Source organism: Schistocerca piceifrons, chromosome 3 (genome assembly GCF_021461385.2).
Source record: "Schistocerca piceifrons isolate TAMUIC-IGC-003096 chromosome 3, iqSchPice1.1, whole genome shotgun sequence".
NCBI classification, from domain to species: Eukaryota; Metazoa; Arthropoda; class Insecta; order Orthoptera; family Acrididae; genus Schistocerca; species Schistocerca piceifrons.
This window is the reverse complement of record NC_060140.1, coordinates 453,915,256-454,059,434: the sequence shown is the minus strand read 5'-3', so window position 1 is coordinate 454,059,434 and position 144,179 is coordinate 453,915,256. Positions and strand designations below refer to the sequence as shown.

The 144,179-nt window shown below is 41.8% G+C and overlaps 1 pseudogene; it reads left to right on the top strand.

The window, feature by feature from the left end:
- Positions 1–139,115: 139,115 nt before the first annotated feature.
- On the top strand, positions 139,116–139,233 carry LOC124790558 (annotated as a pseudogene).
- The last annotated feature ends 4,946 nt before the right edge of the window (positions 139,234–144,179 follow it).

Here is a 144,179-nt window from a genome sequence, read left to right as displayed (position 1 = left end):
TGAAAAGTAATACCTCCAAAATTTTTATGTGAGAACTCTAAAAGCTTCTTAAATGAAAGAAACATTCTTAAAATTCTAGATGATTATCTTTCATGTCTACATATTTACAACCCTCTGTCGCTAGAGGGCTCCAAATTGTGGAGTGTACCATGACGATGTTAGCGCATCCACGACGGTGCCTGACCGCAGAAAACGTTCGGCCATACCTGGAACACCCTCTTTTTCAACATGGCAATAACAGACCGCACACATACACTGCGACCTCTTATACAATCCGATGTTTTGCCCCAGGAGACGTTTGTTGCAGATCTAAAGCACACAGTCTTTCTAACAGTGTAGTATTTTCACTACTCGTTTATTGTTGGATTACATCATAATCATCGTATTAGAGAAGAGTGTGATTAAATATTCACCCAGTTAATATTCAACGTTTGCGCAAATTAGTTGAAGTGGAAGCCTGAGGTTTCCTTCAAAAATTCTTCCTCTATTCTAGTACAACCAGACTGTACTACAAGACAGGATCTTCACCTGCGAGCCCTTCCGTCCTTGCTTTTATTGTTAGAATGTATGAGCTTGTATCTATTATACATTTTTCTTATGGGAAAAACAATGATCTGAAACGGAAAAGAGGCAAGTCCAACCTTCAATAGCACTGTAAGCTCGGCAAGAGTACTATAATCTCTTCAGTCCTGAGCTTAGATTTTGGGAATGAAAAGTTTGTATCGGCGGTGACTCCTTTGCTTTGAGACAAAGTAAGATTAAAATATTATATTTAAAACGTTGCTGCGATACACCAAAACAGTAGGGCTTATAGTGTGCATAATGTAAAAGGATTCCAATACGCTATTTGTCCTAGTAATAACCTGTTTACAGGGATTCCTGTTACGAACATTATTTATGAAATGTAGGGAGGTACATAAATTTACTTACGTCAGTGCCACAGTATGTTATTCTATTATTATATCTGAAAATTAAATTAGAAAATTCTTAATACGAGGAGGAGAGCTGTGTGAAATTCATAGTCCAAAAATCTGTGATTGCTGCGAATCAGTTCCTCGATTTCTTGGACATCGTCTCCTGTGACCGATGTCGATGTCAATGGCCTTCCTTTGCGATCAGCATCACCCCCGCCTTTGCGGCAGTGGTCGATCTGTTAACACTGCTTCACCGCGGCTGGACGCTACATTACATTTGGCCTATACATCGCCAGAATTTCATAGTGATTCTGTGTCCAATTTAGACGTTTTGTCCACAAGACTCATTGTCTTGCATAGCCTTTGGAGTACGTTTCGAGTAGTTGCGCTATTTCACCCCCACAATATGATGCATTGGTTACCCAAACGGCAGAAACGTGTGTCTACAGGACATACAGAACATGTACTCTCCTCTGTCAGTGCACTGTTCTTGTTTCTCTATGATGTTAGCATGGGGCGACATGCATAAATTTGTTTTTTAAAGTCGGCATAGGCCTGATATAGTCCATTCAACTATACTTTGATAGAACTGCAAAAAGCACTTCCCTATTTACGTGAAAGAAATATATGTTTTGCGTGTTGTGCAATGCAAAAATGTGAAACCATTACATATGGGTAATCCACAGCTGAAAGGAATTTTCTAACTTTCATTGGTAGTCGCAGGCAAATGCGTGACATGGTACAACCTTGTTGCTGGTGACGCCAGTGGCTTTGGTATTCTGGGGCGTTACCTTATCAGAAATGCGTCATGTTTGTCATCACATTCCTCCTTTTCTTTGAATCGTGGTTTTTGTTATCGAGTCATGTCGGCTTGTACCGATTTCTCTTCAGGGCGACTTCCTCGGCTTGGTTTCTCATCTGGTCGTCCTATGGCACTGCCGTCGTGTCGCGGCCGGTGGATCGAATTTTCGTGGCGTGCGAGGGTTGTTAGGACAGCACCGGGAGGAAGTGGGAGGTGAGAGCTGATGCGTCGGGACGACGGTTGGCTGATTCTGCAGCAAGTGACCAAAGGCTCCCATCCGCGAGAGGCTGACAGCTACTGGTCGTCCATCGACAGTGTGTTGCCGCCGCCGCCGATAGTATTGCCGTCAGTCGAAGTGACCTCTTGGTAACAAGCTGTCAGCTGGCGATCCACTCGCCGCCTTTCCACTTGCCTGTCATTCCACCGGGAACGACCGTTATTGGTCGGTCGGTCGTTTCAGTGGACAGCGTGTATTGATTTGTTGGCCTCTTCTCGTTTCTGATTACTTGCAGTTCCTCCCTGTAGTTGTACAGTGACTGGTTTAGTATTGTTTGAGCTGCTTGTGGTATTGTTTTTTGGTGGATCTGTGAAGTGCTCCTACTAATAGGAGCCCTACTGGGATAAACAGGGCAATTATTACGCGAGTTGCTGAACACTTATTTTATTTGTGTTTTAGAATTACATTGGACTTCCAATGGGGTTGTCCGTTAGCCCTAGCCGCAGAGGACACTGTGGACTGTTGATGAATGCCGTATATTGCTAACGTACAGTATTAGTATCAAGTGAAATTTCTGAATTGAGCAGTCAGTCATAAGGTTGTCCGAGTATCGATTTGTGGAGGCAACTTATTGTAATTACCTTGGAATACTCTTGCATTTAAATAATACACTCTTGTTTATTTGTTAGAGTCCGGGGAACAAATAATTGTTTTATTGCAGTTATCTTTGATTGTTTCTTGGGCCAAAATGTCATAATCTTGTTTCAGTGTGTGTCATTTTCCTTTAGAAAAAAGAGGGGAAACAATTTGCATAAGGCTCAAGTTGTGCTTTATTCTTGTGTTTTGCGTGTTTACTGTCTAATGTGATCTAACATTAATATCAGTGTTGTCATTTTTGCAAGCTGGGCTAGTTGGCCACATTCTGTGCCGGCCCAGTTATAGGTTGCCCGATCGACCAACAAATTATTTTGGCGTGCCTCATCACTCGGCCGACTTGACGGCGGGAGAGAGAGTGGGCACGGTTCTGGACCTCACATGGACCCCTAATCTGTGCCGAGTTGCGGTTGAAGGTCGTCGGGCACATAGATTAAATTCTTATGCTTATTGCAACGCTCTGTCCCCGGGATCTTTCTAATTTTTCGTTCCTCGTTAAATTTGCTCTTGCCTCCCTCCGCCTCCCGGAATCAAGCCTCAAAATTGTGCAAATAGAAAGGTTTCAAGCCTTCAGACGGTTAATCAATTTCACCAGGTTGAGATATATATACAAATACAGGGTGACTTAGGAGGAAATGTACATGCTTTGAGGGGTGATAGTATTAATGATATTGAACAACAAACTTCATATGGACCTATGCCCTACTCCGAATGGCTTCCGAGATAGAACACATTTAATATCACTTTTGTAAGTTTTTCTTAGGTAACTCGAGAACAGCATCATCCAGCGAAAAAGTGTTGCAGTACGAAATGAAACTATATTACATTTCCTACATAAATGGCCCTATTAATTTTTTTGTCTAGAACTATTGGTTTGTGAGAAGAGAGCACGAGAATGGTGAAAAACTCGCTCTACTCGCATGCGGCGTAGCTTAGTTATTTTTGTAGGCCAATATGACGTAGCATATTGAGGTAACAAGTTGAGACGAACAGTCTGATACGGGACACTTTTGGGCTATAAAGTCGAGAAACTGCCTCAAATTGGCCTAAAAAAACTACGTAAGCTATAGCGCATGCGCGTCGAGCGAGTTTTTCAACATTGTCGCTCCCTCTTCGCACAAACCGTTAGTTCTAGAGAAAAAAATGGGGAGGACCTTTTTGTAGGACATTCAATATAGTTTAATTTTGTACTGTGACACATTTTCGCTGGAAGGTTCGATTTTCGAGTTATTCAAGATAAACGTACAAAAGTGATATTAAATGTGTTCTATCTCGGAAACCATTCGGAATAGGGCATACGCCCATATGTAGTTTTTTGTTCAGAATCACTAATACTATTTCTTGCTGTTAGCACTCAGTGCGGTACTGAAGCATGGGCTCGGTGAGGTCACTAATACACACATCAAGTTTTGCATCACCCTGGTTCCCAGAAATCCAGAAGATAGACGTTGACTGTGGATATTGTATCACAGATAGGCGCTACAGTCTGGAACCGCGCGGCCGCTACGGTCGCAGTTTCGAATCCTGCCTCGGGCATGGATGTGTGTGACGTTCTTAGATTTGTTAGGTTTCAGTGGTTCTAAGTTCTAGGGGACTGATGACCTCAGCAGTTGTTCCAGAGCCCTTTCAACCATTTCTTTACCGGTCAGGAGAACATCAGTCAGCATAATGGCCTTCGTTGTAGCTTTGTTTTTAACAAAGATGTGAACAGCGGTATGACTTTTTTTAAACGGCACCCTGTATTTTTTATTCGGCAATTCATTTCCTCTCCTGTAGACCTATTCATAAATGTATCACAGTGTACCATTCACTGAAACACAATGTTATTAATTATATAGCACAACACAGACTTTGAGCCCAGGATCACAAACTCGTACATTTGTTGGAGTTGTCAAAAAACAAATCAAAACCAAGTAAAAACATAACGTAAAATTGACTTTGACTGTTCTGTACCATTACCCAGGAGTAGAACATTCCAAGGCGCTCAAACTGGTGACCCGGGACACAGATACACTGGTGCACTCGTTGAATGGAGGAATTATTTACTGCTTCCATTGTTACCTACTGTCGGGAATTACAAGCAAGCACGATACGTTCCTGCATCTCCTCTGGAGTTGTTGGAATATCGCGTTAGACAACGTCATTAATGCAGCCCCAAAGAAAAAAGTCCAGAGGATTTAAAACAGGAGACCTAGCAAACCAAGTAACTGTTCCTCCTCGACCAATCCATCTGGCAGGATACCTTCGGTTCAGAATACGAAGTGCACGCAAGGCGTTATGTGCTGGATATCCATCGCGTTGATACCACATAAGCTTTCTGTATCTTAATGGCACTTCATCCAGAAGAAGAGAAAGAATTCGTCTGAGGAAGTTGGCATACGCTGCGCCGATTAGATTACCATTGATGAAATAACGGTGAATAATTGTAGTACCAAGCATCCCATACCAGACGTTAATTCTCCACTGACGCTGATGTTCCATCTGTCTATGCCAGCGTGGGTTGTCGATGGACCAATAATGCATGTTCCATGTATTTACCTGTCTTTTGTTTGAGAAGGAATATTCAGCGGTAAATAGTACACTGGAGAAGATGATCGGGTTGGCGAGGATTTGCTGCTGTGCCCACTGACAGAACTGTACACGATTCTGGAAAGGATTCCGATGCAATTCCTGATGTAGGCGTACATGGTAAGTGTGGAACTGCTGACGTGTAAGAATGAGATGTACACTGGTTCTAGGAATGCCAATCTCTTGTCAAAGCTGTCGTGTGCTCACATGTGGATTCATAGCAACGAGAGCGAGAACAGTAATTTTGGCAGCTTCGTCTGTGTGAGTGCTACGACGACTGCGTTGCCTTGGGTTGAAACTTTCCGGTTCCTGAAGCGTGCAATAAGACGAGAAAACACCCGTCGGGAAGACGGATTCTTGTCAGGATATCACTCTCTGTACTGTTCCGCTGCCTGCGTAGAATTTCGCGTACCTTCTACAACAACAACAATAAAAGAAACGTTATGTCGATTCAGTTTGTAGGAAGGACAGCTTTTACCGTATGCCTACTCTACAGACTAGTATTTAAAAGAACTAAACTACTGTACTAAATGTATCCGTATATAAGATAACACTATGGCAATTACTGTTCTGCTGACTTACAATCGCCATAGATGAGTAGCATTTCTGCCTCCTCTTCAGTGGTGTACATTCTACTCTCACAACTCTTCAAGAGACGATAGTTGACGGAATAACGGGTGTGCATTCTACTTATGTTTACATTTGTCCTCTGTCAACGTCAGCACGTGGATGCGCTCCATTACCCCGAGTACCTGCACTTAGCGCTGCAAGCGTCAACGTCAGTGTTGTGTTATGTAATTAATAACGTTGTGTTTCGGTGAATGATACACTGTGATACAGTTTTGAATCCGTATTTAGGACAGGAAATGCAGTACCGAATAAAAAATACAGGGTGTCATTTAAATAAGTCATACCGCTGTTCATATCTTTGTAAAAAACAAAGCTACAACGAAGGCAATCGTGCTGATTGATGTCCCCCTCACGGCTACAGTACATTTGCTTGAAACATTTTGTAATTTGCATCTGGACAAACAGTTTTTAGGTTGGTCAAGATAAATTGGACACACTGTATAAGACAACAATATCGGTTACTGCTGCTACAGTTGCGTTATCAAGATTTAAGTTAGTTTGAAAGTGGTTTTATAGTCTGCGCACGAACGATGGGACACAGCATCTCAGAGGTAGCGATGAAGTGAGGATTTTCCTGTACGACCATTTCACGAGTGTACCGTTAATGTCATGAATCCGGTAAAACATCAAATCTCCGACATCGCTGCGGTCCTAAAATTATCCTGCAAGAACGGAACCAACGACGACTGAAAGAATTGTTCAACGTGACAGAAGCTCAACCTTTCCGCAAATTGCTGCAGATTTCAATTCTGGGCCATCAATAAGTGTCAGCGTACGAACCATTCAACGAACCATCATCGATGTCGGCTTTCGGAGCCGAAGGATCACTCGTGTACCTTTCATGAGTGCACGACACAAAGCTTTACGCCTCGCCTGAGCTGTTGATGACTGGAAACATATTGCCTGGTCGGACGAGTCTCGTTTCAGATTGTACCTAACGGATGGACATGTACCCGTATGGAGACAACCTCATGAATCCATGGACCTTGCACGTCAGCAGGGGATTGTTCAAGCTCTGTAATATGTGTGTGGCGTATGCAGCTGTAGTGACATGCATCCCCTGATGCGTCTGGATACGACTCTGACAGGTAACATGTACGTAGTTACCCTGTCTCATCACCTGCATCCGTTCCTGTCCATCGTACATTCACATACGCATCCTGTCTCATCACATGCATCCATTCCTGTCCCTTGTACATTCCGCTGGCCACCAAACTCCCAAGACAGGATCTTACTGAGCATATCTGTGATGCTTTGCAAAGTTCTGTTCAGAAGAGGTAACCCCCCCCCCCCCCCCCTCCCCTCCTCATACTTTCACGGAGTTGCGGGCAGTTCTGCGAGATTCATGGTTTCAGTTCCCTCCAACCCAACTTCAGACATTAGTCGAGTCCATGCCACGTCGTGTTGGGGCACATCTAATTGCTCGCGGGAGCCCTACACGATATTAGGCAGGTGTACCAGTTTCTTTTGTTCTTCAATACAGAATGAAGTGACCCGGGAATATATTTCAGGCATCCGGAGTATGTCAATCGTAATAGACTGGAACGAGAACAATTTTCGACTCTCCTACCTATTTAAATAGTGTTCCATGATTGTAAGTACTCCTAAACTACTTATCTGATTTCCAAGAGTAAAACGTGGTTTAATTTGTGCCTCTCTATAATACTCGCAGCTAAAGACTGCTACAGTTCCATTTGAAAAATCTCACACCAATATCCCTGCAATTTGTGTAGATATTGAAAGAGACTAAACATTGTTTAGTGAGGACTTACTCACAGTTCATGTAGGTGAAAACAATGTCAAACGCTTCCGGAAATATTTGATGCGAAAAGCTTAGCTGCTTTCTCTCTCTCTCTCTCTCTCTCTCTCTCTCTCTCATACAAACACACTCACACACACACACACACACACACACACACACATATGCACGCGCACACACACACACACACACACGCAAGCGCGCACACACACATTACGAGCTATAACTTTATGAATATCTGCTTAATAGCGTGTTGGTGCAACTGCGGAACGCAACAACGCAATACAGTAACAATTCTGTAAAGCATGGATTCCACAAGTACATCCTAAATTTCCGGAACTACGTGGCTGTACCTGGGTACGACATGTTTGGCTTCGTCACTTCCCGTTCTGCCGTTCCCTGACCTGGGAATTTAAAATTGATACATTTCTCATTCTTCCCACAGAGTTACTATCGTTATAGCGGAAACATCACGTATATTACATCGCGACTAACAAAGCATAATGCCATTGTTACTATGATGAACGAAACGGGAAGTACTTTATCGAGGAAGCTGGAAGAGAGGCCATCGTTGTAGGAAACTCTAAAAAGTAAGATAAAGGAACGGGATCGTTACAGTCGTTATTCGACAGGGTATCCCACTCCCAGTGACCAGTGCCCAGTATTCTGATGGTCAACGCAAATGAGTGCTTTAGCGACCTTGCGTCATGTCGGAGAAATTTCCCCCAGTCATCCTGCAGGACAGCAGCTGTCGCTCCGCCAGCCGCTACCGAGCAGAGCGAAATTGGCCCGCTGTTTTTCTGCCACGCGCGTGAGCTACAAGTACCCACGCAGCTGCGCGGTGAGCCCGAGTTTAACGGGTTGCACTGTCGCTGCGTCCCAGATCTGCAGATGCCCAACACTCGCCCACGAGCGTTTCATACCACGAAAAGTCAGCAGCACGTGCTGCAAGGATGTAAACTGCACGATATCGTCCACTGGAAAACTTGCAGGCATATATCTGACCCAGACAGACGCCAGAAAAACCTACTGTGAACTAGACCCTATTGAGGAGCAGAATTTGTGTCGATCGGTAGCAGACTGCTTCACAAATTTTCAGCCTGATCAATAGAGTCACACCAAACCATTGTGAGGCAACATTATTCACGGCACCAGACACTGAGCCTTCCTTGCCCAACGTAAAGACCAGAGCGACTGGAAAAAAGCGCAGGTGACGCCTGTATATAAGAAGGGTAGAAGGACAGATCCTCAAAATTACAGACCAATATCCTTAATATCGGTTTGTTGCAGGATTCTCGAACATATTCTCAGTTCGAATATAATGAATTTCCTTGAGACAGAGAAGTTGCTGCCCATGCATCAGCACGGCTTTAGAAAGCACCGCTCCTGCGAAACGCAACTCGCCCATTTTTCACATGATATCTTGTGAACCATGGATGAAGGGTATCAGACGGATGCCTTATTCCTTGACTTCCGCAAAGCGTTTGACTCGGTGCCCCACTGCAGACTCCTAACTAAGGTTCGAGCATATGGGATTGGTTCCCAAATATGAGAATGGCTAGAAGACTTCTAAAATAATAGAACCCAGTACGTTTTCCTCGATGGTGAGTGTTCATCGGAGGTGAGGGTATCATCCGGAATGCCCCAGGGAAGTGTCGAAGGTCCGTTGTTGTTTTCTATCTACATAAATGATGTTTTGGATAGGGTGGATAGCAATGTGCGGCTGTTTGCTGATGATGCTGTGGTGTACGGGAAGTTGTCGTCGTTGAGTGACTGTAGGAGGATACAAGATGATTTAGACAGGATTTGTGATTGTTGTGAAGAATGGCAGCTAACTCTAAATATAGATAAATGTAAATTAATGCAGATGAATAGGAAAAAGAGTCCTGTAATGTTTGAATACTCCGTTAGTAGTGTAGCGCTTCACACAGTCACGTCGATTAAATATTTGGACGTAACATTGCAGAGCGATATGAAGTGGGGAAGGCGGATAGTCGCCTTCGGTTCATTAGTAGAATTTTGGGAAGATGTGCTTCATCTGTAAAGGAGACCGCTTATAAAACACTAATACGACCTATTCTTGAGTACTGCTCGAGCGTTTGGGATCCCTATAAGGTCGGATTGAGGGACGACATAGAAGCAATTCAGAGGCGAGCTGCTGGATTTGTTACTGGTAGGTTTGATCATCGCGCGAGTGTTACGGAAATGCTTCAGGAACTCGGGTGGGAGTCTCTGGAGGAAAGGAGGCGTTCTTTTCGTGAATCGCTACTGATGAAATTTAAAGAACCAGCATTTGAGGCTGACTGCACTACAATTTTCCTGCCGCCAACTTATATTTCGCGGAAAGACCACAAAGATAAGAGAGATTAGGGCTCGTACAGAGGCATATAGGCAGTCATTTTTCCTTCGTTCTGTTTGGGAGTGGAACAGGGAGAGAAGATGCTAATTGTGCTACGAGGTACCCTCCGCCACGCAGCGTATGGTGGATTGCGGAGTATGTATGTAGATGTAGATGTACATGTAGAAGAAATCAGCCGTCACACAAACAGTCGCCCACTCAGAGCTCTCAGTCGCCAACCTGTGACACACCGGAAATCAAAATTCCTAACATTATTACACAATCAACATGAAAAAAATGAAAATAACCATAAACACAAAGATTTCTTCACGATGTTCCTAATCATAGCGTTAGACACGGCCTTTAAGAAACTGTTACGAAACTGTGACCAAGCTGGCCTTTAAACGGTTTAACAACAACACCAAACCAACGGTCTCGTATCAACATCAAAACACAGAAATTCCACGTGTTAATGCTTGGGAAGGAAGCTGCAGCAACTGCACGGAGGAGACATCCCTCTCCAATGAGTCGGTTTCCCAGGAATATACAGCCACTGTGAACCTACAGCTGTCGATACCATCAATGGACAAAGATAATGACTACGGGTGTTAAAATGCTTCCGGTGAATAAAATTTAAATAAAAGTGTTTTCGGAATTATTAATTTCTGTGTTTGTTTTATCTTTTACTGCTTTTCTCAAGCGCCATTTCTGTGTCAAAATTGTTGCCACTGCGTAGTTTAAAAATATTAAATTAACTATCTAAAATTGATAACAATAAAAACGAAAGCTAGCAAAAAATCAACATTCAACATTGCATCAATAACATGCCATACTTGGTTTTACCTAAGCTGTAAACTACTCAGCCGGTCGAAGTGGCCGTGCGGTTAAAGGCGCTGCAGTCTGGAACCGCAAGACCGCTACGGTCGCAGGTTCGAATCCTGCCTCGGGCATGGATGTTCGTGATGTCGTTAGGTTAGTTAGGTTTAACTAGTTCTAAGTTCTAGGGGACTAATGACCTCAGCAGTTGAGTCCCATAGTGCTCAGAGCCATTTGAACCATTTGTAAACTACTCATCTATGACGCAATGCTGTCTCACACAATAACGCAATTGTGTCTTATCAGCATACAGAGATCAACAATTAAAAACTTGGTTAATCCATATAGAAATCCGTTTTATTTCCGACGGTTTTGTTGCTAGAAAATTTGTTTGTTACCTGTAATGATTACTTATCCAAATGCATGATGTTTTTTAATTCAAAAGATTTCAGGTACGCTCTTCATTTATCCTACTTCATTGGCCACTGTATGAACTGATGAACTGCACAAAATCTGACATGAATCACTATCTGATACCTCTCTGGGGGACTGTTTAATTCAGATCAACCTGAGCAGACTTCTCATCACAGAACAATTAATTTCGGTGGGCACCAAAATTCCAGTCCTTGTCCACAGTGTTGAGAGCTTAGTAACGGGGCGGAGAGGAAGGGGGTCAGATGCTCAATGTTCATTACTACTCGCAGTTCTGTTTTCCATTTTTTGTTGATACGAAAATTTTCGGTCACTGTTAATGAGCGCTGAAATCGACAAGGTATATTAAATAAGTGTAGCGTTAGAAAACATTGTTTTGCCACTCACCTTCTCTGTTCCACGCTAGCTGAAGGGACGGAGATATCAGCTGCTCAGTGTTGATGAAAGACTTTCTTTTCCGTCACTGATATTTGGGAATGATCGCTTCGAATCTGGATAGATTCACCTTCAAGTGGACTTTAAATTTTTCTGGCTACGATAATAAACTACCCTGTGTACTACTCGTAAGTGTAAGTGTAACACTTCATGAGTTGCGAACGTTGTTGCCATATACGTCCCTCCCTTTTCGATCTCATTACTGTTTACATTTGTCCACGGATATTTTCAGATTTCGGATTAGAAATCAACGTTAGTTACAACAGGAACAGATGTTTAAGCACAAATTATTTTTCTTTAACGCAGTCTGATAGTACGTTTTAATACATTTAAAAATCTACGAAGAAGTATGGCCACAGTATGGGGGAGACCTTCATCCATAATGTATTCTCTGCACTTATAAAACGTAGACGAACGATAGTGCGATTTCAACACATTTACCGTTTAGCTCCCTCTATTACCATGGAAGTTATTCTCTGACGTCTTGACCCATCTTCTTGACAGTGTGTTCCAGACATTTCTCTCCTCGCAGATTCTGCTGAGAACCTTCTCATTTCCTGTCCACCTAATTTTCAAAATCTTTCCATAGTAATGCATCTCAGACGCTTCGACTTTCTACTATTTCTTTTGTTCTACGGTCTATAACTAACTTCCATTCAGCGCTATGTTCAGGTACAGTATCAAAAATTTCTTCCCTAAATTAAGGCCACTGTTTTACTCTAGTAGACTTCTTCTGGTCAGAAATTCCTTCCTTGGCTGTGCTAGTCTACTTTCAATGTCCTTCTTGCGTCTTCTGTTACACATTCTTTTGATACCAAGTAACAAAATTCTTTCACTTCGTCTGCTTCCCGGTCCCCAATTTTGACTAAGTTAGTCACTAATTTTATTTCTGCTACTTCTCATTACTTTCTTCTATTCGGTTTACTCTCGATTCTTATTCTGTACTCATTAGACTGTTCATACCACTCGACACATCCTGTAACTCCTCTTCTGCTTCACTGAGGATAGTAATGCCATCAGCAAATCTTATTTTTGACATGTTTTGAGCCTGAATTTTGACCTACTGCTGAATTCATATTTTATTTCCGTCATCCCTTCTGCGATTTGCAGACTGAACGGTAGAGAAGGAAGACTGCTTCCTTGTATCTTTGTTTTACATCCTTTACAATGTTATCACTCGGATGTTGGCCTTCTATTCTTATTGTTCCTTCTCGGTTCTTTACGTAATGTATATTACCCAACATTTCTTACAGCTTACAGTTTACTTCCGTTTTTCTGAGAATTTCGAACATCATTTTACATCAGAAATATTCTCTGCCTAACTTTGCATAAATGTTGTGTTAGCGATTTCCCATTGCATTTAATAACAAATCCGTTTTCAACAAAATTATGAGTAAATCCGATTCGATGCATTCGCATGAAAATTTCAATTAAGTTACACATACTGTTACAAACGTTAACTATAAAATGGTGAAAAAAATTATGCTGCTAATGTGTTTCTGACACTGAGTTGTAGTGTTACAGCTCGATAGGACGCACGAATCAATAGAGTCTACAACCTGTAGTGTCTAATGGAAACCTGCGATAAACACTCTTGATCTGGATGTATCAGTTGTACCTGAAAATTAAGACAACTGCTCACAGAACCTCAGACAAACAGTTGACCAGTGCGCGTCGTTGCAAAGATTTCAGCATAGAGACCATTGGAAATTTTTCTACTAGATGAAGCCGGAGAAATATCTTTTTTAGTGTCGATGTTGCTGGCAGAACATAGAATCTGATGGAATATGGGACAAACATTCATGTAAGTATGAAATTGATGTATATACTTTTAATAACTAATTACCTGTTACAAGATGAGAGTCGTTCATGACTAATTCACAATCTTTATTGAAAAGTTCTTCGAATCTAACATAATCTTCTGCAGATCAGAAAATTTCATGCAAACTTCAGTTGATGGCAGAACATAATATTGTATGACATTCATATACCGTGCTAGAAATATTAGTCGCTTTAAATATTGGTCTCAACTGATCTTGAGGTGGAAAGTATAATGGTGAAAGTGCAGCTACAAACTCGAGACAGCAGTAATACCTACTTTCTTTTTGCATTCACCAATTTCACTTACTTGTTTCGTCTTCCCCTAAACATTTACTGCGACTGCGATATATCGATGGAGCTTCTGTTTGGAATGAAACGTCCGTAGTGATTTTTTAATGATCTCAAAGCATAGAAATTGTAAAGTGTTAACTAGTCTTAGGTGAATATTACTTACTTAGTCGTGATATTTCGCTATATATTTTCTAGTTTTGGTTCTCTCTTACTTTTTACAAAATACATACGAAATTACTAACTGCGACAAAGCACATTCGCTTAGATCTGCTTCCCTCAGCAAAAAGTGGCTATTAAAATACTTCTGACTGCCTTTCCTGCGTCGTCTTGGCACCCGTATTTGCGTTGGTATGAAAGTCCGCAATCGGTTTCTTTGCAAGCAAGAATGTATGATTCGCGGGCAGTGAAAATAGAGTTACAGGGACGATGAGATGAAGGAAGTTTTTGGTTTTACAGGCACTTAATTTGTTGTATGTAATATGCAAAATATATTCACGAGTTTCTCTTAAGGTGTAATATTTTATGGTGTGAACTAATTCTCCTCTACATGGAAACGACCTCTACGTAAAAAGAAATCCTTTCCATTTTTTCTCTTTTAATCCAATAGCTAAAATTTCATTCTTACCCATATCTTTTACGAAAAACTGCCAAGCCATCAGTTTAATAGAGCATCTTTGGAAAACATTAACACGAATTATAACAGGAGAATATGTAGAGGTTAACTTCGGGGAAGATCAGTTTGGGTCCTGAAGAAATTTAGGATCACTGACGACGTACTGACCGTGTCGGAGTAGATAGACTAAATAAAGGCTAAAACTGCATTCATAGCATTTTTCGATTTAGAGCGAGATACTTTTATCAGTACTGACTGGGACGCACTCTTTGAAATTCTGGCGTTAGATGTGATAAATCCACAGGGATTTCTGTACAACTTGTACAGGAACCAGAATGCAGTTACAAGTATCGAAGGTTATGGAAGTCAGCAGCTGAAATAGGAGTGAGACAGGGTTATTCAGTTGGACATAGAGGAAACAACAAACGAAACCAAGAAGAACTTGGCTAAGGGAATTAAACCTCAGAGACATCACACAAAATTTACGTGGTTGGCCGATGACAGTGTTATTCTGTCGGAGAATGCATAGCACATTCAAGAGCAGTTGAATTAAATGGATAGTGTCTGTCAAGAACGTGTCCAGATGAATAGCAACAAAATAAAAACAGGTGTAGTGATATGTAGTCGAATTAAATCGGGTTATGCTGATAGAATTACATTACCAAACGAAATATATAATAAGACATAAATTGAAACGACTCCCTGCGAAGCAATTATGCGAATGGGACGGAAATCGGTAGTTGTGATGTACATGAACAGACAATCTCGCCGTGTGCGGGTGGGCATTATCTTGCTGAAATACACTTCCGGCCATTAAAATCGCTACACCAAGAAGATATGCAGATGATAAATGTGTACTCACTGGACAAATATTTTATACTAGAACTGACATGTGATTACATTTTCACGCAATTTGGGTGCATAGATCCTGAGAAATCAGTACCCAGTACAACCACCTCTGCCCGTAATAACGGCCAATGATACGCCTGGGCATTGAGCCAAACAGAGCTTGGATTGCGTGTACAGGTACAGCTACCCATGCAGCTTCAACACGATACCACAATTCATCAAGAGTAGTGACTGGCGTATTGTGACGAGCCAGTTGCTCGACCACCATTGACAAGACATTTTCAGTTGGTGAGAGATATGGAGAATGTGCTGGCCTGGGCAGCAGTCGAACATTTTCTGTATCCAGAAATCCCCGTACAGGATCTACAACAAGCGGTCGTGCATTATCCTGCTGAAATGTCGGGTTTCGCAGGGATCGAATGAAGGGTAGAGCCACGCGTCGTAACACATCTGAAATGTAACGTCCACTGTTCAAAGTGCCGTCAATGCGAACAAGAGGTGACCGAGACGTGTAACCAATGGCACCCCATGCCATCACGCCGGGTGATACGCCAGTATGGCGATGACGAATACACCCTTCCAATGTGCTGTCACCGCGATGTCACCAAACATGGATGCGACCATCATGATGCTGTAAACAGAACCTGGATTCATCCGAAAAAATGACGTTTTGCCATTCGTGCACCCAGGTTCGTCGTTGAGTACACCATCGCAGGTGCTCCTGTCTGTGATGCAATATTAAGGGTAACCGCAGCCATGGTCTCCGAGCTGATAGTCCATGCTGCTGCAAACATCGTCGAACTGTTCGTGCAGATGGTTGTTGTCTTGCAAACGTCCCCATCTGTTGACTCAGGGATCGAGACGTGGCTGCACGATCCGTTACAGCCATGCGGATGAGATGCCTGTCATCTCGACTGCTAGTGATATGAGGACGTTGGCATCCAGCATGGCATTCTGTATTACCCTCCTGAACGCACCGATTCCATTTTCTACTAACAGTCTTTCGATCTCGACCAACGCGAGCAGCAATGTCACGATTCGATAATCCGCAATCGCGATAGGCTACAGTCCGACCTTTGTCAAAGTCGGAAAGACATCACAACAATGTTTCACCAGGCAACACCGGTTAACTGCTGTTTGTGTATGAGAAATCGGTTGGAAACTTTCCTCATATCAGCACGTTGTGGGTGTCGCCTCCGGTGCCAACCTTGTTTGAATATTCTGAAAAGCTAATCATTTGCATATCACAGCGTCTTCTTTCTGTCGGTTAAATTTCACGTCTGTAGCACGCCATCTTCGTGATGTAGCAATTTTAATGGCCAGTAGTGTATAAGTCTAGGTTGACTTGCCATGACGGGTAACAAAACTGGGCGTAGAATATTGTCGACGTACTCCTGTGCTGCAGTGGTGCGATGGATGAAAACCAAAGGGGCGCTGCTAAGTAAAGAAGTGGCAGCCCAGACCATCACTTCTTGGTGTACGGGCCGTATGGAGGGCGACACTCAGGCTGGTATGCCACCGCTGTCTGTGGTGTCTCCAGACATCTCTTCGGCCTAGAATCTCAATGACCGGAGTAGAATTGTCTTCAGTCATGAGTTCTGCTTGAAACTAAGTCCCAGTGACCAGCGAAGACGTGTCTGGAGGCGCCACAAACAGTGATGGAATACCATCTTGACAATCATATTGAGCCATACGACCAGTCGGATCTCTTCAGAGTTAGTGAGAACGTTTGGATTACTGCGGGCAGGGCCCTCCACAACCAGCTCGGGATTTTGACGATCTACCGCACCAACTGGACAGAATTTGGCACGATAACCGTCAGGAGGACATCAAACAATACTGTAAATCCACGGCAAGCCGACAACTGCTTGCATGAGGGCCAGAGGTGGACCTGCGCGTTATTGGCTTACACGATTTGTAAAACTCCATTTCTTGAATAAATCACACTATTTCTTCTGAAATTTTGATCATTTGCTTGTCCGTACATGTGCATCACATCTGCCGATTTCCCTCCCCTCTAATAATTCCTTCGCGGTGCGTCGTTTTATTTTCTTTCATATAGCAAAATACCTGTTGCCAAATTAGAAAGGAAATGAAATGTATACTGGGATTAGCAACATAAACATTTCTGGACAAGAGAAATTATTTAATGTCGAGTATAAATTAAGTGTTAGATGCAGGTATGGAGCGAAGTCTTGAGCGTAAGTGAAACGTGGACTTTAGGCAGTTTAGACAAGAAGAGAATAAAAGATTTTGAAACATGATGCAACAGAAGTGTGTTGAAAACTGGACGAGTGCATCGGATAACTAATGAGGAGGTACTGAATCGAACTGTGATAAAAAGAAATTTGTTGCACAACTTCACTAATGGAAGGAGACAGTTTATAGCATACATCCCGAGGTATCAAGGAAGTGTGTATTTGGTAAGGGACGGAACTACAGAGGATGGAAGTTGTAGGGGGACAATAACCCATAGTTCCGAAATAAATACTGCAACTTCCAGCAGCCACCGAATTCACAATGCAGTGGCCACACCAGTCTTCTGGAGTAACTCGATCTTCCTGTGCAGCTTTGTAAACAACGCCATATTTATACCAGCATTATTGTTATAACTCTTAAATGATAGGCCATAGATCTTTTGATAAATCTGTTCCGTACAGCCAAAAGTGATAACGTTGAAGTTCAAAAAATACAATACAAAAACTAGGGAACGAAATTTGATCAAAAGTCCAATTTCGATCACCAGATCACCTCGTCTCATTGTCAGGTAACTCACTTAGGGCTAGCTGCCTGTCTTCAAGTCATGTATTATTACTACAGGACTATAATTTCACTGTCAGTTATGACTTACAGTTCCATATTGACGCCTTATTCCGCGTATGTGGAAATGTTCAAATGTGTGTGAAATCTTATGGGACTTAACTGCTAAGGTCATCAGTCCCTAAGCTTACACACTACTTAACCTAAATTATCCTAAGGACAAACACACACACCCATGCCCGAGGGAGGACTTGAACCTCCGCCGGGACCTGCCGCACAGATCTAGACTCAGCGCCGTAGGCCGCTCGGCTAATCCCGCGCGACACGTGTATGTAGCAAATGATTTGAAGATAGGAAACTAGCATGAAACCGGTTATCAGAAAATATAGAGAAACCATTTGCACACTGATATTGGACAGTTTTGTATAAATAAAGATCGCGGACCCTCCATAATAACGATTATGTTTAATTGTGATAAAACTTGTGTCTTAGCATGGTTGTTTCTAGTAATTGTTTGAATATCTTATGTGCTTACTAATAACTCTTTATTTATTTCCATTTGCCAGATAGTATCCACTTTCGCTAACTATAACTGACTTACTCATTAGCATAGTTCCTGGGACGTTGCATACGTATGGGAATCTAGAATCCACATTCTAGACTGTCGTGGCCACTACATTCAAATCTACATCGCATCCTGCATTTCACGTAGATACTACGTGAAAAGCCTTAAGACGGTTTACATTATTGGTCTTCGTGTGCTTGATAGCGTTAAATTTATCTGCGTTAATTCCAAGTTCATTCTAGAAGAATGCTTTGGTCTTAAGCGTGCTAGCATTATTATATGTGAGGTGTTGTTGTTGTTGTTGTGGTCTTCAGTCCTGAGACTGGTCTGATGCAGCTCTCCATGCTACTCTATCCTGTGCAAGCTTCTTCATCTCCCAGTACTTACTGCAACCCACATTATTCTGAATCTGCTTAGTGTATTCATCTCTTGGCCTCCCTCTACGATTTTTAGCCTCCACGCTGCCCTGAAAAGCTAAATTTGTGATCCCTTGATGCCTCAGAACATGCCCTACCAACCGGTCCCATCTTCTTGTCAAATTGGGCAACAAACTCCACCTCTCCCCAATTCTATTCAATACCTTCTCATTAGTTATGTGATCTACCCATCTAATCTTCAGCATTTTCTGTAGCATCACATTTCGAAAGCTTCTATTCTCTTCTTGTCCAAACTATTTGTCGTCCATGTTTCACTTCCATACATGGCTACACTTCATACAAATACTTTCAGAAACGACTTCCTGACACTTAAATCTATACTCGATGTTAACGAATTCCTCTTCTTCAGAAACGCTTTCCTTGCCATTGTCAGTCTACATTTTATATCCTCTCTACTTCGACCATCATCAGTTATTTTGCTCCCCTAATAGCAAAACTCCTTTACTACTTTAAGTGTCTCATTTCCTAATCTAATTCCCTCAGCATCACCCGACTTAATTCGACTACATTCCATGATCCTCGGTTTGCTATTGTTGATGTTCATCTTATATCCTCCTTTCAAGACACTGTCCATTCGGTTCAACTGCTCTTCTAGGTCCTTTGCTGTCTCTGACAGAATTACAATGTCGTCGGCGAACCTCAAAGTTTTTATTTCTTTTCCCTGTAGTTTAATTCCTAATCCGAATTTTTATTTTGTTTCCTTTACTGCTTGCTCAATATACAGATTGAATAACATCGGGGAAAGGCTACAAACCTGTCTCACTCCCTTCCCAACCACTGGTTCCCTTTCATACCCCTCGACTCTTATAACTGCCATCTGGTTTCTATACAAATTGTAAATAGCCTTTCATTCCTTGTATATTACCCCAGCCACATTTAGAATTTGAAAGAGAGTATTTTAGTCAACATTGTCAAAAGCTTTCTCTAAATCCACAAATACAAGAAACGTAGGTTTGCGTTTCCTTAATCTTTCTTCTAAGATAAAGCGTAAGGTCAGTATTGCCTCACGTGTTCCAACATTTCTACGGAATCCAAACTGATCTTCCCCGAGATTGACTTCTACCAGTTTTTCCATTCGTCTGCAAAGAATTCATGTTAGTATTTTGCAACTGTAACTTATTAAACTCATAGTTCGGTAATTTTCACATCTGTCAACACCTGCTTTCTTTGGGATTGGAATTATTATATTCTTCTTGAAATCTGAGGGTATTTGTTCTGTCTCATACGTCTTGCTCACCAGATGGTATTGTCATGACTGGCTCTCCCAAGGCCGTCAGTGGTTCTATTGAAATGTTGTCTACTCCCGGGGTCTCGTGTCGACTGAGGTCTTTCAGTGCTCTGTCAAACTCTTCACGCAGTATCGTATCTCCCATTTCATCTTCATCTACATCCTCTTCCATTTCCATAATATTTTCCTCAAGTACATCGCCCTTGTATAGACCCTCTATATACACCTTCCACCTTTGTGCTTTCCCCTCTTTGCTTAGAACTGGGTTTCCATCTGAGCTCTTGATATTCATACAAGGTAGGTATATACAAATTTATTCGAGGATGAACGGGTTTTACTTCTATTGGGGCTCCTTTAGTGGTCAGATACTTGTTTTCTTTGCACCATTATTTCTGTACTCCCCCTGTCATTCTTTTTAGATTGAAAATCACTATATTTAAATAATAGGCAATCTCATGTACAGTATCTTTTTCTGTACTCTTTTTCATATCTGTTTCCACAGCCGCAAGTTTATTCAAAGATAATAATACATTTTTGTCACAGTAGCTCCTTTGGCGATTCCCTTCCATAAAACAGGAATGTAGTATTTAAAATTTAATCCACAGTCTTCATCCGCGAGAGTTACTGATTCTCAAATATGTTTGTTTTTATAATTTTGCTCGGGTGAACCACCGAATTAAGCAGCCTAATTTTTAGTATTTCAGAGAATGGCAGGACATATCTATATGGGCGATTACACTGTATTATGGTCACAGTCATTTATTCTCACACTGCCAACGAATTCTGTGGATGTGCCAATTTCAAGTGCTTATATATGTCCTCGGAAATCTATGAATGCTTGCTGAGTGGTGCCTTTGTAAAATTCGTAGGAAATAAGTAAGTACATGTAAATGAAACACGCTCAAAACTAGACGATACCGTGAGAATAAGTTGCTGTAGTCATAATACGGCCAAGGAGGAAAACGGAAATGTTATTTGAAATGTCACAGTTTTAGAGTCATTCAAACAAAGTTTACGCTCAATAGTGCGGAAATGCTCAGATTATGCAGACGTCTAGTTACAAATTAGTCTGACCTTATCGATGGTGTCAGCACAGAGTCAGCGATTAGCGATCATGATGTCATCGTTAGGGCGATGGTTACTAAAGTTAACAAATCAGGCAAGATGAGAGTATTTTTTGCTATAAGGAGCATACAAGCAGTTGCTGGATTACACCTAGCCCACGAATGAACATCATTAATTTGCACTATGATGGATGTAGAGGGATCATGGGCAAAGTTTAAGCGGATTGTAAATCACGCTGCCGGGTAAGTGGATTAAGGACCGTGGATGAATAATAAAGTTCGGAAAATCTTGAAGAAGCAATGAATGTTGCCTTTCTGTTCAAAAGAGAACGCGCAAATGGCGACAGGCCAAATCTAGTAGAGATTCGTGCATAAAAAGGTAGATCCACAAAGCGCACAACTTCCTCCGTCATAACTTAGCAAAGGATCTAGCCTAGAATACGGGAAAATAGTGGTCCTATGTGGAAAACACTAACAAGAGGAAGGGACTGGATGGCAGGCCATCCGTTAAGCATCAGGGAATAGCTTCTATTGTACTAGGGGAAGCTGTAAAGAGTAAAAACTATAGAGGAAGACAAAGACTGGAATACATCAACAAATAGTTGAGGAGGTTGGGTCAAGTGCTACTCTAACATTGAGATGAAGGGATTGACAGAGAAGAGGAATTCGTGGCGGGCAGCATCAAACCAGTCAGAAGACTGATGATTCAAAATATGAAATCGCTAAGCGGATCGACAGCTTTTATCCAGTCAATCGTTGACCATTCTGGTCTGGCCATACAAGACAGCAAAAGAAACGTTGAAGCCGTAAATTTTGCTTTTAAGTAATCATTCACACAGGAAGATCGTTCAAACATACCCTCGTTTCTACATCACGTACACTCTCGTATTCCATTGGTTATAGATAGTGCTGTTTCTGTATCGACTTTACGGTTCGGGGACACCCTCCCCCACCTCATTCTAGAAGACGCAAGAGTGACGCCGACCGTTACACAGGGCGCGGGAAGGTAGTCCGGTGGTAGCGAGCGAAGCAGTAAGACGGAACGATGTAGAAAGTTCCTAATTACGCGGACTATAGTGGCAAAGGTTTTTTCTGATGGAGAAACCTGTGTGGAAGTGTTAGTATGAAAGAGCTAGTGTAGACGGGGAATTTAAGTGCGATACTGTTCGCTTAAATAATTAAAAGATTGTGTTTCAATCTTCAGTCTTTATCTTAGCTACCCGTTCACGGTAATGACAGTTATCTGAAAGGGACTAAAGATGTTTTATTCAGGAGGTGGAAGGAGTGAAAGGATGGAAGGAGTGAATGGACTTGGGCCACTAGGTACGCTGTGAGGACTAATTAGTTATGAAACGTCCCCTTAGAAAAATTTATGAATTACTATGCTGGTTAACCCCTTACGTTATTTGAACATACTCTGACATTTCGCTCTTTACTTATTCTGATCAACACTAAACTGACATACAATATTTTTAGCGCAACGCAATCTGACTTTCAATAATCCCTACAAAAGAATGGCCCTGACTAACATTAACCTATACCTCTCACAAATCACTTACCTCACGAAAATCTTCGTTACTCGAACTACTGCAATACAGCGAGCGCCACTACTGCCAGCTAAATAAAAGATTCTAACTACTGAAGGCACTAACTACTGACAGGCATAGTTAACAAATGAAAGATTTTGATAGAGAACATACAATGTATTTATCTTAATATTGTTCAAAAGTCATAATATGTAAATCAGTCCATGATATCCAATATTACAAATTTAGTCTTTCTGATTGACACACGTCCAGATCGTCCGCTCTCAAAATTCCGCCATCTCTCTCCCCACATCCACCACTGCTGGCGGCTCACCTCCAACTGCGCAACGCTATGCGCTGTTAACAGCCAACTGCCCAACACTACAATGGCGACTATTCCAACAATGCAAACCAGCCACATACTGCACACAGCACAGTCAGTGATTTTCATATAGAGCGTTACATGGCGTTACCAACATAAAAACCTAAACAGCCTACTTACAGCTAGATCCATATTCCTTGTGCATAAGCTCCCCGTGTAGCTACCGCACTGAACTAAAGTCTGATTGCCTAACAGCACAGTTTTTCCTTGGAATAGTAAACTAAATAATTAAAAACGCGAGGGGGAGGGGAGGAATCTTCCAGTATGCAGGACATAGTAATAGGCTTTCCAAACGTAGGGAAGCAACTGGAAAAGTTGAAAACAAGTAAATCACCTAGTCCGGATGGAGTCACAGTTTGAATTTACAAAGGATGTTCCACGGCACTGACCCTTATTTAGCTTGCATTTATAGCGAATCTCTCGCCCAGCGCAAAATCCCGACCTGCCGGAAGGAAGCTCAGACTAAACCTGTATATACTAACGGAAAAAGACCAACTTACTTGACATCGCTTTACTGCAGAAATTTGAACATATTCTCAGGTCTCATATTATAAAGTTCCTTCAGACTGAAAAGCTTCTGTCGATAAATCAGTATAGCTACAGAAAGCATTGCTCGTTTGAAACTAACGTTGCCCATGCCTCACGTATCTTGGAAACTATGGAGGAAGGGCAACAGGCAGATTCCGCATTTCTAGATTTCCGAGAAGTACTTCTTAAGTAATAGGACCCTGTATGTTGTCCTCGACGCCAATTGTTGATCAGATACAAGGGTATCGCCAGGAGTGCCCTAGGAAGCATGATAGGACCGATTTTCTTCTCTGCGTGCATAAATGATGGAAGGTCAGGATGAGCAGCAATCTGTGACTGTTTGATGATGATGCTGAAGTGTACGGGAAGGGGTCGTCATGATCATAAGAAATAACTGAGACAAAATTTCTAGTTGGTGTGATGGATGGCAGCTAGCTCTAGATGTGGAAAACCGTACGTTAATGCAGATGATTAGATATACAATACTAGTAGTGTGTTATTGTCTCAGGTACGTCAGTGAAGTATCTAGGCGTAACTTTGCCAAGACGATATGAAACGGATTGAGTATGGAGCTATTATAGCAGGGAAAGCAAATGGTCGACTTCGGTTTATTGGGAGAGTTCGAGGAAAGCGTGGTTCATCTGTCAAGGAGACCACCTATAGAACACTAGTGCGACCCATTCTTGACTACTAGCCGAGTGTTTGGGATCCCCTCCAAGTCGAATTAAGGGTACACATCGAAGCAATTCAGAAGTGCGCTGCTAGAACTGTTACCCGTGTCTTCGATCAAAACATATGTATTATGCAGATTCTTCGGGAACTCAAATATGAGTCACCGGATGGATGACGACGTTCTTTTCAAAGAATGCAATTGAGAAAATTTAGGAAATTGGCGATTGAAGCTAGTTGCAAAAAGATCCTACTGACTTGCCAACGTACAATCACATCCAGATGTATCCGAATTACCCGAACTGCGATTCGCCTGACCAGCATGCAGTCTACATAAAGTAAGTTTCGAAGATCCTCTAATCTCTTCGTTGTACAGTCGTTTGTATATACAAAATGGATACCACAAGAGAACACTGTTCTTTAAGATAATCATTCCAGATGTAAAACCACACTATGATGTTGTAAATACTAGGGAATGCATCATTAGAGATGAGTGAGTCCTTGCTTCAAAATCGTTCAAGTGGCTCTGAGCACTATGCGACTTAACTTCTGAGGTCATTAGTCACCTAGAACCTAGAACTAATTAAACCTAACTAACCTAAGGACGTCACACACATCCATGCCCGAGGCAGAATTCGAGCCTGCGACCGTAGCGGTCGCTCGGTTCCAGACTGTAGCGCCTAGAACCGCACGGCCACTCCGGCCGACAGTACTGCGGGAAGTGATATATCAAAATCACTACCAGACTCATTAGATTCTGAGTTAACTATCTCCGTCGCATAAGTCATTCCAGCAACTTTTAAGTAAAATTAAATTTTCCTTTTGAGATAATATCTGCACTCTGAAATACGATGACAATTCGAAGCACTTTCGCTCTTTAAAAGGTTCTCCCACAGCTATGACACGTCGTTGCTGATACGAGTGGTTTGTCTACACTCGATGTTGAACTAACCATTTAAAAGCAATGCGATGGACTGCGACAAGCGTTGTATCTGAACCTCAAAATTCGTAATTTCTCTATACTCAGAACTGATCAGTTATTTGTGCACATGTTTGGTCTTCAACGTCTCTGTTCTCGATCTGTTCTGAAACCAAACACTTATAACCCCTACAACTGTGGAAACATTTCTCACCATCGTTAAAAGTTTTGTAACAGGTACTCGAACCCAACACGTAACCAGATTGTTAACTAAGTAGAATCAAATATCAGATATCGAATATTTTCTCCAGCAACGAAATGTTTGAACTTGAAATAAGGATACAGTATCTGTGCCCGAGCGGGAATCGAACCCAGGCAGGACCTACTACCGTTTTTCTATCCACGAATTGCTTGTTCACGAATAGTGGGATATGTCTACTTTTTATTAAAACTAACGGCAACTATCGTCGTTACTTACAACCCATGAAGAGATATAGATAAGGAAAACTACTTTATCACTAGTTATTCGGTGTGCAAATAATATGGCTTGAAATGAAACCATGGATATTTTTGTGTCGGACCTGGATTCAGACCCACATGTCTGCCATTCGTGGAGACCTAGAGAAGTTTGCCATCTTGTGGAAAACAACGAAATGATGGAACTAGAGAGTCCATGTGGGGCAGATACAACGAAAGAGGATGTGCGAATTCGAATCCCAGTCCAACACCATATTTTTCTTCTCAAGTTAAAAAAAAAGGAACCCTGTGACGTTAAATGAAATTAGCTCATTAAATGAAATAAACTTTCTAGTGTGAGGAAGCTCATTTGAAACAGGGACCTAATCTGGCTGTGTCCCATTTGACACCAAAGCGATGTAATCTTTATAATGCGGATTCAGAACTACGGTGTAACCAGGAGTTCTTCACTTATCATTGCTAGAGGTGAAGGACATCTGTCCGTGTATGTTTGATATACATGCTAGAAGTGGGAATAGAACCCATGTCTCACAATTAAAAAACTGTGATCAATCCACCAGACCACTGAAGCTCACATTTGCTACGATCATGATTGCGTCAAAACGTTATGATGCGCTTAGGTTACAAATTAGATACTGTGAAAAAATTCAGTTCTCTATTAACTGGTTAATTATATGAAGGCTTCCGACATTATGCTAGTCTCATGTTAGCTAGGGGACGTAAAGGTGCTATTAGTTATCATAGTCTCTACTGGAAGCTATTTTGAAATTTTCACTACTTCAAGAAAGTTCTCAGATCGATAAACACCTTTCATATGTATGGGGTTACCAAATACTTCCAACGCTACTGCCATTATCACTATTAACGTCTTCATTGTCCTGCCGCTACAGGCGTGCATAAAGGGAACATGTAATGCATCTAACTGATTTGTAGAAGCAGTGGCCTAAATACAGCGACATACTTAGATCGCAAAAAATAGTTGGGGTGTTGTGGCAACTGGACCGTCCTATAACTAGACCTTGCTGCTACGAAATACTGAAGACCATAATGCTTCCTTCTGTTCGTCAGAGAATTTCGGGAGGCAGAATAATCATCCGTCATAACCGTTCTCCTGGCCATACAGTGAACTGTGTAAAACATTTCAGATGGAGACGTTGAGCTCTTGGGCTGGTCTTCTTTAGGTACTGACTTCAGTCCCATAGAGCACGTATGGGTAGAGATGGAGATAATTATTACATGTAGAAGACCAGCACCGACAATCAAGACAGCGTTGTCGGAAGCAGTTAACGACGCATGGGAAGGATTGTAGAATAACAGATTCCTCCGGAAACTTGGTGTCTCTATTTCCTGGCTGCTAAATTCAGTAGTAGAAGAGGACGGAAACTTGACACGGTACTTAAATATTGAGATGTTAGGGAGAAATTGTTTATGAGATACGAGTGTCTCGTTCTTCCTCGAAGAAAAATGAGGAGGAGCTGAATTTACATAAAAATTAGGCGGTCTACCTCCCTCCTTTCAATCAATCAGTAGACTCCTGATTTTAAATTATTCTACGACATTTATCAAAAATACTGAGACAAATATGAAACTAGATTTTTTTTAACCTCGTGGCGCGTGTTACCAGTGCTGATGAAGGCCTCAAATTGTAAGAAAAAGTATTTAGGTTTTTTACGCCGAGGAAAAGCATACTGATGAAAGTACAAAAGAGATATCACTTTCTTTTAATGCCAAGCAGAATTCACAGTACTTAGAGAAAAAGTACTGCAAGACCGGCGATGTAGATGTGATAGTTTAAAAATATGCATACTTAATAATTGTCGTTGTTCCCTACACTAATAACTCAGACCACCAATTAAAACTCATGATGGTGACAGGGTTCGGAACCACTACGTGCAGATTAGAAACTGACCATCTTATCCACTACACCATTCTACCGTTCGCGTACGCTACGTTTAGAGAATGGTATGGTATGGCCTGTAACGTCACACCTTTTCCACGATAAACAAGTGATATACTGTGTGGAACTGGCGCAGCACATCTTCGACGAAAATGCACAGTCCATCTGACTTTTACTTCAATGAACGGATTTACGAAGAGCGTAAGGTAATTGAATGTGGCAAATTCAGTATTTGCTGGGTTTTATCAGATCTGCTAGTTTTGGGGGTCCGGGTATGGGTGAGTGTGAGAATCTAATAGGTGTTAACTAAAGTGTCATTAAATTTCAACACAGTGGTGGTGAAGTTACTCGTGGGGCAATTTCTCGTTCAAAAAAGGGCTTGAGGATCTTTGAAACATACCTTGTACAAGCATGATTGAAATGCAGTTGAATTATTCATTTTATCTATCTTATTAACGAACATTGGATGTAAAGATGTGAACTGATTCAAGTATATCACACAGAAATCGAAACTTATATGTACAAGGAATGCGTATTTATTCTGACGCAGATACAAAAGAAAGATATGAAAAACTGTGCAATTCTGCCATTCATAATGTTTTTTACCTCTAGATTTACCTTAGTAGTTCATTGCCTACGTTACATTTCTCACAGGTGATGATTCCATAAGTGAGAAACAACACAAATACTACTGTCATTAATGGTCCCTTGAAGATTTTCTTGACTACCAGCTACGGACCACACGCCACTCGCTGCCAACGTCAGATGCCTCCGACTAGGTAAATGCTATACAGCGCTATGAGGATAATTATCTCGCAGTTACAACCTGAAACTTAAGAATGTGGTTCAAGATTGATAAATTATAGTCGCAAGTGGAAAATAGTCTAACATTTGCGACATATTATTGGATTTGCGTTTAGTAGAGGACTGAAAGCAACAGAGGCATCCTTTAACCTTTGTATTGAGTGTGGGGCAAGTGCTTGTGGGCAAAACAAATCACAAATGGACTTTTTGCTTCAAGAAATATCGATGTGTCATGAACGACTTAGCACATTCAGGAAGCCTCAATAACAAGCATATGTGATGGAGGGCTACCATTTAAGTGTAGTGCGATGTTTACATTCAATCGGCAAGGTTCAGTGAGGGGAGCAGCAGTACTGCGTGCCCTAATTTAAAGCAACAAAAATCAAAGGGGTGACTATTAATGAATGTTGTTTGATTGTCATTAGTTGGCTCATTGAGAATTACAATGCAATACTCCTACTGGTAACTAGTTTGATGAATTTATATCAAATTCTTGAGAAGAATCAGTGGCTGAGCCCTAACAAAAAACATATTCTAGAGCAAAGGGTAGCGCGAACAAAAAATGTCACCTTTGATGTCTGAGAGAGGGAGTTCTGCATTATGAAAACGTCCTTAGAGAAGAGTACAAGGTAGCTAGTGTTTTCTGTCAACCATTAAGACACGTATTTTAAGACATGTATCGGTCGCAGTGTAAGAATAACGACCTGCAAAACCTCATTACGTTTTGATACTACCAGGTGAGACACACTGCTCATTCGAGTAACAAAACCAACCAGGAGTTTGAAAAGCCATCCATCACGTATTTATTCTTATGCCCTCAAATATTTCCCAATCAAGCTCCCTGTCGAAAAACAGGCAAGAAAATTCCTCTCCCGACGAAAATGCCATTCAAACGTGGTTCGACAAAATCGTACACACCAATCAAGTAAGTAGGCATGGAATCGGTAGATTATCTGAGCGCTGTCGGACTGTTTTAGATAATGCAAGAGGAAGTTAATAAATCAGTCAAAAAGGCTAGAAGGCTGTTAGTATTTAATAGAGCAAATAAACAGTTGTTAACATCTCATTTGGATAGTGAACTGACATCACTTAGTTCCAGTGAGATGGACGTTGAGGAATTAAGGTAAAGTTAAGCAGATGTGTGGATAATTACGTGCATAGTATGTGGACAAGGGATCGTAAAGGCTCATTATGGTTTTATAAAGTAATTTGTAAGATTCTTTCAAAAGAGAACGCACAAATAAAAACAAGAAAATGTGAGCAAACCTTCTTACATTTTTCACACAGGAGAATCGTACAAACAATCCGTCATTTGACCTTCGGACAGACTGCCGTACGGAAAACTTACTAATAAACATCCCTGACGTAGAGGAACAGTTGAAAGATCTGAAAGTAAATAAATCTCCAGATACGGATGGAATCCCAATTCGGTTTTACAAAGAGTACTCTACAGCATTGGCCCCTTCCCTAGCTTGTATTTATCGTGAATTTCTCGTTCAGCACAAAGTTCCAAGGGTATGCAAAAAGGGCAGGTGACTCCTGTACATAAGAAGGGTAAAAGAAAGGTCCCACAAAATTACAGACCAAAATCTTCAACTTCCTTTTTCTGCAGAATCCTTGATCATATTCTAAGTTCGAATGTAAAACTTTCTTGAGACTGAGGAGTTTATGCCCACAAAAACAGCTAGCGTGAAACTCAGCTTGCCCTTTTCTCACATTATATAATGCGAACTATGGATCAACTGTAACAGGCTGATACCACATTTCCAGATTTCCGGAAAGCATTTGACATGGTGCCCCATTGCAGGTTGTTAACGAAGCTGCTAACACATGGAATACGTTCACAGATATCTCAGTGATTCGAGAACCTCTTAATTAATAGAACACAGAAAGCTGTCCCCGATGGCAAGAGTAGTGGATCAATGTTTGTATGGCCCCACATTGAATTGTTGCTAAGTTTATTCAAGAGGGCGGATCCATGATGGCTTCAGTAGATATGGAAATGGTGAAATAACGTCATAGTGGAAAGTCCAAACTCTGGTTGTAAAATAGGTCAATTGCGCTACCTCCATTAACTTAACCCCCCTCCCCTCCCCTTCTTCCTTCACCATAAAATGGTGGGAAGTTCAAATTCCAGCAGAACAAGGCAACACACCACAGCTACACCCACTAAGCTAAGATAATGGCTCGAAAAAAGGTCACTTGGGCAACCTCCACTGATGTAAGTCATCCGACGTCCACCTCTTCCTAGGAATTGGCGGGGAAAGAGCCTATGCTGGATTGGATGGACATAAGTCTTTATTTTGCAGGCTGTCTTTATTTAAACAATTTGAGGCATTAGCTCCATCCAGTGTGTTCTCCATGTGGTCTAGAGACCAACTGATGTAATACACAGCACTGTCACCAGAGGGCACTGTCTTCCCTCTCGTGAGGAAATCCTAGATCGCGGTCTGGGGAGGGGCGAGAAATGGCGGGAAAAGGACTCGACTTGTTCTGGGATCCTGGATAGCAACAACTATCCGTTATTTATTTTGGAACAATTAATTTGGGGATGCATTTGGCAGTATATTTATTACACTGATATAAAACATTTGCTCTGACGTACTTGGGGTCACAATACACAGTTTACAGACCTCAAAACTACTTGTAAACTGACGAATTAATGCAGTACACTAATGTGCAGACGTACAAACGACTCATAAATTACCGAAATAATCCAGTACACAGCATACAGATCTGGAAACTACTCCTAAATCACCGAAATAATCCACTACACTGATGTACAGACAAGCAAACAACTCGTAAATTGTCAAAATAATACATGTATAAGGCTCTGCAAACACGCTTGGTAATTGTAAACTGTCGAAATAATGTAATGAACAGCCGACCAGAACTGCAAACTACTCGTAAATCACCGAAATAATGGAGTTCACTGATGTGCAGACAGGTTCACTAATTATAAACTGTCGAAATAATGGATACAATTTATTTAGGGACGGATTTCACGTAGTTTATTTATTACACTGATACAAAACACTCACCCTGGCGTGCTTGAAGTGGCAGTAAATAGTTTACAGACATACAAACTACTTTTCAATCACCGAAATAATCCGGTACACTGATGTGCAGAGACGCAGAAAACTCGTAAATTTTCAAAGCAACGCATGTAAAAGGCTCTGCAAACATGTTTCCTAATTCTCAACTGTCGAAATAATGCATTGCACAGCCTACAAATCTGTTCACGAAATAATGTGACAGACACAAAAACAAGTCGTAAATCACCGAAATAATGCGTTTATAATGCCCCGCCAACGTGCTCACAACGCTTAAACATGAAAATAATGCACTCCACAAACACCCAGTGCATGTAAAAAATGCTTTCGAACGATTGTCAACGACAACATTGCAGAGGCTCCAACACATGCACGAATCGACGCTGCTGCGAGCCACCGCCGGACGCAAGCCAGCGCCAGAGGGCAAGCCATTAATCTCAGCCCGCTGCCGCCTACAGCAAGCAAATAAAGTCATTTTTGGGTATACAATTAGAGTTCTTCAATTTTTTCTGAGCCTATTCACCTTCTAAAATGCATGCGAGTGTTTACCATTGCTGGTGTGTTACCTTTCTACCCATGTATACTGATGTCACAGGTCACAATGTAGAAATCCGTTCCAACGGTTTGCAGAATAGCAGAGGATGCATTGCTCCTAGCAATCCTAATGGGACATGCAAGCTGCATCTAGCCATGCACGCGTCTACCTCTCAAGAGTGGCAGATGCATCACCGTGAAATTTTCATGTGGCAACTCACCTTCTAAATCGTTCTCAATGCTATTCTGTCATCACATGGCTATGTAAAAAAGAGCGAAGTCCACATCTTGGAAACTGGTAAATTGCTGCAGAAATAATTAATGGTTGATTTTGTAGGAGCTTTCGTGATGTCTCAGCTTGTCCGCATCGCAATTCCTGTCCTAACAGAACCTGTTTACGAAAATAGCCCAGAATAACGCTGAATGCATTCCTCCTGATGGTCCTAACATGGCACCCAGTGCATCATGGGTTACCCTTCCTGGAAATTCAGATGTCTTGCTTTCAACATACATCTCAGAAACGCAAATGTTCTCACCGCCTATGTAGAGCCTCTTACATCCCTGCACAAAGGATGTCTTGTAAATGAATGGAGCATTCTGATCGGCTCTTACTGGATTTATCCGCCAAATTACTGATGCTGCAGTGTGGAAGCACAGTCCCCCTTCTTCTTTCTATTTGTAGGCAAGATTTTCAGTGGCAAAACTATTTTGTACAGATTTGTATTGCACTGACAGCTAAACGCTGCAGAAGTGACCTACAGATCGTCAAAAACAGGAGACACTTGTTCAATTACGCTGCTCTGCCACTGAGAATAAATGATTGAAAATTAGAGCGTGAAACCGATCTCCATCATGGCGATATAACATCACATACCGTATCGATGTAGAAAACATATAAGTCACATCCTGCGCCATACAAAATCACCGCTTTTGCATCCTGCAAATAGCTATCGACCGCCAGACACTCGTACATAGAGCATAAGCACATGCACTGCAGGTGTAATCCTCGCTGCACTAGAAAATTCCCACGAGGTTGGGCTGTCATCTACTTCCAACATGTGACCAGAGCATCCTCAGCGGACCGAAGTGACTCCCAGAACTGTTGTACAAAGTTGGGGTCGACACCCCTCAGCACAAAGGCATTACTTTTCTCGTCCTGACCTTCTTGCTTGCTTGCTTGCTTTCTGTACCAATCTCCAGACTGTGGGATTAAGAGAACTCATATGTTTACCCATGGTTTGCCAGAATATTCTACTGTTTACATGATACTTCTCGATATGAAACACATAGCAATATGTCTTGAATAGCAGTATCGGTCACACACCATAATTCAGAAGATATACACTGGAAATTATTTCTATAGAAACCCAAAACTCAAGATATTTCCACTCATGAATATCAATGTCAGTGATGTAACAGATTCAAAATCATATTATAATTTACAATGTCAACTAAGGTGTTTCTCATGTCTAGAGAACATGTATTCGACCTGTCTTTCACCTGCTAGATGCACACACCACAATCGATGTTCCCTCAACTTAATAAAGGCGTGAAATGTGCAGAAGCAGTCAACTGGACAATATACATGGAAGGGAACAATGGTCCAGCAGAAACACGCAAAAATATTGAATCTTCTCAAATTTTCATGCAATCACAGAAGCTGTTTAACACATACTAGGAATTACTTCGCTATTCGGCCGTCTAGAGGACGTCACAGTTAAGTCAGCAGTATTCCTGCACCCTAACCAGCCTTTCCATTCAGACAGCTCCTACCAATAGGGAACCGTTCCTGCCACTGGTCACTGGCACTACACGCCAAGCACGCATAGGCGGAATCATCATCCTAGGAGGCTGGCCACATATATGTTTCATCACTGTACTTACAATTAAATATTACGATCGCAGTCTCAATTTGACGACATTCAACAAAATAGCTTTCATATCAACTCCATTCTCTCTATATGATCCTTTAATGCAGATGCAAGTAAGTTTAGAGGCAGATGGTTCTCTATTTTTTCCCCAGGAAAGCATCAAAGACAGAAGTCGACCTATGTGTATCACTATTACCTCAATAGATATACAGTAGAAAGCTACCTCCACGGTTCAAATGGCTCTGAGCACTATGGGACTTAACATCTGAGGTCATCAGTCCCCTAGAACGTAGAACTACTTAAACCTAACTAACCTAAGGGCATCACACACCTCCATGCCTGAGGCAGGATTCGAACCTACGACCGTAGCAGCAGCACGGTTCCGGACTGAAGCGCCTAGAACCGCTCCCCTACCACAGCCGGCTGCTACTTCAATGGAAAGAAAGTGACTGTTACCCTGTTTCCTGATGCTTCCCTGTTAACGTTTTCTCGTATTCCTCTTGCTGTCGCATGTTCGTTTCCCAGTACAAGAATTATTCTGCCCCAACAAGAAGACACACAAGTACATTCTCCATTGCACTGCGACACATACATGTACACAAACATACAGAAAACAGAGCAAACGCATTGCAAATGTGGAACATGTGGGGTGGAGGCGACTGGATTCAATCGAGTATAGTGCTGTACTACGCCTCCCGGTCAGTGCATTTGGGCTAGGTGATGGCACCTATACTACATTTACAAGAAATTTTAGGACATGGCAAGAGACGTCATGTCATGATTGCATGAGTAGAAGTGACACAAAAAATCGATATAATTGTGAAAAATACGTATTAATTAAGAGGATAATGGAATGTAGTCGAGTTAAGTCGGGTGATGCTGAGGGTATTAGATTAGGAAATAAGACACTTAAAGTAGTAAAGGAGTTTTGCTATTTGGGGAGCAAATTAACTGATGATGGACGAAGTAGAGAGGACATAAAATGTAGACTGGCAATGGCAAGGAAAGCGTTTCTGAAGAAGAGAAATTTGTTAACATCGAGTATAGATTTAAGTGTCAGGATGTTATTTCTGAAAGTATTTGTATGAAGTGTAGCCATGTATGGAAGTGAAACATGGACGGTAAATAGTTTGGACAAGAAAAGAATAGAAGCTTTTGAAATGTGGTGCTACAGAAGAATGCTGAAGATTAAATGGGTAGATCACATAACTAATGTGGAAGTATTGAATAGGATTGGGGAGAAGAGAAGTTTGTGGCACAACTTGACCAGAAGAAGGGATCGGTTGGTAGGACATGTTCTGAGGCATCAAGGGATCACCAATTTAGTATTGGAGGGCAGTGTGGAAGGTAAAAATCATAGGGGGAGACCAAGAGATGAATACACTAAGCAGATTCAGAAGGATGTAGGTTGCAGTAGGTACTGGGAGATGAAGAAGCTTGCACAGGATAGAGTAGCATGGAGAGCTGCATCAAACCAGTCTCAGGACTGAAGACCACAACAACAACAACAAGAGGAAATACACCAAAATGAGGTGAAATTGAGGTTATACTTGTGTGCTTTCTGGTTGGTGCAGAATAATTGTTGTACTTGGGAACGAATATGCGACAGCAAGAGGAATACGAGAAAATGTTAACATGGAAGCATCGGCGACCATGTAAACAATCATTTTCTTTCTGTTGAGGCAGCATTCTACTGTATAGCTATTGAGGTAATAGTAATACGCATAAGTCGACTTCTGTCGTTAATACTTTCCTGGGGAAAAAAAGAACAGAGAACCATCTGCCTCTAAACTTACTTGTATCTGCATTAAGGGATCACGTAGAGTGGATGTAGTAGCTGGTTAAGATGGAGTTGTAACGAGATATGATGTAATGGTAGACTGCTGATGCATTCTAGAGAGAGAGACCTGATGTTCTGCCTGGATGCATCAGTTGTGTGACATAGCCTGCCTTTGGCTCATATAGAGCCACTTGCTCTGTGTGGGTCTTAGAGCGGTGTCCACTTGCGACCGTTAACAGTAAACCTCTCGGTCATCAAAGGACTTCCATCTCATGTGTGATGAAACGTGACGCATTCCTCTAAACGAACTATGATTTATACAATGTACTCCATTCCCCTGTCTCGTCTTGGTTATAAAATTAAGGCTTCCGTTTCATAACTAAGATGATTCTAAGATAGTGATAAGTAATTTTGAGGCACTGCAATCCTCGTGTATACATTTGCTTGACAGATGTCCTGTTTACACAGTTGGTGGCGGCATGACGTGTAATTTCACATGTCAAATGCCACTGCTATGCGTTTATCTGTGTCCTTCTAGGAGGTATTCTCCGTTGCTAATGATCATTTTATATAGGACTGATGCGGGCATAGTATAATTTCTGAACCATGATCGAATGTGAACAGTTGACGCCATAGATCTCTGGAAAGTTATATTCTGCACGTGTTACACAAAATCGAATTTTAAGGAAATAGCTTTTATTTTCATTTTACTGTTCATCACCACAGCTTATCATAGAGAAACTGGGAAAAGGATGTGGGTCATGCGCTGGAAATATATTTCTTACATTGGAATATTAACAGCGTTACATTCCTTATTACTAATAGGTTGTAAACTGAAGCGAGCGAACATTATATCCCGTTTTAAGTGCGGAACATTGTAGCCTTAGGAGTGTGTTTGTTTATGTTCTCTCTTACCAATACCTTCAAGGTACTGATCCTTGACTTTAAAACAACACTTCAAAGTTGATAACAACGTTGATTTACGTGAAATTGCTTTGTACCCCATCAGTCTGGAGCTCTAACATGCACAAAAACAGGCCGTTTCTCGTTCTTCTTAACTGTCTGCTGTTACATCACAACACTTTCAACCATGTTACTGCTAACCCCCTCGACATGGTCGCATCTGGACAAAATCTTGTGTACTTGGATGGGCGAGGACTTGGCTAGTTCCACTCATTCATGAGACGCGGAATGTAGCGGTCTACTTCTGGTCAAATGCAGATTAAATCGGTAATGGTGGTGCAGAATAGGCTGCTCACAGACAGTGTGAGGGGGCCCTTCAGTCTCTAATTTTATCCTAAGACTGTGAGAATGCTCTGTGACTCCCATCCGCATAGAGATATATCATAAATTATGCACTGTGCTTGAGGTGCTACAAATATGTAGAGCACTGTCTGTTATACTTTGATAATGAATGTGTTCGAGAATTTTCTGTGAGAAGCATTTGGATCAGAATGTGTTAATGTCAGTTTAGAACCTGACACAGACCTCGAGTCGTGGTGCAAAAAACCAAATGTATGGTGGTGTACAAAGCGTGTTACAGCAGAAAAAACTAATATTTTAGACAACTACATAGGGTCACAAGGAGGGTCTCTTTGACTTATAGAATAGTTTGTGGGACACAGTCATCCTTCTATAGCACAGGCGATGCAACTTTATACTGGTCCATGCAGTGGATCAATAGCTGTATATTTAATAGGACCATCACATGTGCTCGATGCTGGCAAGCATACGGTATTTGTTTTCAATACATGGTAGGAGAGAGATGTAAAAATCTTATTAAGTGAGATGATGTTAGCGGAGTTTTTATAGTTCGTAATTTTTCTCTGTTGGGTGGTATGCAATAACAAAGATAGCATGTTTGAGTGATGGATGTGAATGGGTCCTGAGGGATGCGGATCTGCTTTTGACAGCAGTAGTTGAATGTAGCTTGAGGACGCACCACAATGCAGTTGCAAAATCCTCGACCCCCCCCCCCCCCCGCCCCCCAGTACTGTCTTTTATACTATCTCATGTTGCAGGAGCACTACACATGTTCCCATTTCCACCGAATGGTCAGAACATGGTCCTGTCGCACTAAATCAGGTTGCTCTTTTTCTACATGGGTTGCGGAAGGTGGTAGATACAGCTTTCTCCGACATCTGCTCACTTCCTACTTAAACTGGAACGATCACATGCGCAAAGCTGCAGAAATTGCAGCAGCTGCAAGTGGCGTAGTGGCTATCTAAAATTTTACTATTGCTGATATGTTCGAAAAGAGTGACTCATTTCAGGATGTTAGAGTGCCACAAACATGATTCACTTATCATTAAAGGACTTCTCCATAGGTTCCATCACAATTATGAAGTTGAATGGAAAGACTTGATTCCAAATCCCAGACAGCATTTCTACCAGATAGCGTAACACTAGAGATCTGAAAAGCTAGTGTACATTTCTTACGAACTCAATCAGCACACCTCTACTATTTGTGATCGTTCTCAATCAACCTTCGCCTATAACCCAGTGTATATATCACAGAACCTCTGACATGGCATAGAGACAGAATGCGTTACTAACACTGGAGAAATATCTAGCGACGGCTTGAGGGAGTTGCAAATACCCATTTCATACCACATTCGTTAGCTGTATCACTTTCAAAATTCTGTGGTTTTATCATGAGGTAGCATCGTGGGCTACGTGTAACAGCATTGCTGGTCTGATAATATACACTCTTGCAATCACCGTCTGTATTCAGTGTCATGGTATTTGTCCGGAAAAACCAATTCATTCAGAGGTAATGACATACCTTGATTTATAAAGCCAGTATAGCTTTTAACATGAAAACATGTTTGCACCTGTAGAACCAAGACCGTTTGTGATAGTAATATGGTCGTGTTTTTTAACATCTGGTGGTTTCTAAGGCGATTACGTCTCCATTTCTAAGACACAGTGGTACCAATCACAAGAAAACTTATGCGATATGTCCATCCATTGCTCATTTTCGTTTAGTATTATTTTGTACAGCTGGCAATCAGTTATTGGCCAAGTAATGTACTTAGTAGTAGAGGATGCATGATAGGATCGCCTTGACAATCAGGCTTATATAGTATGTTCCGACATGTGCAAAGGAAATTACTATGTCCAGTCATAAGGAAGGTCAGGATTTGACGTGGAATACTATGGCAGCAGAGGGAAGAGTATATCAAGTCATAAGAATGGTACAGATTTTTCTATTTCCAGAGCCACAGGTCATCAGGGTGTATTTCTGATGCTTCCCTCATTGTCGAGTGTCGTCCAATTCAGACCATGATCGTAATATTTAATTGTAAGTGGATAAAATATATGTATGGCCGGCTTCCTAGGACGATGATTCTGCCTATGCGAGCTTGGCATGCAGGGGCGGAGACCTGTGGCAGGAATGATTCACGTTTCTGGCTAGCGGTAGGAGATGTTGGGGTGCCGGAATGTAGGTGACTTAGCCGTGACGTCCTGTAGACGACCAAATTTTTTTTTTTTTGTTTTTTGTCATTAGTCTACTGACTGGTTTGATGCGGCCCGCCATGAATTCCTTTCCTGTGCTAACCTCTTCATCTCAGAGTAGCACTTGCAACCTCCGTCCTCAATTATTTGCTTGACGTATTCCAATCTCTGTCTTCCTCTAGAGTTGTTGCCCCCTACAGCTCACTCTTGTACCATGGAAGTCATTCCCCCAAGTCTTAGCAGATGTCCTATCATCCTGTCCCTTCGCCTTATCAGTGTTTTCCACATATTCCTTTCCTCCCCGATTCTGCGTAGAACCTCCTTATTCCTTACCTTATCAGCCCACCTAATTTTCAAAATTCGTCTATAGCACCACATCTCAAATGCTTCGATTCTCTTCTGTTCCGGTTTTCCCACAGTCCATGTTTCACAGCATGTATGGTACAATGCTGTACTCCAGACGTACATCCTCAGAAATTTCTTCCTCAAATAAAGGCCGGTATTTGATATTAGTAGACTTCTCTTGGCCAGAAATGCCTTTTTTGCCATAGCGAGTCTGCTTTTGATGTCCTCCTTGCTTCGGCTGTCATTGGTTATTTTACTGCCTAGGTAGCAGAATTTCTTAACTTCACTGACTTCGTGACCATCAATCCTGATGTTAAGTTTCTCGCTATTCTCATTTCTACTACTTCTCATTACCTTCGTCTTTCTCCGATTTACTCTCAGACCATACTGTGTACTCATTAGACTGTTCATTCCGTTCAGCAGATCATTTAATTCTTCTTCACTGTCACTCAGGATAGCAATGTCATCAGCGAATCGTATCATTGATATCCTTTCACCTTGTATTTTAATTCCACTCCTGAACCTTTCCTTTAATTTCCATCATTGCTTCCTCGATGTACAGATTGATGAGTAGGGGCGAAAGGCTACAGTCTTGTCTTACACCCTTCTTAATACGAGCACTTCGTTCTTGATCGTCCACTCTTATTATTCCCTCTTGGTTGTTGTACATATTGTGTATGACCCGTCTCTCCCTATAGCTCACCCCTACTTTTTTCAGAATCTCGAACAGCTTGCACCCTTTTATATTGTCGAACGCTTTTTCCAGGTCGACAGATCCTATGAAAGTGTCTTGATTTTTCTTTAGCCTTGCTCCCATTATTAGCCGTAACGTCAGAATAGCCTCTCTCGTCCCTTTACTTTTCCTAAAGCCAAACTGATCGTCACCTAGCGCATTCTCAATTTTCTTTTCCATTCTTCTGTATATTATTCTTGTAAGCAGCTTCGATGCGTGAGCTGCTAAGCTGATTGTGCGATAATTCTCGCACTTGTCAGCTCTTGGCGACCTAATAGTGAACTAATACTCAGTATGTGTCGAATAGCTTCCGTGATCGCATGAAAATTTGAGAAGTTTCAATACGTACGAGTGTTTACGCTGGACCATTAGTCCCTCCCATGTAAATTGTCCAGTTGTCTGCTTCTGCACATTTCATGCCTCTATTTTGTTGAGCGAACATCGGTTGTGTTGCGTGCATCTAGGAGGTGAAAGACAGGTGGAAGACACATTTGCTGGTTCGCTAGACATGAGAAACACCTTAGAAAAGAACGAGAACGTGTGAAAAGCTTTGTATACATCGGAAGCAGGATAGAAATCGACAGGAAGAGCAGCATAGTATTTAAAACCAGGATAGCAAAGACAAAACAGACATTTTATAAGAAAAGGACAATTTTCTGCGGGAATATGGGCAAATAATTGAGAGGAACGCTGTATGGTGCTGAAATGTAGAGACTCAAGAAGAAGGAACACGGCTGAAGGCTTTTGAAATATGGAAATGGTGGAGGATGTAAAGAATGAGTTACATGGGTAGACAGAAAAATGAAGAGGTACCGTGGAAGGGCAAAGACAATAACTGGGTGTAATAAAAAGAAGTACAAAACTGGATCGGACGTAATTATAGTAAGAAAGATTGAAAGTATTTCGAAAACAGTCTTACATTTACGAGGAAAGAAGAAGCGAGAGAGGAAAGAATTCCAGATCCTGGATGATGTGATGGACAGCAGAACGAATAGCAAAAGTAAGAAGGAAGCAATTGATCGCAGGAAGTGAAGACGCAAAGGGCCTGCTAATTCAGCAGAAAACTGATTATGATGATTACAATAAAAGGTGATTTTCAGGGATTTCCCGAGATATTAAATACTGAAGGGATGGCCCCAAAGCCAAAAGAAGAATGATCATGAATTAGTTAATCGAAAATCAATCTCTGAGTTATACATATACATGCAATAGTCAGCACATGATTTCTGCAATCTTACTAGGAAAATTAACCGTCCCAATACATAGGCGAAAACCGGAATATCCGTGATGAGCTATTAAACCGTTTTGTATTTTAAATATGCATCTAATCAAGTAATTGGTTTAGGAGCTCTCCCTAATAAAAAACCAAAGAGAAATTGTCGACTATACGTTTATGACGGTGGAACGTAATCTTCCTTAGTCTGTATGATTGCTGTGGTATTAATCACCCTGTCGATTTTTGGCGCTATGATGATTCCGTTGGTGCTCCATTGGTATCTTGAGCAACAAAAACCATTGAAAAATCCCTGCTGATGAAATCACCATTTACATTTTTCATTTTATTCCCCTACTCAGCTCCACGTACCCACGTTGCTCCTGTATGTTATGCGGTGTAATCCACGCTTCTTCCATTACCTTCTCGTCTCAATGTTCTCTGATCATCAGCAAAGAACTTCCCTGGCCTATAGCCACTCATTCCCTTCCCTATATTGTATTCTCTATGAAGTCTTAGGTGCACTAATAATCACATCTTGCACGGCAGTAGTGTCAGTCGTTTATTTGTATTTTTGTCTCTTCAAGTAATCTGACACATCTTTACTGTTTTATGTCCCACCAAAAGATTCTGAAATGCTTTTGCATTCAGATTCCACAGTTAGTGGAAGGAGCGACCAAAAATTTTCCATTCGAAGGCCGTATACTACAGAAGGAGGAAAAACGCCTTGGGTATTGATGCAATCATCCCACCGACACACCAGTTTGAAAATACCCACAATGTTCTGTTGCATGAAGAAGTCCGTAAGTGCCTCCTGCACACACTCGTCAGACAGGAATTATCGACACTTCAAGGCATTTTTAAAGGTACAGCGGCGTGATACTACACTACTGGCCATTAAAATTGCTACACCATGAAGAAATTCAGATGATAAACGGGTATTCATTGGACAAATATATTATACTAGAACTGACATGTGATTTGGGTGCATAGATCCAGAGAATTCAGTACCCAGAACAACCAACTCTGGCCGTAAAAACGGCCTTGATACGCCTGGGCATTGGGTCAAACAGAGCTTGGACAGCGTGTACAGGTACAGCTGCCCATGCATCTTCAACACGATACCACAGTTCGTCAAGAGTAGTGTCTTGCGTATTGTGACGAGCCACTTCTTCGGCCACCATTGACCAGACGTTTACAATTGGTGAGAGATCTGGAGAATGTGCTGGCCAGGGCAGCAGTCGAACATTTTCTGTATCCAGAAAGGCCCGTACAGGACCTGCAACATGCTGTCTTGCATTATCCTGCTGAAATGTAGGGTTTCGCAGGGATCGAATGAAGGGTAGAGTCACGGGCCGTAACACATCTGGAATATAACGTCCACTGTTCAAAGCGCCGTCAATGCGAACAAGAGGTGACCGAGACGTGTAACCAATGGCACCCCTACCATCACGCCGGGTGATACGCCAGTATGGCGATGACGAATACACGCTTACAACGTGCGTTCACCGCGATGTCGCCAAATACGGATGCGACCATCATGATGCTGTACACGGAACCTGGATTCATCCGAAAAAAATGACGTTTTGCCATTCGTGCACCGAGGATCGTCGTTGAGTACACCATCGCAGGCGCTCTTGTGTGTGACGCAGCGTCAAGAGCAACCGCAGACATGGGTTCCGAGCTGATAGTCCGTGCTGCTCCAAACATCGTCGAACTGTTCGTGCAGATGGTTGTTGTCTGGCAAACATCCAAATCTGTTGTCCCAGGGACCGAGACGTGGCTACACGATCCGTAACAGCCATGCGGATAAGATGCCTGTCATCTCGACTGCTAGTGATACGAGGCCGTTCAGATCCAGCACGGCGTTCCGTATTACCCTCCTGAACCCACCGATTCCTTATTCTGCAAACAGTCATTGGATCTCGGCCAACGCGAGCAGCAATGTCGCGATACGATAAACCGCAATCACGATGGGCTTCAATCGGACCTTTATCAAAGTCGTAAACGTGATGGTACGCATTTCTCTTCCTTAAACGAGGCATCACAACAACGTTTCACCAGGCAACGCCGGTCAGTTGCTGTTTGTGTATGAGAAATCGGTTGGAAACTTTCCTCATGTCAGCACGTTGTAGGTGTCGCCACCTGCGTCAGTCTTATTTGAATGCTCTGAAAAGTTAATCATTTGTATATCACAGCATCGTCTTCCTGTCGGTTAAATTTCGCGTCTGTATCACGTTATCTTCGTGGTGTAGCAATTTTAATGGCCAGTAGTGCAGCTTAAGGAGAGATCAGGAGTATAGGGCGGGCGTTCGGGTATCATCCACTTGAGTCTCACAGTTGAGGCTGCCCTCGCAGATCAGCTGGTGTTTTGTGTTGGATCGTGACCAGGATCACCATTCCAAAATGGATGTTTTCAGCAGACCTGCTGCCTCACATACATTATTGACTCTCCAAAGTATGTCTATTAGTGTTGTCTATCGGTAACCAGCAACCCAGTGGTCCTGTTTGGACCCATTTGTTAAGGGGACCTGGACGTGAACGGGCGGCATTTTTATACCTCGCTCTCAGTGCACATTACTCTTGATCTACAATGAGGAGGCAGTCGTGGTTTTTTACCAACAATGAATGATATTAACTCAAGCTGTAAAAGGAAATTTATTGAAACATCTGTTATAGTTTAAGAATTGCAGTATTTTGCCAAATAGATGTTTTTATAGTACACGTTCCCATTCTGGTACCATTTTCTGCTCCACCATCAGTCTAATAGCATTCAGACTGTGGCAGGTTGCTGTCCTGACGAAACAGAAAAACCCCTATTATACCACATTACAATTTTGTGTAAAAATACCGTTAAAATTATATACAGAATGACAAACATAGATCATTTCTGCGATGTTTAGATGTATTAGCCATAATACAAAGATACTATGCTATTCTTCACTTGAGAGAAATTTGGTGAATATGGATAAAACGATTGTGAAGTTATATGTAGCAAATGTTCTGAAAATGTAGTTTCGAGAAAATGAGAAAAGAATGTTCACAGTATTTTTGACTCACCGTACGCCTATTTCAGAACATTCCAGCAGCACAATCTTGCTGGCCAGCTGCTTCTTTATCCTCTGTAACTTCTTCAGGAGCCTTTTCCTTACTCTGGACTCTTTAGTGGTGGCTTCCACAGACCTTTCAGCATAAACTAGTCGCTGACGATCTATGGCAGGCAGAGTAGCTATCCGGCTGGATGCCTAATTTGTCCATTACTTTTGTCCTGCTGATTACACCAGCATTGAAACACATGACAGCATCCATCACACCCATTTTGAGTACAGTCTATCCAACAAACACTGTTTTAGGTACTCGTTGCCACACGCAGCAGTTGAAACTCTCATTAGGGTTCTGTGTACGGCCATGTAGACATTTGCTAAGTAATTTTGTATCTGCAAGTTCCTTGTGTATTGGCTTTATTGTTTGCATGACTGTGGCACGCGAGAAATCTTTATAGTGATATTCCGTGCCTGTCGCATGAGCGTGGCTGGTTTGCAGACATTTGTTCAAATAGCGTTTAAGACCAAATCAACAACTGAAAAGTAGATAAAAATACAATTTTTGAAACGAGATAAAAACGTCTTTCAGGTGGTCACAAAAAATGTTTTCGAAAATTTCAGTCATTTCACGTGAAGGTCCCCTTAATAATGCTTCATACTTCACATTTCTGCATTTACCGCACGCGCGTCGGAAAGGCACTAATGCCCCACTGATTCCTTGGCTAAATGTCGCTGCTCATATAGCGGCATCGGAGTCGCACTACGTCTAACATATATACCGCAGCCGCAAACGAAAACTTTGTGACAGCAGATTACAGTAAACCACTCTGAATATAGCCTTTGATTTCAGATGCATTGGAAGCTTACATTTTACAACGTTAATAACAGTATCAGTTCTGTCGATTTTAAATCATTTATTTCCTCTTCATTTCACTGCGTTGTTGTCATCTGCTATCCTGAACATAAAACTTATCAATTTTTGCTGTTAATCCATTATTTATCTATACCGTTTTTGTGTTAAATGAAACGAACATTACTCTAATCTATTTTTAATTCATTTTCCATCAAACCTATTGCAACTAAATTCTTTGTTTTGTTGACATTCACCTACACTACATCTAACGAGTACAGTTTTATCAGCTGAACGAGGGTGTTTTAAATATGTTTCACTATCTGGATTCCTATTACACTTTTCCGGTTTAACGATCTGAAGGATATCTGCCTGAATCACATGACCATTTCTCATGTTTTCATATTTGTGAATATCAGCACACACAATAATCTTCTTACAATAGCTCAGGCAGAACGTTTCAGGACGTATATTTGTATTCCATTTTCTTGCCACGTTTAGTTATGAGAAACGTGTCTCAAATTTTTACAGATCTACTTGCTTCACCAGCACAGATACAAAAATACTGCACTCTCACTTGTGAGTTGCATTACTTCGCGACGTTTGTTCCTAAAATGGAATGAACCCAAATACTTGGGAAATATACTTGCAGAAGCTTTCTGCCTGACTCCTGAAACACAAGAGTCGTATTTATGTCTCCTGAGAGGCTTTAGTGGCATCTGTAGGGGACCTGAGACGCCCTGCCGCTCTGTAAGCAGCTTAATGCCGCTTGAATATCCTACTGTAATGCTATTACTACGCCGTATTTGCAGCGACGTTGAGTACTTGATATCGCACACAATAGATGCTTGTTATCTCTTACTGTTCCCATCTATGGCTTTCCCATTCTCTTAAACCAGTTTTTCTCACTTCTGTGAAAATAACGATCATAAAGTAAATAGGCGAAAAGATATCTCCAATGTAAGTAAGCTTCAAAGAAAGTTCTTAGTAGTAGTTTCACCGATCTTCAAGTTTTTAGTAGTAGTTTCACCGATCTTCTTGTAACATCGTTAGTGCAAACTGAAGCCTTGCATATTGATCATAAAATGGGTTTCCATGTCATAAGGTTGTATGTTACAACATTCATAGTCATCATCTTGACAAATATCGTCATAGTAGTGGCTTTAGGCCAGCTGTTGTGTTACAGAATTTCATAGCGATGTATAAACTGAGTCGCCAAAGCCGTGGGACGGGTCTCCCATTTGAAGATATTCTATATGTGTAGCTAAATGTGGGGTATAACTGGAGTGTATAAATGATATCTGAGTATGTGGATAATGAATATGACAGCACGTCACAACTTATTCGACATTTAATGTGGTATGATAATCGAAGAAGACGCATGTGTCACAACTTATTAGAGATTGTGAAAGAAATCACTGTTACCCATAGCTGGTCTCACATATCAATTGTTATGATGTGTTATGGCGAATAAGGAAACTATTGTTGTGCTTGGTCGGGTAAGCATAGCTCGTGATGTGCAACAGGTTCCCAACTGCCCCAGTGTGCGACATAGAGACACACACATCGATGCAGCTGAGCGGTGCATGCAGAGAAGCACGGGCAGGGGTGCGGTCTACGCGTCATGCTACTGAAGAAGCTATACGTTATACGACGATAGTTCAGGTATACATGCCGACATAACAACCTGAAGATGAAGGGACATAAGATGTGTTTGAAGATACTGAACGGGTAGCTCAGTACATAAAGGGAGATTGAACTCTAACAGTCGGGGGGTTGTAATGCAGCGGATGTTGCGGAAGGGTCAGAAGAAGGTTAGACTAGAATATGGGCTTGGTACTGGGAGTTAGAAAATAGAATAACTTACTGGGCTCTGAAAAAAAACTTCACCTAGTAATAGCGGGAACTTGGTTCAAGAAACAAAAGATGGGATGTGCATGGAAAAGGCCGGGAGATACGGGAAGATTTCAATTAGATTACATTCTGAAGTCAGTCACTGGATTGTAAGACATACCTAGGAGCAGATATAGACTCAGATCACAACGTAGTATTGATGAAGTGCAGGTTATAGTTCAAGAGACGAGTCAGGAAGAATCAGGCACAATGTTGTGGGATACGGAGGTATTAAGGAATTTAGAGAGATGCTATAGTTATTGCGATAATGAATAGTTTAGTATGCAGTTCAGATTAGGAGGAATGTGCATCATCATTTTGGCTTTAGGAAAGGTACAGACACCTAAGATGCAATTCGCACGTTGCAGTTGATAATGGGAGGAAGATTAAAGAAAAATCAAGACACGTTCATAAGATTTGTCGATTTGGAAAAAGCGTTCGATAATGTAAAATAATAGAAGTCATTTGAAGTTATGAGAAAAAGAGGGATTAGTCATAAGAACGACATGTAATATATAATAAGAACAAAGCGAGAACAAGAAGACAGGAAGAACAAAGCGAGAACATTAAGACAGGACGAGCAAGAACAATGTACTCGGCGTAAAAAGGGTTAAGGCAGGGATGTGGTCCTTTGCTTCTACTGTTGAAGCCATACGTCGAAGAAACAATGACAGAAATAAAAGAAGGTTCAATAGTGGAATTCAAATTCAATGTGAAAGGATATCAATGAGAAGATTCGCTGATGACATTGCTATATAGTGTTCTGTATGGAATGAACAGTATAATGAATATAGAATATAGATTGAGAGTAAATCGAGGAAAATCGTAAGTAATCAGAAGAAGCAGAAATGAATTCAGTGAGAAACTTAACATCAGGACTGATGATCACGAAGTAGATGAAGTCAAGGAATTCTGCTACCTGGGCAGCAAATAACCCACGACGGACGGAGCAAGGAGAAAAAAGCAGTCTAGCACTTGCAAAAAGGGCTTTCCTCGTGAAGAGAATTCTACTGGTATCAAACACAGGCCTCAATATTAGGAACAAATTTCTGAGAATGTACATTTGAAGCACAGCTATGTATTGTAGTGAAACATGAACTGTGGGGGAAATGGAACAGAAGACAATCGATGCATCTGAGTTGTTATGTTACGGAAGAACGTTGAAAATTGGGTGAAGTGATAAGGTGAAGAACGAGAAGGTTGTCTGCAGAATCAGCGAGGTAAGTGATGCACAGAAAAGAATGACAAGAAGAAGGGACAGGATGGTAGAACATCTGTTAAGATGGTACTAGGGGGAGCTGTAGAGGGTAAATACAGTGGAGCATTACCGGCTACTGTGAGTCGAACTTCGCGAGTGCAGCGTGTGTGGGCCGCGACCGAGCCTAGGTCCGTCCTGTCACTCGGAGTTGGTCGGTCCCTCTCAGATGTACCCGGAACATTGCCACATTTCATTTAGCATTGCGGCGTGGTATTTCGTGGTCGGCATAACCCTTTGAGCTCGGCATGATCGTGGTATCAGCGCTGTTTACACTTCGCTGGTTGTTCCTGGTGTTAAGAATTTTTACAGGTCCAGTAGCTGTTTGCACAAAAAGGGGCAGCTAGCAATCTATCATCACATTCCTTTAAAATGAATGGGAGTGACAGAGGAGAGGATGAGAATTCTTAGTTCGCATAAGCGACGGGCACTGCTCATTTGCTATGAAACTATATTTTTGAACCATGCAGAAACAACTGTAACTTTTAGGTGACAATAAAAGAGAAAAACTTACAACGATCGACATACGCGATTTATTGTTCTGCAAATCATGAAGCACTTTCTGCTAAACTTGCAGGCACGCAGAACAAGAAGAAATCGATAGTAAGAGCAGTAAAATATCTGAAGGAGCACCCATTATTCAATTTTCAGTTGCAACAGTTTTCAGTGGAACTGAATGAAGGGTATGGAGATTTCATACATAACTGCGAAGTACGTCGTTTAAGTCAAGGGGCATGCCTGGAACTATTTTTCGATTTAAATCTCGCTATTGTTGAATTTTTGAAGGAGACCAGTGTGCAAGAAACAAAACTAGAACATCTATAATGAATTGCAGACTTCACATTTTAAGTAGGCTTGACCGCACATTGCCCACAGTAAAACACTGCAACGTAACATTCATGATTTGATGGAGATACATTTAAAAAGTAAATCTAAAAGAGACAATCCCACTCCCTAAGCTCAGTGGCGTTAAAGAAACCGCGAGGTTCTAAGATTTCATTGTGGTTTTGAAAGAATTAAAACAATAATTTTATAAAATTCATGGCAACACTCTCAACCTTACATTTCTTACGAGTTATTTAAGATACTGTTTGCCGTTTCAGTTGGAAGTGTCCCTGTGCATGCAACTGAATGACCTGCAAGGTAATTCCAGTTTTAATTAAATTTTTTACGTTAAAACTTTTCAGGGCGTCTAGATTGCATTTCTCAGACAGATTTTCCAGGACTCTGTTATGAGGTTGTAAAACAGATACAATGTTTCAGTCGATACGTTTGTGTGAAAGACCTTTTCTTTGATTACAAAACTAAATAAATCACAATAACATGGCAACTTCGGTGTGAAATTTTGCGAGATACTTTCCATCTCTCCGTATGACAACAGTTTGTACCAGATAAAAATTATCGGACGTCATCAGGGCACCAAACATAATTAATTAATACTGTGAACTCATTTTATTTGTGATCTGTGTTCTTGACAAATGTGAAACACTAAACCAAGTCTTATGCAAGGCAGCTCTACTACCATTTAAATGTGGAGCGTTTTCTGATTTCCCCTTTTCGCCATCCTCACACTCAGACAGCACGGCATCCCGGTGGGGGAAATGTGAAGCGATGCTGAGCACTTTGGCACTCTGGCCTGGGCATTGCCCACAAGCCGATACATTGATCACCCATATAATTTTGGTGTTTTTTTTCTTTTTTGCTTTGTAACTTTCTTCCTGAGAGTAAGGCTGCATCCATACCAAATTTCATCGTAATCGGTTCAGCGGTTAAGTCGTGAAACAGTAACAAATAATGACTGTTTCACATCGATAATATTTTTATGGATTTGGATTTGCGAGGTCAGCACTATCTGGGGTGGATATTCACTGTCGCAGTGACAATATTTCCACACGTGTAAACAGCCGCACGACGTCACGTCGTCACCCGCATTGCCATACAGGGCCATCGACAGTGTACTGTTGAGACAGATAGCAGCAGGATTTCAGGGACCCTGTGTTAACAGGAATGTAAGGAGACTAATATAATGAACAGGTTTAGAGGTCGAAGACCGACTCTTGTGCTTTGATGCCACCTCAATACAGAGCCCATCCACTGAAGTGCCCCCGTCAACATCGGTAATGGATCTTCGAACAGTGGTGTCGTACAGCATCGTCCGATGAACGTTTGCCTTAGTTGTAGGGAGGTGACGGAAGCGATGAGAGTGGAGCACTTGCTTCAGGAAGCTATTGCTTATGCGCATTACCAACGTACTATTCAGGGTGGCGATAGCTTAGTTATGCTCCAGGCTGTGTTCATATGGTTACAGTAAGCACCTGTGCGCTCCCTCCCCCCCCCCCCCTCCCCTAACAAATGGAAACGACCCAGATGCAGGAGAGCAAACTTAGGTTAGTGTAGTTCATTTAATCTGGTTGGAAAACTTAAGAATGGATCGGTACTAATTACACAACTACATGCAGAACGTTACACAATGACTGCCTAAAATCGCTAAAAAATTGACGATGCCATGCAACTGGTGTTATCCTGCTGGGTAAAAATTTCACAATACGACTCAAAACAATTAGCAGACTACGCATACAAGTTGGTAGGAGAAAGGCTGGCGTGTAAGATACTATCTTTATTTTTTTTCTTCTTCGGAAATATATTGAACTGACGAGATCCTGGTGTTAGACAGAGAGGAGTTTAATAAGTATAATACCTGTAAGAGTACAGCTGAGGACTCTATCTATCGCTGTTAGACGTCTGATTTCACTACAGGCGCCTGCTCGACAATCATCCAGCAGTCCAGGTAGTATAAGGCTATACATCCAACCACAACTGATGCAAAATGCGATACTGTTCTAATTACACATCGAAACTCTCATGAATAAAAAAGAACCAGCACTCATATTCAAAAGGTCATCATGCAACATGTGTATATGTGATTGGGAAAACGTCACTGAAATAACACAACTACTGCAAAATCGATCCCAGAAGATTGCAGTCAGCAGTTGCAGCTGTATCTTCCCCGATGTATGCTCACGAACTACCAATTTGGAGGTAGCCTTAACTCCACCTTCCACCCCTAATCCCTCCCTCCCTCTCTTCACCGTAGGTACGCGTAGAGGCCTGTTCTCTCTTGCCGCTGGTGGTCCACCAAGAGATCATTGCAGGATATGCAGTGTTTGGGGTAGGGAATTTGCGGGTTGGTTCTATGTCTAATGTTGGACAAATACATCCTGCATTAGAGCATTAAGAGAGTTGCAATCTGTGCGAATAATACTTCAGAAACCATATGGCATTAACAATATAGCATTTTTAGGTGTACAACCGTGTAACCATAGGAGTATGTGTTTATGCTCGACAATCATTTCTCTCATGCTGGTACCTTCCTGGTATTGACTCCAGACAGTGGAATAATGCTTCCGAATAGATGTTATGGTTGATTTACACGAAAAATTTCAAACTCCATCCGTATGGCATTAACATAAAGCATTTCTTAGGTGCAGAACCGTGTAACCTTAGGACTGTGTGTTTATGCTCTAGGATCATTTCTCTCATGTCACTACCTTCCTGGTACTGACTCCAGACTGTGGAATAATGCTTCAGAATTTATATCACGGTTGATATATGTGAAATGTTTCAAACTCAATTCGTCTGGAGCTCCATCATGTGTAAAACACATGTTTCCTCTTAACCAACTGTTATATCACTGCAACACTCTCATGTCTACTATACACCGATAAGAGGAACTACCCTCCTCAACACACATGCGTCTGGAGAGATCTTGTGCTTTTGGATGGGTGGCTTGGGTAAGATTTTTGCTGCAGGGAGAGTGGTCATGGACAATGTTGGAGGGATCTGCCAATCTCCGACTTTACCCTATGAATGCGAGACTACTCTGCGACTCCCAACCACAGAGGGAAAGATGATCCGCCGTAATCATGAATTCTGCACTATGATTGATGCACTGGATATCGGTAGATAACCTAATTGCATCGGTATAGGACGCTTTCTGGTATAGTTTGGTGTATATGGTCGAAATGATGTACTGTACAGTCATCTAGCTGCATTGGAAATCTAGTATATCGTGCTTGCAAAGTAGTGCAGGGTAATTTACCGATTATGCAGAAATCGGAAAGCATTCTGCTGTTCCATTGACTGGCGTTGAAATTACAGACCCACTGGTAAAATTGCTAAAATTGACCGTAATACCAACTGCGATATGTATTACCATACATCGCCCCATATCTTTTACATTCTGTCCATCCACTGGACGCTGTTGATTAGCAAGTAATGATTGACTGACACAGTTGGCTGAGATGGAGGGAGTCTTGGTGGAACACTGGATATCTGCTACTTGTCACTGTGGAGCATGGGATTCAATGTAGAGATTATTACCTTCAGACACTTGTTTGAAAGCGTTCCACGATGCTGGAGACTCATCCTATTTCCAAGTGCTGCGATTCCTTCCATATCTCTTTATGATTTTTTAAATTCTTTTTTCACCAGTAAGATAACGGTACGGATCTTCCCCCTCAAAGAGGCCTTCAACGTACTCATTCCAGCCATCCTCTCTCTCCTCTGAATTTGACAGTGGAATTCACGTTGCACTCTTAATATTACCACAATTGCTTTTAACTTCGTCAAATAATGTTTTGAGTTTCCTATATTCTCAGTCAGTCATCCTGGCAATCGTTTCTTTTTTAATTTCTTCACATTTTTCATGTAGTCATGTCGTCTTAGAATCCCAGCACTTTGTAGTTATATCTCTCATCAGTGACATTTCTGCATTCGTGAATTTCCCTGGACATTTTTCCCCTCTTTCATCGATCAAATAGAGTATTTCTTGTGTTATCCATGGCTTCTACGAAGTTATCTTCTTTGCGCCTATGTTTTCCTTTCCAACATTTACGACTGCCCTTTTCAGAGATGTCTGTTCCTTTTCAACTGTACCTCCTACTGATCTATTCTTTATAGCGGCATCTACAGCCTTAGAGAACTTCAAGCGTATGTCATCATTCCTTAGTACTTTGTATATTGATTGTCCCCGACTAATCTCTTAAACTTCAGCCTACTTTTCATCACTACTACATTGTGATCTGAGTCTATATCTGCTCCTGCGTACGCCTTACGATCCAGTATCTGATTTCTGAATCTCTGTCTGACCATTATATAATCTACAGAAATCTTCCGTATCACCTGGCCTCTTCCAAGTATTCCTCCTCCTCTTGCGATTGTTGAACAGAGTATTCGCAATTACTAGCTGAAATTTATTACAGAACTTAGTCTTTCTCCTCTCTCATTCCTCGTCCCAAGCCCGTATTCTCTTGTAACCTTTTCTTCTGCTCCTTCCCCTACAACTGCATTCCAGTCGCCCATGACTATTAGACTTTCCTCTTCCTTTACGTACTTATACATTTCTCTTCTTCATCTTCAGCTTGCAACATCGGCATCTATATCTGAATTATCGCTCTTGTAACCTTTCCTTCTGCTCTTTAACCTACATCTGCGTTCCAGTCCCCCATCACTATTAGACTTTCTTCTTCCTTTACGTACTTATACATTTCTCTTCTTCGTCTTCTGCTTGCTGGATCGGCGTGTTTTTCTGATCTATCGCTGTCGGCGTTGGTTTGTTGTTGATTCTGATAAGAACAACCCTATCACAGAACTGTTTTCTGTAAGACACTCTCTGCCCTACCTTCCTATTCATGACGAATCCTACTCCTGTTATACCATTTTACGCTGCTGTTGATATTACCTTACACTCATCTGACCAGTAATCCTTGTCTTCTTTCCATTCCACATCACTGGCCACTACTATACCTAGACCGAGCCTTTGCATTTCCCTTTCCAAATTTTATAGCTTCCTACCACGTTCAAGTAGCTGAAATTCGACGCCCCGACTCGCAGAACATTATCCTTTCGTTGGTTATTCATGCCCCTTGGCACTCCCCTCCCTGAGATCCGAATGGTGGACCATCCGTGAATGTTTTGCGAAGGGAGAGTTCATGATAACACGTTTTCAGTTACATGCCACATATTGTGGGGACACACTTATGTGTTCTTAATGGAGTGATTTCCATTGCCTTCTGCATTATCATCCTGTTGATCATTGCTGAGTCTTCACCTTTAGGGGCAGTTCCCCACCCCAAGGACGAGAAAGTGCCCTGAACCTCTGTCCACTCCTCCGTCCTCTTTGACAAGGCCATTTGCAGAATGAGGGTGACTTCTTATGCCGGAAGCCTTCTGCCGCCATTGCTGATTATTAAATGAAAAATGAAGTAGCGGCGGATTTCGGATGCGGGGTCGATGATGTTTTGATCACTAATCGAAGACACTACCCGTAGACGACGGGTGCATCAGCTGCACAGGAGAAACTGTGAGCAAGATTTTCAGGTGCGCACCCTAATCCAGACAGCGTGCCTGCGGGTCAGTCCTCCGGTGTCTCAGCTTAAGAGCCCATTGTGCTGCCAGCTCAGATTACAGTATTCACCGCTCCAGCACATTGCCAGTCCTATGAAAACTACTATGTCTGTTTGGAAAGTCCTGTGATTCACTGAGAGAAAATCTCACTTAGAGGTGTATTTCGTGATTCTTACTGTTCATCAGTGAATTATTACATTGTGGCTATCTGCAATTTCAACCTACGAGGATGTAATGCTGCTAATTCAGTCATTGTAAGCTTGATTTGCGATATTTAGAAATTATGAATCTACTCACAGTGAAGACGCCCTGTAACTGTTCAAGCTGCGACATGCACTCTTGTAATTATAACTATAATAATAATAACAATAATAACAATAGAAATACCTATATGAAAGCCTTAAATGACTGGGAGCAATAGAAAATGCGTGGACTGAGACTACAGTTCCGGGAACAAACTGCAACATTCTCTGAATCTTCTGACAGCAAGACACAGCATAGCAAATAGAAAACGCAATTTCAGTGCGGATTAACGGATTGTCGGAGACAGGCAGGCTCAGCGAGTGACCACAGTGCGCAACCTATCCGGACTGGTCCAGAAGCGTGCACTTCGCTGTGTAATCTGGCGAGCCAGACGGGCTGCGTACCGCAAGGGCCAGACCTCAAGTTGCAGTCTGGGGCTAGTAGGCAGCGTGTAGCCGTCTACATCTACATCTACATCTACCGTAAGGTGTGTGTCGGAGGGTACCCTGTACCATTACTTGTCATTTTCCCTTCTGTTCCACTCGCAAATAGAGCGAGGGATAAACGACTGCCTGTACGCTCCCGTAAGAGCCCTAATTTCTCGTATCTTTATCTTCGTGGTCCATACTCGCAATGCATGTTGACAGGAGCAGCATCGTTCGGCAGTCAGCTTGAAATGCCGGTTCTCTAAATTTTCTCACGAGGTTTTCCCGCCAGAGATTCTCTTCTGAGTTCCCGAATCACCTCAGTAACACTGAAGTTCTGTTCTAACCTACCGGTAACAAATCTAGCAGAACTCCTCCGAATTGCTTGGATGTCTTCCTTCAATCCGACCTGTTACGGATCGCAAACAGTACTCAAGAATAAATCTCACCAGCGTCCCATATGCGGTCTCCTTTACAGGTGAACCACTCTTTCCTAAAAATCTCCCAATAAACCGAAGTCGACCATCTGCCTTCCCTAAGACTGTTTTCACATGCTCGTTCCACCTTACACCGTTTTACATCGTACTTTCGTTAACAGCCTGCAGTGGGGCACCGTGTTAAACGCTTTCTGGAAATCTAGAAATATTGTCTCTGCCTGTTGCTCTTCATCCACAGTTCTTAGTATATCATGTGAGAAAAGGCCAAGCTGAGTTTTGCATGAGCGATGCTTTCTACAGAAAAATGCTTGGTAAGAACGTATATGGTCAAATCTACCTTACGCTTATCTAACTAAATCTTGTTATACAGAACCGTCCTCAATGCCTTTGTGCCCATTTATATCTTACCGAGCTATGAACACTGTAAATCTGAGGACTAGTTACCAGGTAAAGAGTAGTTCTCTGGAAGAATAATATTCCTGAAGTGGAAGCTAGGTGTAGGATTAAGTCTACGGTTTCCAGGAATAAATTTTCACTCTGCAGCAGAGTATGCTCTGATACGGAACTTCCTGGCAGATTAAACACGGTGGAAATCACATTTATTAAAATTCGTCCACTTCCTCGCCACCGCTTACTAGTTCGGCTGCCAGAATTCCTTACAACCTGCTATATTTATAACCTTGCGTAGCAAATGTGAAACTTGTAACATGACGGTCAGTAAATGCAGGACTACAGCGCTTTGTCCCGTCACAGCTGCCATGAAGTTCTGGTGGAATTATTGTACAATGTCTGGTTTTAGGAAACGGTTTATTCCACATTCAGTTATTCTAACCAAGATGTTTATGCGTCTCAGGTGAGGGGCATTTTCTTCGCAAGTCCCTTGTGTAAATTCCTGCAGGAGTATGCCAGAATAACAAGACAAGATTCCGGCAAGTTTGGGAGATACCAGCAGGTAAACATGCTCCTTCCGCAACAAGAAATTTGCATTCACTTCTTGTATAAATAATTGTGCAAGCATTAAACTGGAAATCAGAAGACCTGCTGCTTCACACCGGGATCCAATCCGTATTTCCCTGACAAAATGGAATTAGTTTAGTCATTCTTCCTTAAATTTCATTGCTTATTATTATTGTTCTTCCTTTCTTCTGATTTAACTTCGAGTTTTACCAACTACATTTCACTAAATCAGAGTGCTGTTATTTCAGAACTGCCACCACTATGCTCCATTATTTCTTTTGACGTTTTCCTCTGCAGACGGGAATTTAAAATCTTATTTGAAAATAAACGCTTTTCAAAGTATTATGTTCTTCAGTCCCTACATCTTCCACAACACTCCCACTTGCTTGGAACCATTCGCACCGGGGAGATACTTTGCTGCTGACGTGATCAAAAATTCGCTCGAGTGTCCTGCTTTCAGTTATCCCATCATGGCTGTAAAACACCATTCTACGTTTTCTCATCATTGCATTTAGGTTTTAATGTTCTTTTACAGATATTAATTATACTTATTCCTGTATTTATTGTTGTACTTTATTGGAGCCCAATTTTTTCTTAGTTATTTTTTCCCTTCCATGTTTTCTGCTGCCCGTGTTTTACTCATAGCCAGGCATTCTGCTGCATATAAATATTCTGAATCTATAACTTTGCTTGAGAGGAAATAATTTGTTATTGTAAATATTTTTGTCAACTGAATCGGCTGTCCCATCTTCCTTGATCGGAGTTTATTAACCATACCATCATGGCCGTTTTTCTGCACTACCTCACCAAGACTCCCTCAATTTTCCTGTAAACTGAGTTCTTTAAATTTGCAGAATATTTATATTTGTCAGGTTTTTTTCTATTTGGTATTAAATATTTGAAATTCTACCTTTCTCACAGATCTTTTCGAAACGTTTCTTCTTCTTTATGCCATTTCTGTGTCTTCGGACAGTATTCCCAGTTCGTCGACAAAAGCCAAATGCTTAACTGTAATATTGGTGTTTTATACCCCAATTGTGTCTGGTTATTTAATCCATTATTCTGAATTCTTCTTCCCATTGTCAGATAACCTGTTCAAAAAAAAAAAAGAACTAAACAATCTAGGAGATAAACTATCTCCTTGTCAAACACTGGTTCGCATATCGAGAGCATCCGATACTCAGTTTCGTGTTTCTTTAAAAATTTAGCGAGAATTTTATCATCCACAACAAACTTTTTGAGTATCTGAAACAGGGATGTGGAGTCAACAGATTCGTAAGCTCTTTTGAAGTCCACAAAAATAGAGATATGGGACTTGCATCTTGCTATTCTTTATTGGACTGTGAGCTTAAGACTCAAGATATGTTCCACATATGACATTCTCTTATGAAATACACAGAGATATTCCGCAATGTGGACGTCTTCATGTTTGTCTTGCCTATTACGTGTCACTTCAGAAGTGATCCTGTATGTAACTGGTAGCTGTGATATTCATTTGCATTTGTTTGCTTTAATTTCATCTCCATTCTTACATAAATTGTGAATTTGCGTCCTTCCTGACCTATGGAATTTCCTCTCTTAACCACATATTGTGCGTAAATCGTGTAGACGTCTGCAAAAGACTTCCATCAGCCCGTTTCTTCTTTGACTATTCTTTCTCTACCTGACGCTTTGTTGTTTTTCATGTCATGAATGAATTTTAAAAGTTCCATCGTATCTGATGGCATCGATTCCTGAAACTTCACTTTATGAGTTTAGGTGCGATGTGAATATTTTGGTCCGTCGTAGCTTAATAGTTTCTCTGAATATTTATCCACTAGTTGACAATTTATTTTGCGGATAATCATAAGACAGGTTTCCATATCCCTTTCGAAAAAGAACATTTGGGGTAGTATATCTCGAGAAGTTGTATTCAAACACATTTCAAATTGACTAAGTTGGTGTTTGTCATAAACACAAGGTTTAATGCTGTTATGGCTACTGATCTTGATGATAGTGTTGTTGATTGGCTACCTCTGGTGGTTGCCATCATCCCGACAAAATGGTATAGTTTAGAAAAAATTGTATAATATAACACAAAAGTCAAAATATCAGTAAATAGGCAATATTTGGTCTCTATCTGTTTTATGAGTAACATGTTATTGGATACACAAATTTTTGAATCCTAGGAAATCTGTGGTACGACAGATGTACTCTGATGAGCCAAAACATTATGAGCAATTGTTTAATAGCTCGTTTGTCCGTCTTTGAAACGAAATTCATTACTGATTGTGCATATCGGGGATCCGACTGTTCGTTGGTTGGTTTGTGGAGGTAGGTGTCATCAGATGTCTACGCACAGGTCATGTAACTTGCATAAATAATGACCCGCAGATTTGGTACGCGGTGATGGCGCCCGATAGCGATCCAGGTACGTGATGATGGCGCCCTTAAGCGACCCAGATGTGTTCTATTTGATTTACACCAGGTGAATTTGGTAGCCGAGACATCAATGTGAGTTCACTATAACTGTCCTCAAACCACTGTAGCACGGTTCTGGCTCCGAGACAAGCACAATTATACTACTGAAAGATGACATCTCCGTGGTGGAAGACATCAAGCATGAAGGGTTTTCCGCAGCTGTCAGCGCGTCCTCGGTTAATACCACAGGTCCTATGCAAGCTCAGGAGAATACTTCCCACAGCATAATACTGCTTCCACCAGCTTGTGTCCGTGGCGCTTTGCACTTTCGAGACACCGTTTACCCCGATGACGACGTTTTTGGATGCGACGATCGATCTGGTGTGGCAAAAATTTGATTCAGCGGAAAAGCCGACAGGTTTCCATTGATCTACAGTCTCGTGCTCACAGCTTCTCTCACGTATTTCCCCATTTCCAGCCCATATCTTAGCTGGGGTGATCCCCCGTCCGTGTCTGCTCCGCTTAGATACTTTTGCTAGTGCGGCACGTGACCGCAACGCCACCAGGCGCCATCCAGCGTCGCAGTGGGTAGTGATCGTAATGCTTTGGCTGATCAGTGTATGTTCAGAATGAAAAATATTATCTCGTGATACAGAATCGCAACAGAGATGGAACTTTGCCCTAGGAAAAAACATGTATTGCTTATTCAGAAAAACCAAACCTAACTTCATCCAATCGATCAGATTTAAATATCGGCCTGTGCATATAAATTGGTTTTCCACAAGCTACACGGTGTGTTACCCACGCTACACAGATAGGCATAAACGCTTTATTACGTTTTACTGAATTCGTGTTTGGTGACAGCGAATACGATGGTCGGTACGTCACCGCGCTAACCACTATTTCGACTGACATTTTCCGCCGATAACATCAGTAGAAACGAATATCATGCAGAAACGAATGCCACGCGTTTATCAAAGCGGTAATAGCCGGAGGGTACTTTGTTTACCACTTTCACATCCCTATGAGTCAGAGACTTCAAGGTTTCAGAATAGCTCAAATTCGATGACAATACGATATTAACCCGCTTTCGTCAGTAGTGTGTAGCGGAGGATACTTTATGTTCCACTACTATTTCTCCCTTTTCCTTTTTCTATTGCGAATGTTTCGTGATAAGAACAGTTTCTGGTAAGTGCGCGTGTGAGCTCGATTCTCTGTAGTTTTTACCTTCCAGGTCGTTTCGTGAGATCATTATAGGAGGAAATTGAAATAATCCTGAAATTTATCACATGTCGCTGTTGTAATCTCATCAAAATGGTTAAAATCGATCGAAAAATTTTACACACACAGAAGAGTGAAAAGCAGAAAATAATTATTTAACTAAAATATTTTTGAATGTAACACGTTTTTCAAAACGAATTAAAAAGTATAAAACAATTTCTCCTTGCCCCACACAGATTTCTAACGAAAAACGTGGAGTGCATGCATTACTTAACTAGTACGTAAGTAGTTACTTCCTCACTGTTATCTACCTCATGTGCCCCACGTTTTTCCTTCTAAGTTCTACAGTTATTTTCATAGCTATTGCAAAATTCAGACGCACACATTTCCAGCAATATCTCTTTGGGATTAGGAATCGTTATGGGGTAGGACAAATTATTTTATATTTTTTAGTCCGTTTTAAGTAGTGTTTTATTTAAATAATTACCTATTTCGATATTTACATTAGCGTCACAAAGGCAAATACGTGCCGACTGACTGTGGTAGAACAGTGCACAGTTTTGGTGCAGATTATGTATGGTGAAGAAATTTTGGTAATCAGTGAATCTGATAAAATAATGGAGAAGTAACAATAAAACTTTATATTGGGTGAAGCTGTACATCTTGGAGAAGGAATGTAGATGTATGAGGCTCAATGATTAAATGAGTGGTCTCATCTTTGTTGTGTGGTACGTGTTCTGCTGTGAGTGCACAGGTGAGAACTACAGGCACAATTATTTGCACTGGGTGCGCATTTTAACTTGTCACGAATCGATGTCATTCACATTCCAAGTAAAAGTTCAGTTCTAAGAGTTGTCGCTTCTCTAGTACAGAATTTACGTCAGTTATAGATTTTTTACTCTCCGAAACCAATAAAAAGGACCACCAAGAGTCCTAGAACGGTATTTATAGGCCAAGCGACCGGTTCCTGGAAGAACGAAATCTCTCTTCCACGTTCCAGCCTCCGTGAAATGGTAGAACCTGTCTGGACCTACCGCTCTCCTTAAGCTGAGGATCGGAGCACCTTACGGAGAAACTGCCGCGGACAATGGCGCCAGAGTGGACAAAGGAGTGTTCCTGGTCTGGTCGTAGCGCCGACCGGGCCGCACAAAAGCGCGACACGCACGGCCGCGGTCTTTGGGAGCACCGACCGACACCTGCTGAGGTTGCCCATTGATCGGTGACCGGGAAGTGACGCTTCCGCGGAGCACCGCTAATGGCAGCGTGCGGCCGCAAATAACGCAACAGGCCGGAGAGCGACGCCTGCACACAAGTCCACAACCACCTCGGTGAGCTACTGCTGCCTCTCGTTGTTCTTGCATATAAACGAGGGGCGTTCAGCAAGTAATGTAACACTTTTTTTTCTCAATGCACGTTGGTTTTATTCAGAATTCCAATACAACATGTTATTGCAAACTCTTTTGCCTACAACACCATATTTTTCGATATAATCTCCGTTCAATACGACGGCTTTACATTATCTTACTAGGAGCGCCTGTATGCCCACGTGGTCTGACTCCACGCCGGAATCAATGTCTTGTTGCATCAATAATCTCCCAATTATCCAGGTACTGCTTCCCGCCAAGTGCGCCCTTCATTGAGCCAAACAGACGGATTTTGCGAGACCCGGGCTATGTAATGGATGTCAAAGAACAATCCAATGAAATTTCTCCGAGCTCCTCTCGGACTTGTAGACTTGTGTAAGGCCTTTCGATGTCGTGGAGCAGGGGAGATTGGTTTGCATTTTTGTGGCGACGAACACTCTGAAGTCGTTTCCTCAACTTCATGAGAGTAGTACAATACACTTCAGAGTTGATGGTTGCACATTGAGGCAGGACATCCACCAGGGTAATCCTCCCATCAGTGTCACAGAAGACTGTCGCCATGGTTTTGCCAGCTGAGGGCGCGTCTCTGAGCTTCTTCTTTGGAGGAGAGGTGGTGTGGCGCCACTCCATGGATTGCCGTTTTGTTCGCGGTTCCAAGTGATGAACCCATGTTTCATCGCCTGTGGCTATGTCCGACAAAAAATTTACACGATCATCCTCGTAAAGTGCAACCAGTTCCACACAGATGATCCTTCGTTGCTCTTTGTGATCTTCTGTTAGATGGCGAGGAATCCAGCTGTCATACAACTTTGAGTGCACCAACTGGTGTCAGCACAGCCATCAGAGGCATCCTACTCAGCGTCGAGGTGTTTCATTGTGATCTCTTGATCACCTCAAATGAGAGCCTCTGCACGTCCCAATACTGCACGAGTCACAGCTGTGTGTTGCCTGGTGGCAGACGGGTGATCGAAGAAGTTTGTGAGACCTTGTTGCGGTGATGACAGATGCCTCTCCCAACGACTCACTGTGCATTGGTTCACTACCAGGCCTCGGCTGACGTTCTCTGCAAGCGCCGCGCGGGATTAGCCGAGCGGTCTGTGTGCTGCTGTGTGGCTGGTCCCAACGGAGGTTCGAGTCCTCCCTCGGGAATGGGTGTGTGTGTTTGTTCTTAGGATAATTAAGGCTAAGTAGTATGTAAGATTATGGACTGATGACCTTAGCAGTTAAGTCCCAAAAGATTTCACACACATTTGAACATTTTTTTCTCTGCAAGCGCCAAGGAATATCTGCGATGCTCTGGTTTTCCACTAGAAAAACTCAATGACAGCTCTCTGCTCGGAACGTACCCTCGTTATAGACCCCATTTTGAAGGGCTACGTATCTCCAACACCTATCGGAACTTCAAGAAACTATAGGAGTTGAAGCAGGGATAGTCTACTATGTTCCACAACGAATTCCGCCATTTTTTCAGCTGAAATTGGCCGAAAATGATTGAGTAGCACTACTTCCTGATTCTCCCTCATACTTGGTTAGATTGCTGCATGGTCATACTACGTCTGGAGAACTTTTTATCGTAATGATGTAGAACAAGTCAAGTGACAGCAAATCGACTTATGTGATCAAAAGTATCCGGACATCCTTACAAAATGCGAATTTGTTGTTATATACGGAGAGTTCACGGCGCTAGAAATTTGTTGCGAAATACAGGAAGATCTGCAGAAGATCGATGCGTATTGCAGGGCGTGTCAATTTACCCTCAATTTACACAAATGTAACGTATTGCAAACATATAGATCCTAAGATCCTTAACTGTATGATTACAGAATTGCAAAGCAATAAGTGGAAGCAGTTACTTCCATAAAAATGTCTAAGAGTATCGGTAAAAAAATAAAAATAAATGTCTTGCGACTAGGGCCTCCCATCGGGGAGACGGTCCGCGGGGTTCAAGCCTTTCGATTTGACGCCACTTCGGCGACTTGCGCGTCGATGGGAAGTCCCTGAGCGGAGATAATATCCGACCCTGCCGGGAATCGAGCCCGGATCTTTGGGATTGACATTCAGTCGCGCTGACCACTCAGCTACCGGGGACGGACAGGAGTATCGGTACTGAGCGATTTGAAGTGGAAGGGCGACATAAAATTAACCTCGAGTACGGCAGTTGCCAGGTTGAGATTCAGTGGAGGAATCATCAGGAAATGTAGCCCATCAACAATGAAACAATCTTCCAAAACATTCACGAGGCCAATTCTTCAGTATTGCTCGTCAGTATGGATTCCGTACCATACAGGACTATAGAGGAAATAGAGAAGATCCAAAGAAGAGCAGCACGTTTGGTAACAGGTTAATCAAGTAAGCGCAAAAGCTTCACGGAGAAAACAGGAAAAGGGGGAACTTGAAACTGGCACACAATGTACCCTCAGCCACATACCGTAAGGTGGCTTGTGGGGTATAGACGTAGATGTAGATGAAGGCTGACCATCTGTATGTCGTGAGAGACGCACCTGCCAGTGTAAATGGAGGCGGACAGTACTGTAAGCAGAGAAGCAGTAACAGCAGTACGGATTAGTCGGGAGAGTTCACTGACTTATAACCAGGACATGTCATTGGATTTGACTCAAGTAAGAGATCCATCAGGGACATTACAGCCCTTCTAAGACTGCCAAACTCGACTGCTGCTGGTGTTGCTGCGAAGTGGAAACGTGAAGGAACAACAACAGGTACACCAAGACCAGGCAAACCTCATGTTCTGACTGTGAGAATTAAAAAGAATGTGGTACAATGTTTGAGCTGCTCCTCATTAACCACAGATTTCTATATGGAGCACTGAGTGACACTCGATTTGGTGTAAAGAGCGATGCCACTGGAAAGAGAATGAATGGAAACGAGTGAGAATGGTTTGTGGACAGTAAGGTTTCTGTAGTGGACTAATTTGCCCAGTCCCGACTGGAACATCTTTTGCTGTGAGTTTCAACGTAGACTTCGCTCCAGAATAAAGCGTCCAATATCACTAACATCTAGTTTAGTATCTTGAGAAAGAATGGGCGCTTATCCGCCACTGACATTCAGACACCTCATAGAAAGTGTCCCCAGCAGAGGCAAAGCCTTCATAAAGTCGAAGTGTGCATATAAACGGTATTAATGTGCACTAATATGGGTCCAGGTACTTTTCTTCAGTTAATGGATACATGATTAATTTCAGTGACTGGTTACATCCTGGCCATTTACCAGTCTCTATATGGCACACAGTCCTATTTTGACCTAACTAACATGTTATGCCCATTAATCCAACTACACTAAAATTTGTTATTTATATTGTAAGAGATTTTAAGCAAAATTTCGTCTATGAAGTAGGAGTTGTCCAGAGTATTTTATGTTAGATTTAAAACTTGTTTTACAACCTACCTCACGTTCTATTTCACTTGGTAAATGATAAATTATTTTTGTTAATACACACTGACTGCATGAGAGCCAGTGGCAGCATTAATAATGAGTAATTGCTGTCTTTGTCACTATTGGTACTTCCTTTCTAAGTGATGTGTTACCCAACAAAATGATTCCAAAAATCAATACCAAGCAAATTATGTTAGGAGGATTATTTCCACGATTATCCTTTATATGAAGAGCGAGAGTATCTGAACTTAATTCTTTGAGCTGCTCAGTAATGTGTTTCTTTCAGGTCAATATTCCATCAGTACGTACGCGAATATATGGGTAACATTCCACCCTCTCTACTGACTCCTGTTCATGTGCTAAATCAATATTCTTGATAGACTCTGTTTGTTGTACAGAACTGAATACTCCATATTTCCTCGATACTAACGAAGAGCTTCTTTTCAGAGACCCACTTAACAGTTATTTGGAGAAAGTCGTTAACCAATTGCAGCGTAGTTCTTTGATTGAATTCGTTACAACATTAGTATCATCTGCAAAAAACACCAGTTCTGCTTCACGAAAGTTAGTGGAATTTCTCTAAAAATATCTTCTTACCCTCCTTCTGTCCATATCCTTCTCTCCCTCCCTCAGTTCATCTGCCGTCATCTATCTGCCTATTACCCCTACATACCCTCTCCCTGTCTCTTGTATCGCCCTACTTGTCCACCCTCTCTGTCCACCTCCTTCCACCCCTTTATCCGAGCATGTCCTCCCCCCTTCTCTCTATCACCTTCTCTCCAACTCCCTTTTCCAACTGCCCATTACTGCTCTACACCTTCCATCATCTCCTCCTTCTGTCTGTCCACCTCTTTCCCACTCTCTCTGACAATCCCCTATTCCCCTCTGCCCATGCCTCTCCCCCCTTTCCATCTGTCCCAAATTCGCCATCTCTCTCTGTCCACCATATTGTCTTCCACACACTCTTTGTCCATTTTTCATGACTTCTCTCTCTCTACACCTCATCCTGCCTGCTCTCTTTCCATTTCATCCTTTCCCCCTCACTATGCCCCTCCCCAACAACTTTCTGTCACCTCTTTCTGTTTCTTCATCTACCCTCTCTGTTTATCTATCTTGTTCCCTCCATCTCTTTGCTCAGCCATGCAAATCCACATCCACATGTATAGCAACTGCAAAGCATTGCCAATACTGCTAAATCAAGATGCCTCTTCACCACTTCCTCCATTCATTTCCTCCTTCCTTTTGCCATCCACCTCCTCCTCCGTCCTCTGTGCCCATCGCTATCTACCCCATCTCTCTCTCCTCCTCCACGTATCTCTGGCCATGTGATTTACCTTCATTTTCTTTCCTCCCTCCCTCCCACCCTACTCAGCCACTCCCATCCACGGGTGTGGACCATGCAAGGAATACGGATATTTCCAGCACAGGGCAGGCTACACGTCAGCGGTAGATTACCGTTTTCCCTCCTACCTCCGTTCTTATGGGAGTTAGGAGAGTCTAGCTCACACAGAGCTGTTTCTCATACAGCAAGCAGTATGTGTATTAGATTCCGTTGTAACCGATCCATTGGATTAGGGTAACCTTCTGGACACACACATACACACACACACACACACACACACACACACACACACACACACAAATATATACACTCATGCTCATAAATAAAGGATAATGCTGATACATTGTGAAACAACGCTCTGGTGGGCGGTGTACAGGTGTAAATCACCTCGCGGTATGACCATGCGTTGCATTTGACTTGCGGTCTTCGAACGGTGGCGATGGCATTCCACATACGCAGAGGTTTGTTGGTGCATGTCAGAGTACGGTGCAGCGAGTATGTGTGCAGACGTTTTCGGACGTGCTAATGGTGACTGTGAGTTGAAAATGGCTCAAAGAACACATATTGATGACGTTATGGGGGGCAGAATACTAGGGCAACAGGTGGCTGGTCAAAGAGCAGGTCATAGCATGGGCCCTCCGTTTGCCACAAAGTGTGATCTCAAGATTATGGCAACGGTTCCAGCAGACAGGAAACGTGTCCAGGCGCTGCAGTACGGGACGTTCACAGTGTACAATACCACAAGCAGACTGATATCTCACCATCAGTGCCCGCAGACGTCCACGGAGTACTGAAGGTAGCCTAGCTCGGGACCTTACTGCAGCCACTGGAACAGTTGTCTCGAGACTAACAGTCTACAGATGACTGAACAGACATGGTTTACTCGCCCAGAGACCTGCAAGGTGCATTCCACTGACCCGTAAAGCCTGGTGTCAAGAACGCAGTACATGGTCATTGGTCCCTGGTTATGTTCACGGACGAATCCAGGTATAGTCTGAACAGTGATCCTCGCCGGGTTTTCATCTGGCTTGAACCAGTAACCAGATACCAACCCATTAATATCCTTGAAAGGGACCTGTATGGAAGTCGTGGTTTGATGGTGTGGGGTGGGATTATGATTGGTGAACGTACACCCCTGCATGTCTTTGACAGAGGAACTATAACAGGCCAGGTGTATCGGGACGTCATTTTGCACCAGTATGTCCACCTTTTCAGGGGTGCAGTGGGTCCCACCTTCCTCCTGATAGATGATAACGCACAGCCCCACCGTGCTGCCATCGTGGAGGAGTACCTTGAAACAAAATATATAAGGTGAATGGAGTGGACTGACTGTATTCAAGTCCTAAACCCCATTGAGCACTTCAGGGATGCTCTCGGTCGCGTACTGCTGCACGTCTTCAAACCCCTAGGACATTTCAGGAGCTCCGACAGGCACTGGAGTAAGAATGGGAGGCTGTATCCCAGTAGCTGCTCGCCCACCTGATCCATAGTATGCAAACCCGTTGTGCGGCTTGTGTGTGCTTGCAAGGTGATGATGTCCCATATTGATGTCGGGGTACATGCGCAGGAAACCGTGGCGTTTTGTCGCACATGTGTTTCGGAACGGTTTTCTCAACTTATCACCAATACTGTAGACTTACAGATCTGTGAGGTGTGTGTTCCCTATGTGCCTATACTATTAGCGCCAGTTGTGTGTAGTGTCTTGTTGTGTGGCACCACATTCTGCAATTATCCTTAATTTATGAGAATGAGTGTATATACAGGATGTTTCACTAAATGTGTTTGCCTCTGTAAGTTACGAAGTAATAGACGACGCAATATTTATTGCGGTAAGTCACCACAAGAAACGTTACACAGTCTGCGGAGCTAGGAACATAGTTTATTGGGCTATTATCCAAAGATCTACAGTAAAAAGATAGAATTTTTTAAATGGAACAAGAGTTGTTCCTATCATGCAGTGGAATCAGTAACACCAGCTGTGTATACTTCAATTTATTTTACATTTCTATCACTTTTTGTTTGGAACTACAACCCTTCAAAGTTTCAGTGGCAGATGCCATACGCTGTACATATTACTTGGCTGTGTGGTGGGTGATGGATGTTCTGGCGGTGGGAAGTTGATTGAAATTAGATGTTCAAATGTGTGTGTCCATATTCCTGTATGCACAATGCAGTGCGCTTCTAAAGGATCTGCGGACGAGATGAAACGTCGTCGGTGGAGCAACATGCATCCTCGAAGCGCCGTTTTAGATCATCTAGGGATGTGGACTCAGTTACATAAACACGATCCTTGAGATACCCCCACAAAAAGAAATCTAATGGTGTTAAATCCGGCGTCCTTGCGGGCTGTGAATGAGGACCATGGCGCCCCAACCACCTTCCTGCAAACCTGTTGTTTAGTTCTTCCACAACAGCACGCGCAGGATGGACTGGGAGACTATCGTGGGGCATCCACATATGGACTCTCGTGTGTAGATACACATGTTCAAGGAGACCACTGTCGGCTATAAACCTGTCAGTGTACCTTGGAAGTAGTGTGGACCGATCACGTTATGGCGATTCACTGCACCATAATTTGTGAACGTGGACTCATCAGAGAACATGACACCTTGTAAAGACTCCAGCGTGAAGCAAAGCATGGCCCATTCACAGAATGTAACTCTCGCACGAAAATCGTTCCCATGCAGCTTCTGGGTCAGTGACAGGCGATATGGGTGAAACCTGTGGCCGTGTACTATACGCCACACAGATGTGAGACTGACACCAGCGACTGCAGCAGCGGCTCGTAAACTGACATGAGGATCGTGGTGAACTGCTGCTAAAACAAACACCTCCGTTTCCTCACTTCTTGCAGTTCTTTGTCTGTTACTGCTGCGCATTACCAAGCTGCCTGTTTCCAGAGGTCGTTGTTCTGCACGTAATAACGTTCGCCTAGGATATCTCATGGCGTACGCCATAACTGCTTCAGTGGCATCGTGTCGGCACTCGCCGAGCATCAGCAACATGTCAACGCACTTGTTGTTCGTGTATGCACTCTTCATCCGATGTCAGTAACTGTGCTATATTGAGCCCCGTTGGTTTGTGTGGCTCGAACTGTCGGTTATACGGCCGGGTGCGGCAACAGTCGGCAGTCTAACAGAGCATCGAGGAAGCTTCGACGTTACAATTCGGTCGCACCACATTGAGAAGGCGCATTGCGTTATACGCAGCGTGTGTGGTATCTCCCCTGAAACTTTGAAAGGTTGTAGCTCCCAAACTAAAAGTGATAGGAATGTAATTTAAATTAATGTATACACAGCTGGTGTTACTGATTCCAGTGCATGAGAGAAGAAACTATTGTTCCCTAGGAGCTACTATACTTCGAAAAGAAGCACTGCCTTCAGCTTCCAAAGCTGACATTAATGGCCAGAACAACAGTCTACACTCAAATGTTTCTCTGATACCTTTGTCCAACCACTGTTTAGTCCATCAGTGGCATAGCATGACTCCTCAGCAAGATCGTGAAGCAGCCTTGTAATTTCTTGTAGCTTTCCATTACTTTTTAAGTAGAATTTTAGTAACAAGTCTAGCAGATAAAGTAAATGTTTTGCTAGTAGATGTTTCAGAGTTACACTTCGTTTTCATTTTATTTATTGTTCATTCTGGATAATAGCTTTGGAGTCGTAGCCCCATTTCCACTCAGTGACTGCTGCCATCAGCCAAACCCAACCAACCACTTACGCCCAGTGTTGATGGTGAATCCCAACGTTACTGTCTGGCTGATGGCAGCAATCATTAGTTGAAAACTGTGTTTCAGTTTAGAAACTAACAGCATACATCAAAAGCAAATACAAAAAATACACAAATGCCTAGCTAACGACTGGTAGGGCAAGACTTACGGCGAAATTGCTGGTTAAGGTAGTATGAAGCTTCCAGTGGCAACAGCTGAATGTCATATTCAAACTACATGCTTGCAACAACATACATACTTGATGCCCACTTGCTGACAAAGTACGCTGTATCTTGTACTATGTTTTGTATGTGACTCCGGCAAAATTTTTCGTAGAAATCTTACAAGGGTTGCCCAGAAAGTAATGCACCGCATTTTTTTTCCAACAATTCTTTATTGAACGTAATGAGAATTACACACATGAAAGGATGGATTTTCATCCACACACCCTATTTGTCCACTTAATCTCTATCCCATTCTACGGCCTTCCTCCTGCGTGAAACAGGGGCGTGTATGAGCTGTCGGTACCAATCCTTGCCCTAGTGGTGGAGCCATTGCTTCATTGTGTGAATCACCTCCTCATCGTCCTAAAAATGTCTTCCACAAATGGCATCCTTGAATGGCCCAAACAAGTGGAAATCCGAGTGGCCTAGGTCAGGGCCGCAGGGTGGATGGGGTAACATTGTCCAATCCTGTTTCTCGATGTGTTCAACCGTCCTCTGACTTGTGTCGGGCCGAGCGTTATCGTGTTGTAGCAAAACATCGCCTGGGTTACTGTGGCGCCGAAGTCGCCGGAAGCGCGCCTTGAGTTTTGTTAATCTGTTGACAAATGCTTCTGAATTAATGGTACCGCCTCTTGGCATCAAAACAATGAGACTCATACCGTCACAGTCCCAGAATATGCTGATCATGACCCTACCGGTGGAAGCAGCTGCTTTGAATTTTTTCTTCTGTGGGGAATGGGAATGGGAATGGTGACTGTCGTTTTGTTTCGGTCTTAAAATGGTGAACCCTGGTTTCATCACCTATCACAATCCGGGACAAGCAGGCGTCTCCCTCAGCTTCAAAACGCTGCAACAAATCGAGACAAATGTTTTTTCTGTGCGATTTGTGATCCACCGTTAGAAAACGTGGGACCCATTTGCACACACTTTTGAATATCCAAGAGTGTGAATAATTGCACCCACACTTCCTTTGCTGATTGATAGATGCAGTGCCAACTGCCAATTCGTAATGCGTCTGTCCTCGCGAATTACATTAGCTCGCTGCAGTATGTTAGGTGTGATAGCCGTGGATGGTATCCTCGACTGCTGCAAATCGTGGAACTCGGCCGAACAGCCTTCTGATGACCTAACCCTCCGTGCCCAGCGACGAACTGTGCTTCTGTTGCGAGCAGATGCTCTATAGACTTTGAAAAAGCGTTTGTGGATATTCCCAATAGTTATTCTTCTCTGCAGTGAGAAATTCAGTAACGGCACGTTGCTTGTAACGTACATCACCTACAGACCCCATTTTGCAACTGTCCTGCAGCTACGCGATTTGTCGGAAGTGACGGAAACTTATTGCGCTCTCTCAGGGGACTTCAAGCAATACACACATATTGTTTCGCCTTCGTAGCTTTGTGTTTGGTTGAGAAAAAAAAAGTACGATGCATTACTCTCTTGGCGACCCTCGTACAAACCTCGGCTTATTTCGCGGACACGCTGTATTTCACTGTGTTCTGCACCGACTTCTCAGTCTATACCGAAATAGTAACTAGTGCTTTTGGTGCATTAGAGCCAATGGAAGCACCATGTCAACACACACTGTAGCTCTGGAACATAAATTTCCAGAACAAATACTTGTAATTTCCCTCAAGTTAATACTACAGATTATCTATGCAATGGACAGCTACTTTACAAACTGGGGGAAGCCTCGCCAATAACCTCCATTACGTATTCCAGATTTTATCTAATCTTGATTCATACTTTTCTTATCAAACAGAGTTGTCTGGAGAGCACTGAAAGTACTTCTCTCAACGTGAAATTCCATTGGAAAGTTACTGAAATATGTAAATTCACAGGCCTCAATAAATTAGTTTGTTTCAATTGGGAGACATTCTGAACTAGTCATCAATGTAGCAATCTACGTTGACATAATGGAAGTTGCAGCTGATACCTGTTGTTCTTAACACTCCAGCGTGTAGAGTACTAAAGAACTCAACGTTATCTCCCAAGCAACAGAGAGCTGAGCTGGGTCTTGTTGGCGGTTGTAAAATAAGTCAAGCTGCAGCTTATCTTCACTCGTCACGAGCAAGCGTTTCATGGTGACGTGATGTCTAGGTTTCATTACTCTTTCAGTGGTCACTGTTATGACATAGGAAGCGTTCGATATATATGTCCGAGTTTTGATAATGTTTCTCTGCGAAATTTGCTATTAATTTGGTACAGATGTTTTGAGAGATGAAAGCAATAGGACGATTAAATATGTTAATTATTTTACACTTGTAATACCTTTGTTGTTGAACGACAACACTACAACCAGAGTGGTCTTTTCCGTAAAGGACATGAATAAGAAAAACAGTAAATTCAATAAACGAAACATGTGAAAGCAGTTTATGATAATTCCCTTGCACAAACTACGAATAGAACTTCAAAATCCTTTAATAAGACAAAATAAATAATGTTATGCCATAGAAACTACCAAATAAACGAAAAAAATGAACAGATACAGACCTTTTAGTACACCCATGAAGCACGAATTGTTTTCTTCGTTTTGAAATGTCAGTGTCTCTGAGATTTACGACGACTCGTGAAATTTCATATTTTAAGTCTTCGCTTTTGTTTCTTCTGAAAACAGCACTCAACCCGAAAATTTACAATGCCTCAGTTACTGTAGTATTTTGCAAGGAATGTAGGAAATTATTTGGGACACCTTTTCCTTTCTGCCTTTCTCTCGTTCTTATAAGCCCAAAGATTCAATGTGTGATGACTACGCAGTTTTGTTGAGTGAATATTAACTAAATGGCTTCGAGACATTAACTGTGTATTAACATTATCCTTCAGTTAGCGGCGGGTCCTGTCATCGCACGGTTTGCACTAGGCATCTACTACTGAACGACGTGTCTGGAGTAGCTGTAAAGAGATATATACACAAACCTCCTTCCTGAAACGTCCTGTCTTTTAATCAAAGACGTATCCAGATCGCTGTATTAGTTCCTGATATATAGGCAGAAAAACGCCGAGGGGGACTTAAATGCATAGCATGTTCAGATTATGAAGCTTCTGTATTATGAAAAGGGTCAAGCGAGAGGAACACTCTGCTTTTAGAAGTCATTTATGATTCCTTTTTTTTCTTCTGCCAGCCCCTGAGATAATCTCCTGAAACATTTTTTTGTTTGATTATCTACCGATCTATCGTTACAGAAGTAACTATTACATATTCCAGCTACCCTCATCTGTGGAAACCAGCTGTTAATATTTTATTGTACTTACCATTAAATGTCCAAATGAGCTGTTCCTTCTGCTTGCCAAACATTTTTCACTTGGTACTCTAGTACATTTCCCTATTTCGGCAGTCCATGTTTAGAATATACCAAAACGTGTTTCAAATGTATCACTACAGAAATTTTTACTCGGCTATATGCCAATATTTTATGGCAGGTGACCTGCTGCAATAAAGTAAATATCACTCAGCTTCCCTATATTTCTGAAGTGGTCATTGATTTGGCAAGCTGATTCAGTCGTATTTCTTATGTAAAACGATTGCACACTAAGACTCAAAAAAGGTGCACCATAAATAAATTATCTAAACGGGACATAAAGAATTAGATATGATGTAAATGTACACACAAACAAATTAACACAATTTCAGAAAAGATGGATGATCTGTTCAAGAGTAAGAGCTTCGCAAACTTAACAAGTCAGTTACGCATTGGTCCTCCTCTGAGCCTTACGCAAGCAGTTATTCAGCTTAACATTGATGAATAAAGTAGTTTGAGTTCTCCTTGGGGATACAGTGCCGAAAGCTGCGTTAGATTCTCTGCTGATAATGTTCCCGACGTTATTAATCGGAGAGAAATCCGGCTAACTCGCAGGTCAATGTAGCGTTTGACTAAACACAAAGATAAGTAGTAGAATCTCTCAGTGTGTGACGGAGAGCATTATCTTGCTGGCATGCCATGAATGGCAACAAAACAGGGCGACTAATATCGTCGACGTACCTCCTTGCTGTAAGGGTGCCACGGATGGCAACGAAAGGAGTCCTACTATCAACGAAATGGCACTCCGGACTATCACTCAAGGCGGGCGATAGTCTGGTTGGGCCGTGCGGTTCTGGGCGCTACAGTCTGGAGTCGAGCGACCGCTACGGTCGCAGGTTCGAATCCTGCCTCGGGCATGGATGTGTGTGATGTCCTTAGGTTAGTTAGGTTTAATTAGTTCTAAGTTCTAGGCGACTGATGACCTCAGACCTCAGAAGTTAAGTCGCATAGTGCTCAGAGCCATTTTTGATAGTGTGGTTGGCGTGCCATTGATATCAGGGACGTCTCCACACTGGTCTTCGCTGGCCTTTCGGCCTCAGTTAGAAGTAGGACTCATCGATGAAGACAATTCTACTCCAGCCAATGAGATTCCAGGCTGAATGCTCCCCACACTGCTGCAAAAGTGCTTGTTGCTGTACAGTGGCCAATGATAGACGGCGCACGGGGTTCTGTGGCCCTGTTTCTGTGAGGCCCCTCTTAATGGTCCTTGTGGTCAGTAGAGCACCAGTTGCACGGTAGATCGATGATAATGATTAATCCGGGGCTCTGAGTGCCTCTCTGATTCTTGCTCAGTCTTCGCGTCTGTCGTCTCTCTAGATCGACCGCTACCTTCTTGATGCTGTGTTCGGTTATGTCTCTTGCATTCCAACCAACATAGTCGGATATTGGCATCGATCTTATTCAAATGCCGAGCTAAACGCTGATTACTTCAACAGGCTTATTTGAACCTTACTACACATCCTCTCTGAACTGTAGGGCGAATATTGTTCACGCGCCCTTCTGCAAGGCATAGTTATTGTTCTACTGCGTACATGGAACGAAATTCGTCAAGATTTTATACACTGGTATCCACATGTCCCCTGTTTACGATCCTCGCCAGCTGAGCGGTGAAACTGGGCTGCAGCGACACACTTACATCCATCGTTCGCCAAAGTTTCCAATGTTGCATGTTCTGATGAGACCTGCATGAATTATCAGGTTATGATAAATTTGCATAACTCTTCGTCTTATATGAAAATTTGGTGAGAACTTCGTAAGGGGTTTGTTCGTACGTAGCTGTTTTCCCCCCATAAAGTTCATTGCACCTGCTCTGTTTCTCTTCTCTGTTCCCCCCCCCCCCCCCCCCTGACTTTTCTTTCACATTCTTTATGTTTCTTTCTCTCACCTGCAAAACAGCAACATTTAAGTTTAAAAATTCGTCTTAGTACAAATTATGACTAAATGTTTTGTATTACTGTTGTGCATACGTACCTTGTCCCTTACGTTCACCGTTTCGATAACAAATTTTGATATATTTCATTTTCGTTGTTAACAGATATCTCTAGGTATCCATTTCCTAGTGCACGTGAATTTACATCCGTCCATAAGAATAAGTCTTCTGAAAATTATCTCTCGCGTACCTTTTTCTGTAGATAGGATTACCTATGATGTGTGTGCTGTTTTCCTTTTTTTTTCATTGAATTTCTTCTGTATGTTGCTCCAGTAAGGAACGAAAACTCAGACGTCAAATTCCCTTTTCGAGCAGTCGGTGTCTTTCAGTATCGCTTTTCCTTCCTCGCTTATCGGTACTAGGCTATGATTTAAAAAGTATTTTCGAAGTGGTATAAGCGTTGGTGGCAGCAAATGGTTGTAGAACAAGTTTGGAATATAACGCAGTCTGCTACATATCTTACCAGGTCTCCTCATCGCTGACAAGTACGTTGTGCATCCGAATACTTGAAACCTATAACCGCTCTTTTAATTGAGAACAATATTATCAGGTTTATTCTCATATATGGGAGAGGTTTTCGATAATATGGGAATTAATTAATGGCACTGAAAAAGTTTTAATTAAAATTTGCGGTATATAATCTCTCATCAGAATAACGCCCGCAGCAAAGTAACGCTTCAGGGAAATCACAGAGGGTTTGATGCGGCTATTTTTGTTTCTAAATTCTACTATATAAACCATTAGCGATATTGTTAGTTGTCTTGCTGTCTGCGCTTTGGATAAGTCTACGTAGCTACGGTATGCGATGTAGCTGGCATTTCGCTGTGATATGATACAGAAGGGATAAGGGCATTTCAGTTCAACTGCAAGAAAAGTGTCTATATTTAATTTACACAGGACAGACTTTTGCAGTAAGATCACGGACTAAGAATATCTGAGGAATTGTGTGCGCGAGAAAGAGCAGCGCGCAGTATTAAATTCTATTGCATGCCGAATAATCGATAATAGAATTTGTGGACTATGAGAATGTAGGTTAAATTGAATATGAGACCGGAATTGGACGCTTAGCTTTGTGAAAGTAAAAGCGTACGAAGTTTGAATGACTGTATCGAAGTACAGTAATGGACCATAGTCTTTGTTATAACATTTTTGAGTGACGAAATGTAAAAATCACCGACATTTTATTTGCCGAAATTGCTGAGAGTAATTGTAGGATCCCTCCTTTTCCGTACGTACAAAACACAATCATTCATGATCATTTAACTATTATTAAATGTTGTTTATAAAAAACTTAAGTTAGTTCCACAATAGCGTGTGTATTAGCCAACGATAATCATACGCAAGCTGCAAACTTCATCTCTCGATGACGGAAGGTTCGATTATGAAACATTACGAAGCGTAAATTGTGACTTAAAAGCTATTTAACATTTTGTTTGTAATCGGTCAGAAATGATAAAATATCAGAAACAGTGCGGATCAGTAGTAACGTCGGAAATAAGAAGTTGAAAGAATAACTAACATCCAAAGACGTTATTAACTACCCTGTTTCGGTAACGCAGCAACAAATGAAGGGTTATCGACTGTAAAAAAAAGTCAACATTAATTACGATTGTGAAAGCCCGAAGTTTAATCGCCGTTACAGTGAAGAGCTTTGTGGTTGCTCATCTGATACATCGATGCAACGAAAAGTCGGGCATATACAGTAGATAACAACATCAATATCCTACGTCCGAGAAGTCGATGACAGCAGATCGATAGAGGGTGGCTACAAACCCACCGAGAAATTCTAGAAATATTTCTTCTCTGTAGTTTCCTTTCCAATTCTTATGAGAAATCAGTATTAAATACCTACCAGTTTGATTAATTTCTTCAGTTTACTCACCTATCTTAATTTTACGTATTTAATCATGACTGTTCACAGTTCGGTTTGTTTCAGTGATCAGATGATAATTTCTTTGTTATAAATTACAGTAATCCTTTTCCAAACCATAACAGCGTGTTTGACGACAAAGGAAATGAATAATTAATGCCCCGATCCATAGGGACGGGGCACAACGTCCAGCGGAGGAAGGATGAGGAAGGAAATGGACAATGTATGTTTCAAAAAACGTCCACCCCGGTTTCCGTCTTAATAGATTTAGGTAAATCATGCAAAACCTTGAACTAGCAGGCTGAGAAGTTATTTCAAACCCGCTCGCGTAGACATGTGGTCCTGTGTCACACAAATGCAATTGTTGTTGTCACCACATCCTAGTAAATAACGTTTGACTCGGCTACCTTAAAGGATAAGGTATTACATGTAATCTCTACTCTACAAGAGGACCAGCCGTGTTCACGGTACAGGGTGGGCAAAGTGGAACTGGCCAGCAAAATAGACTCTTTTTAATGAAAGGAACTACACATGATAGAAAACGCAGGAGACAGTGATTTATATGCCCCAATCGATTGCTGTCACGTGCCCGTGCCTTAGAATCCCCCAGATGTTCTGTGCCGAGTACTTAGAAGTCTCATTACGTTTCAGTTAGTGAGTGTAGCAGAAGTTTTCGCCAGCCGAATGCAACACTGAATGGTGGTGACGATAAAAAAGGCGCTTGTTCACTGTCGAATGTTAAGCGAAGCACACTTCTGGGAAAACGGGTTTAGCAATGCCAGGGACAAAGTCTGATGACAGCGCAGTTTAAACAGGGTGTTCAAATGAAATTGCCGAATACTTTGCGAGGTGATAGTCCTCACCGAAACAAGAAAAATAAGTCCAATAAACATGGGTCCGGAAATGCATACTTTCTGAGATACATCCTATAAACAAGGGTCCGGTAATGCATACTTTCTGCGATAAACACGTGTTTACCGGAGTTGTTCAGCGTGGCGTCCATGCACCCCTCTGCCCTCCGGCGTAAGTAATGACGCACTCTTTGAAGAATGCCCGGATGTTTCTGTACCTGCTGCCACGAATTGAACTAGCGACCCTGTAGTGTCCGCAAACCGTTGATTGGCGTGGTGTTGACCATTTCCTTCAAGTGTCTCCATAAGCAAAAGTATAGGGGATTGATGTCTCGGGAACGAGCAGACCAAGGTGCGGGGCGTCCCCCAGATCACTCCAGCGGTCCTGAAATGTCTGTGTCAAATATTTGCGCACATTGTGACGACAGTGTGCTGGTGCGCCATCGTGCATGAGCATAATTTGTATTCGTTGTTGCAGCGGCACAGTCTCCAGGTAGTTAGGCAACACATTAATGACAAAGCCCAGATAATGAGCCCCAGTTAGTCATTGTGGTAGCACTTTGTTGTTGTTGTGGTCTTATGTCCTGAAACTGGTTTGATGCAGCTCTCCATGCTACTCTATCTTGTGCAAGCTTCTTCATCTCCCAGTTCCTACTGCAACCTACATCCTTCTGAATCTGCTTAGTGTATTCATCTTTTGGTCTCCCCTTTTGGTCTACCCTCCGCGCTGCCTTCCAGTACTAAACTGGTGATCCCTTGATGCCTCAGAATATGTCCTACTAAGCGATCCCTTCTTCTGGTCACGTTGTGCCTCAAACTTCTCTTCTCCCCAATCCTATTCAACACCTCCTCATTAGTTATCTAATCTTCAGCACTCTTCTGTAGCACCACATTTCGAAAGCTTCTATTCTCTTCTTGTCCAAACTGTTTATCGTCCATGTTTCACTTCCATACATGGCTCCACTCCATACAAATACTTTCAGAAATGACTTCCTGACACTTAAATCTATACTTGATGTTAACAAATTTCTCTTCTTCAGAAACGCTTTCCTTGCTATTGCCAGTCTACATTTTATATCCTCTCTACTTCGACCATCATCAGTTATTTTGATTCACAAATAGCAAAACTCCTTTACTACCTTAAGTGTCCCATTTCCTAATCTAATTCCCTCAGCATCACCGGACTTAATTCGACTACATTCCTTTATCCTCGTTTTGCTTTTGTTGATGTTCAACTTATATCCTTCTTTCAAGACGCTATCCATTCCATTCAACTGCTCTTCCAAGTCCTTTGCTGTCTCTGACAGAATTACAATGTCATCGGCGAACCTCAAAGTTTTTATTTCTCCTCCATGGATTTTAATACCTACTCCGAATTTTTCTTTTGTTTCCTTCACTGCTTGCTCAATAAACAAATTGAATAACATCGGGGAGAGGCTGCAACCCCGTCTTACTCCCTTCCCAACAACTGCTTCCCACCTTTTCGCAGTTTCTTCAGTTTTAATCTACAGGTCATAACCAATAGATTGTAGTCAGAGTCCACATCTGCCCCTGGAAATGTCTTACAATTTGAAACCTGGTTCCTAAATCTCTGTCTTACCATTATATAATCTATCTGATACCTTTTAGAATCTCCAGGGTTCTTCCATGTAGACAACCTTCTTTCATAATTCTTAAACCAAGTGTTAGCTATGATTAAGTTGTGCTCTGTGCGAAATTCTACCAGACGACTTCCTCTTCGATTTCTTAGCCCCAATCCATATTCACCTACTACGTTTCCTTCTCTCCCTTTACCTACTACCGAATTCCAGTCACCCATGACGATTAAATTTTCGTCACCCTTCACTATCTGAATAATTTCTTTTATTTCATCATACATTTCTTCAATTTCTTCGTCATCTGCAGAGCTAGTTGGCATATAAACTTGTACCACTGCAGTAGGTGTGGGCTTCGTATCTGTCTTGGCCACAATAATGCGTCACTATGCTGTTTGAAGTAGCTTACCCGCATTCCTATTTTCCTATTCATAATTAAACCTACTCCAGCATGACCCCTATTTGATTTTGTGTTTGTATCCCTGTAGTCAGCTGACCAGAAGTCTTGTTCCTCCTGCCACCGAACTTCACTAAATCCCACTATATCTGACTTTAACCTATCCATTTTCCTTTTTAAATTTTCTGACCTACCTGTCCGATTAAGTGATCTGACATTCCACGCTCCGATCCGTAGAACGCCAGTTTTCTTTCTCCTGATAACGACATCCTCTTGAGTTGTCCCCGCCCGGTGACCCGAATGGGGGACTATTTTACCTCCGGAATATTTTACCCAAGAGGACGTCATCATCATTTAATCATACAGTAAAGCTGCATGCTCTCGGGAAAAAATTACGGCCGTAGTTTCCCCTTGCTTTCACCCGTTCGCAGTACCAGCACAGCAAGGCCGTTATGGTTATTGTTACAAGGCCAGATCAGTCAATCATCCAGACTGTTGCCCTTGCAACTCCTGAAAAGGCTGCTGCCCCTCTTCAGGAACCACACGTTAGTCTGGCCTCTCAACAGATACCCCTCCGTTGTGGTTGCACCTACGGTACGGCCATTTGTATCGCTGAGGCACGCAAGCCTCCCCACCAACGGCAAGGTCCATGGTTCATTGGTAGCACGTATAAACCTTTTAATCTATCGTCAACTACGCCTGCCCATACGTTGATTGAGAATCGGTGTTGATGCCCTCTTTCCTGGATTGCTTGGGGATTTACATCTGCCCATACATCCTGGTTACGGAGATTCACATCTCCTGTAAACACTGCCTCATCGGTAAATAAAATCTTGGATGTAAACAGTGGATCTGCGGCACACTTCTGCAAACATGCATTGGCATAACCAGCGTCTGCCACGATGATTCTGTGGCCTTAGGGTCTGAACGCGCTGTAGATGATGTGGGTACAGCAATTGTTCTTAAAGTGACCCCCCCCCCCCTCCCCCAAGATAAGAAAGTGAGATACGCCTTCTGCTTCTGTTAATTGTCGCCGCCCACTGGTTCCAGCGGTATCTTCTACCGAACGTAGCACACGCTCCTCCATGTCAGGCGTAGTACCTGTATCCTTCAGAGGCTGAAAAAGTCTCGCGAACAGCTTATCAGAGGGCACAATGTGATGAGGATATTTTTCCGCATAGACGGCACGGACTTGCAGGCTAACTCCATTTGCTAAACCATAACAGCAAATCACATCCGCCATTTCACTTGTCGAGTAGTAAGCTTCCTTTGCTAACAAGTAGTGGAACATGGAAAATGTTAATGTACTACACCATTTGTACGTGCGAACAGCGCAATAAGAGTAAACACATAAGTGAATCCGCGTTGGGAAGAAGGTAAAACAACATAATACTTACCCAGGGAGGACAGTACTGTACAATAAGGCACACAAACACGACGAAAACTAACGTACCATACAACAGGACTCGAACCACGCAACTGACAGCAGACGTCTTAAGAGTAGGTAGAGTACCGTGAGTAAGACATCAAAGTACCCTTCCGACACATTTGACGGAGCGCCAATCCAATGAATGTGCTATAATCTGCAACCAAGCGTCGCACAGCCCTTCCTACAAACACTGTTTATCTCGGAAAATTTGCGTTTCCGGACCCACGTTTGAGTTCCGCCGATGGTTTCTACGTGAAATTCCATCAAAACATCTAGATTCTCAGTTTTTCATTTCTTTAGATGAGGCCTGGTTCAGTCTGTTGGGGTATGAAAACTCGCGGAACATGCGCGTTATGCTTCAGAAAATCACCATCACTACTTCGAATGCCGTCGAATAATCTGAAGTTTGGAGTGCAATCTATAATGTCCACATCGTAACACTATTCTCTTGCGAAACTGTTACTGGCATCCGGTATGTCCGGAAACTGTGTAGGCCTTATATGGATTAACTCGCAGAGGTGAAAGACTTCATAGATATTTTCAGTAAGACCGAGCAACAGCACACACCATCTCGACGGTGTTGTCACGAGTGTATGAGGTCTTTCACTGGAGAGAGGGCCGTCAGAGCAGATAGTGCAATGTACTGGTTACCTCGATCACCAGATCTCTTTTCCTATGATTTTTACCTGTGGGGCAAATACTAGAATTGGGTGTACTCAAATAATCGCACACAACGGACAGAAGAAAAGAACATCAGAGATACTTAGCGTGTCTCACAGTTTGATAAACAGCATAGCATGGCATGGCGTCAACAGCGACCATTTCCAGCATCTCCTATGATTTTCACTACAAAGGTTCAGTCCCCACTAAATGTTTTCAAGCCCAATTTTGTTCTGCCTCCATGTATGTGACTAATAGCGAAACATCGGAAGCACCGTGAAACTGTTCACGGCTATTGCTGTTGCGTGCGGTAGTGTCCACCGCAAATGGGACTGAAATTTAGGAATAATTGCAGAGGATCCTTGTTTGCTGCAAGAAACTTCATTTCATCATGAACATAAGTAAATGTGATGTATGCTACACATATTACATGGAGCGATGGAGCAACTAGTTTCACGATACCACATTTGACGAAGAGTTATCGGAAGCATATTGAACCATGTATCCTCATAAAACTAGTGGCAGTCACAACATTGAACGATTCTAATGTGAATAACAGGTGGTTATGACTAAAGTGCTGCTACTCAATGAGATCCAGTGTGGTCTGTGATTACTGTATTGCAGTTAAACTTGGTAGAAATGTTAATACGTCAATGTGGATCAGATTTACACTGGAAAAAAATAGCTTCCGTTATTGATACCAAGTGAAAACCTGGCGCTGTGAATGGGAGAAAGATGTATAGAAATTTTTCCATGTCTGATGGACTAGGAAAGGGATGTGGACAGAAAAGGTCATGGGAGTGATAAAGGCATAATTTTGATTTTATTATCAACCGCTGCTTACACAGTTTGTTCACTACGACCTCACAGATGTGACGAGATGCTGCATTCATAAAGGACGTGATCAACAGTAGCTGGCACCAGTTCTGGTGATACGAACAACTTTTTCTCTTATACTGGTCTTCAGATCAGGTAGTGACCGAACGTTTCCCTGGTAAACGAGTTCTTTTACATATCGACAGAGCCAAAATTCACATTGATTCAGATCAGGTGATCTTGCAGCCCGTGCATCTGGAAAATCTCTGGAGATGACACGTTCATGAAAAACTGCGTTAAGCAGATCTTCTCGGCAAGCGACATGAGGTGTTGTTCCGTCTTGCATGAAAACATATTTTCTACACAGCTACGATTTTCAGCAGGAACCATATTCTGTGAAAATGAAGCTGCAGAGCAAGATTTGTATGCACTCAAAGCTACGATAAAATACTCTCTTTAATCCCCAGGATCATTTTCATCCAAACTTGCTACACAAATTACTTAGTGTCTGGAAAGAAAAGCTATGGAGGTAAAAACGACAAATGTATTGGGACAGAGTGATAACTTAGAGAACAGCGGGAGGAAGAAGGAGATGGGCACAGATCTGGTTGAGGAGAAGGTGGATACAGATAGGAAGAGGAGGAGACAGATAGAGAAAGGAAAGAGAGAGAATTGTGAGGAGGAGATGGATAGAGGAAGGAAAGAGGGGATCGGCAGGGAGTGGGGGAGGAGGCGATTGACTGAGAGAGAGGACAGGAGGAGGTGGACAGAAAGAGGGTGGAGGAAGAGATAGAGCGAGGGGAGGAGGAGATAAGGGGGATGAGGAAGAGATTGAGGGGACACAAGGAGAAGGGTGAAGGAACTGGTGGACGAGGTTGGTCGAGCAGATTGACAGAAAGAGAGTGAGAAGTTTCAGAGGGACAGAGGGGGAGGGGAATGGGGAGGCGGACAGAGAAAGTGAAGAAGGAAACTGCTGGGGAAGGAGGGTGGAGGAGAAGGACAGAGAGAGATAGACGGAGGAGACGGACTAATACAGATAGAATAAGTATATACCCAGGCAACGCCAAGTACTCAGCTAGTTTCATCTAAAAAATTTACTTTGAAAATTTTATTGGACAATATTTGTTTAATAATTGTCATTGTTTTCTGTCAAATAAAAATTCTTCTACGTCATCGAACGGTGTATCTCCATAGACGGAAGCACAGGCTTTTTTTAAAAAAATCAACAAAGGATGCGTAAAATTTTTGGGGAGGAAGAGCCTTAGGTTTAACACCTGTTCGCACAGTTGAAAACTTGAGAGAATTTTCAAAGTAATCGAAAGAACAACCTGTAAATTTAAGAAAACTACTCTGTTTTGAACTTCTCGGGAAGCCTGTCATACCAATGTCAAGAATAATATGAACCATCCCAGGTGCTTGAGACGCCACCCGCTGGCTGGCTTCTGCAACACATAGCCAGAGAAGAGCAGTGGGTGGGGGAGGGAATGGGGGAAAAGCAAGGCTCCGAGCAAGACGGCCGAGCTGCCGGCAGCGAGATATCGCACCGCCTCGCAAGCAAACAGCCGAGTCCCTTCTCAAACATAGCAGTAAGCCTCAGAGTGGTTTCGTGGATCTCATTACCACACATCACAAAATCTTGCCACAGCCAAGTCTGCGTTTAGCTGAAGGACACTTTGCAGAGCCTACTCTGGTGAGGAACATCGTCCGGATGGCTTGTCAAAAACCTTAATGAGAGAAGCTGTTAGAAGGTGGTGAAAAATTTAGCGATTATAGCACCTTCTACTCAAAAGAAAAGGAAAACGAGCGTACCCAGCTGTAAAGCTCTCATTAAGATTTTTTATATTACCAGATGTTGTGGAATACATCCTCTTAAGTGTACTAGTTTCTATATCGTACAATGAGATATTGCACTTAAAAATTTAACCAGGTGATCTTTAGTAACGGTTATAAAATGTACGAATCTTTCACGAAATAATACGAGCATTCATTCAGTTGTAGCTAGTCCTGCTAGTCCTGCGGGAAGTTTGAAGAGCTTGACACAAACATGAAGTTTCTTTTAGATTCAGGAGGTCCACATTAGCATGGTAACCTTTCTGAGAGTCAAAATTCCTAAAAACATGGTTTCTATCGTATACTTCTGATGTGAGTTTTTTTTTCTCTGCTTCACTAATAGTTGTTCTAGAGAGTTTGAAACTTGCCTGTTCAGTTTCAGTTTCGTTGTTTCCTCACAATGTTTGCCATGCTTTATGTGTTTCTACTATAGTAAGTTCGATTAGTCGAAATAAGCTCTTTGACGAATCTCCTTATGTCCTCAATGATCCATTTCGTACTTTCAGGTCTGTTTAGGCCATCAGCCATTGGGGATCGTTCGTTATTTAGGAAATACAAGGTGCTATTGTTCGAATAGCCTCACACGTGCTATGATATCCTTCCACGTGGTGAAATAGTGGCTCGATTTCTTTTAATTGGAAGCTGATTATAGAACGGAATTATTTCTTTTGAATCAAAAAATGGATCAAATGGCTCTGAGCACTATGGGACTTAACTGCTGAGGTCATCAGTCCCCTAGGACAGAACTACTTAAACCTAACTAACCTAAGGACATCACACACATCCATGCCCGAGGCATGATGCGAACTTGCGACCGTAGCAGTTACGCGGTTCAAGTCTGTAGCGCCTAGAACCGCTCGGCCACTCCGGCCGGCTCTTTTGAATCCTTTGTGCTTTAAAGATAATCATTCTCTCCTCAGTTATAAAAGAGTTACTCTCCAACTAGAAGTTTTGGAATAGAAGCACGTGATTTTCTTTACTTTTTCTGAGAATGTTACTTGAATTTGCTACTTTGAGGACCCCAAATACATTTTTTAAATTTGTAGCGTGTGTGTGTCTGATTGTTTGGTTCTTATGGCTCCTCAAAGGCAAGGTTATCAGCACCCTTACTCACATTAAAGGAAAGAATGTGCATAAATTAGGAAAATGTTATCAGACTAGGAGGGAACCTATAAAATGACACTCATGCACTCACTCCCACCTCACTCGCATTGACCACACACTAATTCACACGCCTTAAGAGATTAGAACAAGTGTGAAACGTCCTATACATGGGATTAAAGCAGAAATAAGACGACAGAGGAGCTAAAAGGTAGGCATGAGAAAATGTGACTGGATGACCACTTACAAGAAACAGGGGTGAGCCAGTCACACTGTTAACAGGTTACAACTATCTCCCTAAAATTTTCGGAAAGGTGTTGGACAAATCTAAGAACTTTAAAACTATCACCACATTCGTTTGAACGTCACTTAAAATTGAGAGCACACTGTAGGCAAATCTGCCGCTGCCCGCTGTTCGGAAAGTAAAACACAGGCTAATACAATGTAGCGCACAGTGATCCGTATGCCGCTAAAACTACACATTGGAGGGCCTCTCGCCGGAACAAGAAGCCATGTGTCATAGAACTGTGGCCTATACGAAGACGAGTAAGGAGGACCTTGTCCCTTCTACGTGGTTGGAAGGAGATACACCACGGCGGCGTTGTAGGCTTTACTTGACTAATTTAATTGTTTGTCAGTTCCAGCCACTCACGCGCTCACCAACACAAGACTCTGTATCGCATCAGGGAGGCGTTAACGTGCAGGGTGATGGCACGCCGAGCTTTTGACCGTTGGGACACGCCCCTTTGGTTGCTACATCTTTCATTTCCCGCAATATCCATGGCACCAAGCTGAAAGACACCTCCTTCCCCAGCCATTGTAGTTGGAGGAGGCCGTCCTGAATATTCTTGACTACTTTATCTGCTGGTGCAAGCGTTGCAGTGATTGAAGGGCACTCAGAGAATCGAAGCAGACAAGGAACTGAGTAATCGAATCACGTCTCATCTGCTGTAGCGCCGCCATATTGTGTAAACTTGCTGTTACCGGCATACTGGTTGTTGCTGGCTTCGTCACGTAAAAGCTTGAGCTAGTACAAACAGTTATCTAAATTTATTACATTCAACAATTGCAGACCATTAGCAAAAATTTTTTCCTTGGATGAGCCTAGGTTTCAGGTGATCAAAGGTAGGCCGTCGTCTGCTATTCTGGAAGACTGCTGAATACTGAATTTGATAGTGATTTGGCGTATTACTGAGATGTTTTGAGGAATACATAGGAACGAGGAGCTCTCTCTTTGCAGAATTAAGAGCTGATTATGTTTTGAAGTTGTGTGCCGATTTTACTGACTGAAGAAGTTACTGGTTTTATTACCCATCCCAGTCTAGAATCAGTGAGCAGAGATAAGAGGGAACATCTACTTTGCTCTGCTCAGAACTATAAGCCAAGAGATACAGTCTATAATTTTTGGACAGTGTCTGGGTGGAAAGTTATTATAGCTTACTGTTTATATAGGTAGCTAAGCGAAATTCCTTTCCGTTGCGCCTGTATTACACTACTGGCCATTAAAATTGCTACACCACGAAGAGGACGTGCTACAGTCGCGAAATATAGCCGATACGAAGAAGATGCTGTGATATGCAAATGATTAGCAGAATATGGAATCAGTGGGTTCAGGAGGGTAATACGGAACGCCCTGCTGGATCCCAACGGCCTCGTATCACTAGAGGAATAGATAACAGGCATCTTATCCGCATGACTGTAACGGATTGTGCAGCCACGTCTCGATTCCTCGGTCAACAGATGGGGACGTTTGCAAGACATCAACTATCTGCACGAACAGTTCGACGTTTGCAGCAGCATGGGCTATCAGCTCGGAGACCACGGCTGCAGTTACCCTAGACGCTGCATCACACACAGGAGCGCCTGCGATGATGTACTCAACGACGAAGCTGGGTGCACGAATGGCAAAACGTCATTTTTTCGGATGAGTCCAGGTTCTGTTTACAGCATCATGATGGTCGCATCCTTGCTTGGCGACATCGCGGTGCACGCACGTTGGAAGCGTGTATTCGTCATCGCCATACTGGCGTATCGCCCGGCGTGATGGTACGGGGTGCCATTGGTTACACGTCTCGGTCACCTCTTGTTCGCATTGACGGCACTTTGAGCAGTGGACGTTACATTTCAGACGTGTTACGACCAGTGGCTCTACCCTTCATTCGATCCCTGCGAAACCCTACATTTCTACAGGATAATGCACGACCGCATGTTTCAGGTCCTGTACGGGCCTTTCTGGATACAGAAAATGTTCGACTGCTGCCTTGGCCATCACATTCTTCACATCTCTCACAAATTGTAAACGTCTGGTCAATGGTGGCCGAGCAACTGGCTCGTCACAATACGTCAGTCACTACTCTTGATGAACTGTGGTATTGTGTTCAAGCTGCATGGGCAGCTGTACCTGTACACGCCATCCAAGCTCTGTTTGACTCCATGCCCAGGCGTATCAAGGCCGTTATTACGACCAGAGATGGTTGTTCTCGATACCGATATCTCAGGATCTATGTAGCCAAATTGCGTGAAGATGTAATCACATTCCAGTTCTAGTATAATATAATTGTCCAATGAATACCCGTTTATAATCTGCATTTCTTCTTGGTGTAGCAATTTTAATGGCCAGTAGTGTAAATAAGCATATGTGACAGAGAGTATTCCGTTAAATATTGGTGGCCTAGCTTGCTTTCTGGTTCCTTCAGGTTCGTATCTGGCAGCATAGCTTAATAGTTCATGTCTTCATTTAACAGCTCTCAGCAGTAGTTCATCTTTTAGCACACGCACACACACACACACACACACACACTCTCTTCAGAAGTGGAACATCAGCCCACACGAAAATGTATCTAAAAAATCTCTGGGACGATGGAAAATTTGGGTTTAACGTCGTATTGGCAGTGACTTCATGAAATGTTAAGATGAAAATGAGGAAAGAAGTAGGCCCAGTCGCTTTCAAAAGATCTTAGCGTACGTAGCTTCAGCTCGTTTGTAAACGCCGATGGCAGGGAGCGACTATTTATAATATCAAATGAGTCCATGCATCACGTCTGACAAAACGGCAACGTTCATCGAGGTGGTGTTTTTTTCCCCCTGTGGGAGATATTTAGGTGTATGTGGTCGGATTCCACTCTGCTCTCAAGAAGTAAACTTAAAGAACTTACACAATGATTGATAATCTACGTCAATGCATTTTACTGTTTATTACATAATTCATTTGACTGTTGGTATCAGTAACGTTAATGTTTAGTAGCATTTTCGAGATATTGTTTCTATCAACATTGCTCTTCGTAATACTGTTTCCTCCAAGCTCTGTTAAGGGAGACATAAATACGGTGTCTACTCATTGCACTTCGCTGTTACGTTCTCATCTTTTAGGGGAAAGGTTATCACCATCTCCAGCAGTACGTCTCTAAGCTGGCACCACAGTGAATCAGTTTATGTTCCTGCATAATAAGTACTTCTGTGACTTATACGGAGATTCGGTTTTAACTTCTTTGATAGAACGACATAGTGTTATGAGAAATCGTTAACTTTCTTTCTAGCTAAGAGATAATTTGTGGGATGAAGGACGCTGGCCCGCATCTCGTGGTCGTGCGGTAGCGTTCTCGCTTCCCACGCCCGGGTTCCCGGGTTCGATTCCCGGCGGGGTTAGGGATTTTCTCTGCCTCGTGATGGCTGGGTGTTGTGTGATGTCCTTAGGTTAGTTAGGTTTAAGTAGTTCTAAGTTCTAGGGGACTGATGACCATAGATGTTAAGTCCCATAGTGCTCAGAGCCATTTGAACCATTTTTGAAGGACGCTGTGTAGCAATAACAGCAGATCCTATCTTTCAGAAGTGTTGTGACCGTGCGACTTTACTGGTCTTACATGAGCCTTTTCTCATTTCCTTGCAAAGTAATGAGGCTATGGCGATTTTTATAAGCATAACAAGTGGGTGAAAATCTTTGTAGAAGTTTGTTTGAAAACTATTATAGTACAGATACGAACCGCCATGCAGTAATTCTACTAGCTGGGGAATGCAGTACCAGGCTGCAGAATGGTGAATGATGACGACAACCCAACAATCACACAACAAACCGATAGCGTCCGGGGCCGTGGCTCTTCTGAAGAGTATTTAAGTTAAACTACGTATACGTCCGTCTTTGTTTTGTATTTGTATGGAGCTGACGTAATGCTTTTGGATGTGCCAAGCCAGGGATTTGAATGATATTGTTATTAACAGTAAATCACTTACTTGCAAGTCACCTGGGGATTATAAGGCACAGTGATTGTAATACACAGCGGGTCAGGTAGAATGCACTTTTCATATGGATATTGTGATTGCGGGTGTGTTCGCAGGTAGTCGTTGACGTACTAGCAGCATTGCAAGGGAGTGGGAAATTCAGTTATTATGCAGAAGTGGAATGTGCAATACCGTGAACGTGTGGTAGAGCTTTACATTGAAATGAAGACACAGTAGCGACCCAACGAGTTTTCCGCAGTTTAAACCATCGCAGACACGTCCCTGATAGCCACACCATACGGGGCTCCATACCTGAGTGGTGTAGGGACGGTCAGCATGTGATAGCAACTTTTCGGGACGACCCCGAAATAAAAGGACACTGGGTAACATGGATTGTGTACGGACATTAATTCAAACAAGTCCTCGACGTTCGTTCCGCCGCAGATCTCAGACATTAAACTCAAGCTACGGTAGTGTACGTCGTGTTTCCCGCCTACATTTGCATTTACGGCAGTACAAGGAACAGGCACACAACTGGCCATTAAAATTGCTACACCAAGAAGAAATGCAAAAGACAAACGGGTATTCATTAGACAAATATATTATACTAGATCTGACATGCGATTACATTTTCACGCAATTTCGGTGCATTGATCCTGAGAAATCAGTACCCAGAAAAACCGACTCTGGCCTTGATACGCCTGGGCATTGAGTCAAACAGAGCTTGGATGGCGTGTACAGGTACAGCTGCCCATGCAGCTTCAACACGATACCACAGTACATCAAGAGTAGTGACTGGCGTATTGTGACGATCCAGTTGCTCGGCCACCATTGACCAGACGTTTTCAATTGGTGAGAGATGTGCTGGCCAGGGCAGCAGTCGAACGCTTTCTGTATTCAGAGGAGGCCGTACATGACCTGCAACATGCGGTCGTGCAATGAAGGGTTGAGCCACGGGTCGTACCAAATCTGAAATATAACGTCCACTGTTCAAAGTGCCGTCAATGCGAACAAGAGGAAACCGAGTCATGTGATACGCCAGTATCGAGATGACGAATACACGCTTCCAATGTGCGTTCACCGCGATGTCGCCAAACACGAATGTGACCATCAGGATGCTGTATACAGAACCTAGTTTCATCCGAAAAAAATGACGTTTTGCCATTCGTGCATCCAAGTTCGTCGTTGAGTACACCATCCCAGGCGCTCCTTTCTGTGATGCAGTGTCAAGGGTAATCGCAGCCATGGTCTCCGAGCTGATAGTCCATGCTGCTGCAAACGTCGTCGAACTGTTCGTGCAGATGGTTGTTGTCTTGCAAACGTCCCCATCTGTTGACTCAGGGTTCGAGACGTGGCTGCACAATCCGTTACAGCCACGCGGATAAGATGCCTGTCGTCTCGACTGCTAGTGATACGAGGCCGTTCAGATCCTGCACGGCGTTCCGTATCACCCTCCTGAACCAACCGATTTCATATTCTGCTAACAGTCATTGGATCTCGACCAACGCGAGCAGCGATGTCGCTTACGATGAACCGCAATCGCCATAGGACACAATCCGATCTTAATCAAAGTCGGAAACGCGCTGGTACACATTTCTCCTCCTTACACGAGGCATCACAACAACGTTTCACCAGGCAACGCCGGTCAACTGCTGTTTCTGTATGAGAAATTAGTTGGAAACTTTCCTCATGTCAGCACGTTGTAGGGGTCGCCACCGGCGCCAACCTTGTGTGAATGCTCTGAAAAGTTAATTATTTGCATTTCACAGCATCCTCTACTTGTCGGTTAAATTTCGCGTCTGTAGCTCGTCATCTTCGTAGTGTAGCAGTTTTAATGGCCAGTTGTGTAATTCAGCGCATAAGGCTCATCGACAAGGTGACACGTGTTCGTCATTGCAATACGTCTCTGGAAATACGTGAAATGTATTAGCAGTTGTCGATACGGAGAATCATCAGTTGTATAACTGAATGACGACAGTAAAATTTTGTGACGGTCCTTGACTCGAACCCGGATTGCCCGCTTATAGCGAGCGGTCGCCGTAAATTAGGCTAGGCGATTACGCTTAACGGAAAAACTTCAGGGTGTCGTCAATCACGTCTCTACAACCCGCACCCGTACATACATGATGTACAGTCGTGCTCAAAAGTATCCGAACAACCTGATTTGCATTTCGCCTGATTCGAATGCAACCCACATAGCTCAGCTGTCTTGCAGGTCCTCTAATTGCCCCTCGGTACAGTCGTTTGACTATTGAAAATGGTTCCAACAAGTCACCACTAGAAAACACTGGTCTGTATCGCAATAACTCAAGATGTAAAGTAATACCAAGGTACAACAAATTACAGGAAACATCTTATCACTTATAAGACGGTTCTTCAGGCTTGTAAGCTCACATTTATTACAATAAATGACATACATAAAATGTTACCACTCTCATTATTACGTCAGATAGGTAATTCACGTAGTAAGTTCGTCGTATTCATGATTTCCTCTTCAAAATAACATACCGTACTTATTATTTAATACAAAATGACATTAAAATTTAAGTTATTCACGAGCAGCTAGTTGAGAATATGTGTGAACTTCAATGACACGACGAACCGTCTAGTTCTGCATATTGATTCAAACCCAGGTCACGCAGACTAAGCAAAGACTTCGTGACTGACGGAAATTAAGAGTCATTCCTGACTAGGCATACAGAGAGTGATATACCTCGATTTTAGAAATATCAACTTTAAATTACATAACGTAAACATTGTTAACGGACGCGAATTCCTACCCAGCATCTATTGTCCTTGTTAACGAACTACGAGAGATGTTAAATATTGCTTCTTCACAAGTAACTTACTTGAAATGCTGTGACGAAAAGCTTTGTGTTGGACTGGGATTCGAACCCAGAAACTAATTGGATTTTCATCGAAGCACAACTGTGACATATCGGATTTTAACGGCAGTAGCTAGATGTTTTAACTGAAAGGACAAGACGAAACATTAACTTTTTCTTTCCCAGGACTCCTACCTGGCACCTATCGCTGTTATATACTAGAGGAAACGAAAGTTAAAAATGGGTTTGTTACACCAGCACCGACATAAGAGCATGTTAGAACTAGAAATACTCGTAATATGACGAAGAGTTCAGTGCTGACTGGGAATCGAGCCTCCCACATATCGTTGTTGACTGCACACAAAGAGACGTCAGCTACCGAATTTTTCTCCAACAGCAGCTCGGAATAACATCCTTGAATTTACAATGATTTCGCAAACAGATCTGTGTCTCACTGGGACTCAAAAACGTCAGATACCGTTAGTGTTGACAACGAATGAAAATACATTAAAAACCAAAATTATTACCCACCAGCAGATAGGTGTTCTCATGCTAGAGCTTGATAATACATAATGAAAGCTTCAGTGCCGGGCCAGGATTGGAACCCTTTCTCGCGCAATATGTGAAGATGTTGAGGAATCTGCAGTTTTGAACAAACAACAAATTGCAGTCGAGCTGTATTGTCACGAAGGGATCAAATTCCGCGTTAAGGGCGGTCTGAGTTGCATTCCCAGATCAGAACCAATTTTATCGACATACAGAAACACAAATAAAAAATGGAATAAGTATCCTGTGACCCTACATAGCGTTTCTTACGTCATTAGAATTAAATTACTAGTATATGAAAGGTTACATTTGATAGAGTTTCTACGTGTCGCTACTCCTGACTTTATTGTGGTTCAACCTAACGTCTACTTGATAGAGAAGGTATATCATGTTTAACATGATTGTCAGACCACAATGCCATTATACCTTCTTCACTTGGCGTAGCCAGAAGATAACAGAACCTGTCTCTCATTATGAAAAATCATCAGCAAGAGTTGGAATCGAACCCAGATCATAAGTATACGAACCTAGCATCAACCCAAGAGACCACCAAATTCCCTTCTCTAGCATTCATTTTTCTATCATGTTCAGTACATTCATTTACTTGGTTGACCGAATCGCCATAAACTAACTGCCTCGGCTACCCAGTGCATACATTCGACTCTACTTTGTAATCACCGAAATAAAATCACGTAACTGACATCCACACAGAACTGCCAACAGTGTAGGATGCAGAAATTTAAACAGGAAGTGTTCCTTTCGACTTGAGCTACATATTGCGCTATCTGTTTCTTAAAAACGTCGTGCAGTGCAAAAGAAAAGCTGTAACTGTCTGTCTCTCAGAAGTCTAGATCCGGCCATATGCATTTTGTCACAGCACTGTGCAATGCGCAAGTTCTGGAGGAATTGTTGTTGAGTTCTGGAGGTGTTGTAGCTATATGTCAGCCAGTAGCATAACGGAAAGCGTCGCGCACTGTTGATAAGACGTCGCGAGTTTGGGTGCATTCACTGCTACACTTTTTTAAAACGCCATACTGATGTCTGCTGAAGTTATCGATCTAATGGAACTTTGAACATAATTCCCTTCACTTCTCAACCCAAAATAGTCGCATGTGGAAAAAGGGCTAACTTCTGCGACATTTTGTTCTTTTCAGGTTTAATAGATGGCCAGGCTGCAGATGCATCTCGAAACTTTTCTATTATGTATGGGGAGAGCGCATCGTGCCAAAATACGTCAGAAAAGTATTTTCTACATTAGCTGTCGTGTGGCAGTGGCATTTTATTCTTCATAAAACCTTGTTTGACAGCTTCAACTCAGAACAAGTTTTATACATGCATGTTATCAATAAACTGCATGTGCATTGTCAGACTGTTATAGATAACATCAGAGAATTCGCATATATCGTTGATGATTAATTTCTCTCTCATGTTAACTAATGTTTTAACAACACTAAAAGACACAGTACGAAAATTGTGCACTGTATTATAAGGAATGAAATAAAACTACCCACGATAACCTTACGACGAAATTCTGTTGCAATAAAACTGAGTATCTGCACACAAGCGTGCCTCTATCGGCACGAATTAGTAAAATACTAATCACTTAGATTTCGATTGGGTCTGTGTTTGATTGGTATGCTGTGTCATACTCAAGTGGTATGCAAATGTGGAATTTCATAAATAAAGTTGTGTATTCCTAGAGACCCAAAATATTTTTGTCAGCAGCGGAATGGGGCGTTACCTGTTGTGCAGCATTGTAAGTTTTTCACCATTGCACTATGAGCCGAAAGTATTTTCTTGCGATTTCCTTAACGATTTGCGATCTGACTGCTAGTAGCTCTTTCACAGAAGGGATAAAAACGTTACAGTCAACAAGACTGGAACCGCAAAACGTAACAGACGCTTTCTCTCAGGTTAGCCCGTTTCCACAGAGCTGGGGAAGAGGCATGCGTCTATGTCTCCTCTTACGACAGCAGTAGTGGCTAGAACTCGTAAACCGCTATTTAAAGGACGAGATCAGATGCGATTTTCACGTGCAACGACTTTCCAGGGCTGAAAACCGTAAATTTACAATCTTTTGTTACAGCTCAAGCGTTAATAATAACTCAGATTATTCAGTTGGAAATGACAGGAAAAATCAAGTGAACTTTGAGGCTTAATTCCGTCACACCAGGAAGTAACTCGTCGATCACAGAGTTGCCAAATATACCTTGCCTTGTTGCCAAATCTCAGTTACATTACCAGCAGGAAGAAGACGAACCGATGTGATCCTACAGTGGGCTGGGAAGTGACCATAGCTGACGTCCCAAAGACGCGGCTGCTACGACCTGGAATACGTAATCCGTCTGATTCACATATCTGTAACTAGGTTTAGGGACTGGAGCGTAGTTACTAATAATACTCAGAACTGACTGCAAACTAAGCTTCATAAATCAGTAACTCTCATAGTTGTTTTTATATATCTTTCGTAAGTGTACTCAAAACTAAGAAAATAAATGACGAATGATTTCATGCCTGGCCGATTGTGGAGCACAACAAACAAATAAAAATAAAAATGACTGTGTGCGTGTGTGTGTGTGTGTGTGTGTGTGTGTGTGTGTGTGTGAGAGAGAGAGAGAGAGAGAGAGAGAGAGAGAGAGAGAGAGAGAGAGAGAGGGATAAAAATAAAAAAGAATGAGAGAAGAGAGAGATAATATAAAAATTGTTGCAAATATACTCGATCATGGTATGTAAAGAAATCTTTCATTAAAATGACACGTTCTACATCATTACGAAATGTCGTACTCGAGATCTATGGAACAAGTATTAAACTAATCTAATCTAATCATATCATAATGCTGACTAGTAATGAAGAGGCACGAATTACAGAAATTTTCGCCAATATCAGTAACCAAATCTAAACTTGAAAAGAAAAAGACTACGGTTTTGTAATAGACTGGGACTCCTGTAAACACCCTTTCGTCCCTGTTAAGTAACCACGAAAGATGTGTGATATACCTCCATTCAGAAGGAACAAAGTGTTCATGCATTTAAAGATGAAGCGCATGATGTGAAGTTCTGTGACGGATATACGAACCCAGCACGCAATCGGATTGTTAATTAAGTAGAATCAAATGTTACGTATCGGTTTTTCTTACCAGCTGCTAGATGTTTGAATCTAAAATAAGGATACAAATTTTTGTGCCTGAGCGACAATCGAACCGCACATCTACCGCCTTCTTTATCATCCACAAAATATGAACAGACATTAAAAATGCACGTTAATTTTCACTAGCAGACTGGTATGCACATGATAGGGCTTCAAATGAAATTATGAATACTTTTGTACTGGATCAGGATTCGGACCCATATACTTACCTTTGGAGGAGACCAATAGAAGATTGCAGTCTTGTGAAAAGGAACGAAATGATTGAATTATGCTGTTCCGAGAGATTCAGATCCTCGAAAGATGAGATACGAATTCGAATCACAGTCCAGCACCAAATTTTTCAACGTCTCTAGTTCAATCAAGTACAAGAAAAATAAGAGCCCTGTTCCTTTAAATGGCTATCGTTTCATCAAATAAAATAAAATTTTCTAATGTAAGTAAGTTTACTGGAGACAGTATTTGTGTTTATCATGACTTCCGCCTATGTCATTTCCCTACGTAAACCGGCTCTGCCCAATTGGTAATGAAGGAACGTGATGTTTAATGCGGATTCTAGATTATAACGTCTTTCTCTTGAGGTTACCAGAGTTAAAGTAAATCTTTTTGTGCCTCTTAAAAGTAAATGCCTGAACTCACGCATTGCACCTGTGATAGTTCGTTCAACAAGACCACTGTGGCCACATTTCCCAGCACCAGGAGTGTGCTGTAACGGATGATGCGCTGAGCTTACAAAATTACTCACGGTGGAAAAAATGTTCAGGTAGAAGCAATCTTCTGACGTGGAGATTATGCTATTCTCATGGCAGCAAGATGTAAAGACTCTTCGAGGCATCATAGCCTCGATGTAAGGCCATTTTGAAATATTCACTAATTCAGCAAATTTCTTAGTTCGAGAAAATCCACTGTGAAGTGTGAAGTTACCGGATAATTCCATTATTACCGTCAATGTTACTATCATTTTCTTCATACTGTTGCTGGAACACATGTGCTTGAAGATCATTTAATGCCTTTTCGTCATTATAGAAGTAGTTGCCCAAGAAGAGTCTACGGAGTCCTTTTCATGTTAGTATCAAACATCAGCAATTACTCGCAGATTACATTAAAACTAAAGTAATTGATGAAGACATTACTCGATAACAAAAACGCGATGCCTTTCTTAATTTATTTGCGCCTAGAAATAGCTGTCGAATACTGCCAAACTAAAAGCCAAAGGATCTTACTGCATTTCGTTATACGTCGCTGTTAGTTCTTCCACAAGATTTGGTCGACGTGACCTGTTTCAAGTTGTGTATGACAGAAAATGTTTTAGAAAATCAATTGTTTTCCTTTGCAATAAACAGAAAGATTTTCATTGTAAGCTATCCAAGTTCAAAATTTTTGCATTATTAGTTCAGATTTAATATTCACTTCCATAAGGTACGAAAGTATTTCACTGTTGCAAATCCCGCATCTGCCTCATTGACCTTATACTTTGTCGCTGACCATAAATTCTAGCTCAGAGTGACACCAGTTTAAGTAACCTAATGTAGCGAAGACTGTTTGCCAGTGCTCGTTTTCGCCGGAAAATATGCAGTTCACTCATTGGGCTTCAATAGTACACTGTAACAGTAATTTCTGAGTATGCAATGCATGCGGATTGTGGAGTTTATTGGTGCTCTCTCTACCACTTCTGTATACAATATTCCTGACCTAAACGGGCCCTTTACCATTACAGGCCCTGGGCAGTGCAACATCATTCTCACAACAGTAATGTGCTTATACTGACAGCCTCACCGTTCGTTTTAGCTGATTTGGTAATCATTTAAGTAAAACAACATGACCTTCCAGTGGAAGACATTTCGTCCACCTTTTCGTTGTGTGAAATTTGTCAGAAAGCTTTTTGCCTTCCAACCAACGAAATGCGGCAGATTACAGCCAGTAAACGATTCAGAAACCACGATTTAGTGCCGTTAAGACGATTTCTTTGAACATTGTCGTGGCTGAAGGAGTTTAGTTTCCTCTTAAATCGTCTTATGCAGCAACGTTCACAGATATCTCAATTAGGAAAAGCTCTTTATCCAAGTACGAAAGTTGTAAAACAAACTTCCCACAGTTTGTGTCAGGTCGATCTTTTCGTCTTATAGCACAGCATAAGTATTTTGTCTAAGAGGTATCACAAGTAGTGTTCCTGTAGCTGTGGTAATCATTGGTTGAACACGAGTTTAACGACAATGGGTACAGTACTGCTAAATATTGAAAATGATTATCAACCTGTCTGAGTTCATCCGCAAACTGAGGCGTATTTATAATGCGGTAGCTAGACTGTGTATCCTTGTCTTCCTGGAGTTGGCATTACACACACGTATACGATACAATGAATACTTCGAACGCTGTAGCTAACGTTGCTCTCTAAATATGATTTTGTTTTGCTAATTTTTCTGGGTGTTCAGCGTGCAATATGTGTTGTAAATACAGTCTTAAACAAAAAAATTAATCGTAAGGTGAACAATACAATCGTGCTGCCATCAGAATTCTGTGTCCGGCAATATGCTCGATCTGACTGCATTGTAGACTGCGTCACTTCCTGCAGGCAGTCTTGAGTGCAGTCTGAGTACATACATTTCCACTGCGACTGTAGTCTTGAGGTAAAACGCAGGACTAGCTACTACGACATCTGGCAACTGATTTATGAAGCTTAGTTTGCAGTCAATTCTGAGTATCATTAGTAACTACGCTCCAGTCCCTAAACCTAGTTACAGAAATGTGAATCAGTCGGATTACGTATTCCAGGCCGTAGCAGCCTCGTCTTTGAAACGTCAGCTACTGTCACTTCCTAGCCCAATGTAGGATCACATCGGTTCGTCTTCTTCCTGCTGGTAATGTAACTGAGATTTGGCAACAAGGCAAGGTATATTTGGCAACTCTGTGATCGACGAGTTACTTCCTGGTGTGACGGAATTAAGCCTCAAAGTTCACTTGATTTTTCCTGTCATTTCCAACTGAATAATCTGAGTTATTATTAACGCTTGAGCTGTAACAAAAGATTGTAAATTTACGGTTTTCAGCCCAGGAAAGTCGTTGCACGTGATAATCGCATCTGATCTCGTCCTTTAAATAGCGGTTTACGAGTTCTAGCCACTACTGCTGTCGTAAGAGGAGACATAGACGCATGCCTCTTCCCCAGCTCTGTGGAAACGTGCTAACCTGAGAGAAACCGTCTGTTACGTTTTGCGGTTCCAGTCTTGTTGACTGTAACGTTTTTATCCCTTCTGTGAAAGAGCTACTAGCAGTCAGATCGCAAATCGTTAAGGAAATCGCAAGAAAATACTTTCGGCTCATAGTGCAATGGTGAAAAACTTACAATGCTGCACAACAGGTAACGCCCCATTCCGCTGCTGACAAAAATATTTTGGGTCTCTAGGAATACATAACTTTATTTATGAAATTCCACATTTGCATACCACTTGAGTATGACACAGCATACCAATCAAACACAGATCCAATCGAAATCTAAGTGATTAGTATTTTACTAATTCGTGCCGATAGAGGCACGCTTGTGTGCAGATACTCAGTTTTATTGCAACAGAATTTCGTCGTAAGGTTATCGTGGGTAGTTTTATTTCATTCCTTATAATACAATGGACAATTTTCGTACTGTTTCTTTTAGTGTTGTTAAAACATTAGTTAACACGAGAGAGAAATTAATCATCAACGATATATGCGAATTCTCTGATGTTATCTATAACAGTCTGACAATGCACATGCAGTTTATTGATAACATGCATGTATAAAACTTGTTCTGAGTTAAAGCTGTCAAACAAGGTTTTATGAAGAATAAAATGCCACTGCCACACGACAGCTAATGTAGAAAATACTTTTCTGACGTATTTTGGCGCGATGCACTCTCCCCATACATAATAGAAAAGTTTCGAGATGCATCTGCAGCCTGGCCATCTATTAAACCTGAAAAGAACAAAATGTCGCAGAAGTTAGCCCTTTTTCCACATGCGACTATTTTGGGTTGAGAAGTGAAGGGAATTATGTTCAAAGTTCCATTAGATCGATAACTTCAGCAGACATCAGTATGGCGTTTTAAAAAAGTGTAGCAGTGAATGCACCCAAACTCGCGACGTCTTATCAACAGTGCGCGACGCTTTCCGTTATGCTACTGGCTGACATATAGCTACAACACCTCCAGAACTCAACAACAATTCCTCCAGAACTTGCGCATTGCACAGTGCTGTGACAAAATGCATATGGCCGGATCTAGACTTCTGAGAGACAGACAGTTACAGCTTTTCTTTTGCACTGCACGACGTTTTTAAGAAACAGATAGCGCAATATAGTAGCTCAAGTCGAAAGGAACACTTCCTGTTTAAATTTCTGCATCCTACACTGTTGGCAGTTCTGTGTGGATGTCAGTTACGTGATTTTATTTCGGTGATTACAAAGTAGAGTCGAGGCAGTTAGTTTATGGCGATTCGGTCAACCAAGTAAATGAATGTACTGAACATGCTGCAAACCACTACAGGGAGTCTGTGTGTCACAATTCTCATCCGGTGTGGCGCAACATTGTTATGATAGAAAAATGAATGATAGAGAAGGGAATTTGGTGGTCTCTTGGGTTGATGCTAGGTTCGTATACTTATGATCTGGGTTCGATTCCAACTCTTGCTGATGATTTTTCATAATGAGAGACAGGTTCTGTTATCTTCTGGCTACGCCAAGTGAAGAAGGTATAATGGCATTGTGGTCTGACATTCATGTTAAACATGATATTCCTTCTCTATCAAGTAGACGTTAGGTTGAACCACAATAAAGTCAGGAGTCGCGACACGTAGAAACTCTATCAAATGTAACCTTTCATATACTAGTTATTTAATTCTAATGACGTAAGAAACGCTATGTAGGGTCACAGGATACTTATTCCATCTTTTATTTGTGTTTCTGTATGTCGATAAAATTGGTTCTGATCTGGGAATGCAACTCAGACCGCCCTTAACGCGGAATTTGATCCCTTCGTGACAATGCAGCTCGACTGCAATTTGTTGTTTGTTCAAAACTGCAAATTCCTCAACATCTTCGCATATTGCGCGTGAAAGGGTTCCAATCCTGGCCCGGCACTAAAGCTTTCATTATGTATTGTCAAGCTCTAGCATGAGAACACCTATCTGCTGGTGGGTAATAATTTTGATTTTTAATGTATTTTCATTTGTTGTCAACACTAACGGTATCTGACGTTTTTGAGTCCCAGTGAGACGCAGAACTGTTTGCGAAATCATTGTAAATTCAAGGATGTTATTCCGAGCTGCTGTTGGAGAAAAATTCGGTAGCTGACGTCTCTTTGTGTGCAGTCAACAACGATATGTGTGGGGCTCGATTCCCATTCAACACTGAACTCTTCGTCATATTACGAGTATTTCTAGTTCTAACATGCTCACATGTCACTGCTGGTGTAACAAACCCATTTTTAACGTTCGTTTCCTCTAGAATATAACAGCGATAGGTGCAGGTTGGAGTCCTGGGAAAGAAAAAATTAATGTTTCGTCTCGTCATTTCAGTTAAAACATCTAGCTACTGCCGAGAAAATCCGATATGTCACAGTTGTGCTTCGATGAAAATCCAATTAGTTTCTGGGTTCGAATCCCTGTCCAACACATAGCTTTACGTCACAGCATTTCAAGTAAGTTACTTGTGAAGAAGCAGTATTTAACATCTCTCGTAGTTCGTTAACAAGGGCAATAGATGCTGGGTAGGAATTCGCGTCCGTTAACAATGTTTACGTTATGTAATTTAAAGTTGATATTTCTAAAATCGAGGTATATCACTCTCTGTATGCCTAGTCAGGAATGACTCTTACTTTCAGTCAGTCACGAATTCTTTCCTTAGTCTGCGTGACCTGGGTTTGAATCAAAATGCAGAACGAGACGGTTCGTCGGGTCATTGAAGTTCACACATATTCTCAACTAGCTGCTCGTGAATAACTTAAATTTTAATGTCATTTTGTATTAAATAATAAGTACGGTATGTTATTTTGAAGAGGAAATCATGAATACGACGAACTTACTGCGTGAATTACCTATCTGACGTAATAATGAGAGTGGTAACATTTCATGTATGTCATTTATTGTAATAAATGTGAGCTTACAAGCCTGAAGAACAGTCTTATCAGTGATAAGATGTTCCCTGAAATTTGTTGTACCTTGGTATTATTTTACATCTTGAGCTATTGCGATACAGACCAGTGTTTTCTAGTGGTGACTTGTTGGAACCATTTTCAATAGTCAAACGACTGTACCGAGGGGTAATTAGAGGACCTGCAAGAGAGCTGAGCTATGTGGGTTGCATTCGAATCAGGCGAAATGCAAATCAGGTTGTTCGGATACTTTTGAGCACGACTGTACATTCGCTTACAGGGGAGTATAATGCAATATTCCCTGGGTCATGCACACATGGAAGAACATTGTTTCGTACTTCTGATCAACACAGGCAGTGCCATAGCGTATCGTTGTGTACGTTGCTGCATTTGTGGGCGGCTAATCTAGGCATTGTTAACCGCTTGAAGATCATTGATTGGACACCCTTCTTATAGTCAGAGGCAGTTACCAAGTAAGACTGCCTTTTCTTAGGGCACTGAGAATCCACACGAAGTCAATGAGCAGGCGCTGAACATCCCAAAATAACGGTGCGGGGTATACTCACTATAGCTGGGGCCGTCGGTACACATTTATTTCGCGTCGACACTGGTGCAACATGTGCTATGACTCCCGAGTGATATGTGTTCATGATCTGGAATTTTGTCGTCCCTGCGCCGCAATAGCGTACACGTCCAATATCGTATCATCAGGACGGTGAAACTTCGCACCCGTTTGTCAGTGGACGAAATGTATGAACGGTTTCCGGGAAATCTCGTCGCCCGATCTGTTAATGTGCGCAGATCTCTTGGCTTCCGATTTCATTCTCCGGTGGTGTCGTAAGTCCAGAGTCTTCAAATATCGTGTTGCAAAACTGCAGGCGCTGGGGGCCAACCTCTCGGCCACAGCGGTCGGCTCTAAATTTACAAATTCTTATTTTGTTGGGCTACCAATTTTGGGCATATGTTACGCTATCTTCAGGCCCCCTGACCGACGTGTAAGAAGATTCCCACCTTATGTTCAGTCAAAACAGGGGCAAAATAGGGACTGGTATCCGTAAATTTTTGAAACAGCGATCACTTCAAACATCACCCGCCGACAATATCAACGGGTACCACTCTCTGAATGCTGACCCCTATTTTGACTGGACCAAAAGTCGGTTAGGGCGCCTGAAAATAGCGTAATGTATCGCCGAAACTAGTAAGCCAATAAAATAACAATTTGGAAATTTTGACCCCTGAAAGGTGTTTTATTTAGCATTCTGAACTGACACTCTGTTTTACTGGTCCACACCAGAAGATTTGCTCACAAAAAATAAGATTCGGAGATAACTTCACTGGTTTTTTGCACATATTTTTTGTCATTTGTAAAATGTTTCATCACTTTTTCCGTCTAATCGGCGTGGCGCATGAAGCACCGTCTTTTTGCTGATATTAGAGTTTCCAGTTCCCGCAATTTTCATCTGTTGGTGAATCGTGCTGTGGACTGTAGAACTTTCTCATCCCCTTACGACAAAAATTATCCTTTAATCAGATCTGTCTTCGACGTAGGTGGGAAGTTGCTGTGAGAATAAGCACAAGACTTGTACTTCTAATATGTCCACAAGACAAAATACTATCTTCTTGAGTGTCCGTTTCAAGTGTGTATACATGCCGTCTTGCCAGGAAACCAACTTCAGATTTACATTCATTACAGAATAAATAAATCTCTGACTTGTTTTTATGTCATTCGTCTACAGTGGTGCTCTCGAACTGGGGAGCTAGAAATATCTCACTTCTTTGGGCGACATTACGAATTTTCAAATTATCTTTCAAACCAAAATGATGTTGATAAAACTTATTTGGATTTGGGAGCCACCATTTCTAGTGAAATTTCCTTATTGTTTTGATACTCTACCACTTAAATGAGCAGCATTAAGCGGTAGAGTAACAAGAAATGATGGCTCCCAAATCCAAATAAGTTTTATCATCATCATTTTGGTTTCAAAGATAATTTGCAAATTCGTAATGTGCAGCCGCATTCTTCTCATTGGTGTCAGTATTTACTCTAGAAAGTTCCATCATAACCGATAAGGAATCTATATCGTTCGTATCAAGTACTCCTTCACTGCCAAATTCACTTGAGATGCTATGAGATGTGAGTTGATTACGGTGGGAACCACCATTGTCTGAACATCTATTATCTTCCTGATCAAAGGGAGCTTCATCTTCAAGCCATCAGTATTAGTTGATTAAAAAATTCCGATCACTTGAGCTGACTTCATATGACGTCCTTTTTGTTTTTTGGAACGAGCAGTGTCCTTAGCTTGTAAAGAGTACTCAGTTGTAGTTTTTACTGTACTTATAAAATATTGACAGAGATTATAACTGAAATCAGAACTGGTAACTACTATCAGAAGCTTGCTAATTTAACTCACCACTCAAATCAGTTACAGATAAATTGTTGGAAAGACGGCCGGTTTGCTAAGGGGTGTGAAAGAAACCTGTTAAGCATTTTAAGTAGTGATTTGATTTACAGGAAACATTTCTTCTCTTTTTCCCAATGAAAAACAATTGTATTTTCAACGTTTGTACAGAAGGTAACTAAAATGAATTAATTTTGAGACATTTTATGGAGAAAATGAAAAGTTGTCGATCCTAAAAAAGTGTCCAGAAATGTCACATTAATTTGATAAATATTGGATATTTCGCGCTAGAAAAGACGTCAAATATTTTCGCTTCCGTTGGCAGTCACCTGCATTTGTGTAAGGACAAAATTCCTACCAGGTGACGTTCAAGTAGGATAGAATTTTCCAAGTAATGTTCTACGCATGAACTTCATTCGTCATTTCACAGTAAACTTGTTTCGCCACCGAGCCTGATTTCGAGATTTAGGTGGTTTCCCGCAGTGATATTCTAAGAGATCGGATGCCCTTGGGTTCTTCCTGCCTGATCTCCCTCACATCAGTTTCACGATGTCACACTTCTACCAAACAGCAGTCTGCAACTGCGATTTGTAACAAGCCTACGTTATGACTACAGTCTCATTAGCACGGAATCTCCGCCTTTGCACTTCGCCCATTCCCAGGTACGGCAAACCACTCAGAAAGAAAACATCCGTAACTGAACAATTAGCACACGTTGCTATTCCAGGCAGGTTTCTAATCGTAATAAAAGCCATCTCCTTTTTATTTTCTTTTTTAAATTTTTAACTTTAGTAAGGACGTCGAGAGGGCAGGGCGTATAATTTTTCCCGTAAAAGTATTTACGCCGGTGAGCTACGGGTTTTGCGCCGATTTAATGGGAGAAGGCGGCCACGCTGGGGCGGACGGGGATGGTCGTAATGTTCCGTGAGTTGCGCGGAGGCCGTGTTCCGCGCTCGGCCCGCGGAATTATACGGCCGAGTCCCGGGTGACTGCGATATCCCCGCAACGAGGAACGGGCAGCGCCGGCTGGAGTCACGCCAGGGCTAAACACTTGAGCCTGTGGGGGCGCGTTAAATGGCTTCCGGGGCTCAGCAGAAGGGTTTTAATTTGCTGTAATGCTCCGCACCACTGCGTTACGAGCTGCCACTCATATTAACACAGATTACATATTCATATGTGCTACAAGCGCTGAAGGGAAGCGTGTGCGTTAGTGAAGCAGGTGCTGTTGCGAGCTGGAACCAGGCAACGTGAATGCTGAGAAGTTACTAGCTTGTTTCTTGCTGTTCAGTCAAAGGTATGTGAATTCTCTCTTTGTTCAATGTGTCATACTTCAGATATGTGCACTGGATATTTCTCAAACAGAAGTCTAGTACAGTCGATACCTTACGCCACAGAGTTTCTGGGTACAAACAATGTGATCTTCGGTTGTCAGTAGCAATGTTGTTGCCAGTAGCATTCAATGCAAAGGAAGTCAGGGAGTCGAGTTTAGCGTACGCTGCTAATCGGTCCGGAAATAACTAAGGGAACACGGAGATCCGATTGTAGATGATGTTCTTTTAGTTTACTCGTTCTAAGAAGCAAGGGGCGATGAGTGGTAATACAGCGCGACACAGAAAAATGGGAACATTTCCACAATCCAATAAAACTAGAAGTAATGAAGGAAATAAATTGCATTCATAGTAACTGAAAGCTGACTACTTTCCCATTTACGAAAAACTGATGGCATTTATCATTTTCTAAATATTACATCCTTTAGATGGCGTCCTCCTCTACGTAAACATTCGTGAAATCTACTGTTGAGATTTCTCATTGACCGCTGCACCATCTCAGCTGGGATACTGTGAACTGCATGCCGACTTCTCTGTTTTAACTCATCCAGGGTTTGCAAAAACAGACAATGTCTGATGGGATACCGCAATCACTGGTTATACAATGTTACTAATAATCCGCCCAAATGGTTCAAAAGGCTCTGAGCACTATGGGGCTTAATTTTTGAGGTCATCAGTCCCCTAGAACTTAGAACTACTTAAACCTAACTAACCTAAGGACATCACACACATCCATGCCCGAGGCAGGATTCGAACCTGCGACCATAGCGGTCGCAAGGTTCCAGACTGTAGCGCCTGGAAACGTTCGGCCACCCCGGCCGGCTTGATTGCAAAAACGTTTATTCACATGACCCGTTTCGGATCCTCACGAACCATCATCAGATCTGAAATGACAATGATACTAATTAATTTACTATTTCACAAATGCAAACCTATTTCATCCTATCCGATCAACACCAAATGTACCAGAACGTACCTGCACTTTCGTTTACTGGGGTAACCTGTCCATACGCATCAACCTTCACGCTACGTCACATTAAATTGGTTGACATAATGCACGTCATTTAGATTAATTATAAAACTGTTATCGGCAAGTGGCGTCTGGTAGATTTGTTACATTACATATGAATATACTGTATTAAGTAGATTTTTCTAATTTGCTTTTTCTCTAAAAGTACTTAGTTAAAATCTGTAGTTGTTAGGGTTAAAATCTGTACTTGTCAAAATTAAAATACACAATAAAATTATCATGGAAAACAAAGGGCGATTTCTATATTCATGGCGCAGGTGTAGAGTTGTTTTCCTCCATGGTCTGCTTCCGTAGTTCCCCGGTATTTCAGTGTTGTGCTGCGAGACGTTCAGTCGCCTGTTGTCCATCGCCGTGGGTAAGAGCGCCGTGCAGTATGTGCATATGTAATGTAACAAATGTACCAGATACCACTTATCTGTGAGAGTCTTATAATTAATATAAATGACGTGCATTCTGTCAACCAATTTAATGTGACGCAGCGTGAAGGTTGCTGTGTGTCGACCGGTTACTCCTGTAACCGAAAGTGCAGGTACGTTCTTGTACATTTGATGTTGGTCGGATAGGATGAAATAATTTTGCATTTGTGAAATAGTAAATTTGTATCATTGTCATTTCAGATCTGAAGAAGGGTCTATTGGAACCGAAACCGGTCATGTGAATGAAAATTTTTGCAATCAAGACGGATTATAAGTAACATTTTCATCGAGGATTCTTGGTCAGGTCGTGTAGACTTTTCTCTTGAGGTAGCCGCACAAGAAAAAATCACAAACGGATAAATCTGGCGATCTAGTGGGATAGGGAATGTTACCGAATCGTGAGATCACACGGTTGCCAAACAATTCTCGCACATACGCCATTGACTGCTGGTGCAGTGTGTGAGGTTGCTGCGACTTGTTGAAACCAGACTTCTTGAACGTTTGGAAAGTTGTTCAATGCAGGTATAATGAAAGTTTGTAACATCTCCACGTAACGATCTCCATTGACAGTTATCGTGTTTCCCTGTTCATTTACGAAAAAATACAGTCCGATAACCCCATGGGATGAAACACAACTTTACTAGCATGTAAAGGGCGTTCATGAACTTCATTAGGATTTTGTTTGTCCAGTGACGATGTTTATTCACATAACCTGTGAGATGAAAATGTGCCTCATCAGACGTCCACAATTTGTTTAGAAATTCATCGTCGATGTTTATTTTTGTTATCATTCGTTGACAGAATACTAATCGTAACGTTCTAGGCGCTACGGTCTGGAACCGGGCTACCACTACGGTCGCAGGTTCGAATCCTGCCTCGGGCATGGATGTGTGTGATGTCCTTAGGTTAGTTAGGTTTAATTAGTTCTAAGTTCTAGGCGACTGATGACCTCACCAGTTGAGTCGCATAGTGCTCAGAGCCATTTGAGCCAACTAATCGTAACCATTCAGTTGTAGTTTTTACGGATTAAATTTTAAATCAAGATGAAGAATTCTGCAAACATTCTCCCCGGACATTCCAACCACTGCTGCTTGCTTACGAATTGAACGCCTTGGGTTCCGTAAGACAGACTCGCGTACAACACCAATGTTCGCTGGAGAACGCACACTTATTGGTCGTCCTGTTGGTTTCTTCTTGAGGGCAGATCCATCCTCTTCAAAGTTATTGAACCAATATTCTATCCCGCGTTTCGACGGAACGGCTTGCTGACGTCCTAAATTATAAAAAACGTTGGAAGTCCCTCTGCGCCTCTACGATGGTATCATTGTTTCTATAAAACATTTTTATGGCTAACGCACGCTGTTGTCCGTTCCCCTGATCAATGATTACTGAAATGGCGGACTGTTTACTCGTTAACTGTCACGAACCCGAAGTGCTGCCACCTGCCCATGGCTGCCACCACTCATTTCAAACATTTCCGTTATTCTGTGTCAACCTGTACATTACAGAAGAAACTTCTTTACAAACTCGCTAATAATAAACTTTGTACGTGTGTCTTTGGTTTTTGTAAATTTTGAAATCCTATATTATGGAATTTATTGTATATCAGTTTGTGGTGAATTTACCAAATATCAATCCAGCTTGTAAATGGGAACACTGCGTAATTAACGCTATAAGAATAATTTTTGATCTGCCGTGGTTATTAATTGGCAATAATTTAGAAAATATTTTTAGATTTTTTGTCCACGTTTAAGTTAGCACACTTTAGCGTAGTCATATAAATGATATTACATAAGAAATACATGTTGCAACAGTGACACTTGGCGGTCCAGTTTTCAACGCCTATCCATTACTTGTCACCACCTACCAGTCTAGGGGCGCCCTGGCTGCAACTACAGGGTGTTTCAAAAATGACCGGTATATTTGAAACGGCAATAAAAACTAAAGGAGCAGGGATAGAAATACACCGTTTGTTGCAATATGCTTGGGACAACAGTACATTTTCAGGCAGACAAACTTTCGAAATTACAGTAGTTACAATTTTCAACAACAGATGGCGCTGCGATCTGGGAAACTCTACAGTACGATATTTTCCACATATCCACCATGTGTAGCAATAATATGGCGTAGTCTCTGAATGAAATTACCCGAAACCTTTGACAACGTGTCTGGCGGAATGGCTTCACATGCAGATGAGATGTACTGCTTCAGCTGTTCAATTGTTCCTGGATTCTGGCGGTACATCTGGTCTTTCAAGTGTCCCCACAGAAAGAAGTCACAGGGGTTCATGTCTGGCGAATAGGGAGGCCAATCCACGCCGCCTCCTGTATGTTTCGGATAGCCCAAAGCAATCACACGATCATCGAAATATTCATTCAGGAAATTAAAGACGTCGGCCGTGCGATGTGGCCTGGCACCATCTTGCATAAACCACGAGGTGTTCGCAGTGTCGTCTAAGGCAGTTTGTACCGCCACAAATTCACGAAGAATGTCCAGATAGCGTGATGCAGTAATCGTTTCGGATCTGAAAAATGGGCCAATGATTCCTTTGGAAGAAATGGCAGCCCAGACCTGTACTTTTTGTGGATGCAGGGACGATGGGACTGCAACATGGGGCTTTTCGGTTCCCCATATGCGCCAGTTCTGTTTATTGACGAAGCCGTCCAGGTAAAAATATGCTTCGTCAGTAAACCAAATGCTGCCCACTATATCGTTAGCGAATGTCTCTCGTGCAGCAATGGTGGCGGCGCTGAGGGGTTGCCACATTTGAATTTTGTATGGATAGAGGTGTAAACTCTGGCGCATGAGACGATACGTGGACGTTGGCGTCATTTGGACCGCAGCTGCAACACGGCGAACGGAAACCCGAGGCCGCTGTTGGATCACCTGCTGCACTAGCTGCGCGTTGCCCTCTGTGGTTGCCGTACGCGGTCGCCCTACCTTTCCAGCATGTTCATCCATCACTTTCCCAGTCCGTTGAAATTTTTCAAACAGATCCTTTATTGTATCGCTTTTCGGTCCTTTGGTTACATTAAACCTCCGCTGAAAACTTCGTCTTGTGGCAACAACACTGTGTTCTAGGCGGTGGAATTCCAACACCAGAAAAATCCTCTGTTCTAAGGAATAAACCATGTTGTCTACAGCACACTTGCACGTTGTGAACAGCACACGCTTACTGCAGAAAGACGACGTACAGAATGGCGCACCCACAGACTGCGTTGTCTTCTATATCTTTCACATCACTTGCAGCGCCATCTGTTGTTGAAAATTGTAACTACTGTAATTTCGAAAGTTTGTCCGCCTGAAAATGTACTGTTGTCCCAAGCATATTGCAACAAACGGTGTATTTCCATCGCTGCTCGTTTAGTTTTTATTGCCGTTTCAAATATACCGGTCATTTTTGAAACACCCTGTTTGTACTCTGTTGTGAGTGACATATGGGAGACGTACGTGATGAATGACTGTGTTTATAACTGTTTTGACTTTGACATACCGATGCATCAGTCTTCTAGTCTGTTACGTAAATGGCAATTCATGAGAAAAAGTACTTTTACTGCTGTTTTAAGATACATGCAATTATGTGTCTGTAGAGGTGTGTTGTTCACTCCGTCTTCTTTTTCTTTTATATTGTACCTGATACTGTACGTTACGACTGTTTCGTTTATAGTCGTATGAGTAAATGCTTCACAGATTTGAAGATGGCAACTCTGTTTACCGAAACCAGGTATCGAGAAGGAAGGTAATATTAGCTATCTTGGAAAAAAAAGTTTATCATCTGTAATGCAGAGGAGGTTGCGTTTTGGGAATACTACTTGCTAAAAATTGATGTGAGACGGTTGGAGATTTTCAGATAATGTTGTCGCTGCATTATTTCCTCGCTCGTAATTTATCATGAATACGAGAAAGACAAAAATTTACCAAATTCTCTTCATTGCCTCAGGTCAACTATTTTGATTGTGGAGAAGTGATGAAACAAAATTATCTGTTCGCATGGCCCGCACTCGGAATTAAAGCACATCACTCCTTTACTACTCAACTAATTTCACGGCAGTCACATTTTTTATGAACAGTGAATTTTGTAAGGATGATAGTAATTGTTAAGGAATGAGGTTCACAAATAGTTTTTAATGTTAGTTTCTTTCCTGTTATGTAGTAAATCGAGATTCTACCACTATCTCCGCATGAAAATTTGGTTTTGTAATTGTGTGTGAGTTGCACTTAGTGAAACACGGTTTCTCGTCAGTAAAGCAAGATGTGCTTTGCATAGCTGCTTTCTCTTCTGTTGCACTGGTGCCGTTTCTTTAGGATTAGGAAGGCGGAGGAGGAGACTAATTGTGGGGCGGTGGGTGGAAAATTATTATTTATGTATATTTGCCGGTCTCAACACAGGCTCTCTAACTACAATGTTGGCAACCAGAAAGTGATTAGCAAAAACGTGTTACCTGTAATTAGAGTTCACTGTGCCCATTCTGATGGAGAAATTAAGTTATTGATTATTGAAGTTCATTACTTTGAGGATTTAGGATGATGTCTGGGATTCAAGAATATGTAGTTTACTATAACAATGTTCACTATATTCTGAAAACGATAAAGCGTAAAATTCCAGACAAATTATTACGCATATCAGCTATTATACTTTCAGAGAGTCTATTGCATGGATCCTGTTATCCCTAGATAACGAAACTGTTCAATAATCGTTATCGATGTAAATCTTCAAATTGAATGCTCGCCATGTTAATACTCATCAAACGCCACACTAGTAGTTGTAGAAAGTCTGTCCTGCGGCGACACGTGAAAATACCACATACGCAAACTGAGAGTAAATCACTGGAGTTGTTCCATTATTAACTCTTTAACCCAATGCGAACTCACTGTTACGTGCATACCGAGTTACATAATAAGGCATCCAAGGCTGTTCCTGCCGACTGCACAAACGCGATGCGGCTTCCGACGCTGAGTGCGCGCTGATACGAAAATATTTTTTTTTTTTTTTTGGTCATCAGTCTACTGACTGGGTTGATGCAGCCCGCCACGAACTCCTTTCCTGTGCTAACCTCTTCATCTCAGAGTAGCACTTGCAACCTACGTCCTCAATTATTTGCTTGACGTATTCCAGTCTCTGTCTTCCTCTACAGTTTTTGCCCTCTACAGCTTCCTCTAGTACCATGGAAGTCATTCCCTCATGTCTTAGCAGATGTCCTATCATCCTGTCCCTTCTCCTTATCAGTGTTTTCCACATATTCCTTTCCTCTCCGATTCTGCGTAGAACCTCCTCATTCCTTACCTTATCAGTCCACCTAATTTTCAACATTCGTCTGTAGCACCACATCTCAAATGCTTCCATTCTCTTCTTTTCCGGTTTGCCCGTAGTCCATGTTTCACAACCATACAATGCTGTACTCCAGACGTACATCCTCAGAAATTTCTTCCTCAAATTAAGGCCGGTATTTGATATTAGTAGACTTCTCTTGGCCAGAAATGCCTTTTTTGCCATAGCGAGTCTGCTTTTGATGTCCTCCTTGCTCCGTCCGTCATTGGTTATTTTACTGCCTAGGTAGCAGAATTCCTTAACTTTATTGACTTCGTGACCATCAATCCTGATGTTAAGTTTCTCGCTGTTCTCATTTCTACTACTTCTCATTACCTTCGTCTTTCTCCGATTTACTCTCAAACCATACTGTGTACTCATTAGACTGTTCATTCCATTCAGCAGATCACTTAATTCTTCTTCACTTTCACTCAGGATAGCAATGTCATCAGCGAATCGTATCATTGATATCGTTTCACCTTGTATTTTAATTCCACTCCTGAACCTTTCTTTTATTTCCATCATTGCTTCCTCGATGTACAAATTGAAGAGTAGGGGCGAAAGGCTACAGCCTTGTCTTAAACCCTTCTTAATACGAGCACTTCGTTCTTAATCTTCCACTCTTATTATTCCCTCTTGGTTGTTGTACATATTGTATATGACCCGTCTCTCCCTATAGCTTACCCCTACTTTTTTGAGAATCTCCAACAGCTTGCACCATTCTATATTGTCGAACGCTTTTCCAGGTCGACAAATCCTATGAAAGTGCCTTGATTTTTCTTTAGCCTTGCTTCCATTATTAGCCGTAACGTCAGAATTGCCTCTCTCGTCCCTTTACTTTTCCTAAAGCCAAACTGATCGTCACCTAGCGCATTCTCTATTTTCTTTTTCATTCTTCTGTATATTATTCCTGTAAGCAGCTTCGATGCATGAGCTGTTAAGCTGATTCGTCTTCGGAATTGTGTGGATGATGCTTTTCCGAAAGTCAGATGGTATATCGTCAGACTCATATATTCTACACACCAACGTGAATAGTCGTTTTGTTGCCACTTCCCCCAATGATTTTAGAAATTCTGATGGAATGTTATCTATCCCTTCTGCCTTATTTGACCGTAAGTCCTCCAAAGCTCTTTTAAATTCCGATTCTAATACTGGATCCCCTATGTCTTCTAAATCGACTCCTGTTTCTTTTTCTATCACATCAGACAAATCTTCACCCTCATAGAGGCTTTCAATGTATTCTTTCCACCTATCTGCTCTCTCCTCTGCATTTAACAGTGGAATTCCCGTTGCACTTTCAATGTTCCCACCGTTGCTTTTAATGTCACCAAAGGTTGGTTTGACTTTCCTGTATGCTGAGTCTGTCCTTCCGACAATCATATCTTTTTCGATGTCTTCACATTTTTCCTGCAGCCATTTCGTCTTAGCTTCTCTGCACTTTCAATTTATTTCATTCCTCAGCGACTTGTATTTCTGTATTCCTGATTTTCCCGGAACATGTTTGTACTTACTCCTTTCATCGATCAACTGAAGTATTTCTTCTGTTACCCATGGTTTCTTCGTATCTACCTTCTTTGTACCTATGTTTTCCTTCCCAACTTCTGTGATGGCCCTTTTTAGAGATGTTCATTCCTCTTCAACTGTACTGCCTACTGCGCTATTCCTTATTGCTGTATCTATAGCGTTAGAGATCTTCAAACGTATCTAATTATTCCTTAGTACTTCCGTATCCCACTTCTTTGCGTATTGATTCTTCCTGACTAATGTCTTGAACTTCAGCCTGCTCTTCATCACTACTATATTGTGATCTGAGTCTATATCTGCTCCTGGGTACGCCTTACAATCCAGTATCTTAGTTCGGAGTCTCTGTCTGACCATGATGTAATCTAATTGAAATCTTCCAGTATCTCCCGACCTTTTCCAAATATACCTCCTCCTCTTGTGATTCTTGAACAGGGTATTCGCTATTACTAGCTGAAACTTGTTACAGAACTCAATTAGTCTTTCTCCTCTTTCATTCCTTGTCCCAAGCCCATATTCTCCTGTCACCTTTTCTTTTACTCCTTCCCCTACAACTGCATTCCAGTCGCCCATGACTATTAGAGTTTCGTCCCCCTTTACATACTGCATTACCCTTTCAATATCCTCATACTCTTTCTCTATCTGTTCATCTTCAGCTTGCGACGTTGGCATGTATACCTGAACTATCGTTGTCGGTGTTGGTCTGCTGTCAATTCTGATTAGAACAACCCGGTCACTGAACTGTTCACAGTAACACACCCTCTGCCCTACCTTACTATTCATAACGAATCCCACACCTGTTATACCATTTTCTGCTGCTGTTGATATTACACGATACTCATCTGACCAGAAATCCTTGTCTTCCTTCCACTTCACTTCACTGACCACTACTATATCTCGATTGAGCCTTTGCATTTCCCTTTTCCGATTTTCTAGTTTCCCTACCACGTTCAAGCTTCTGACATTCCACGCCCCGACTCGTAGAACGTTATCCTTTCGTTGATTATTCAATCTTTTTCTCATAGTAACCTCCCCCTTGGCAGTCCCCTCCCGGATATCCGAATGGGGGACTATTCCGGAATCTTTTGCCAGTGGAGAGATCATCATGACACTTCTTCAATTACAGGCCACATGTCCTGTGGATACACGTTACGTGTCTTTAATGCATTGGTTTCCATTGCCTTCTGCATCCTCATGTCGTTGATCATTGCTGATTCTTCCGCCTTTAGGGGCAATTTCCCACCCCTAGGACAAGAGAGTGCCCTGAACTTCTATCCGCTTCTCCGCCCTCTTTGACAAGGCCGTTGGCAGAATGAGGCTGACTTCTTATGCCGGAAATCTTCGGCCGCCAATGCTGATTATTTATCAAAATTTAGGCAGTGGTGGGGCTCGAACCCGGGACCGAAGACGTTTTTGATTATGAGTCAAAGATGCTACCCCCTTTTTTTTTTAAATCTCGTTTTATTCGCTTTGGTTCGTTGCATCTTCTCGGGGCGGACGTCGTAAGACATCCATTGAAGTTCGTTGTTGATCGATTAGCTCAGTTTTTTTATTACAGAGGGCTGCTAACCCTCTGACCGAACACACTGAGCTACCGTGCCGGCGCCATAGACCACGGGTACCAGCTGGAATAGAACTGGGGCCTGGCTCTCGCTCGCAGCGCTCTTATTTATATAGCCGCGGTGCTGACCACTAAAGGTGCAGCCGACAACATTTGCCTTACTGACTAGCCGCTGGGCTAGCAAAACACCACTTCAAGTTACTAAATAATCAACTGCTTCATTCGCTGTAGGCCAATGAAACTCTCGATTTAATTGTACAATCAGCACACAGGTAAATATCAATAATGAAACTCTAATGTGGCTAGGTTAAATACGTTTGGCAAGAGGATTATTTTAGGTATGCTGCACGCAATATATGAGCTCTGAACTTGCCCTTTGGAGAGATGCTACAGCTATGGTTTTATAGGTACATTTTTGAAACTTCTCACATCTTTGTTATTACAGCGCATCTCCATTCTACCTAAATCTAAACATCGTGGCTTTATCTAATCACCCCCTTATCTACCTTGTTTCTCAACTTTTAGGACACAAAAACAGGAAATCACGAATTTCCACCAAAATATTACTTTGTGAGATCCAGCATGCTGTTTCCATTAAATGACAAAGATAAAGGAATCTGAATATAAATTTTTAAGTTTCTAGCTCCTTCCTGTTGCGCCAATGATTTTTACATAAAATGTCCAAATTTCGAAAACTGTCAAAGTTACTAAACTGAAACTTAACACATTATTATTTTAGCATCACTCCTGACATGATATTAACTTTTCATATTATTTATTTTGTTTTTAAGGTATTGCACAACATTCGTGGCGCCATAGCTAGTTAAAGTGGACTAGGCTGGCACACAATAGAAAGCATATGAATTCTATATGGCGTGAGTAGGCTGCATCCCTACATTAACATCCCGCCGACATCGAGGTCATTAGAAACGGAGAACTAGCTTCGATTAGGGAGGAATGGAGAAGGATAGCAGCCGTGCCCTTTCGAAGGAACCATCTCGACATTTGCCTAAGCGGTTTAGGGAAATCCAGGAAAAATTTCTGGATGAACGGACGCGGGTTTTAGCCGTCGTCTTCTCGACTGAGAGACCATTGTGATAACAACTGCACCACTTCGTTCGCTAAGGTTTCTTTTCATTGGTTTGATGTTTTGATATTCACCACTTTCGAGTAGTACAGAGTTTCCGTTGCCAGAAGGTAAGTCATGAAAATATGTTAAGACCAGTTTAACATTATAGTCAGGACACAGTAACATCATTTACAGTGAATCTTTTAAAACTGTTATCACGTTCAGTTTAGGTAAAGTTTGGTCGATTTCATCTTCTTTCGCAGACGCTCTTAACGTGCATCATTTAATGTCAGGAAATCTGTTCAGTCAGTTAAAATTATAGACCATATTTACAGAAGCGTTTCGGACTTTTATTCATTCAAAATAATTTTGTTAAAAATTTTTATTCTGTTACCTTTGTGTTTGGGACCTGCAGTTCATGTACTGTGATGTCACTTACTGCAGCACTGATCACTGCGCCGTGCAGCACAGAGTTTCACAGGACGGCTTCTTTAGGATACAGTTTTACGTCGGAAATCATACAGTAACACAGTTGCAGAATGGTTTGGCGACTCTTATATCACACATATATCAGACTTATCAGACTTACAGCAGACATATATCAGGGGCGGCTCCAGAACTGCGGAAGGCAACGGAATACCACCGCAGATCATCTTCCCTGCATAATGCAGTCTCCATTTTATGCACAAAAAATGGCTTCCTCTCATGTTAAATCAGTGTCCGGAGGTAAAATAGTCCCCCATTCGGATCTCCGGGGGGGACAACTTGAAAGGAGGCAAAAAATCAAAACGAGAATTGGTACCTGGAACGTCAGAACTCTGCTACTAGCAGGAAAACTAGAAAAACTTAAAAGAGAGATGGAAAAGAATCATATGGACCTCGTAGGAGTTGCTGAGGTAAGATGGAATGGACATGGAGAGTAGCAGTCAGATGAATATGTATTCCACTACTCAAGAGGAGAAGTAAATGGAATTAATGGAGTAGGAATGATTATGACAAACGAATTGGCTAAATGTGAGGAATATGTAGACTATGCAAATGACCGGGTTATTGGTGTAAGGCTGAAAGGAGCACAAAAAGATTTACTGATTGTCCAGGTGTATATGCCAACTTCAGAACATGATGACCAAATTGTAGAGGAAACGTACAATGTAATACAGAGAATAATGGACGAAAATAAAAAATGCTGCAAAATAGTAATGTGAGACTGGAACGCCATTGTGGGAGAAGGGAAAGAGGGAAACATAGTAGGCAGTCATGGTCTTGGAAAGAGAAATGACAGAGGTGAATGGTTAATTGACTTCTGCAGGGAAAGGCAGCTGGTAGCGGCAAACACATGGTTCAAGAACCATAAGAGAAGGCTCTACACTTGGAAATCACCAGGGGATAAATACAGAAACCAAATCGATATTGTACTGGTAGAAGAAAGATACAGGAATGGAATCAAGAAGGTGCACACATTACCAGGTGCAGATATTAATAGTGACCACAACTTACTTATGGCAGAAATTGAAATAAGAATGAAAAAAAAGAAAAAGGCGACAATGGTGAAGAAGTGGGATCTAGAGAAGATAAGGTCCAACAAAGAACAAATTACAGAAATGCTGTCTCGGGACTTTATAAACACATTACGAGACAAAGAAGCACCTGATAATCCCAACGAGTACTGGAATATGCTCAAAGAAGGAATTATTAAAGCAGGACACCAAAATATAGGATATGTAAAAGGGAAAAGGTCAAAAGAACCATGGGTCACACAAGAAATGATTTCCAAGATGGAGGAGAGAAGAAAATTGAAAAACAAGAACACTGAAGATGCAAGAAAGATATACAGAAGGTTAAATAACGAACTGCAAAGAGAAACAGAGCAGGCTAGGAAAAAATGGCTAAAAGAGGAGTTTGATTAAATTGAAGAACTGGACAGGAAGGGAAGATACGACTTACTATACAACAGTGTAAAGACTATGACATGGGAACAAAACAGAGCAGGAAGTGCTACTATGGGAATTTTGAGTAAAGACGAGGAGGTAGAGTACAAAGATCGTGACGATGTCCTCCAGAGATGGGAAGAATATATAAAAGAGCTATATGACACAAATAGCAAACCAGAAACTCTGGAACTTGAATCACACAACAGTGTAAGTGATGAAGAGAAAGGACCGACCATCATAATGGAAGAAGTAAAGTCTGCCATTGCTACAATGAAAAATGGCAAAGCAGTAGGTACAGATACAATACCGGGAGAAATACTAAAATGTTTGAACCACAATGGAATAAGAGAAATATTGAGGTTATGTAATAAAATATATGACAGTGGTGGATGGCCTGAGGACTTTTTGACAACAGTAATGATTCCATTACCGAAAAAAAAAGGAACCAAGAAATGAAGCGAGCACAGGACAATCAGCCTCATTTCACATGCAGCCAAAGTGATGTTAAGAATAATTAATAAAAGACTTGAAAAAGTAATAGAGGAGAATCTCGGCGAGGAGCAGTTTGGCTTTAGACGGAATACGGGCACCAGAGATGCAATAGGGCTCCTACGAATCTTGGGAGAAAGGTTTATTGAAAAAGGAAGAGACCTATATATGTGCTTCATCGATTTAGAGAAGGCATTTGACAATGTGGTTTGGGACAAGCTGGCGACTGTTATGAGGGAAAAGAGAGTGGACTGGAAAACCAGAAGACTTATAAACTCATTATACCTTAATCAAAAAGTTTCAGTTAAAGTGAGAGGAGAAAGTACAAACTGGATCAGACTAGGGAAAGGAGTAAGACAAGGATGTTGTTTATCACCTACTCTTTTCAACCTGTACTTGTAAAATATGGTTGACCAATGCTCATTAGATGACAAAGGAGTAGAAATTTGAGGAAGAAGAGTAGGGTGCTTGAGATTTGCTGATGACATGGTCCTTCTAACCACAGGGGAAAAAGAATTACAGGATTTGGTGGACACCATTGCAACTAACGGAGAAAAATATGGAATGAAAATTAACACAAATAAAACAAAAGTATTGGCAATAGGAGGAAATAAGGAAATAAAAATTGTGCTGAATGGAGAAACACTAGAACAGGTGCAAAATTTTAAGTATCTTGGAAGCAGGATAGACACCGACTGGAAGTGCACCACAGAAATTAAAACAAGGATAGCAATGGCAAAATAGGCGTTTTATAAGAAAAGGAGAATCTTCTGCAGCGGTCTGGACAGAGAACTCAGAAAGAGACTCATAAAATGTCTTGAATGGAGTGTTCTTCTATATGGCTCTGAAACATGGACTATGAGGAAAAAAGACAGAGACAGGCTGGAGGCTTTTGAGATCTGGACATGGCGGAAGATGGAAAGAATAAGTTGGATGGAAAGAGTAAAAAATGAAGAGGTACTGAGAAGAGTGGGAGAGAAAAGACAGTTACTAGATGTAATAAAGAGAAGAAAAAGAAATTGGATTGGGCATATATTAAGAAAGAATGACGGACTGATAAAAACAGTTTTAGAAGGTTATGTAGAAGGGAAAAGGAAGCGAGGAAGGAAGAGATTCCAGATACTGGATGACGTGATGGACGGTACAACATACAGCAGCTTTAAGAAGGAAGCAATGGATCGCAGAAAATGGAGAGGCAAAGGACCTGCTAATATAGCAGATAACTGCTGATGATGATATCAGACATCCTCTTAACAAGACGAAACCACTTTAGTTTACAACAATAAAATTCACAAACTAAATAAAACCTAAGTTGCACGGCAAGTCCCTATTTAAGGTTAGATTATCATTCACTGTCTCTCACATGGTATAACAGCTACCAGTTCGACTTTTTAAAATATTGGTAGGTCCGTAGGTGTTACATCATTGTTCTAAAACAAATCGATAAACTGGAATTGAAAGTTAAAGGTGATAGGGAAAACTAATGAGGCTGCGTTAGCAATATCATGGGATGTAAGTTGTAACTTTCGCACATATAGGTGAGATCACGTCAAACGTCACACAGAGAACTCCCGAGAAAAGCAATTATGTCTTTAATTTTCCGCATATCCTTATTCATTCTCGAATTAGGCTCATTTTATGCAGACAAGGCATAATGAATTGTCTACGCATGGCCCAACTAATAAACGATTATCTTGACGCCTAGATCACGTTAAGCGGACCGATTTGCAGGTTCCCTATCTAACGGCTTCTAGGAGCAGCAAAAATTTTGTTTTAAACTTTTTGCATGATTACTGTACGAAAATAAAAATTTTAAATGCAGTCATAGTCTGCTCGTTCAGAGGTATAATCTTATGTTCGAAGTTAGCACAATAAGACCAGAATTACTGTTAGAAACTCTGTGTTTCTCTGATCATTGTACAACACCTATTCAGGAGACATGGTATCATAAACATTGACATCTGTGGTACATTAAGTTTTGCTCAAAATTCAGTGCTAATTACTAAGTTTATATTCATCCAGTATTTCATAATGAGACAAGTTAGGGACTTCTAACAATCTTTACATAATTTGAAACCGTTCCTAAGCTTTTTCTTGCTTACATGCTTAAAACAAATATTTAATAAGTTAAGCATGCGCGGGAGTTCGGATGTTTAAAGAACTGGGGGTTTACTGATAGCACTCTAAGCGAATGAAATCCAGTGATCGTGGTGGGAACTCCTCCCGACCTGTACGACTTTCCCATCTCCAGGGAATTCTGATATCCATGTTATGCCTGTACTGCTATCTGGGATGAAAAAGAAAGGTGGTAGTGTGACTTCAAAAGACTGCAGTGACGGCGGCACATACTGCAGCCTATATGAGTTATCATCAGCACTAGCCTCGTTCCGTACAAAATGCGATATCACTCGAAAACGAATGAACCTGTGCTCAAATGAAAGGCAGCATTGATTTTCTGATGTAGTTCTCTATCAGTCTGAGGTCATTTGAAGCCGTTTGTGTCTGAAAATTGAGAGTTGCTTCTGGACGGCGGATTTCAAAAGGGTTATCATGTCCGTACGAAAGCCTCATAAATTTTAACCTGTCCCAACTCATACTGCTCAACTTTAAAATTCAGTTTAACTGGCTGTTTTTATGTTAGACCATTCTGTTCAGCATCTGGTAGGGAAGGTATGCATTTTTTCGGAGGTACATAATAGACCTGTTGGAATCGACAAGTTTATGTAAATGCTAGGTCTCTATCGTAAATCACCTTGCTAATTCACTGAAGAGCTAAAGAAACTGCTACACCAGCCTAATATCGTGCAGAGCCCCTGCGATCACGCAGAAGTGCCGCAACACGACTTTGCATGGACTCGACTAATGCCTGAAGTAGTGCTGGAGGGAAATGACATCATGAATCCTGCAGGGCTGTCCATAAATCCCTAAGAGTACTGGGGGTTGGAGATCTCTTCTGAACAGCACGTTGCAAAGCATCCCAGATATGCTCAATAATGTTCATGTCAGGCGAGTCTGGTGGCCAGAGGAAGTGTTTAAACTCTGAAGAGTGTTCCTGGAGCCACTCTGTAGCACTTCTGGACGTATATTGTGTTGCATTGTCCTACGGTATTTGCCCAAGTCCGTCGGAATACACAATGGACATGAATGGATGCAGGTGATCAGACAGGATGCTTACGTACGTGTTACCTGTCGGAGTCGTATAAAGACATATTAGGGGTCCCATATCACTCCAACTGCACACGCCCCACACCCTTATAGAGACTCCACCAGGTTGAATAATCCCCTGCTGACATGCAGGGTCCATGGGTTCATGAAGTTGTTTCCGACATTGCTCCGACCGCATAAAGATCCTACAAGAACGGGACCAACGACGACACAAGACAATCGTTCAACGTGACAGGAGTGCAACCCTTCCGCAAATTGCTGCAGATTTAATTGCTCGGCAATCAACATATGTCAGCGTGCTAACCATTAAACGAAACATCATCGATAAGGCTTTCAGAGCAGAAGGCCCACTAGTATACCCTTGACGATTGCACGTCATAAAGCTTTTCGCCTCGCCTTGGCCCGTCAATACCGACATTGGACTGTTTATGACTGGAAACATGTTGCCTGGTCGGACGAGTCCCATTTCAAAGTGTATCGAGTGGGTGGTCGTGTACGGGTATGCAGTCAACCTTATGAATTCATGGACTCAGTACGTCAGAAGGGGACTGCTCAAGTTGATGGAGGCTCTGTAATGGTGTGGGGGTGTGCAGTTCGAGTGATATGGTACCCCTTATACGTCTAGATATGACTCTGGTAGATGACCCGTACGTAGGCATCCTGCCGATCACCTGCATCCATTCATGTCCATTGTGCATTTCGACGAACGTGGGCAATTACAGCAGGACAATGCGACACCACACAGGTCCAGAACTGCTACAGAGGGACTCTAGGACCCTCTTCCGAGTTCAGACACTACCGCTGGTCACCAGACTCCCCAGACCTCCCCAGACACGAAATTATTGACCATATATTGGCTGCTTTGCAACGTGCTGTTCAGAAGTGATCTCAACACCCTCGTACTCTTACGGGTTTATGGAAGCCCGGCAGGATTCATGGTGTCAGTGCTGGGAGCACTACATCACACATTAGTCGAGTCCAAGCCCCGTCCTGTTGCGACACTTCTGAGTGCTCCCTGAGCCATTCACGATATTGCGCATGGGTACCAGTTTCTTTGGCTCTTTAGTGTATAATGTTGATGACGTCCTTCAAACCCATCTGGTAAGAATACCATACCATGCTGTAACTGTAATAGTACGGAAGAGGACCAACAACAGCAGCGTAAGCAGTTTCATTAGTTGCACATTCCATGTATTCAGCGAATAAAGTCAGTATTTGATTCACCTTCTCCAAAGCATCGTCTATGTGACGGATCAGTTTCAAATTCTTCGTAATTTAAAACCCTTTTTATGCTGTCGAATGGTTCAAATGGCTCTGAGCACTATGGGACTTAACATCTGAGGTCATCAGTACCCAGAACTTAGAACTACTTAAAACTAACTAACCTAAGGGCATCACACGCATCCATGCCCGAGGCAGGATTCGAACCTGCGAACGTAGCGGTCGCGCGGTACCAGACTGTAGCTCCTAGAACCTGCTCGGCCACTTCAGCCGGCTATGCTGTCAATCGACGACGTAAGAATTTGTGTAATTTATGGTGTAACGAAATTTAACCTATTTGTTTGAGGACATTGTCCTAGAGGACGTAATTCTCGCATAGAGAACATCAACATTTTTATTCCTCAGGGTCAGTTACGACTTTTCACAACAAGCCCTGTAACTTATCTAATCAATGTGTAGTTCATTATGATCTAATGATGACTTTTTTAGACCTGTTGTCGCGGGGAAGCGTCTTTGGTTAGGAATCACTAGTAATCACAATGTCTTGAGTCTAATTCGTTCCAGCCACTTCATAAGTTTTGAATAGTAATCATAAGCAGTGACGGCAGGAAGCTTCCAATACAAAGAGCCGAAACGTTCAGGCAACAACATTGTCCTAGAGGGCGTAGGAACAGACAGTTTCACGATCAATGGGATGGGAAACCCCCCTGAAAAAGTGCAGTGATCAACGGCATGAGGACGTAGATAACGAGGAAAACCGAAGCATAGAACTATTTAGCTTTTTTTTTTTAAAAAAAAAGTGAAAAGCCCTCTCTGAAAAATAGTGATTATTTAATACCACGTTCCATCCTTTTAGGGCATTATCCGATTACGTAGTATTCGGCAAACATGCGTTGGTCAAAAAATGTGCTTTAAAGATTGTGGGCCTTGACATAACAGCATCCGCAGACTTAGAAGCACAAGGACCGCGCGTAGGAACATATACAGCTAATCATTAGCTGATGAATCCCATTTCTGGCATGATTTCTGCATTTGTGTGATTTCCATATACCACATTTGTAGAGGCACTACGATCCATATGAGTACAGTCGTATACCTGCTTATTTTTGACGCTCCCTAATAATGCGATAGTTATAATGTTCTGAAGAAGGGCGGTAAGTGCCTGAAACTGGTAGAGAAATTGCAAGATATACCCCAATGTCACGATCAAGGTGAGCCTATATTCTACCCTCCGCCTTCCCTTCCCCTCATCTCTCAACCCGCCACCGTCCCCTCGTCCCTTCCCCTCCATTGTAGGTCGATTTCTGAAGTGTAAACGGCAGGAAAATCAATATCGAAGATGGGGCGTCCTCCTTCGGCTATGTTACATAGCCTGCATGGCTGCCGGATTTCCCCTGTACATTTAGGATATTATTTAGGATATTATGACTATAATTTATACCCAGCATGGCTATATTTATGACATTATTATCTGTATCACTATAATTTATGACTCACTATGGCCTCTGGATATTTTTCAAAGATAGCTTTGTCTTAATTAGTATAATTCATGAACAAATATGACCACTACAATGAAAACATTCTTGCCCAAGATGTTAAAACACATGCTACAGGCATTTACAAGCTTGAAAAGCAACACAGTTGGCAATTACTGATTCAAGATGTTAAAACACATGCTGCAGGCATCTACAAGCTTGAAAAGCAATACAGTTGGCAATTACTGATTTACGTAATATCAAATTAAAACAAATGAAAAGTATATGTAACCAAAATTGCCGAAATAAGTTAAAAATATGAAATGAGGCAAATGCATGTAAAATAAGAACCTGTATTTTTTTGCTAGAAAATATAAGTTCACAGGCAGACTAGTCAAATACCTTCATTAATTCTTAGTCATTTCACTTCCGCTACAAGTTAATGAAGTTCAAGTGTGTCTTATTGAAGCATTTATTGCAGACTGAAATCGGATGCACAGTTTATTATGACATACTTTTGCCGGCCAGAGTGGCCGAGCGGTTCTAGGCACTACAGTCTGGAACCACGCGACCGTAACGGTCGCAGGTTCGAATCCTGCCTCGGGCATGGATGTGTGTGATGTCCTTAGGTTGGTTAGGTTTAAGTAGTTCTAAGTTCTAGGGGACTGATGACCTCAGAAGTTAAGTCCCATAGCGCTCAGAGCCATTTGAACATACCTTTTATGTATTCTGATGGCAAGCACAGTCTTCCGTCTGACAACTTGTTTTTATAAATAGGGAAAGATCGCTCATCTTCACAAGCAGTCAACGGTGTGTATCTGTACAGGGCGATTATGCTACGAACAGTAGTTCACGCGGTTCTACTGTTTCACCATCAAGATAACAAGATTTGAGTATGCAGGGTTCTTATTCAGCACAGATCGCAGTTTACTGGGAACTGCACCACCCACTTGATCTAGTACAATCTTGACGTTCCAAATAGCATCTTCCATTACTTCCACAACCTCTTGGAGAGGCATACTTGTCTCCAGTGTGTTGATACTGTCGGGAAGCTAACTCAAGTGACTTCCGATGTCTGAAACTGAACTGAACTCTTGAGAACTGTTGAATGCTGACAAGGATTCACTCGCATATACTGCAGGATCAAACGAAATGTTCTCCGTCACTGCCTTCAGAGTTTCAAAGTGATTATTGTAGAACATTACAGCTCAGTCCATGTTGCCCTCCTCCTTATCATTGGCTCCGGAGTCAGAGGTACGCCAGGCAGCTGCTGTTTGTAGCGTTGCACATCATAAGAACATTTCAAAAAGAGCTGATATCAGTGTACATTTTTCTGGAAACTGATATCAAACTGTCTGGGGAACTCGTTGCAATGCATTAGCGGTACGTGTAACATACACTGAGTTTGGATAAATTACATCAAGCAATTTCCCCGCTTTCATCAGGTGTGCAGCTGCTTCTGTGTACGTCACTAGGACTCTCTCCTCTTTACGCCATGTAGCGATGGTGCCCTATGTCCATAAATAATGAGTACAGGAAATGCTGAACTATTTGTTGTCTCCAAAGGTAGAGAGTAAATCGAATGGGGTTTAGATGCAGCGTCAGAGACCAAATTTACCAGCGTTAGATTAGCGGTGAAACGGCCTACAGCATCGTCTCATCAGTAGAAATCCCTGCAGGTGACATGCCATTGTCAGCCCTGACTTTTCTAATATGCCAACATAGCAAGAGCGCAGATAACTCTTCGTGAGAATGGACTCCTTGGGAATGTGGCTGCAGTACTTCTGTTAGAAATGTTTAAATACAGATATATAGAGTTTGTTCCAGGATATGTTCCCTGAAGTCACTGCAAAACAGAGTTCTTTGTAGAATACGCCATTACATGATGTACGATGTCCTGCAAATTTTGTCTCAGTCCAAAACGCTAAACATGCCTCAGCTGTTAGTGAAGTAGATGAGACAAACCAACAAACGCTTTGGTGTGTGGTTATTATTGGAGAACCTCGACAATCTTGATAGCGACGTTGGATAACATCAGTTACATTGCTAGTGGCACACTCCTTTGCCAGAATAATGAGAATGTGTTTAAACATATTACAGAATCATTTTGGGATATTCTGGCAGTTAACATTTTTAATCAAGTAGATAAGCAAGTGGTCTACCAAGAACTGTAGAGATTGGTTAGTTTATAGTGTTAAGAAGGTGTATAATTATCTTAGTGCTTAAACTCGGAAACGGCGAAACGTATCGATTTTTTTTTTTCGTAGCAATTACTTCCCAGCACAACCTGCCTTGCAACACCTTACAAGCATTCCAAACTGTTTATGGCCACTGGAAACAGCAACTCGCCTATAACACTTCGTAGGAGAATCGCAGGTGTAACATTGTTTTCACTACACTACGTCCCGTCAATTACCGTCAATTTTGACCTTTATGAAATGAAATCACGAATCCAGTCATACAGTTGAGTGGATGCTGTTTAGCCACGCAACGTTACTGGAATCGTAGGCGTCATATTAGGTTGGTGTATAAGTTCAAAATGTTTTTCCGTAGGTTTAATAAACACAACAGACACACATAACAGAGACTTTAATCATCAATAACATGTTATCCTTCACTATTTACAACAGTCTCCCATCGCCAGCGTAACTTTTCGATTCAGCGACACTAGAAATCAGGTGGTTTTGAGGCGAAGAACTCGTCGACCCAAGTTCCGGGTGCATTTTCATCCGGAAAGAAAATTCCTTGAAGGCTGTCCGATAGACAGGGGAAAAGATGAAAACCTGAGGAAGCAAGTACAGATGAATGTGGTGGGTGCGGAGTGACTTCCAAACCCAGCTCTTGTATAGTGCTTGTTGTCGTGCTAGCGTAATGTGGGCGGGTGGTATCATGGAGTAGGATAACTTCATGCTCATTTACGTGATTTTGGCTTAGAGCATGATGTGCCCATACACCCGATTCGTAAACCTTCCCCACTGTATGCAAATTCTGGAATGATCACAGTTCATCACATCTGTAAGTCGTCGACTGTACTGACGTGGATCGTTGTGGATTAATGCGTTTAAATGATCTTTATGAAACTCCAGAGGTCATCCTGAACGTGGAGAGTCACCAATGTCAAAAAGATTTTCCTGAAAAGGAGGAAATTGTATTCTTGCCCAGTACTTTCCAATACATTATCCCCACATACGACGCAAATGCTTCTGGCTACCTCCGCTGTTGTCAGACCTTCACTGGACCCAAAAAGAAATGTTCTTTTTTCTCCACTTGGCGTCCACAGCTCCACTCACTATCTGCAAGTGACAAAATGACGATAAGTAAACTCAAAAGGCAACAGTCAACAGAAATAGAAATTAAATAAACCCGTAGTAACCGGAATACGAACATGCGAAACAATAGCGCTATGAACTTATGCATCTACGTAACATTTAAATAGTTTCATCATTAATACCATATCTGAAGTGCATTTAGAGTGAAACAAGACGAACGGCGATTAGAACGTAACGCGTACGAATATCTGAACGTCAACAGATTTTGGTAATACATAGCTCTGCACTGCACATTCTGATACTGAATGCACAAAATTTACATAATAGCGACGGTGAACCACGATCATGCTCCTCATTCTCTATGCGTCTGTTGAACAGTAGCTCCCATTGCGCCAATGATTGATTAACCCGCCGTCCACCACGTCTGCAGTCCAGCGCCGGCCAGACCCTGTTACGTGCATAATGAACTTTGCTGCGGCGTCATTACCCACCAATAGGCAGGCGTAAAGCGCGTGTCGATTGGAGGCCGCTCGGCGCTGCACTTGTTCATTCATACCAAATGCTCAGTGTGAAATGCACGATACTCAGCTGCCATTGGAGACGTCGCGTCGAGTATTAAACTATTAGCAGTGTTGTTCGATCTGACCGTGATGAACGTATCCATGGTTAGGCGTGTCGCAGAAATCGTTAAGCCAGAGAGCGTAGATCGTAAGCAGCGCAACAGAGAGTCGACAGATTTATAAGGTATTTACAGCCCAATAAATAAAACAACCACGGAAAGGCGAAGGTGTGGCGACAATCTCCACAGTGGCAAAAATAATTTGCAGCTTGGTCTGAACAATTATTCTTCGCGATTTCACACCTAAAAGTGCCACAATATGGCTTTACAGACTGTGCTAAATATTTACGCATTTCTCTCTGCATTTATTAGCAATTTTATGGTCCCTGAAGCATGCGAACGAGATGCAAGCAGGATGTAGTTGGGTTTCGACAACGCTCTAATGTCCTGACAGATGGCACTACCGAAGGGCGTCCTGCTCTCCGTCCGAACAGGCCTTGGAGGACCAACGGCACCGACCGACAGCTGTTGTTATTCTCAGCCCATAGGTGTCACTGGTTGCGGATATGTTGCGGCATGTGGTCAGCGCACCACTGCCCGGTTGTTGTCAGTTTTCGTGACTGTTTTCGCAGTAACGTAACTCATCTATTGCCCTCACGAGGGCTTGGTGCAACCTACTTGCCAACAGCGTTCGGCAGATCCGGACGGTCTCCAGCCAAAGTGCTAGTCAAGCCTACGATGACCTGACGGGAACCAGTGCTACTACAGCGGCAAGTCTGTCGGCGAAGAGCATTCTAATCTATTACAAAAATTAGCACACCTACTACTGTAATGTCTTCAGCACCGTAGTGTTAAGGTAAAGGTCTCATTTAGAAAATACTGTGCCATCACACTTGAAAACTACGATTACTGTTGGTAGTTCATCCGGAGCAAAATGTGCAATCTTTCTGTAAACTGGCAGTAATATAACAGAACAAACTATGCTTAGAGGTATCTGGCTGAAACTCCAACAGACGTTGGTACACTGTCTTCAGACCGACAAGATTTGTGTCTAGGCACTGTAGCTCAATCAGTGCTGAATGTGTTCTTGAAATGGACGAATATTAATATTGTTTACATTAAATTTTATATTATAAAACCAAGATCAGTGTGAAAAAGATTCCCAGAAAATAGCACTTCAACATAATTTTTGTAAATCATTTATTAACATTTCTTTATTTATTACGACGTTTCGAGTATTTCCGTCGTCAGTTATTAAAAGGGCATGGGACTCCTAAAATAAGGTTCAATGTCAGTATCTTCTCTTTTATTTCCAAAATATTCAGAGTGATCGTGGACTCCTATACGAAATTCATTTCCTTTGTTAATAACTTATTGTTAAATAATGAAGATACGAATATTTTGCAAAAGAAGTCTGTTATATTGGAAAGTCAGTGTGACACTGTGTTTGATACAGTGAAGTATAATTCATACAGGCCATGTAACAGTAATCACAGAGATGGGAAAAAATCTGATCTGACAATTCATAAGTAAATTGTACAGATGCGGAACTAAATAGTGTAACGTTCTTTTGAAAATAATTAATGCTTTAAGATTGCGTTGAGTGAATGTCTGAACTCTGAAACGGATATTTAACTCGAATTGTCACGTTGCGTGTTGCAAGAGCAAGTGGTTTACTTGCGTTATTGTTTGCAAAACTTTACACGAATTGACTGGGGAATGCAACTCCCAGTACCTATAAAGAAATTCAGTCACTATAAAATACATTCAGCCCCTTAGCCAATGGGTCATCTGGACCTGTTCAAATTGGTAACTTTGGTCCCTGTGCTCATAGCAAATAAATGAAATGGTCTTACCTCTAAAGAAGCAACGGAGTAACGCGAAATATTATGGTGTCTCACAAAAATGTCAATGTACTAGCTACAGGCTCAGCGATGTGCGGGGCTGGCTGTAATATTTTGAAACGCACACGAAATTGTTTTGGCTGATAAACGAGAACATTTAAGAAAACCCAACTTCTTTAAAAAATATATGACCTTGACATGGAGGCAGTACTGATTGTGATGAATTACTAACACTAAGTTCTTAGCAAAATTATATTGCAAGTTAGGTTTGCCTTTTCAAAAGCATCTGTTAATTGAAGTTACATTACTCACAACTGATTCACAAACAATGAGATTTAAACAGCAAGTATTATCTAACTTTAGTAATCCAAGATAAATTCAAATCATCAAATTAAATATAGCTTTGTTAAAAAATCTTAGAAAAATTACAAATTGAAATATCTAAGCAGCCTTTTTATCAAAACGGTTTACGTACATTCTGGGTTTACTCAGCAGTTACAAACTGTCTTTAAGAAACCATACACTATCTTGTACTCCGCTTTAATATGTTCTTGTTTAATGATGTTCTCTGATATATGTTCTTGTACGATGTCTTGTGGTTAACATAATAATGAAGTGGTTTACGTGTAATGAAAGTGTGATATGATTCATGAACAAAATCTTTCACACTGACTATGCCTTGCGTAAACTGGTATGAAGATACTGCAACTCCTAGACGCACCGAACTGTGAGTCGAAACTTCTGCCTTTCGTGGGCAAGCGCTTTACCGATTCAACTATCGAAGCGCAATTCACAACCGGCTATCACAGCTTTACTTCCGCTCGTACTTTCTCCCCTCCCATCCAAAACTCTCAGTTCTCTTGCATAATTTGCGGGAATTGCGCTGCTGGATGAAAGGATAAAGTGAAGAGTTGCTTTGACCACAACCTAGGGGATTTTTTCAGGACGAACAGTTCTGGTGTAACGAAAACCAAGCTTCAGAGGTATACCAGTCGAATATGGTGATAAAATAGCTCCATATTTAGCAATTATATACAACCGCTCGCTCACAGAAAGATCCGTACCTAAAGACGGGAAAATTGCTAAGTCACACCAATATTCGAAAATGGAAACAGGAGTAATCCGCTGAATTACAGGCCCATATCACCAACGTCGATTTGCGGTAGGGTTTCGAACCACATGAAGTAATGAATGCTATCGACAGGGGATGTCAAATTGATTACATATTTTTGGATTTCGAGAAGGCTTTCGACACCGTTCCTCACAAGCGTCTTCTAACCAAACTGTGTGCCTATGGAATAACGCTCAGTTGTGCGACTGGATTCGTGTTTTTCTGTCAGAAAGGTAACAGTTCGTAGTAATAGACGGAAAGTCATCGAGTAAAACAGAAATAATATCCGGCGTTCCCCAAATAAGTCCATATTGTTCGTGATCTATATTAACAACATAGGAGACAATGTGGGTAGCCCATTTAGATTGTTTGCAGATGACGCTGTCATTTACCGTCTTGTAAAATCATCAGATGACCAAAACGAATTGCAAATTGATTTAGATAAGATATCAGTAACGCGCGAAAAGTGGTGGTTGACCCTGAATAAAGAAAAGTGTGAAGTTATTCAAATGAGTACTAAAAGAAATCCGCTAAATTTCGATTACCTGATAAGTCACACAAATCTTAAGGCTGTAAATTCAACTACATACTTAGGGATTACAATTACAAATAACCTAAATGGGAACGATCACATAAATAACGTTGTGGGTAGAGCAAATCAAAGACTGCGATTCATTGGCAGAATACTTAGAAGATGCAACAGTCCTACGAAAGGGCTGCTTACACCACACTTGTCCACCATATTCTGGAGTATTGCTGTGTGGTGTGGAATCCGCATTAGGTGGGACTGACGGATGACATGGAAAAAGTGCAGAGAAGGGCAGCTCGTTTTGTATTATCGCGAAATAGGGGAGAGAGTGTCATAGACATGATACGTGAAGTGGACTGGCAATCATTAAAACAAAGGTGTTTTTCATTGCGACGGGATCTTCCCATGCAATTTCAATCCCCAGTTTTCCCCTCCGGTTGCGAAAACATTCTGTTGGCACCCACCTCCATAGGGAGACATGATCATCACTATAAAATAAGATAAATCAGGTCTCGTACAGAAAAATTTAAGTGCTCGTTTTTCCCGTGCGCCGTTCGAAAGTGGAACGTTAGAGAGATAGCTTGAATGTGGTTCATTGAACCCTCTGCCAGGCACTTTATTGTGAATATGGGTAATCACATAGATGTAGATGAAGACCCCCCTGAAATGGATGATCCATAAGACGGCAATCTTATAATGATCCAAGAACTAAACGAGGTCCTCAGTGGAACAAAAGAATGGAAAGCAACAGGCACCGACGGCATAAATACCGAGTTACTTAAATTCAGGGCATAACTTTCAAACCATCTTCATTTACACAATGTATGTTGGCAAAGCGATAAATTCAACACCGTGGACGGTAGCAGATCTAATTGCAATCTTTAAAAAAGATAAATGAAATGATTGCAATAATTATAGTGGAATAACATTAGCGGACACAGCGTATAAGGTTTACGCCGATATAATAAACCGAAGTCTAGAAATTATCGCCAAAATAGTTTTAAAAAATCAAGATCCCGTACTGATAATGTTTTCACACTTTAAAAAAATTACAGTAAAACAAAGAAACAGGGAAACACACATCGCATTTCTAGACTCAACGAAAGCCTTCGACCATGTAGATAGCATGGTACATATTACTTAGGAAAAGATATCCTCAGCACATAGAGAAGGTGACAGAAGGTGTACTACGCCACCCGGCAGACACGACCACCCTCGTTGAAACAACAAAACGATCAGACAATACAGAGGCAGAGTGACATGTAGGATGAGAGCAACGTCGCGCCGTGCATTAGGAATTAACACCTTAGTTTCGCTCAGCTGTAACATAAGAATCTGCTTTGTTAGCTCTATTGAGGAAGTAATCAATTCGACTTCATACTGAAGACTATACCTAAGATAACCAGCGCGCGTAAGCTTCTGTATTGGAAGTATCGTCCGTCCGGATCACAATGCAGGCACTTCTACTTGGATACTGAATTCTCTCAATACAGCCCACACTGCATGCTACTACGAAGATGTTGTGCACTACAAAATTTCCACAGATACTGGTTTGAGAAGCTATGCAGCTATCGGAATACGATAATAATAATATTAATAACGCATCTTACTATTAAAAGTTCTACAAGGTTCATACGAATAACTGCCACGAAAGACGATCTCAGCTTCAATGGAAAATGTTGTGGACTTCGGTGCACGTTGGACAGAAAACCAGATACTCGACCTCACCACTCACAGCCTCAAATTAAAACTTTCAGTACGTAACTCTACTACACGACAACGACTTCGCTGAGCAACGGTGTAAAAGAGATGTTCCACTCTTTTATAAAAAGTATACGATCTTTCGTACTTGGCAATACTGTACAAATGTCTTTCCAATTCATAATCACAACTAAACTGCGAAGAAACTGTTAACTGCAATTTGCTTGTCTGCTCATTGAATTAATGTTTATTTTATGTCGCACTTTCAGTGGAAAAATTTATTTTCTCGTTTACTTGAGGATATTAGAGATAACTTCTGAATGTTTCATCCACTGTACAAAAATATCGTTGCGTTACTTGAATAGCAGTGTATTAATTCGTTTTAAAATTCTCATTCTCTCAACAGTTCCATTTAAATAAAACCCTGGTGATAATTTCTCTCCTTTTTTTAACATAAGAAATATGAAATAATTTCTCTCTTTGTAAAATAACAAATCTGAGCTAGGCCTAATATTCCTATTTCTTTGAGAATTAATATATTTGCTTTTTGTAACATTACAGAGTTTCCTTTATCTAATCTGACTTCCTTTCGCTCCTTTACTGTACAATATTTGTCTTTTGTTCGTTTACTATAAAACTGAGCTTTACTTTTAAAATAGCTTTCAATATTAAATATGGAGCATGTAAGACTGGGGACGCTATTTTTATTCTTAAAACAGAAGTTGTTCTGTCTCTTTTGCCTATATCCTTTCTTGTACAAGTACAGGTCAGTTTCGATTTTACGAGTACTGGCCAATCAAACAAACTTCTCAGCGGAATAAAAGAATATCAGTCTCACCGCCGCTTTTAAACTTCTTGAACTTTAACATAGACACAAAAATAATTCCACTTCCGGCGTTGACTTCGCACGGATACACTACCACTGACATTACCTAAAATGTAGCACTCGAACGATAGGAGTGAGAATTAGCTTCTCATAAGTAACAATGGCTCCTACTTTATCGTTTAGGCTTTCATAGGAAAAGCTACGAAATTCGAGACCGCACGTGCAGATCTCATACTGACAGATTGGTTCTCGTTAACCTTAACTAAAATACATAGGTGCTCACGCTAACGTCCCGAAATAATCCCCGAAAACTCACCATTTCCTAAGCGCTTGCTTTCTCCTTCAAATCTATTAATACAACAATGCAGAGGCACTATTTCCTTAGTGCGTGCTCTCTCCATCTTAATATTCAAATAGAGACTTCGCGTGGTAAAGACACTTATCTCCCACAGCAAAATGAAAAAATCTCCAATCTGAGATACGGATCGCCTACAAACGTGCGGCTCTCAATCTATACTTCGTTCAGTAACTGTTGTGGCATAAAATGGCCAGCCACGAGAAACCAATCCGAAACTACAATACACCGTAGCCACTGCTACCACAGACAAAATTCACTTGACGCTTTTCGACCCAGAAAGTGAGATCAAATTTATCACATATTTGTGTAAATGTCTTTCAAACAAGCCAATAACAATCTCTCAGCATTCTCCTGACCGACTGTAGCGTTTGTCTCAAGAACTCCAAAGTCTAATACCGATTCGGACTGATGTTAGTCCACTTACCAACCGACAACAGCAAAGTAAATTTCTCATGGAGAAAACCAGGAACCATTTGCGATGAGCAAACATAGCATCCTAATGTTCACTTTTAACGATAGTTGGTCTTTCTTTACGGCTGTCATTGGGGTCTTGCGATCGCAAGCTGCGCCGTAGATGTCTTTGCAGCAAGCCGCTACACATCAGTCGTTCGTGCTTAGTGAACTCGCTGACTTTGATTGTATTTTGCTGCTCAGATATTTTCAAGTGACAATCTGTACAACATTTTACAAAAATAGGTGTAAGAGCACTTTCCAAACAATCCATTACACCCTTGTTTCTTTTCATAACAGCAAATTTTGCTAACAAACCGAGGTGACACCTAGTAGTAATGGCGATTTAACACAACACACATCTCAGCACATTACAAAAACCTATGTAAAGGTACAAAAGGAAAAATAAAAACTAACCATGCTATATTAGAAAACATACCGATAAATCAAGGGTTTTCGATAATCCACGTATTTTCGTATATACATTGACGATTTGATTGAAACATGGAAACAACCAATTGAGCCGGGCTTGAGATTATCACATAACATATTTTTTAATACGCCTTGCAGTTGACAAGGTAGTGAGACTTCGCTACAAAGATCCATCTATAGACTGATCCAGATTTCTAAGGAACATAGTATGAAAATATCTATTCCCAATACAAAAGAGATAGTTCTGTAAGGGACAAAATCGTTGAAAACTTAGATCGTAATAGGAAACCAACTCACTGAACAAGTTACTTCAATTACCTTGGAAATATTATGAGGTACCACAGTGAAATCGACACTGACAACAAAGTGTAGAAACATCGAATGATATGTGGAACAATGAACAGAACATTGAGAAAAAAAAGCGAGAAAAGACGTAAAAATCTAATTTAATATGGTAATGGCCACCTCGGATTCCTAGTTGGAAGCTAAACCTGAACAACTACTAAAAAGCAAGAAAGTAGATTCCAAGCGGTAGAAATGAAATTTCTAAAAGGACTTAGGGGCTGTACGAGATTAAATAGACTAAAAAGTTAAGACATAAGAGCAGAGTTTGGAACGTGTGTTATAAATACGATCACGAGTGATTAACAAAGCTGGCTAGAACACCTACAAAGAATGCCAGATTCAAGATTTTTAAAATAAGCCTTGAATTTGAAGCCGTCAGGTACCAGATCGGTAGGAAGACCAAGGAAAAGATGCACGTCATTGTGTTTTATAAGATTGAACAGGCCTACTGCATAAACGGTAATGGAAGAAGAAGAAGAAAATAATTTTCACTTTGCTGCTGAACGTGCAAATTTTGTGAATGATTAACTCGAACTTAAGATTTTTCCCTTTTGTGTGCCTACTGAGCTACCCATTTGGCAGAAAAAGTAAGGGTGCTGGTCGTACATCGTTCATGGATACCTCAGGAACTCTAATGTGAACATACTAATTCAATGACAGGCAAATAAGGCTAGAAAAAACGAACAATTTAAGACACTACATTGAGAAGAAAGTAACGTAACAGTAGGTAGTCTTACGGGCAAAGCTGTCACGCTAAAGCGAACTTTTTATATTTTTTTGGATTAACTCTTAAAATGACGAAAGATCACACCGCTGTAAGTAATTTAGATGTAAGGAAGAGGGGTCATATTTAATTTTTTATTGTTTGGGTCCACTGACAACCACATGAAATAGCTTATGTCTTCGTTCTTTCCTCCTTTCTTTCTTTCCAGTAGGTCTCCATTCTTCACCTTTATTTATTTCTTCTTTCTATATTGCACCTGTCTGTTTCTTTGTTATCTCCTGGAAACCACTGAAACGTTTTACTTTCGCTGTGAACTTTTCTCTGTTTTCTATTTCTTCCTCTGTTATTTCTGTCTCCCTAAGGTCTGCAGCAACTTCTTCAATGCACATTGATGTTATTTGTGTTTCTGTCAAAAAAGTTAAAAATTCTTTTCGTTATTCTTTTTCCACGTAGCCTTTTTAGATGTCCTTAGAACACATGTCTTCTCTTCGTCATTGTCTAATATTCGTTCTATTTGTAAGACAAACTTCTTTATTACTTCATAATTTTCTTTTTCCATTGTAGTATTATGGTCTCAACGTTTCCCCGATTGTTTTCATTTCGTTCTTTTGCATTCCACCTACTTCTTTTGCTGTATTTGACTAAAGACGTTCTGTAGCATACAGGCATTCTCGTCTAATGTCAGTGTTGTAGTATCAGGGTTTTGCATTTATGGAAACAGATTTCCTGTTGTCCTTGCGGAGTTACCTTCTTTGTCCAAAACATTTGGTTGTATTACTTCACCAATATATTTAAATTTTGTAGACGTTTTCTTTTCTTCCATAATCAGTTTCCGTGCATTTCGGTGCCTCTGACGCATTCCATTTCATCTCATTATTTATTTCGTGCAACGGCCTTGCCGCAGTGGATACACCGGTTCCCGTCAGATCACCGAAGTTAAGCGCTGTCGGGCGTGGCCGGCACTTGGATGGGTGACCATCCGGGCCGCCATGTGCTGTTGCCATTTTTCGGGGTGCACTCAGCCTCGTGATGCCAATTGAGGAGCTATTCGACCGAACAGTAGCGGCTCCGGTCAAAGAAAACGATCGTAACGACCGGGAGAGTGGTGTGCTGACCACACGCACCTCCTATCCGCATCCTGAGTGAGGATGACACGGCGGTCGGATGGTCCCGATGGGCCACTTGTGGCCTGATAACGGAGTGCTTTAGTGCTTTATTTACTTCGTGCTGCGAAGCTGTGTCCTCTACCCTCCCGCAATTATGCAAAGACAATTTTCTTTCAGTGTTCTAATTTTGATTTAGCGATTGAAGGTTTATTCATCTCCACAACTTAAGTTTTTAGAGCACTTGCCAGTTAAATGCAAATGTGCGAAGTTCGAGTTACATTTCGGCTCACATAGGGTAAATCTTCTAGGAAATACAAACGCCGCTGCATTCTGCGATACTGCAGTCGAATAGGAACATAGTGGGTGGCATATTTTCAGAGGAGAGCAGTTAGGTCCTCGTTTGCATCTGAAGACCAAAGATACTAATTGCTCTGTACATACAGCCCTGACAACCGCACCGCAGAGACACGTCAAGGTACAGAGAAAATCCTACACCACAGTATTCCATTCAGAAGAGTGTTAAAGTTTAGTGATAATGATATGTAGGAAAAATTTAGTCAGCGAGCTGTCTCTCTCAGCAGCGAGAGCGTGCCTGTGAAATTCCTGGCCTTGGCGGCACATTTACATTTAGAGAGGAGCTGGCGCTGTGGCGCTGCATGACTGCCTCTCTGCTGGCAGAGCCGCCAACGCCTAGGCTGTCAACAGCGGCCGTAGCTCGCGGCGTCGCATTAAAGCGAGTTGCAACTGCTCCGTGCCGCGCCGTGTTGCACCGGATCCGGTGAGACACCTGCTAATTGAAGACGTAATGAAGATGTCAGCTTCGGTAGCGAACTGCTGCCGCTGGAGTAATTTCGGGTTCGTACTTCAGACTGTCATGTCACACCAGCTGAAATATAACTCCCAGTAAAATAATTCTCTTTCAAAGACAGTATCAGGTCTTCTGTAGATAATGGGTCAGCAAATTCATGTTCTTTAGGAAAGAAACCTTGTTTCGCGAAGTTTCAAGCACCCAGCGAATGTTGGTGTATCGATTATTCATATGATTTTTAATTAAACGCATCCCTGTTGGTTTTTGGCCGGCCGAAGTGGCCGAGCGGTTCTAGGCGCTACAATCTGTAACCGCTACGGTCGCAGGTTCGAATCCTGCCTCGGGCATGGATGTGTGTGATGTCCTTAGGTTTAAGTAGTTCTATGTTCTAGGGGACTGATGACCTCAGAAGTCCCATAGTGCTCAGAGCCATTTTCTGTCGGTTTTTGTACACATTCTAAGGTGATTTCTGAACGAATAACAAGTTGATTTTTGAGTTGCTTGCATAGTGTACGTGATGTCTCTGCCAATCATCGTCGCATCTAGAAATAAGCTTTCCCGCAGATATATGGGGACGTAGCTATACGAGCTCAGTCACATAAATCCGAATTGGTGAACGCCAATCTCTGTTTGTTTATGTGGTTGGCGGGGAGTGCGATTGGTCAGCGTTGTTATAATTACAAACGAAATCCATATATCTATACTACCAGAGAGGAAATAAACAACTAACAGGAATAACAGGTAAGAAAGATTACATATTAATCTTCGGTGTAACCAAGAAAATGAAAATTTGACAGAAAGGTTTTACCGGATCGCTACCCCTCTAAGGCCCAGTTGTACAGTCTCCGGTTAGCACCCGCTTAAGTTCTGTCGTCAGAACAGCGCGGAAAACGCATTGTAGGAACGTAATAACGCCTCACGGGAGAATAAACGAGGGATGACTAAAACGGTGATACTGGCAGGAATATGAAGTTAACCGTAGAATAAGTTTTACAATGGCAGGAATAGCTACAGAATTGTTGATGACAAGAGTGTTTGCCAAAAGGAACGTGGGCATTACACAAATTACATGGAAGAATATGACGATTCCGAATTTACATAAAATTTTTGTTCAACTTCTTTTTGATTTCATGTTTGAGAAACTGGAGTTTAAATGAAATTTGAAAGTACTTCTTAACATAAAACGTTTTGCTTGTAGTAGACCTAATAGGCATTTGATATTGGTACTTTGTGAATTATGTTCTGGAGTGTTCTTTTTGTAAATCAGGTAGATAAAAATGACCGTTTGTGCCAAAACAGTCTCGCTTATTTGGCGTGTGTTCTAATTGCTGCAATGTCTGAATGGCATATTTCCTATTATCTAGCAGACAGTGACAAAACAGACGTTATCAAATAGAGAAACCACACCAGTCTTGGATTCTATTCGCGTTAACAGCCATTTCAGTATCAGACAACGACATTTTGATTTTACATGTAGCAAAACGTTTGACGAACTGTGATGAGGAATGGATTCTTTTCGCAGAAAGGAAAACACGTCGTTTATAGCTGTAGCAAAATTAGAGAGAAAAAAAGATGGGACCTAAGGATTAAAGATATGTGTACTGTCTTGCTTGCCTCTTGTCTTTAATGGTTTTATGTTTCCTATATTTGATTTTATGTCGAACAAAATAGAAAGTTATTAGCTAATAGACAACAAACAGTGCATATTTTCTGAAGAGTTCTCACTCTCCTAGATACAAATAATCCCACCCGGTATTAATTGCGAGGTTTTTTAATTAAAAAGAAGGCGGGGTTAGGCTATCAAACCGACCGTCTGGGAGCAGGAAAAAAATCACAGGACATTCACATTTCCATTGACCTGAATATAGGTATAATGGCATCCATTACAAAATATACACGTTTGAATTCCACAGAGATAAATACATTGACGTGCAACAGAAAAATGCTGTATGAAGCGTGACACTGCATTTTTGCGCACTTAATATCTAATAACATGTCTTAAATTTCCTCGAACATATATGTTTAAGTATCAGACTCTACAGAAAGATGTGCGCTTCAAAATGAACATAATTTTGAAAAATTGATTTTTGAAAATTTTTTACATCCTACTGGAACGCTCGAGGGGGTGTGGGGGTGGGGAGGGGTGGGGGGAAGAGGGTGACTAACAAGTTTTTTTCCTTGTTCAGAAATATAGTAGATCCGGGGCTGAAAAACGGTAATGCCTCTGACTTTGAAAACATCTTGGTGTCGTAAGTCTGACCATAATTGTCCGTTCATTAATGAAGGCGCATGAGCGAATTCTTGTCTTTAAAATCTTCCTTCACAAAATAGCACCTCCAGCGCAGGTTCTTTCCTTTTGCGAGACATCACTGTCTGTCCTGTCATACTTGATTATTCTTGTAAAACCTCTTAATTCATTTTTAGTTTCTGTTATAAGTTTATATTTAATGATTTTCATTCATATTCCATTTCTGCTTTATTATCTCTGTAACTGCTTATATTCCAAGTAGACAATCTGAATGCAGCGTGTATTCCAAATTGTTGTATTTTAAGACATTCTTCAATTTATCCGTTCGGCTGGTTTTCTTTATGGCGATTTTGACAATGGAAATTCCCCATCGTACCACCCCCCAGATTTAATGGTAAAATAGCCCAGTGGATAGACCGTCAAAAACTGAACACAGGTCAAGCAAGTAAACAGGCTGAAGATGTACTGAACTATGGAAAAAAGGAGCAAAATAGAAAAGTGAATGGTCCAAACGTAATATGTGCAGTATTGAGCTGCGTTAATGACACTAGGGTCGTGGTTGTGTGGCTCGGTGTAAGGGGCGGGGGGGGGGAAGGGGAGATCTGGGTTCAAATCTCTCTCTTACCCCAATTCCCCCTTTTTTTCTTTTTCTTGCTTTTTGCATAGAATTATGAACTGTCCGTCTGGTTATCAACGTGCCTGTTCACTGTATTTAAATTTTTGTTTGTATCATGGTGTAACGTCCGTTTGCATCAGCGAGGTGTAAGGGACCTCTAGACGTACGTACCTGCTACTTGTTCTACACAACTACCTCATTTTATGACTCTTGCGTTCTGCTTTGGATATTTTTTTGACTGTTGAATTCCTTTATTGTGACGTACTTCACTCATTTACTTTTTTTTTCATTTCTGTGAACGGTCTATGTCGCATATCGCTTGCTCTTATTATTCATCACATTTCCTTATGACGATAATATATTCGTATCACGTGACTCCTATTCTGTGATGAATAGTCAGAGCTGCGTAGACCTCTCACAGAAATGAGAACGAGTAAACGAGTGTGAACTTTGTTATAACGGAGTAATTCAAAAGTCAAAATTTTCAAAATGGAAATCAAGAGGCATAACATGTGGTTCCTGTGTGGAACAATAGGAGACACGAACGTCTTGAGGTCCCTTGGTCACACGTCGCTTTTGCAGATGGACACCACACCACGGCACATACACAAATTTGAATAAAGCAAACAGACACGTCAATGACGGGACGGACACTTCGTAATTTTAAGAAAAAACAGCTTCAGGCACTAGCAAGATTTGAAGCAAGCTCTTCCCCTTTGCATTCTAACACCGTGATTACACAACCAGGACACAACGGTCATTACCGACGCTCAGTATTGCACATATCAAATTTGGACCGTACACTGTTTCTATTTAGCTTCTTTTTTCTACAGTTCTTTACACCTTCTTCCCGTTTTCATGTTTGATCTGTGTTCGCTTTTTGACGGGCTATCTAAAGGGCCAGCGTACCACTAAATCTGAGGGAGCTGCGATAAGGAGCTTCCCACGTGAGTAATGTCACAATTTCTCCCCTACATGATACCGGCCTGTAGACAGGGTAGCCACTTTTAGGTATCCCGGCATACTTGTGTTTCTTTTGTTTTGGTTGTGTTCTTCAGAAGGTTGCCTTCACTGCAGCTATACGTCCATCTCTTCAGGTTTTCTGTTTCCTTCCCTGGTTTTCACCAACGTTGTCTCCGCCATGCGGTCGGGTTCGCTACGCCTAAAAGCT